The sequence below is a fragment of the Eubalaena glacialis genome, chromosome 10 (genome assembly GCF_028564815.1).
Source record: "Eubalaena glacialis isolate mEubGla1 chromosome 10, mEubGla1.1.hap2.+ XY, whole genome shotgun sequence".
NCBI classification, from domain to species: Eukaryota; Metazoa; Chordata; class Mammalia; order Artiodactyla; family Balaenidae; genus Eubalaena; species Eubalaena glacialis.
Genome location: NC_083725.1, coordinates 60208092 through 60335691, shown reverse-complemented (window position 1 = coordinate 60335691; position 127600 = coordinate 60208092). Strand labels below are relative to the sequence as shown.

General features: G+C 39.9%; 2 protein-coding genes across 3 annotated transcripts; one reads left to right on the top strand and one right to left on the bottom strand.

Annotated features, from left to right (window-relative positions):
• Positions 1-7150: 7150 nt before the first annotated feature.
• Positions 7151-19360, top strand: DDIAS (DNA damage induced apoptosis suppressor). The gene is made up of 4 exons (XM_061202792.1): positions 7151-7263; positions 14046-14207; positions 15516-15633; positions 16760-19360. Exons 1-4 carry the CDS (start codon positions 7151-7153, stop codon positions 19358-19360), a joined length of 2994 nt encoding a protein of 997 aa, XP_061058775.1.
• Positions 19361-45931: 26571 nt separating this feature from the next.
• RAB30 (RAB30, member RAS oncogene family) lies at positions 45932-124084 on the bottom strand. 2 transcript variants are annotated; one of them, XM_061202791.1, is made up of 6 exons: positions 123906-124084; positions 63028-63239; positions 61205-61305; positions 57780-57863; positions 51417-51600; positions 45932-46821 (listed from the first exon to the last, which is right to left on the bottom strand). In XM_061202791.1, exons 3-6 carry the CDS (start codon positions 61295-61297, stop codon positions 46571-46573), a joined length of 612 nt encoding a protein of 203 aa, XP_061058774.1. In that variant the 5' UTR covers positions 61298-61305; positions 63028-63239; positions 123906-124084; the 3' UTR covers positions 45932-46570. The 2 variants fall into 2 exon arrangements, with proteins under 2 accessions (XP_061058774.1, XP_061058772.1); XM_061202789.1 differs by lacking the exon at positions 63028-63239.
• Positions 124085-127600: the final 3516 nt, after the last annotated feature.

The following is a 127600-nucleotide window of genomic DNA, read 5'->3' as shown; positions in this document are numbered from 1 at the left end:
CTTTCCTCCCCTATTCCCCCTCCCCCTTGGGAAACTTGAAAATTTTCTAGGTGTCTTTCTTATCTCTCACATCCAGCCAGTCATACCAGCCTCTTGAATATCTCAGATCCATACACTTCTTGCCACTTTCACTGTCATTACTTTGGTTCAGCACGACTATTACATAACTATGCCAGTAGCCTCCCAGCCGGTTCTCCTTCTTTCAGTCTTGTTACATTTCAATCCAGACACCACATTGGAGGCTGATAAAGCACAAATCTGATCTGGGCATGCCCCATTAAAAACCTTTCCTTCAGTCCCTCCTATTTGCCCTCAGGTTTAAGTCTAAACTTAACATGGTTCACAGGGCCCTTCTTGTCTTTCTGAGTTCCTCAAATGCACCATTATCCCTCACCTCCAGACCTCTTCTAAATCCCATCCCCAACACAGCTAATTCTTCCTCATTCCTTAGGTCTCAGTTTATGAAGGCTTCTAAGTTAGGAAGCCTTTCCTAACCCTGCAAAATTGGGTCACAAAGCACCCAGTAGTTAGTTACTCATTCTACAGATAGTTTTTAAATGCCTCCCGTCTCTGTTCCAAGAACTGCTAGGTACTAGGATTACAATGGTGACCAAGATGTGAGATTCCTGTTCTTTTTTTTTTTTAATTTTATTTTATTTTTATTTATTTATTTTTGGTTGCATTGGGTCTTCTTTGCTGCGCACAGGCTTTCTCCAGTTGTGGGGAGCAGGGGCTGCTCTTCATTGCCGTGCACGGGCTTCTCATTGCAGTGGTTTCTCTTGTTGCAGAGCACAGGCTCTAGGTGTGCGGGCTCAGTAGCTGTGGCTCACGGGTTCTAGAGCACAGGCTCAGTAGTTGTGGCGCACGGGCTTAGTTGCTCCATGGCATGTGGGATCTTCCCGAGCCAGGGATCGAACCCATGTCCCCTGCATTGGCAGGCGGATTCTTAACCACTACGCCACCAGGGAAGTCCGAGATTCCTGTTCTAAAGGAACTTAAACCTTTTATGGGTGGACTTAAGAAGAATAAAGTGGAATTTGTTTGATTTAGGTTGGTCTGAGAAGGCCTCTCTGAGGAGTTGACAGTTAAATTGAGGCTTAAAAGACAGCCATGCAACAGAAGAAAGGAAGAACATTCCAGAGTGAATAGGTTATGCAAAGGCCTTAAAGCAGGAAAGAGCTTGGCATCTTAGGGTTCAAGAACCTAAAAAAAGACCAGTGTTGCTGGATCATGTTCAGAAAGAACAGTTTTATGAGATCAGTCTGGAGAAATGGTCAGGGACCAGATCACACAGCAGCATAAGCAGGAGATGATGGTGGTTTGGATTAAGCTGGTGGTAGAATATATTAGGGGAAGAGTGAATGACGGTTCTTATTTATTTATTTATTTTTGCCGCATTGGGTCTTCGTTGCTTCGCATGGGCTACTCTTTGTTGCGGTGCGCGGGCTTCTCATTGCAGTGGACTCTCTTGTTGAGGAGCATGGACTCAAGAGCATGCGGGCCTCAGTAGTTGTGGCATGTGGGCTCAGCAGTTGCGGCACGTGGGCTCAGCAGTTGTGGTACACGGGCTCTAGAGTGCAGGCTCAGTAGTTGTGGCGCACGGGCTTAATTGCTCCACGGCATGTGGGATCTTCCTGGACCAGGGCTTGAACCCGTGTCCCCTGCATTGGCAGATGGATTCCTAACCACTGTGCCACCAGGGAAGTCCCAGAATGATGGTTTTTAGATGCGGAAATAGACTCAAGGGTGTCTAAAAAAGACTGATGAATGTGATGTGGGACTTGAGGGAAAGAACGGAATGAAAGATGACTTGACTCCTGGGTATCTGGCTTGAATTACTAGTTGGAGAGTACTGCCATTTACTGAAATGGAGAAAATTACTATTAAAGAGGTTTGAAAGGAAACTTAAGAATTCAGATTTTTTTTTTTAACCTATTAAGCCCTGAGATGACTATGAGATACCCAAATACATTTGGCTGTCAGATAAGCAGTTGAGATATGGAAGTCTGGAACTTGCACATATTGTGTACCTTTGTGTCACTTCGTTGGTAGTTCACATTGTCTGTCTTAGCCAATAGATTATAAATTCTTTGAACATAGAGCCTGTTTTTTTAATCTGTAACCCTGTTCCCTTCCCCATCCCTAGAATAGTACTTTACCTATCATAAATGCAGTGGACAAACTGTGCATTATACTCACTAAGATTTTCCTGGCTAATGTTTTTAAAATATTTTTCACCAGTATTTCTCCAAACAAAAGAGGTTTTGTCTGTTTTTTGCTTATTTAATTTTCTTATCTCCTGCCTGCCTCTCCCCTTTCCAGATTTTTCACATTAATGTCAGAAAATCATTTCTCAGGGACTTGTTATGACTGCCTTTAGAAAAATTAGACAAAGTATGCACCCTTCGAGGAGACCATTAGTTAGTTTTAATAAAGCAACTCAGAATACCCACCCTTTCCACAGCTGAGGACTCTTTGTCCTGTAAAATGTGAAACGGGAAATCTGAGAGCAACAAAGTGACAAAGATTTTCTTGCAAAGCAAGAACAGTTTGGGAAGGAATGAAGAAAGGGAGAAGAGTTAGTCATATCTCCTTTTCTCTATGCCATTAGAAGTGGGGACTAGTTTTTTAAAGGAGTGATTTCATCCTTTGGTCACAGTCTTGAAACAAATGCAAATAGTTTGTGTGAAGCTTGAGCAAACAATGTAATGGACTAGAAAGACTGGTGAGCTACTCATCAGAAGGCATGAATTCCAGACCTGATGCTACCTGCTTCTTGACCTTTAATTAGTTATTTAATTTCTCTGAGCGGATCAGATAATCGTATAAGAGGGAGAACTGTAAAGCATTCAGAAGAATTTATGAGCCCAACCAGATTATAAACTTCATTAAAATAGAATCCACATCTTACACTTCTCTTCACCACCCTCCCCATAGGCTAATTCACATTAAATACTTAATTAAATTTTTTCTCCATGATCTAACACTTAAGAAGAATTATTCTAGATTCTCTGGTCTAGCCCAATTATTTTGGATTTTCTAATCTAGTCCAAAGGAGGAAAAACTGTATCAGTGTGTGTGCATATATGAGCGTGATTTTTTATAGGCTATTAAGGTACCTTCTAAAAACTTGGTAATGAGGGAATTAAGCTGAAAAGCCTTAGTAGTAGTTTTCAAGTGTAGACAACATAAGCCTTATCTGGAAACTTGTGAGACATGCAAATTCTCAGGCCCTCATCCCAGACTTAGTGAAATCAGACTCTGACGTTGGGGCCCATAAATCTGTGGTTTATCAGTCCCTCCAGGTCATTTTGATGCACACTAAAGTTTGAGAACCCAAAACATCTCTAGTGTGAAAAGGATGCATCAACTGTGTTAGCATGATTCCATTAAATATTTGCTTCACCTAATGCCCCTTCTTCAAGTAACTTTGTTTATAATTTAGCTTAATATGTTTTTTTTTTAACATCTAGTTTTATCCAAAAGAAGATGTGGGCTTAAGATGAGTTCCTTCCTTGTGACAGTAATTTTTTGTGATAAATTAGTAAAGCATCTTGGATTATAGTTCATCTCCCATGACTAGAAACAGATAAATCAAGTATTCCAGAGTATTCCATGTTAAATTAAAAACGCACTATAATATTTCCACCTGGACCCAGCATATTTTCATAAGCATAAGTCTATCAGAGTCTTCAGTCCTGGACATTGACTTGAGCAATCTCTGGGCCATCAAAACAAAAGCCAACTGAGTTCCTAATTAATTCCCTAACATTTATACTTTTCTCCCTCTCTCTCCATCTCATTCTCCTGTTTCTACTTCTATATGTGAGAGATTAAGAGGACCCAAGGTTTTTATTATATTTATTGATTTTTCTAATTAAAAAAAGTAATACATTTAGAAAATATTTAAATAGGAAATATTTAGAAAATATTTTAAAAGGAAATAAAACTCACCTTTAATCTGACAACTCTGAGAGAAAGTACTTTTTAAAAGAAGGTTATCTGTGTGCCTAACTCTTCTCTTTCTCCCCATTTCCCCCAAGCTAAGACTAGATCAGTCCCCTTGTTGTATTTTCTCATGGTATTCTGTACTTTTTCTTTATAGAATTTTCCACAATTTCAGTTTTTTGGTGTGATTATTGGTCACTATAAGTCTGGTGACCAGGTAGGGACCTTGTATATTTTGTCCATCACTTACATTATTCCCATCCCCTGGTATTTATCAGCTGCACAATAAATGATTGATAAATAAGTAAATATATTGGACTTATTAAATTGGAATATGGTTTGCTGACTGTGATGGAACTGAAAGCAATGTAATGCAGTATCACCATCCTTCCCAATAAAATCAAGAAGATAAATTGCAATAGATACCACATATGGAATTGTTCCCAAGTCTGTGATCATGTTTTCCTAACTTTAGTATTCTCTCATTCCTGATGCTTCATTCAGTTATCCATCAAACATTAATTCAACATACGTTAAGTCAGGCAGTAGAGAGAGAGGCAAAACAAACTAGATGACAAGAATTATAAGGAAATACTATGAAAATAACAAAAGGAATAACTAATAGTGACTGTCTAAAAGGATCTTATTGCATTTTTTTCACCAGCCAATGAATGGAAAGTCTTTTTGCCATTTGCTGGAATTTACCAAGTGAAACGCAAATAGTAAAAATACTTCAATGACCTTTTTCATTTCAGTTCTCAAATTTATTTATTTCTCCACTAGAGGGCAATAAACCCTTAAATAATGACAATTTAACCATCCTTCCTTTAAAAATAACAGCAATTAGTGCTTGCACAATTAATTTAGAAATTAATTCGCAAATATTTCTGCTTATATATGTTTTTCATTTATTGGTGACTTGATAGACCAGGTCTCCATCTTCATGAAACTTTAAGACTAATGGGGGTAGAACCAACAAAAACAAGTAAGCATGTATCATCTGATATATAATTTTCATGATTGCATATATCACGAGCACGATTAGTACCATGAAGGAGTAAAATGGGTGATACCATAGAAACTAAGAGGAAGGAAGTATTTACCTGAGATGAAATGGGGCTCTCTAAGGGGTAACATTAAAGATTGAAGGATAAGAATGAGCCAGCTATTTGAAATACTGAGTGAAGAGCATTTTAGACAAAGAGAAAGGTAAGCACAGAAGCCTAAGAAAGATTATTTGGTGTGTTTGAGGAACAGAAAGAAGGCTAGCATGGCTTGAAGTGCAGTGATTAAGGGGGCGAGTGGTACAAGGTGAGGTCAAGGAGGTGGGGCTAGATGAGCTAGGGCCTGACAGGCATTGTGAGGAATTGAGGCTTCATTCTAAACTGCAAGATTTTAAGCAGGTAAAAGACGACATTTTCAGGAGGGAGTTTTGCCCTATTTTATCTCCTCTAGCTCATAGGCAGGTGTACCACCATGTTACACCCTACTCCAAACTGGATTTTAGAGGAAATGTAGAGGGAAGATGCCTTTGCTGACATACATTCCATCATTTGTTGCATTGGCAAGAAGGAACTTGAGGTAAGTAGCACTAAAAATAGCAGTGTTCTCTGGCCTTTCTTTCTGCCTTTTTCTTGTATCCTGTATCACCTCCTCTACCTTGTCCTTAGAGATTGCCGTGTAGCCTAAAGTGACAACCAAATCTAGGAAGACATATCTGCTTTTGGTAGAACCTTATTAGTCATGTATACCTAAGGTTTCAAAAACAAGGATAACAACAAGAATTAAGCAGAGTTAGATTTTTTTTCTATGCCCCCTTTAATAACATAGATCGGTGATTTATGTAAATCCATTTATCTATAATCTTTGTAAGTTTCCATCTTACTGCCTTAGGTGGCAAGATTTTATTTTCACAGGAATATTTTGATTGATGGACAGGATTAGTAACATTTTAAGATACCCATTCCATAATCACATTTCTAAATTTGTGATCATCCTCAGGAGGAGCTATACCTAAAAAATTCTTTTATGATTTTTAAACTGATGACTTCCACTTTGTCAAAATTTGCTGATGCCAGTCTCAGAAACCGTTTCACCCATTTGCAGAAATTGAAAGCTTTTGCCGTGTGTTTACAAATGAAAATTTATTGGTATAGCTTTATCTTGAACATGTACAGAGATTTTTTATTTCAGAGTATTTATATTATGCTATAAATAAGCTAATCAATTTAAAAATTTTTGATAAAACAACATTTGAGTTTTTAAAAGGAAAGTATAAAAGAGGCGAACTGCTATTTTATTGTTTTACTTCTCTGATGTGTTTTTTTTTTTTTTTATAGAAATTCACGTTCTTATTGATTGATTGATTGATTGATTGATTGATTGCTGTGTTGGGTCTTCGTTTCTGTGCGAGGGCTTTCTCCAGTTGTGGCAAGCGGGGACCACTCTTCATCGCGTTGCGCGGGCCTCTCACTATCGCGGCCTCTCTTGTTGCGGAGCACAGGCTCCAGACGCGCAGGCTCAGCAATTGTGGCTCACGGGCCCAGCTGCTCCGTGGCATGTGGGATCTTCCCAGACCAGGGCTCGAACCCGCGTCCCCTGCATTGGCAGGCAGATTCTCAAGCACTGCGCCACCAGGGAAGCCCTCTGCTGTGTTTTATACAAGGCTCATAAAGCACTTTGAACTCTCATTTGACCATGCAACATTTTTATTTTTCTATCTGTACACTCTAAATTGTCTTTTTTTCCCCTTCAAGCTGTGTAAAAATGTACATACTGAAATCTAATGAAGTGATTTTTTTTCCAGCTGAAAAGAACTATTTCCCGCCAATTTAGGTTCTTTTAAACATTCCTGTAAGTTCATTTAAGTTCCTTTCTATTAATAGTGGAAACAAGTTCTATATAGCTCTTCTTAAAAAGATGTTGAAAGAAGTTAAATGATACCTTTCTTGAATTACTGGGGTGGAACATTTATTCAAAAACAGAATATTTGCTTGAACTACTGTTTTAAATCTTATTTTCTTAATTAAACAGAAAAAGAAAATTAGTTTTCCAATACACTAACATTTACTACAAAAAAAACATCTATTGGCTTTGCAGTGAAGTTTAAGTGATTTTCCTAAGAAATGAATTACACACATGCAATTAAAGATTTGCCATTCATCCCATGGCTATTTTGTTTTGCAGACCACAGTGAGGACACATGAACAGAAGAAGAAAATTTCTTCTTGCCTCAGTTCTTACTCTCCAGAATTCTAGTTTTATATATCCTTCATGTCAAAAGTGCTTCTCTCGGATAATCCTGGTCTCCAAAAGGTAAAAATAAAGCCTGAAAGTGTGAGAAAGAAAATGCAAGTGTACACTGTAGATTTCCTATGGCTCAAAGGCAAGTAAGGATTAAATTTGTACCAGGACATAAGATTCTCTTAGATTGGTTCTTCTGTAAATCCTGGAATAGAATTGGCTGGTAATCCTCTATTACTAGAGGGATGTTTCAAATTATCTCCAAGTCTTTACTAAGTACCTGCTTCAGAGAAGAAAACTCATTTCTCAGAGAGGAAGTCACGATCCTGATGCAAAAACTTAGTACACTTCTGGGATATCCCTGGAAATAGTGTAGGGGTTTTTTGTTTGTTCATTGTTTGCTTATTTTTGCATAATCTCCAGATTATTTTTTAATAAATGAATAAACTCCCTGAGAACAGGGACTATGTTATTGTAACCTCTGTATCCTTCAGCACCTAGAACAGTGCTTGGCACATAATACTTTATTATGGTGCACAGATTCAGGCCAAGTAGACCTGAGAGCCTAAGATTCGTCTCTGATCTTTATAGAGTACAGGTGAGAGGTTAGGGTTGGAGTTCCTTAAGAATACATTCTCTCTTCCTAGGGGTGAGAATAAGAATATCTAGTAAGTACCTAGTAGTATGTAAGTAGTGTAGTAGGCCAGCAATATTCTTAACTAGTCTTTTTTGTCTAGTTAGCATTGTATGGGGAGGAATTGACAGTTCCAACCCACACCTGGACTCTAAGTCATCCTTCCAATAGTTTTCACTATTTCTTTATTAACCCATTCTTTCAAGTACTCATTTGTAAACTGAGAGAAAGAACCTATTTGTGTTATTCATCATTAAATCCTCAGCATTCAGCCTATGGTTTAGTTCATAGAAAATACACAATAAATGTTAAATGAATGAATAAATGACAATGTGATAGTGTCTAGGTTGTCTTTGATCTAGACTTAGCTTCACTCATTTTCAGGTTCCTACCTATTTGCTGAAAAAAACTAAAACCCAGGGACTGTTTGCCTTTGATCAGGACCTATTCTTAGAAGCAGTGTGGTATAATGGAACGATTTCAAGCTTCGGAAAACACAACAGGGTTGTAGATAGGCTCTGACACTTGATAGTTGTATGATCTTAGGCAAGTATACTTTACCTATTGCATTATATCCTGGTGATTAAAAAGCACAATTCTCTGGAGCCAGACTGCCTGGGTTCAACTCTCAACCCTGCCACTTAAAGCTGTGTAGCCTTGGGCAAGTCACTTAAATTATCTGGATCTCAAAATGGGGAAAGTAATAATATCTGCTTCATAGTATTGTTGTGAATTAATAAATGCTTCAAACATTGTGTGATACATAATTAGTAATATATAGATGTGAAATATTTTTAAAACTGAGTTTTTTCCCCCAAGTCATTTCTTTTAAAGATAATCTATAACAACCATTTAGGTTGAACAATACTGCCATTTTTACCTCTTTAGACTGGTAATAACAATAGATAACATTAATGAATGTTTACTATATGCTACACATGGTGCTAGGAACTTTGTAAGCATTATATTTTTTAATACAACAGCCCTGTGAGGTCATGCTACCGTTAATGCCAACTTTCAAAGGAGAGAATTAAAGCTTAGAAAAGTTAAATAACTTGCCCCAAATCACAAAGCCAACTAGTTAGTGGCAGAAACATATTCAAGCCTTAACAGTCTGACCGCTATCTACATCCATAATCACTATATTACCTCTAAATTAGCTGTGAAATTTGTATCCAGAATGATACCTCCCCCTCTCTTCCCCAGAGTTTAAGATGCCCCCAGAAAACTGAGCTCTAATTGGACCATTTAGTCACATAAAATCCACAGCACTTTGTCCTTGCCTGTGGAAATGTAGTCCACAAAAATATAGCCTCTCCTCTACAGATATTACATTGACAGTGCTACACAAAGTCTATTCCCATAATTTCCAGTGCTTATCTTTTCTACTGTTATCTCTGCTTTCCTTTTTTCTTACCTGGAGTCAGTTGTAAGCCAGCACAGGAAACAAATTCCTCACTGCTGCAGCACAGCAAGTTTATGACAGAGAAATTCCACACTGTAGCCTTTGCAGAAGATTTTAGAGACAGTGAAGAGCAAAAAGACTGCTCCCTAAAAGTTTTTCATTGAACCCCAAATCCTTAGTGACAACCACCATTAATAGGTTTTGTGTTTTATGGGATTAACTTTTTTCTCTTGTTAACCTCCAAGATTAGAGCAGTGGTGGTTTTCAAATTACTGTTCTGCAGAGCCTTAGGGCTCTATGCTTCTAGAAGGAGATAGGATTAGAGAAGTAATAGTGGATTGTGCTGACTAGTAGGTAGGGCTTTAGGGCCCCCACTTTAGTTTCAACAACAGCTCCATTCTCAGCCTTGAATTAGGGTTCCAAATTAGATTTCTTTTCAAAGAAGATTCCATGACATAGATAAAGATACAGATAAAGACATAAAAATGTAAAAAGTATATGTACAGTTGACCCTTGAACAACACGGGGCGCCAACCCTCTACGCAGTATAACTTATAGTTGGCCCTCCATATGTGCAGTTCCTCCACTTATGCAGGTCCACCATACCTGTGGTTCCTCCATATGCACAGTTCCACATCCAAGAATTCAACCAACCACAGAATATATAGTACTATATAGTATTAACTCTTGAAAAAATCCATGTATAAGTGAACCTGTTGCAGTTCAGACCTGTGTTGTTCAAGGGTCAGCTGTATAAGAGTTAGTTTGGTCCTTCATTATCATATTCATATATATATGAATATGTGTATATACATATATACACATTTATATATGTGAATATGGTAATCTCATATGAAGTAACAAACTTTTATTTATATATATATATATATATATATATATATATATGATTTTATATATGTATGGGGGAGGTGTATGTACTCCCAAAAATTATGAGCAAGAAAGGGGACTCATTTGTCCATATAAGCAATCCAGCCAGCCCAAACATGTAAATTGCCCTTTTGATTCACTTAACGGGACCCATTATCCCTTTGGTCTAGAAATCTGTCTCCAGCACTAAGAACTTTCTTTTCCTATGTTATTTTTTAATATTTTTCATTACCTTTACCTGTGAAATATGTAAAATATTGTGTGTTATGGTTATGTGTGCAGTTTTCTGGGAGAGAGAGAGTCCATTGCTTTCATCAGATTTTCAAAGGGTTACTAATCTCATCAGTTTTTCTACTTTGGGGCTAAATATAAGTACACTAACCTAGAAAAATAAATGAATGAAACTTAATGTTTTAACTGGTATCAAACAAAAAAGGTAGCAAATACAAGTATTATTTTAGATAGATCCTTTCAGAGGCTTCTTAGGGTCAAAAATTTTCATAATAATTCTAAGGCATAATTTGCCTTTTCACTCTCATTCTCGTAAAAGTGCATAGTGGAGTTTTCCAGAGGCTCCATGACATGTGATATCACAACAGAGTGAGCAGAGAAGGAGGCATGAGAATCCAGCTGTCTATTAAGACAGACATTAAACAGGTTTGCAAAATATAAAACAATGCCACTCTCTTCTCACTGATTTATTTTGGAACACAGTTATTTTTCGTAAAACTAGGTTCTTTTTGTTAACTATGTGATGGATCTATTTTTTAAGGTATTAATAAGTGTTTTTTAGAATTCTCAATTTCTCACTTTCATTTAATTTCTCATTTTCAATTGGAAATATAGATAGATATTACCCACATAAGCAAAAGCTCTTTGGTATTCTCAATAATTTTTAGGAGTATAAAGGGTCCCTGAGACCAAATATGTTTGGAAACTGCTATTCCATAACAAATGACATTTTGGAAATAGGGTTGCCTCTAGAAGTTAAATCAGAGAACTGTGATTTGAATGTGTTGTCTCTACCCTTGCTTCTCAAAACGTGGTCTGAGGAACAGCTGCATCGGCATCACCTGGGAGCTTGTTAGAAATGCAGAATCTTGAGCCTTGTCCCAGACTTAGTGAATCAGGATCTTCATTTTAAGAAGATCCCTAGGTGATTGGTATGCATACTGAAGTTTGAAAAGCTGTGACCTGTATTACTCCATACTAACATTTATTTCAATTCAGACTTCTTCCCAAAAGGATTAAAGGAAACTACATAAATATCTTCAATTTATATATAACATAAAAGTATAAATAATTTAGTTTGTATATGCATATGCAATGCTAATAATGCATTAATACTCGTCTTTCTTAGGCTATCATTGATACTCTGTATTTGTAAGATAGTTCATTATTAACCATACTGTTCTTATAGTTATACAAGAAAGAACTCCAGGCAAGGAATCCAAAGCCTTGGATTTGGTCATAAAAATCACTAACTTTGTCACACTGGGCAAAAATTCACCCCAATTTCCCAGTTTGTGAATGGGAGTAAATGCCTTGTTTATGTATCAGAAGGAAATAATGTATGTTGAAAACATTTGTAAACTGTAAAACACTGATGCACATTAATTGTAAGATTTGCTAAGAATTTTACATTCGACCTGAATGCATTATTAGTACATAATTTTTAAAGAAGTTCTAATATATATTTAAAACACTTAATTCATTTCACTAGAGCTTGGTATTAATGAGGTTTTATGCCCTGGTAAGTCGATTACCTTCACTTCATTCTATGGCCAGACTACAACACAAACTCCAGCCAATTTGGTTAAGATTATATGAATGGATTGGCACAGATCCATCAGAGTGGAAAAAAAAAATTAATAATTAGCACAGATGTAATGATGGTGAATTAGTAACTTCTTTTTTTAATTTATTTATTGTTTTTATTTACTTATTTTTTTGGCTGCGTTGGGTCTTCATTGCTGTGCACGGGCTTTCTCTAGTTGCAGGGAGCGGGGGCTACACGGGCTTCTCATTGCAGGGGCTTCTCTTGTTGCAGAGCACAGACTCTAGGCACACGGGCTTCAGTAGTTGTGGCATGCGGGCTCAGTGGTTGTGGTTTGCAGGCTCTAGAGCGCAGGCTCAGCAGTGTGGCGCACAAGCTTAGTTGCTCCGCGGCATGTGGGATCTTCCCGGACCAACAGTCAAACCTGTGTCCTCTGCATTGGCAGGCGGATTCTTAACCACTGCACCACCAGCGAAGCCCCAGTAACTTTTTATATGAAGGATTAACCTTTGTTCAAGAGTCACCTTGTGAGCCATGGAATTCAGGCTCCCCCTAGTGGCTGTCTGGCAGCAATCAAATTTATACAACTGTCTCTAACATTATTTTCTATTCACATTTTTAAGCCAGATAATTAGCGACATGAAGAAAAAACAGTTCTAGGATTAACCATTACCATAAGGTGTTTTAAGGGGTCAATTTGTTAAATTAAGAATGTGAAAAATGGATAGCAGAGTTCTAAGATATTGCAAACAACTAGAAAAGAGGGAAACATAAGTAGAAGTGACGGTAACCATCACAATACTTAATATAATTATGAGGGAGAAGCAGACTAAACACATTAATTTGACAAGATCTGTACTAGATTCTTTCTTTACTTTCTTTTCTTATACTTTGTCTCATTTTATCCTTCTTCAACCCTGGATTTCACAGATGAGGAAATCTAAGTTTAAGGGATTTAGTATCTATCCCAAGACCAGACTGCTAGTACATAACAGTAGTGTTATACTTGACACACAGTAGTTTGGTTTTTTTTTATATAAATTTATTTATCTATTTTTATTTTTGGCTGTGTTGGGTCTTCATTGCTGTGCGTGGGCTTTTCTCTAGTTGTGGCGAGCGAGGGCTACTCTTCATTGCAGTGCACGGACTTCTCATTGCGGTGGCTTCTCTTGTTGCAGAGCACAGGCTCTAGGCATGCGGGCTTCAGTAGTTGTGGCACACAGGCTCAGTAGCTGTGGCTTGCGGGCTCTAGAGCGCAGGCTCAGTAGTTGTGGCGCACGGGCTTAGTTGCTCCGCGGCATGTGGGATCTTCCCAGACCAGGTCTCGAACCTGTGTCCCCTGCATTGGCAGGAGGATTCTTAACCACCGCACCACCAGGGAAGCCCATACACAGTAGTTTTTGCTTTGGGGAAAAAAAAAAAAGTGTTTGATAGAATTCAAACTTGGAAAAAAAAATCAGCTAATGTCTAAATATGACGTAGGCCATCTTCACTATTAAACATGAACCACCACCACCACCACAAAAAAAAAAGAATGCCTTTGGCCATAATTGCATAATTGCCTTACAAACAAGTTAAACAAGATGTTTTATACCTAGTTTTTGTAATCTAATAAATTCTCAGCATATTTCAATGAATTAAATTAAAGAAAGTAAAGTTATTCTTATAATAGTGAGAAAAATATGACTAGGTACTTTGTGTATAAATATTTATTAAATGTTTCGAGCTTATTCATTGTCCTTTTAACAGAAGATAGACATTCAAGTTCAGGTCTTCTGTTGGTGTGGTGCTCACTTCATTATAGCTAGTTTGCCCCCACCCCCAACCTCGGACTATAATATGCCTCATTTGTTAACAATGATTTAGCTACCCAATAACAACCAACCAGCCAGCCTCCCTCCCCACACACGCACACACAGTTTTCCTTCAATTTCTATCAATTTGGTGCTACTTAATTTAAATCAGTAAAGTAACTGTTATGAATAGAGAAAATTCAAAAGAGGTTGATCTGAACTCGTTTAAGAAGGATGTAACTTGTACATTTTGTACACAAAATATTATTTTTAATCTTTACTTTTCCAGATTTGTTTTACATCATATTAAAAAAAAGTTATGAACATCTCTATGCTTTTTTTCCTCCACTTTTCCAGGTCTAATTGTCCAAAATGTGGCTCTACTGGTGAAGCTGAAAATGCCAGTTACAGATATAAGCTTGCCTTAAAAGTTGCGGAATCAAACAAATTATTTGGTATTACTGTATTTGGAAGCTGCTTAGATGCATTTTTTGGTCTTACAGCCACTGGTTTGCACAGGTAAGAATATTTAAAGCATTCTTTTTCCTAGCTACTACTTTAGTACATCAATAGAATTTGAAGACATGTGGGGGTTTTTTGGGGGGTTTTGTTTGTTTTATTTATTTTTGGCTGTGCGGGGTCTTTGTTGCTGCTCGCGGACTTTCTCTAATTGCGGTGAGTGGGGGCTACTCTTCGTGGCGGCAGGCGGGCTTCTCACTGCGGTGGCTTCTCTCATTGCAGAGCACAGGCTCTAGACGCGCGGGCTTCAGTAGTTGTGGCGTGCAGGCTTCAGTAGTTGTGGCTCGCGGGCTCTAGAGCACAGGCTCAATAGTTGTGGCACACGGTCTTAGTTGCCCCGCGGCATGTGGGACCTTCCTGGACCAGGGCTCGAACCCCTGTCCCCAGCATTAGCAGGCGGATTCTTAACCACTGCGCCACCAGGGAAGCCCCCGAAGATATGTGTTTTTAAGGTAATATGCATTTAGTACAAAAGATGATCACTCGACCTCAGATCATCAGTTCATTTAAAAGATAATCAAGTGAGAAATAGAAAAATGTTTATTTCCTGAATACATATTGTGATAATGTTAAACCATGCTCCAACCAAACTGTAATTAGACTATTAAATTATAAAACTCTAATCCAAGTTAGAGAAGTATATAATAAGAAAGTAAAATTGTTTCAAACTGAAGGATTATTCAAATCAAGTGGCTAAGGTCTCTTGAGGTGGAAGAAGCTATTTGAAGGAATATTTGCATATCAGAAATAGAATTTTGTCATTTATTTCATTTGCATTGCAACTTCACCTGCATAGTTTGACCTGTTAAGATGTTCTGAGAATGTAAAGGTATATGTAAGCAATTGAAGCTTTTTCTCCCCTTCAATCTTCTGCCCTCCTCCCATAATACTTAACAGAGGAAATCTCTGTTCATCTCCTTATAGTTGAGAGCAAAGTGATTTGAAGAAAGGGAGGGCCAAGGGACCACAGCCAGGATTGCCAGCTATGAGGAAAGACTTCCCCCTCTGCTTGGAGAAGGGTTAAAGATCCCAGCACTACTCCCACCGACACTTTTAGAATAATTGCTGGGCCTGATTACTAGGCAGGCATCTACTTTATTCACACTTGATCAGTTGTTTTTGTCTTTCTAGGCTATAGGAACCTAGAGGGAACAAAATGTGTAGCTCTTAAAGCCACTTTTTTTTTTCCCTGTATGTAACTCAAAAGTTTCATGCTGTATTTTCAAACTAATTGTGTCTTCTTACTTTATGGCAAGTTAAAATTTCAAAGCTTATCTCTTCCCATTTTTTATTTTCTTTCCAATCAAGGTACCTTCAAGATCCTAATGAAATTCCAGAAACACTGGACAGTGATGAAACTCAGAACCTTTTAACTAAAGCAGTTGAAACTTGCTTTGTTGGACAGAGCTTTATTTTTGGAGTGACGGTAATTGAGACTAGCTTTCTTTTTATTACTATGCTAACATTTCCATTGTAATGAAGGGATTTTAATTTTCTAAATAGTTTTTAGGAGTCATAAGCGTGAGAGCCTGTAGAAGCACTTTAAGCTTTGTAAAAATAGGCTATAGGTGATCTGTTAAAATACCATATATGACAACTTCCTCTTTCAAAAGTTAGAAGAGCCCCATTCAAATGCATTCAGAGCTTTAAAAATCTAAATTTATTATAAATTCACAAGTGTTAGATATTTTGTTTTGATATTTTGTATTTACTATACCCTCTAAATTCAGTTCAGATTCTGTAGTAAAACTTTCATCAACTCTAGCTTTTTAATCTTATCGATAGAAGGAGAAAGAGGGAACTAACATTGAAGGCAAAGTAACTGAGTGTTGATAACTGTAAGAATAGGTTAGGAAGGATCATCTTAAATAATTATAAAAGTGACTGTAGAAAAAGTCTAGAGAATGTGCTGACTGAAGGAGTAATCGCTTTCTGTCTCTTATATGCTAAAGGGAACAAATCAGTATTTTGCCTACACTGCAGTCAGGGTTTTAAAAAGTGGAATACAGCACTTCACAGCTGAACAGTGAGAAAACCCAAAGGGAAGATGAAACCAGGAGCTACAGAGGTTTTCTTTCTTAAAATCTCAGATGGCTCTTTTTCTTCTTTTTTTTTTTTTTAAAGTGAGAACATTCCTTTAAACACTCAAAGCTTATGGAAGCTAATGAGAAATATAATAGTAGTTACCATTTATTGAGCAACTACTATTTGCTAAGCACTATAGTTTTTTTTGTGTTATTGCTAATACAGTAATCCTGCATTTTTATCCTTATTTTATAAATGAGAAAACTAAGGCTCCTAATAACTTGTCCAAAGTCCCAACACTAGGAAATTTTAGAACCAAAATTTAAAGACAAGTCTCTTTACTCCAAGGTTTACTTCCCCATAATTTCAATTCCTCTAGCGTTATACAGTTTAACGCTAGAGGAATTGAAATTACGGGGGTGGGGGTTATAGTTGCATCTGTTTTTAACCTTTTAAATCCCTGTTTCACATTTGAGTCAAAGGAAGAAAATATTATTCTGATTTAAATTCATTTACTTCTTTCACAGAATTTTGAAAGCCAACATGGACAAGGTTCAGGTTCCAGTAACCTCTTAGAGCAGTACTCAGACCACAAGAGAAAAGTTAAAGCACTAGTAGCTTGCCAGATTCTTCTACCAGACCCAGGTGTCGTAGGCTTCACTGTCATTGACTATTTCCATCAGCTTTTGCAGCTTTCTGATATCAGGAAACTTCGCTGTGGCTCCCAGGCACCTAATAGCCACTTACTTGCTTTAGAAAATTCAAATAGCGATGTCAGCAGCATATGTGGCCCTGACAGCAGTTCTTGTTGTTTTGAGTCCCATGGCAGAGATGATTTTTCAGGATTCTGGCAGCTATCACTTGAACTCACTTCCATTGTTTCACAACTAACAGATGATGATGATTTTTCAGCTTCAGAACAAAGCAAGGCCATTGATACTCCTCACCAGAACAGAATGTGCATTTCCTCTGCAGAGGCCACTGGTTCCAATAGCTGCCATGAAACCATTCAGGGTTTATGGAGCCCTGTTTCTTATATGGATAAAAAGAGTGCAGCACAAAAGCTGGGTGAAGAACTTGGCTTACAAGCTAATCAGCCAAGTGCTGTTCATAGCAATCATCATGACATTGGAGTTCCTGGTTCTAATTTATTCCCTTTGAAAGTGCAAGAGCCCCTTGAGCCAAGTAATACAAAATCCTTCCACAGTGCAGTGGAAGTTAAAAATATATATTCCCAGCATGAGCTAACATGTCACCAGTATCATGATGTAGATACCCCCGCTAGCTTTCAGGAGAGATCTATGTGTTGTACACCTTCATCACTCAGACTTGAAGAGATAGCTGGGGGTTCTCAGGACTGTGACCCTGAGATCTGGGCTGACCTTCCACTCTCTGAAAGCCTAAACAAATTTCTGGCAGCTATCGAAAGTGAGATTGCTATAACCCGGACAGATGGCAGTAGCAGGAAATGTCATCTAGATAATGACATCAGTAAATTACATGCAGACCACAGCAGGTTTTCCGTGGCTCCACAGAGAACTACTAGATCCTTGCATACACCACCTATAGGCTTAAGATCACCACAACCAACAGTCAAAGCAAACTCCAGCAAAAATAACTTCCTTTCCAACTGTGAAGCAAATCCAAGTCCTAGTGTTCATAAGGAGTCACAATCAGAGAACACAGCAGAGACTATCTCTATAAGTAGTAGTGAAAGAGGCATTTCTGAAAATCTTCTACCAAATGTTTATCTGTCAGCTCTGTTTCCATCTTCAAAAGGCTCAGGCACAACAGTTACTCTTAAGTCTACCAGAATTTCACCACATGAGGCTGAAATTTCACTTAAGCACGATACTTCAGAGACTGACCATTCTTGTCTCAATAGCAAATATTTTAATGGATGTGGAGAAAAATCACTGTCCGAAATGAGTGAAAAGTTGACAACTTTGAGTTCTAGGAGGTATAATGATGTTTCCAACCTTCACAACTTAGAAAATAAACAATACTGTAGGCGGCCAAAGAACCAGGGTGACAGTTTGACAATTTGCAGGAAACTCACATATCCTTTAGAAGCTCTTTGCAGTATGCCAAATAGAAGTACGAACACATTGAAAGAAATGTCTTATGAACACACTGGTAATAACCTAACACCAAACTGTTCTACTGGTCATGAAGGTTGCTACAATGCTTCTGCTGATCTCTTTGATGATAGTCCTAAAGAAATGGACATGGCAACAGAAATGACCAAAAAGTCACAGGATATTTTGTTACAGTGGGGAAAGTCTTTGGCAGAAAGTCATCATACAGAATCTGATTTTTCATTGAGATCACTCTCTGAAAACTCCAGCCAGTCTTCACAAAAATTATCCTTGCAAAACACATCTGCCTCTCTGTATCCAAAAACATGTCCCTCTCCACCTCATTTTCAGTCAGATTCAGAATATGATTTTGAAGATAGCCAAGACTTTGTTCCATGTTCACAGTCAACTCCAGTTATAGGATTCCACCAGACTAGAATTCATGGAATGACAGGAGCTTTCAAAAAATTACCTGCCTTTTATTTGGACCTTGATGCTAACTATAAAAAGACAAAGATTTCCTCTGTAAATGATGCACAGCAAGCCACCCCTAGCTGTCCAAAAAATATAAAGACACCCAGCCAGAAATCCAGAAGCCCTACTGTATCTAGTATTACACAACCAGAGATCTCCAACAACTGTCCTGTTGCTAAGTACCTTGAAACTGATGTTGATGAATGGGTCCCTCCTACCACACGAAAAGTATTTCCTTCAGAAATGCTTGGATTCCAGGCCGTGGGTCTAAGGAAATGCCCTGCTGCTTATAATTCTCCTGATCAAAAAGAGTTACCAAGAAAAAAACTGAAATATGTCAAACAAAGAACTGATAAATGCTTAATTAAGAAAGAGTTAAATTTGAAGAATATGCTTACAGCAGCAGAACCGAAAACTCCTGACTATAACAGTACAGGGTTAGGCTGGATTTTCAAAGAGTCGGTTTTGGGACTTGGTTCCCGTTCAAAAGTCAAATGTTGCCTTGCAGTTTCAGAAGATTGGTCACCTTCAGTGCCTGAAACTAAAAGTGCTTGGTCTCCTGAATTGTTCTCATAAAATGTCACCTGAACCCAATTTCTGAGCTTTTAAAGGTAAGTCTGTTTGGAAACTCTTGCCTCCAGTGTCATGGAAAGCGTTCTTACCATTTTGAACACTTGAAGAGAAGCAAATAGAAAAGAGGTGCTGTTGTGCCTTTTTAAATGGGGGGACGCCATTGTTCTTCCCAGTGTTTTATCCAGAATACTCTGATTTCAGATAATTTGGCACTTTATCTTATATTATTGATTGTACTTATGTATTGTCAGTTTTGCTTGTTGAAAGTATTTGTTAAAATCACACATACATGCAGAAATAAAGCCTTTGCAAACCAAAACTTAAAGTCTTTCTTAATTGTTCAGCTTAGATCAGAAAATGTCTACCATGTATTAAGCCAACTACTGTTCTGAGTTTGTGATACAAAGCTACAACACCACTGATCTCAAAAGATTTTAGTCTACTGGGTAAGACAGAAATATAACGGACAATTTCAGTACAATGAAGTAAATGCAATGATAGAAGTTTTTAATGGATGTTAAATTTATGTTGTTCTGGGAGCATGGCAGAGAATCAGTTAACCCAGCAGCATCTATGGGCTGGGGATAAGAAGAAAGGTCAATAAACACTTACAATTTAGAGTTAAATGTGAAACTGTCACTATTTTATCCAGTAATTATTTGTTGAATGCTTACTACATGCCAGGCACTATGCTAGGTGCTGGGAATTCAAAAATGAAAGTCAAGCTCCTTACCTCAGAAACTCATGGTCTAGAAGAGTAAACAGTTCTCTGATAGGGAGATAAGCTCGAAGGGCTAATAAGGAGCAAAAATGAAGAATAGTTTCTAGACATTCACGTCCTTAGCAGCACCTCAGCTGCACCCTGTAAAAGCTTTGTGTGTCTCTAGTCAGCTCCCTTTGCCATTCCCCACAGCAACTATTCCAAATCTTCACTCTCTTCGTGCCACCGACCTACCTACTCTTGCCTCGTACTTCATGGAGATCACCTGTATTCCCTTACCTTCCCACACCCATACTTACCCACTTGTCTGTATCGACTCACCCACAACTCTTTTTCCTCTAACCTCAGAAATAATGCACACCTCCTATTTAGTGCTAATCTTTCTTTTTGGGCGTTGATCCATTATACCCATCTTTATCGTCTCGCTCTACTGGCTCTCTCCCCTTCCCCCACTTTTAATTTTGAAAACTTGCAAAACAAAAGTTGAAAGAATGATACAATGTTATAGCATCTATACATACGACCTAGATTCAATTATTTAACATTTTGCCTTTTGTGTATGGGTGTATTTTTTCCATTGTGTCTATGGATATATATAGTTGTTTCTGCTGAACCTTTTTTTTTTTTTAATTAGCTTATTTATTTTTGGCTACATTGGGTCTTCGTTGCTGCGCACGAGCTTTCTGTAGTTACGACGAGCGGGGGCTACTCTCCATTGCGGTGCACGGGCTTCTCATTGCGGTGGCTTCTCTTGTTGCGGAGCATGGGTTCTAGGCACGTGGGCTTCAGTAGTTGTGGCACGTGGGCTCGGTAGTTGTGGCTCACGGGCTCTAGAGCCCAGGCTCAGTAGTTGTGGCACAGGCTTAGTTGCTCCGCGGCATGTGGGATCTTCCCGGACCAGGGCTCAAACCCGTGACTCCTGCATTGGCAGGCGGATTCTTAACCACTGCGCCACCAGGGAAGTCCCTTTGCTGAACCTTTTTAAGGGAAGCTGCAGATATGACATTTTACCTTGAAATACTTCAACATGAGTTTTCTTAAAATAAGGACTTTCTTCTACATAATTATTGATACAATATCATTATCACACTAAAAACTATAACAGTAGTTCTACAATATTGTCTAATGTTTAGCCCATATTTAAGTTTTTCTACTTGTCCCTAAGTTGTAGTTGTTGTCGATGTTGTTTAACCAGCATTTCATTAAGGTGACTCCATGGTGTTTGGTTATGTCTCCTGTGTCTTTTTCTAGAAGTTCACCTCTTTTTTTCCATCACATTGGGTTTATGAAAATATCAGACCATTGTTTTGTAGAATGTCCCACATATAGATTTTTATATTTGCTTCTTTATAGTATCACTACCTTGTCTCTCTGTCTCCAGTATTTCCTGTAAATAAGGTCTAAAGACTTGATTAGATTTAGGGTTTGGGCAGAGATATTTCATAGATTTATGTTGTGCACTTCACATTGTATCAATGGAGACACAGTGTCAAGTTGTCCCGCTATTAATGATGCTAAGTAAGATTGCTTGCTTAAGATGTTGCCCACCAGATCTCTCTAGTCTACAGGTACTTTTTTTCTTTTTTTTCCTTTTTTTAAGAGTAAAGAGTCAGTATTATAGTTGCCTACCAGTGGTGTTAATGAGTTTCCATTTCCTGCTCTCTATCACTATGTACTCAAGAATTTTTACTTACTCAGTGATTTACAGTCGGTTTCACTCATTCTTTTTGATACTCCATGTAATACTTGCTCCCTCACTTCTAGCTACTGTTGTTTATAACCAGTCTCCATCAAAAAATAGTCACTGTCAACTTTCACATCACTCACTATTCAACCTGCTGCAATCTGTTCTCTCTCCCCCACCTCCAGTGGCTATGGTGTTGGTAGTTTTCTAACCCTCAAATCCAATGGATTTGTCATTCCTTATTTTATTTGATCTCTTTGCACTCTATATACAGGTAACATTTTCATGGTTTCTGGTTTCTCCTAGTCTCTGATCAGGTATGCCTGCAGGGCAAATTTTTTTTTTTTTTTTTTGCAAGGCCCTATATAAACAATTTGATTTTAAGATGTATTACAAAATTCATGGTCCCATGTGAGGTAGAGTAGTTCGTCAATGAAGATTTAGAATAATGGATAAGAAAAAGATGTGCGTTTATTGCCCAGTCAGTGCATGTGAAGATTCTTTATAGTATACAGGCAGCACCCCTTTCTCAGGCCAAGGATATAGTCTCTTCATGTTCTTTATTGTCAAATGTGCCATTCCTGGCTAATTTCATATCTCCCACTGTGATTAAAGAGTAGTAATGCAGTTACTGTTGAACTATATAGATCTTACCTCTACAGTTCCCTAATGTCATTTATTTAATGCTGGTTACATCTTTACTCATGATGCTGCATCCGTTGTGCCACCGTGAGTACTGGCTTCCAGTAACTCTCTCAAGTGTTGTTACTCTGCTTCATTGGTGATTACCAAAAATGCAGGTCTTGCACACAGTATGCAGGAAAATGTGAATAATAATTCATTTTCTTGTTATATTATATTTAGCATTTGGACTTTTCTAGCATAAACGTAGCGCACATATTCTAACCATGTCTTCTCTTGAACTTTCTAGGCTGTAATTACTGCATTCCCAAACTGATCTCTTAGCCACACCCAGGAAGAATAGTCAAGAGGCCCACGGATGGAGCAAGAAGAGTAGTTTCATTTGTGCAAGGAATGCCCATTCCTCCATCAGCATGGCTCAAGCCCAAACCTAGAGAGCACAATGTCACTGTCCATTGGAAATGAGAGGACATTGATTGGAAGAGCCAGCTGGCATAGCAGAACAGCAGTCTTAAAAGGCCTCAGATTAGATGGGCCTGTCCTGACACACAGTGCAGAACCTGCAGAGAGGGTAAGGGGACTTCCCTGGTGCCAGTGGTGGGAGGTGGACAGAATTTAAGAACAGTGTCACCATCCTCACAAACTTGGTGGTCTACAGACCAAAGACAGTCCCATAGTTGGAACACAGACCAGTGGGAGCCAATGCACAGACCCACACATACAACTCAATCTCAAGGGTCAATAGTTTGGTAACCCAAAACCCTGAATTCATTCTGTGTCCAATATGAGAGTCACCTAAAAGCACCATTCTGGCAGCTCAGTCTCATACTATTGTGTGAAGGAAATATTGCTTCGGCCAGTAGAAATGGTCCACTCGTCAGACCCAGGGAAATTCCATAGGCACAAGACCCAGAGCTCCTTAGAGCATTTGTTCCACATGAAGAGTAGGTGAGTGGGTTAGAGGGTCAGAGAGTACCTCAAATGGGAGAAATGGCACGTGTCCCAGCATCAAAGTGGGACTTGAAAATCTCAAGAGAGGCATTCTGGCGACCAAGTCTACGTGGGGACCAGATCCAGGCTCAGGGTGCCTTCCTTAGTCCCAGGAACTGGAGGTGAATTTAGAAAATCTTGAGGAAGACACTCCAAAGCATCAGTCTCCCTGAAGCATGGGGCTGGGGCAGGGTCCCTTCTTACTCAGGTCTTAGAGATACTGTCTGATCATCCCCTCTTATTATCCTTGACTGCTTCATTTGCCTGCCTTTTAAAAGATGGTGCCTCTTAGTGTTCTGTCATTGGCCCTTCTGTTGAAAACCCGAATGAACTTTTTGGCCAACCCAATACATGTACTCTTTGGTTGAATTTATCCACTCATCTATAGTTACCACCCATAAGCTGTTTAATTCAAAGTCTGTCTTTAATCTAGACTCTCCTGAGACCAAACTTGTATGTTAGTGTTTTATTATTCAGCTCAAAATGTTTTATAATTTCCATGTGGGTTCTTTGACCCATGAATTTTTTACAAATGTATTTCTTCATTTCCAAACAGAAAGGATTCTTTCCCTAGCTATCTCTTTATGAATGATTTCTACCTGAATTACACTGTGGTCAGAAAAATTATTCTATACTATTTCAGTCCTTTGAAATTTGTTGAGACGTTTTCTGGCCCAATCTATAGCCAGATTGTAAATGTTCTAGGTGTGCTTGAAAAGAACATATATTCTGCAGTTATTGGGCACAGAATTTTATATGTGTGTATTAAATATATTAATCATGTTTACATTATCTATATCTGTACCGACTTTTCCCCTGTTTTATTAATTATTGAAAGCGGGATTTTTAAATCTCCCTCTATGATTGTGAATATGTATATTTCTCCTTTTAGTTCTGTCAATTTTTTTATTTCATTTTGAGGCTATGTTATTAGACACAAATTCAATCTTGTGTCTTCCTGATGGACATGGGGAAAGTCCCGTTTCATTGCTATTAATGCTTTTTGTACTAAAATCTAATTGTTATTACTGTACTACATTAGTTTTGTCTTGGTTAGTGGGTTTTGTTTTTGTTTTTCATTTCTCTTTTATTTGTTTATTTATTTATTTATTTATTTATTTATTTATTGGCTGCATTGGGTCTTAGTTGCTGCGCGCAGGCTTTTCTGTAGTTGTGGCAAGCAGGGCTACTCTTCATTGTGGTGCGCGGGCTTCTCATTGCAGTGGCTTGTCTTGTTGCGGAGTGTGGCCTCTAGGGTGCGCAGGTTTCAGTAGTTGTGGCTCGTGGGCTCTAGAGAGCAGGCTCAGTAGTTGTGGCCCACAGGCTTAGTTGCTCCGTGGCATGTGGGATCTTCCTGGACAAGGGATCGAACCCGTGTCCCCTGCATTGGTAGGCGAATTCTCAACCACTGTGCCACCAGGGAAGTCCCTCATTTCTCTTTTAAATCTTTCTGTATCTTTACGTCTTAGAAATGTTTCCTGTAAACCTCATATAGTTTGGTTTTGTTTTATTGTCCAGTTTGACAATCTTTGTCCTCTAGCTGGAATATTTCATCCATTAACAATTAATGTAATAATTTAAATATATTTGAGTTTATCATATTTCATGCTTCCTGTTTATCCTGTCTATTCAACGTTTCATGTCTTCTCCTTTCTTTCTTTTTCTTATAATCCTTTCCCAAAGACCTTAAATCTTTTTAATCCATTTACTATTTCTTTTAATTATGTTTGTCATAAGTTTTAATTCTATATTTTTAACTCCACAAGATATAGTTTCTATAGTCAGTTTTTTATATTTGTTTTTTTGTTTTTGTTTTAGATTTACCCACATATTTACCATTCTCTTTGCTCTTCAATTTATGTTTTATCCCAGATCTTGTATCACTTTCCTTTGGTCTGAAATATACCCTTCAGAATTTTTTTTTTTTTTAAACTTCTATCTATGTAGTTTTTTCTTTTTCTCCAGAGTTGTTTTTGGAGTTTTGAGTGTCCCAGCTTTGGCAGTTTACTGTTTATTTATTTATTTGGTTGTGCCGGGTCTTTAGTTGGGGCAGGCGGGCTCCTTAGTAGCGTGCGGTATGCATGTGGGATCACCAGCAATCAAACCCATGCCCCCTGCATCAGGAGCACAGAGTCTTAATGACTGTGCCACCAGGGAAGTCCCCAGAATTATTTCTTCTGTTGAGATTTTCTTGATGGAAAACTCAGGTTTTTTGAATTTGCATATTTATTTATTTGTCTGAAGATATCTTTATCTTTTTTTTTTTTTTTGGCCACTCCACACAGCTTGCAGGATCTTAGTTCCCCAACCAGGGACTGAACCTAGGCCACAGCAGTGAAAGCACCAAGTCCTCACCACTGGACCACCAGGGAATTCCCAATTTTCACTCTCAATCTTGAAAGATATTTTCTCTGGGTGTAGAATTCTAGGGTAGGGGTTATTCTCTTTCCACTCACAATGCCATTCAACTGTCCCTGGCTCTCATTGCTGTTGAGAAATCAGCTAACTGCCTTTTTTTTTTTTTTTTTTTTTTTTTTAAGTAATCATATTTTTCTTTCTGGATATTTTTATTCTGTCTTTAGTGTTCCTCAGTTCTATTATGATGTGTTGAGATATGGATTTCTTTTTTTAATTCTTCTTGAGATTCATTAAGTTTACTGAATCTGTGCATTAGTGCCTTTCACCAGTTCTAAAAATTTCTCAGCCATAATCTTAAAATATTGCCTCTACTCCATTCACTCTCATTTGAGAATTCCAATTAAACGTGTTATGCATTTTCACTCTATCTTTCATTTCTCTTAACCTTTCCTTGATTGTTTTCCTCTTTATATCTGTTTGTGCTGCATTCTGTACAATTTCTTCTGACCTCTTCATCTGGTCTAATCTACTTTTCTACCTACCCATTGCGTTTTTCTTTCAAAAATTATATATTTTCTGAAAGCTGGATTTTTTTTTTTCAAATTTGCTAGATCACATCTTAAAGTCTTCTTTTTCCTCTAGACATTTTCAGGTTTGTCTGTTACTACTTTAAACAGTAAGCATAGTTGTTTTATATTTCGTGTTTGACAGTTTCAGTAACTAAAGTCTTGATAGGTCCCTATTGTCATATTTTTTTTCTGCTGGTTCTCACTCATAGTGCCATGTTTCCTTGAGGCCTAGTTTAGCTGGAGCTACTTGTTTTCTTTGGAAAATTATTTATGAGAATTCTGAGGCCTAAGAAAATGTTTTCTGAGGAAGGATTTCCATTTGCTTCTGCCAAGTGCCTGGAATCACTACCAGTATAAAACAACTTAAACTAAATTCATATTTCAGGGCTTTTTATTTTTTTAATTTATTTTATTGAAGTATAATTGATTTATAATGTGTTAATTTCTACTATGAGAGTTTTTTAGATCCACCAAATGAGCTGAATTTGGGTTGCTAAATCATACAGGGGTCAGATTATGACTATAACTTCTTAGGGACTGTTTCCTTCCTCCACTGCTGAGGGTTTATATCTGATTCCCCCTACACTGAAGACCTTCTGAGGTCCTGCCTTAATGGGCAGTTCCTAATCCTATTAGATTCCTTACCATGAGCAAGTTATCTTCTGTCCCCCGTACCTCACACAACAATGAAAACTGAATTAAGATTGTTCCCTAAGCATTTTGTCCATCTCTTATGGCTGAATTATTTGTGACTGTATTACAGTATTTGACCTGCCATGAATTGTCATTTAATAATAAATGTCCCAGGATTTTTACTCCTTTTAGATGATAAAAAAAAAAACTACCCTCAAAGTTGCAGCTACCTTATTAGACTGTTAAACAGTTATTAAATTTCTAAATATTGGATCTCATCAGTTCTTAGCATTTTAGACCTGGAGGGGACCTTGGAAAACATCTGAATCAGTGGTTCTCATCCATAGGCTGCTCATTTAAATCACTTGGGACCTTTTAAAACCCTATTGATGCCTAGATCTCATCCCAGACCAGATTTATCAGAATTTGTGAGGGTAAATCTCACATATCAGTAGTTTTTTTTAACTCTCCAGGTGATTCTAATGTGAATCCAGGGTTAAAAAGCACTGGTCTAAACCTCATAGATGAGGAAACCGAGACCCGAAGATGCTAAAAGTCTTCCCAAAATTCACGTTTACATAAGGTTGAGGTTAGAACGTGAAGTACCCTAACTCTTACTCCAGGACTCTATTACCCCATTCTGCCTCCTTTATTATTGAATACTAAATAAAGATTGGCAACAACATTTCTTTTAATTCAAGAATTCATACAACAAACATCATGTGTTTTCTGGTTACTTGGCACTAATGATAGGATGATTAAATAGAAAAACACTCTGGAAACTTAAGGTTAGAGAAAAGCTGATGGAAAACTAGAAGGATTATCTAGTTAGCATTTGTTCTTTAAAGTCACTGCCTAGTCTGGATCTTCTACCTAAGGTGCAATGAAATGTTTTGGTTATAATTTAATACCAGGAGCAAAAAAACCTGTCTTCCATTAAAACTGATACGCTTAATTATTTTCTAATAATGAGAACTGCATCCTTGACTGTTTTTCCTTTTTCTTGTAAAGTATTCCAAACCAAACATGATGCTCAGTTATAGCCACTGTACTGGGTCTTATGGTTTGCTCCCTCCTTTTAAGTGATCTGAATTTTATTTCCATTTTTATTAACATTATGGCATAAGTGCCCTTTATTATAAAAATGCCTTATATTAGTTTTGAAAGGAAGTGGTGAAGTAAATTTTTATATATAAATTTAAAAACCAACCTCAATTCATTAATAGACTGTTACCATTTAATGAGTAAAATATATATAAACTGCTGTTTTTTATTTCCCTGGAGTGTTTACCAAGGAAAACATAAAATATAGACTCCTAAATTTATCTAAGGGAGAAATTTTAGATACATGGTTTTCTCAGTCAGCATTATTCATTTTATAGATTTCTTTGATAATTATCAGTTGTGAAAGTCATATCTATACCTATTAGATGACTGATTATGTATGCATATGTACCAGAATCTAATGTGATACCACGGCCAACCAGACTTTTCTTTTAGCTGCTGGTCTTTAAAGAGTCAATAACCATTTCTTGATAACCATAACTTATGTGGCAGACCTTTGTTAGGTTCTATCATTCATTAAAAGTATTCAGCAAATTGTTGAGTTCCAAAATGTACCTGGCACTGTGCTAGGTTTAAGATAACTGCTATCAAGAAGCTCACACTCTAATACATGATGTCACATACATTCTATCATTTAGCTTTCATTCAATCCTGTGAAATAGATACTGTTATCCCCATAGCCTCTACTATCTTATCTGTAAAACAGAAATAATACCTCTTAAAGCTACTATGAGAGTTAAATAAGACAGTAAGTGTGGAACATGGTTCCTGCCATCAAATTCAGTGTTCTTTCTACACCACCACACCTTCCAATACCAGAATTTTCTGTTTGCTTTCACCTACCCCTTTATTCTTCAGATACCATTTTGAATTAGCATCTGTTCTATGGTTGTAATTCCTTTACCCAGTTCCAATTCCTCACCTCCACCATGGCTTCTTCCCATCTTTCTCCCTCTATTAAAATCCAATCCTTTTCTGACCCCTTGCTTCCCCCTTACAACCCAAAGTATTTTTGGAAATGATCCCTTATCACTGATTCACTGTTGATGGCAATGTAATTGGTATGAATTCTGTGTAAGATAATTTGGCATTATCTATGAAAATTATAAAAGCATTTCCACTTATAGGAAGTTATCCCACAATTATATTCATATATAAAGAAGTATTAAAGAAAGATATTCCATTAGCATTGTTTTTAATAGCAAAATAGTGAAACAAATAACCATCAACATTTATAAATGGTTTTATATGTGTAGAATATTAACTGGAAGGATACACAAAAACCAGTGAAAAAAGTTTTTTAAAAAAGTGAAAATCAGAGTATATGGCATTATATGTATACACGTACACATATATACACATATAGACATATATACATATATATCTTTCATGAGTATAATGATACTTTAAACACTAGGTGCCTTCAAATGATGATAGAGAACCAATTCATTATCTTGAAAACTGATAAAAACAAAGGGAAAGAATTAAACATTTATCTTAATTTTCTTATATAAACTGTACCGTTGGATAACCAAATAGCTGTAGGGAAGTTCTCCTTATAAAGACTCCAACTAATACATTTCATAAATGATAGAAATGGAATATCACCATTTTGCAATCCCCAATGAATAATGGATGTGCTCACTGAGCATCAATGGCTGCTAATATTCCAAAAAGAGACAAGGAGCACCTGTCTATTTACTAGATGAGTTGCTGCCTGATTCATGAATCATTCAATAAAGCCAGTTAGATCTTCAAAAAAACCAAAAAGACAAGATATTATATGCTTCCAGATGAAAGAATATATCACTTCCTTTAATCTTGCCAAAGGTATTGAACCTGAGTCTAATCTTGCCTCTGTATCTAGCTGTCAATTTGCAAAATACACAACTGACAAAAGAACATGCAGACCTACACCAATAAAAATGCAATCAGCAAAATCCAGACTAAGAAACTGCATATCAGACAATACATGTTCTTCAACAGATGATTTTAAGGAAAAGAAAAAGATGGAGGAGGAGCCTGTAAATCATTTAAAAGGCACATGAAATTTTTTTTAAATGGGCAAGACTAAACTCCAGTGCCTTGAGATGCACACTTGTGTATGTCAATTCCTTGATCACTATGAAAGTCAAGATAGTTTCTTTGAGAAGGAGAGGAGATTCAGGAGTGGTTGGCAAAGTTCTATTTCTTGACTCAAATACAAGTGTGTTTACCTTATAATAGTTTACTAAATGATACACTTGTTTTCCTGCATTCATGTTTTAGTTTATATTTTTTAACGTTTTAAAAGTAATTGAAAAGAATGTAAGTAGGTGCATTGTAATGAGGGAAACAAAAGGCACAGACAGGTGGAGCATCTCTCTCTGGGCCAGTCCTCATAGTTATTTTACATACTTTGTCATTTACAGAAGTCAAGTAACTCACTCAAGGCCAAGGCCACATCACTAAGTGGCAGAGCCAAAGCTCTGATTTTTCCAGTGCACTGCACCGCCTTTCAGGCCTTAGGGGGAATGTTGCATGAGCCCTCACCTCTTAGGACAAGCATTTCTCTGTGAGACAACTTCTGCCTTCTTGTTGACCAGTGGCTGCAGCCACTTGAATAATTTAAGGTTGAAGGCAGGTGAAGTATTCTGCACTGTTTTTATCTGATCCATCACTTTCACTTTCAGCCTAAATTAATTTGTGATGTGGTAAGAGAAAATTATCTCCATGGGAGAGAAATGAACTCACCTATAAAAATCTTGCCTTTTCCCTGATAGGATTCAATCTGTTTCCTGCAGTTCCCTTTAGGTGCCAAGCTGAAGTGTATGACCGCTTGGCCTATCTCCCTTCATCACAGTTCCTTCACCGGCTGAAGAATTTTCTGCTAACTAGAGCTACCAGCTCTGCCAAGAGCCAAGTGTTTGTCCATCCCTTGCCTGCCTTGGGTGGGAAATGATAACTCACGACATTGCAAAACCCAGGGCTGACCAGTGGCTTTTTCATTTTGTATACAGCAAGTACAAGGGCTCAGGGCCTGGGTTGATAGACACAACAGCACCTGTAATTAGATCCAGGTGCTGTATACACTGGCTATTGACTATGACTCCAATAATTACAAAGTCAACCAACCAAAATAGATGTTATCAAAGATGGCTAAAACAGAGACCTAAAAATCAGCAGGAGCTGGAGAAGCATTTTCCCACTCTTTGAAGATCTAAGCTTAAGATACACGTGTTTGGTAAAATAGGCATTTTTTCAGCAGGCCTTAACCAGGTTACTTGTCTCAGGGCTTGCAGTTTGGCTGGTATCAGATGAAGGGATTCATTGAAAGCTTATAAGCTTAATGGACATGATTAAGTTAACTGGAGTCAATAAATGCCATTGACAGTATGTTACAACTCTCCTAGATCTTGGGGTATTTCTTATGTAACAAAGGGGAAGTGGATATGGTAACTCTCATATTGAACCTGTAACTAAGCAGCCAATCAGCCCAATTAACTAATACAATCTGCTGTAGATTGAATGTTTGTGTCCCCCCCACCCCCCGAAATTCATATGTTGAAACCTAATCCCCAAAGTGATGATGTTTGGAGGTAGGGTCTTTGGGAGGTGATTAGGTCATGAGGGAAAAGCCCTATTAAAGAGGTCACAGAGAGCTCCCTCACCCCTTGTGCCATGTGAGAACACAGTGAAAAGATGGCCATCTATGAAGCAGGAAACATACCCTCACCAGATACCAAATCTGCAGGCACCTTGATCTTGGACTTCCCAGCTTCCTGAACTGTGAGAAATAAATTTCTGGTGTTTATAAGCCATCCAATCTATGGAATTTTGGTATAGCAGCCTGAAGAGACTAAGACACCATCTCTCAATGGCCTGCTAGATGACTAATTTTTATTTCATATATGTAGTGTTATTTATTATGTGCCTATTATATGCCAGACACAATGGCACTTGTATTATTTCATTTAATCCTCAGAGTAGCACTAGTATTCTGAGCACTAGTATTAGCTCAATTTTAAAGAAGAGAAAATTGAGGCACAGAGATAAAATAACTTGTTCAAGGCCACAACCAGTATATGGTAGAGCTAGGGTTCAAACATAGGTCTTTTGTCCATGCTCTTCCCACAAATGCTAAGGCAAAGATTGCTAACAGCCTACCCTAATATCCATTCTCCGCTTCCTCCTTTGTAATAAAACCCCTATCTTATTCAGGAGAGAAATATGCCCTATTGAAAGACTGTATTTCCCCACCTCCCTGGCAGGTCAAGTTCTGGCCAGAAAGATATAAATGGAAATGTTGCATGGAACTTCCAAGAAGTTTCCTTAGAATGAAGGGATCAAGCCCTTCTTCCTCCTTCCTTTCTCTTTCTTCCTTCCTGCTGCTGAGACTGGGACGTGATGGCTAGGCCTCTAGCAGCCATCTTGGACAGGAAGGTGATCTTGAAAATAGAGGCCAGAATGAGAGAGAGCCCAAGTCACTGATAACACCATGAAACCACAGTACTACCCGTTCCAGGCTTCCAACCTCTAGACTTCTTTCACATGAAAAAAAGAAAACCCTGCCTTGTTTTCTTGGGTTTATTATTATATGTAACCAAATATGCCACATATATCTGTATTTCACCCACATTTTGCCTTGCACAATTATCTAAAGCTAAATAATTCTGCTCTCGATGCCCACTAATCAGTAAAACAGCTGTCTGTGGTTCCAGGTTGTTTAACTCTTTATTAAAAAGGCCCAAAGAGAAAAGAACTAACATTTGTATGCCTTCTATGTGTTAGGTACCCATATATATTACATTATTTCACATTCTCACTATCTCATTCCATGATCATTCCCATCAGTGCTAATATATCCTGCTTTAAAAACAAAACTCTTTTTTGACTTCATATTCCTCTCAACACCCCTTATCAGCAAAAACTCCTTAAAAGATTTATATTATAGCCACTGTTCATCTCTCTTCTGATTCTCCTGAACCCAAGCAAGGCATTCTCTCATCCCCATCACTCTGATAAAATAACTCTTTCAGCATCACCCATGACCTTCACCCTTGCTAACTCCATGGTCATCTCTTAGTCCTTGTCTTTCTTAATATATTAGCAGCATTTGACACAGGTGATTGCATCCTCCTTGAAATACTTTCTTCACTAGGCTTTCAGAATACCACCCTGTTTTCTTCCTGTTTCACTGGTCATGTGTTCTGTCCCTTGCTGGTTCTTTCTTATCCCTGACTAAGTGTTGGAGTGCTCCATGGTTCAGTCCTCAGTCCTCTTTTCCACTTATATTCACTTCTTTGGTGACATCAAACAGTTTTATGACTTTCAGTACCATCATTGTGGTATCAGCTCCCAAATTTCTACCTCCAGCCTGATCTTCCCAAATCTCAGAAACATATATATAGCTGCCAACTCAATATCTCTATTTGGATATCGAATAGACATCTCAAACTCGACAGGTCCTAAACCAAACTCCTGGTTCACCCTGCCCGCCATAACTACTCCTCCAACAGTGTTTTCCTTATAAATGTCAGTAAAACACTACCAGTTGCTTAAGCCAAAAACTTCAGTGTCATCCTTGACTCCTCTTTCTCTACATCTAAACCATGAGCAATGGGAATTCCCTGGTGGTCCAGCGGTTAGGACTCGGTGTTTTCACTGCCAAGGGCCCGGGTTCAATCCCTGGTCAGGGAACTAAGATCCCACAAACTGCTGTGCAGGGTGGCCAAAAAAATAAAACAATAATAAATAAACAAACCATGAGCAAGACCTGTAGGCTCTATCTTTAAAATATATACAGAATCCATGTTTGAGGGCATTAAAAATTATTTTAAACTTTTTAGATATGATTATAATATTGTTGTCTTTTAAATTCTTTTAGTGATACATTCTGAAGTATTTTTAGATGAAATTACATGATATGTGGGCCTTGCTGCAAAACAATACAGAATGGAGAAAATGGGAATATAGAAGAAACAAGATTGATCATGAGTTGATAATTGTTGAAGGTGAGTGATGTGTACATGGAGGTTCATTATATCAATACTAGTCTACTATGTTTTACCTATGTTTGACATTTTCTATAATAAAAAGTTAAATAGTTCTCATCACACACACAAAAAATTGTTTCTGTGTGTGGTGATGGATGTTAACTAGCATTATTGTGGCAATCATTTTGCAATATATACATGTGTCAAATCATTATGTTGCACACCTGAAACTAATACAATGTTATATGTCAATTATAGCTCAATTTTTTAAAAATATGAGTAGCTCTATTTTTTAGTATTTTTTTTATATTTAAAAAAAATTTTTTTTAATTTATTTTATTTTTGGCTGTGTTGGGTCTTCAGTGCTGCGCACGGGCATTGCAGTGAGCGGGGGATGTTCTTCGTTGCAGTGCATGGGGCTTCTCATTGCAGTGGCTTCTCTTGTTGCGGAGCACGGGCTCTAGGCGCGCAGGTTTCAGCAGTTGTGGCACATGGGCTCAGTAGTTGTGGCTTGCGGGCTCTAGAGCACAGGCTCAGTAGTTGTGGCACACGGGCTTAGTTGCTCCGCGGCGTGTGGGATCTTCCCGGACCAGGGCTTGAACCCATGTCCCCTGCATTGGCAGGTGGATTCTTAACCACTGCGCCACCAGGGAAGCCCCAACTCAATTTAAAAAAAAAAAAAAAAAGTTAAATAAAATATAGCCAGAATAGGAGCACTTCCCACAATCTCCACACCTACTCCCATGTCCCAAGTCACCTTCTTTCACCTGGATTATAGCGGTGATCTTAAATAGTCTCCCTGGTACTGCCTATAATCTACCCTCAACAGGGCAGCAGGGTGATCTTGTTAAAATATAAGTAAAGTCACTCCTCTACTCAAAACCCTCCAAAGGCTTCAGCTCACTCTAAGTCTAAAAACCAAAGTCTTTGCAATGGACTCCAAGGTGCAATGATCCATGCCACCACTCCCCTCAAACCTTTGCCCCTCACTTTTTCATTTTGTTTTAGCCTTGTTGGCATCCCTTTGCCTTGAGGCCTTTGTACATTCTGTTCCCTCTGCCTAGAACACTTTTCACCAAAATACATACACCATTCACTCTGTCACTTCTTTCAGGTCTACTATTAAATGACATATTATCAATGAGGGCCTCCCTTAACCACCTTATATAACATATCAACACTCTACCATCACTGCTTCTCTCCTTGCCCAGGTTCATTTTCTCTATACTAATTATCACCACCTGACATTATTATGTATTTCTTTATTTTCTACCCCTCCCATGCTAAATCAATTCCATGAAAGTAAGTTGTTTTTGTTTTGTTTCTTTAAACTTTGTTCACTGCTATAGTTTCTGTGACTAGAACACTACTTGGGATATAGTAGGTGCTTGATAAATAAATGAATACCAGTGTTGAGACCCTCATTTTATAATGAGGAAACTGAGGTAAAAAGAGGTTAAATAACTTGCCTAGAATGCTTTCCATGTTCAAAGCAGGGTCTTAATCTTTGTCTTCTATACCAGTGCACTTTTTTTTTTTTTTTTTGGCCACACGGCATGCAGGATCTTAGTTCCCTGACCAGGGATCGAACCTGTGCCCCCTGCAGTGGAAGCACGGACTCTTAACCACTGGACCGCCAGGGAAGTCCCTACCTGTGCACTTTCTACTCCAAAAGTGCTGAAAGTATTTCACTAGTTTACAATCAGGATTAAATGTAAATATGAACATCAGTAAACTTTATAGAATTTTAGGCCACATACAAGTTGTTAGTTCTTGTGGTTTCATCTTTAAGATCAAAGTCAGAAAGACTAGCCTGTTTCCTCAAGCTTATTTTTATCTAGATGTGAAAATACAACTATTCTCTGGGAAGCCTGAATAAATTCCAAGTATTAAAATTTAGATAGTCTGTCTTATGTTACTAATATGTGGTTTCCTGCAAGTAATGGAAATAAGATATTTTGGTTCTTGAAATCTTCAGAGGTGAGCACCTGGCCAAAAGCACAGCCACATGATTGTGGTTTAAAAATAGCTCCAGGTTTCATCTCTCAGCTGCAGATGTGTTTGGGAGTATATAGATAGCATATAGCAGGTAGAGTCTGCCAGTCAGAAGATGTGAAATAATTGAGTAAATTAATGGCAGTGATCCTCAAGTTTTTTCAAAACACTGATTTCCAATTTGCCAAAGAATTGTGTATCTGAATCATTACATTGCCCAAATGAGAAACACAATGACCTAAACATTTAGATATTTGGGGAATAAACCACATTTATAATTTTCTTCCAGTGATCTGTACTGATTTGTACATGAATAAGCATTTAAAAATTCTATTCGAGTTTGCAATTTGTTCCATTTAACTAATGGAAAAAACCAATGTGCAAGTTGAAATAAACTTGTCAAAATTCCCTTAATGGCAAAAAAAAAAACAGAATGAAAACACTTAAGAGTCAAAGTTTCTCCTCCAACTGGTGGTATTTGCCTCCCAGTCTTTGCTGCTTACAACTATCTAGGTCATATTAGAATCATATGAAATTGCCAGTATCTGACTGATTTTGACCTAAAAAACACAATTTCACATGGTTCAAATTAATATTAATAATAGAACACTTAAAAACCACAGGATATATAAATTCAGAAGAGAAATTCCTGCAAATACATCTTTTTAATAAACGTGTTAAAAGAGCAAAATTGAGTCTCATACCAACTGCTGAGAAGCTATCATTGGACAAAAACAAAATTATAGTAAGTGATTTTGCAAAGCCCAATATTTATGAATGTTAAATGTTAATGTCAAATAAGGTTACAGATTGCCTATGCTCAGTTAGTTAACTAAAGAACACCATGCCAGGGAGCTCAAAGTCATAGTGCGATTCCTTTTTATCCTGTTAACTCTACCATGCTCCATGACCCACTGTACTCAGTCTTAATCCAGGACATTTGTCTCTCAAATGCATATCCCAAGGCAGAGTGAGAGGCAAGAGGTGAAGTGGGGATGAGTTTCAAGAAAAGGTGCAAATCCGTGACTCCAGCAGTGGAGGTGAGAGACATCTAAAAGCAGATTCCTGCACCTACCCTATAGTATATGCTCAATAAATGGTGAATGAATGAATGGGTGAATGAATGAGTGCCTTATTAGTAATGCATAAGTAGTCTCATTCCTAATTATGAAGGATAATATTTTAAATGATATCTCTAAAAAAATAGAACCATATAATGTGTTTTAGCTGGAAGGTATCTTAAAGATATCTAATCTAGTGCCCATATTTTACAGTTGGGGAAATTAAGGCTTGAAATTAAATGATTACCCCAAAGTCACACAGCTTCTCAGTATCAGCTGGGACTAGAATTTGACTCCTGCTTCTCAGTGTAATACTCCTTCCAATATATGATAGGATAAAACATTTTTCTCACCATTAGAAATAATTAGCATATAATTTTCACATCCTGAATATAGCAGAGGAATCTTATTTAGTGTTATAATTGGAGGAGGCCTTACTCAGTGTAGCCCCATATTTTACAGGGAAGAAATCCATGGTGCAAAATGTTAAACAATTTGTCTAAGGTTAGCCAGTTAGAGAATCGACATTCAAACTCAAGCCTCCAGATCCCCAAATCCAGAGCACATTTCATGCTGAAGGACATTAGTGTACTTAAAGCTTGTATGCTTTTTACATAGTTTGATGGCATATGATTGTCCAAATGTGGGCAACAGGAAATGTTTATTTATTTACAAGTACATGGGAAAGCAATTTCTATTCACCTTTTTAAAAAATTCTGTTACAAATAAAAAGTTAATACATTCATCCTTTGCACACAAAATACATTCTTTTTACTTTTACTCTCAGTATGAATTATTTCTTAATAAAAACCAAAGCTACAATGGATGGTCAACTGGTTTGGCAATTTGACAATGTTTTTTCAAGAAGGAAAACCCAAACTTTAAAAGACAGTCGATATATGTAAAGGAAATTGTATATTAAAAGTGCTCCTTCATTGAATCCTAGAAGATTGAGTGCTGCTCTCCAGCATGATTTGTAGCCGCCCTTTCAAAAAATGTGGAGGACTTAGAAATTCTCTATGTGATAGCAACTCAATTTCTACAAGACTGAAGCAGTCTTCATGAAATTGACTATCTAAATGATAGGCTCATAGAAAAATTCTTATAGCCATATTAGGGTGTTAGCCATTATTCAGGAATCTCCTAATTGACCAGCTGATCTAAGATTATAAGTTGCATTCTCTAAGTAGGATTTTAAGAGGCCCTGCTTAAATGAACCCAAGTGACTTGATTTGCTAGACTAATTAAAAGATGTGAAAACATATGCCCACACAGAAAACTTGTACACAGATATTTATAGCAGCATTATTTATAATAGCCAAAAAGTGAAAATAACCCAAATGTCCATCTACTGATGAATGGACAGGTAACATCTGGTACATATATACATACAATGGAATATTAGCCATAAAAAGAATGTATTGATTCATGCTATAACATGAAACATGGTATAACATGAAACTTGAAAATATTATGCTAAGTGAAAGAAGCCAGACACAAAAGAGCACATATTATATGATTCCTTTTATATGAAATGTCCAGGATAGGCAAATCTATAGTGAGAAAATAGATTAGTGGTTGCTAGATGATGGTGGGGAAGCAGGGAGAGTGATTGCCAATGGGTACAGAATTTCTTTGGGAGATGATGAAAATGTTCTGGAGTTAGATAATGGTGATGGTTGCACAACTTTGTGAAAATACTAAACACTGAATTGTACACTTTAAAGGGGTGAAGTGAATGGTGTATGAATTATATCTTAATTTTAAAGAGAGAAGTGCAACTTCATTTTAAAATATTTTGCTCAGATTCCTGCTCCCTCATCCCCCTTTTTAATGTTGAGTGAAGTTTTCACACAATCACCTTTCTATACAATGTTTTCAGCTAATTGCACTCAGGTCATCATCAGCTTATATTTCTAACAGGCATTTTATTAAAAAAATACATGAACACATAAGACATGATACAGCATCCTGTTAATATCTGCATATTAACATTTAAAATCAAGTATTTTGCTTGTGTTGAAATAGATTTTATATTCAGATGTATTCAGATATTACTGAGAGCCTATGCTTGAAACCAACAACCAATTAAGAGTTGAGTTCATATGATTCCATGATGAACATGTTTGTTAAAACTATGTTTACATTTTGATCGAAAGAGATAGGAAAAGGGAAATCAGGGATTCTCTAAGTCTTCATAAAACAGCTTCTCTAAATATTTTAACTAGCTGCTGAGAAGACCTCCAGAATTATATATTTTGTATTTTATTTCATCCCTATACTAAAAGTCATGCATTAAAATGTATGCAACAATATATATGGGCACACTTTTTCCCTTTAGATGATCTAAAAAAAATCTCAACCCTTTATTATCTGAAATTTTTTTTATCTGAAATTTTAAGCAAAGGGTTTTTTTTTGCTGAAAATAGCAATTTTACTCACACACTTACATTTACGTAAGTGTATTTAAGTAGCTCCCTTACATATCATCAAAGAAGCCCCAACCTTCTGGTATGTCTAGAGGACACTTCAGTGAGCAGAAATTAGAAGCCAGCATTCCAGTCATTTGAAATTTTCTACAACAGGAACATGAAAGCCCCAACATACATTAAAGGGATAAAAGGGTTCACAAAAAAAATTTTTTGTTAATAAAGCAATTGACATTCATTGTCAGGGAGCCTACAAGAAAGTTCTACTAACATTCTGCAACTGTATAGGACAAGAGAATATTTATTCTTAATGATTACTTTCCAGAAAGCAGTATGTTTAGCAGCTGTTTTTCAGAGGGCTTATCAAGTTTTGCTATTGTTATTTAATCCAGGTATAACTGTGTAACCTTAAACAAAAGCTCTGTACCATTCAACCAACTAGTGACAAATTATCCTAGCAGACCAGATTCGTATCTTTTGTTATTCTGTGCAGGAATTTTTGCTTTATTAGGCATTTGGTATTCCAATTTTTATTTCAGAACTTAGTGCACATGTAGAAAGGGAAAGAAACCCTGCTAAATTTAGGTGTTGGTAATTACGTCCATCAAATAATGTCATGTATGAAATTACATCCTAAAAGCAGTTGACAAAACTGGGATTCATGACTCCATTTTTACCAAGAGGAGAAAACAAGAGCCACATAACCAGAATAATTCTTCAGAAGCATACTTGGTTATCAATTATATGTTAAACATGGATAACTGAAGAGTTAATCAACAGTAAGATTGTGATCTAAATCTGATATCAATAAGAAGCTAAGAATTTATAAATACCTAGCCTGACATTCCCCAAGGGAATAATAATTATCACCTTAATGAGCTTTTTCTGTCAATTAAAAATAAATTGAGGCAGAAGGGCTATAATAAATGGCAAACATAGCCCTTTAAAAAGAAAACAGGATCAACCCATTTTTCTTCTAATGGAGAATGGGATCAAGAAGAGAGAGGTTCAAATTGCACTGTGAGGTATCTCGGTAATAAGGTTAAGTTTCCTGATAATGAGTTTACAACCCTGGAATTGCCCACTGGGTTGAGAGAGAGAATACCTTTCTTGAAGCAGGTAAAGAAGTGGAGTCTCTTGGGTAACAGTTATGCCCTAAGGCAGAAGAATGGATCAAATGAGTGATTTTCTTTTAAGGCCCTTTCAGAAATGGAGTTTTTTTTTTAAGTCAGGAGGATTCCTTGTTTTGTTCTAAGGATCTGTAGTTGTATCAGACCATCCAAAGTCTTTTCTTAATCAAGGAGAAAACTAATCTTTGAGTGTTTACTGTTTACCAAGCATTTTCAATTTATCTAATTTTTACAATAATTCTGACAGGTATTATTACTATTAGTCTATCTTGTGGAGGAGGAAACTGCAAGAGATTGTGCTTTGCATAATGTTATAGCAATTCATGGGAATATTAGGACTCCTCACACCTAGCCTAGTGTTCCCCCTTCTAAATACCTCCCTACATCACCCCCTGAAGTGTCAAAGTCACAACCCGCCAAGGGAACTAGAACACAATACCTCTGAAAATTCTGCTTTAACTCAGTGGGAAAGTAAAATTTTGACTCTTGCATGTCACAAAGTCAGTTAAAGAAGAGGGTAGCTTTTGTGCTCTGACTTCTTATCCAAAGGAGTCAAAGAAATTCTCACCCAAACCGAAGTGTTTCTCACCATACTGATGCAAGACCAATGACTTTTTTAGAAAGACCAATGAAGAGCCATCTACCAGCCTTGCAAGGATGCAAGTTAACCTTGCAGGTGGAATCACTTGGGTAATGGGCTTTATTAGCAAATGTTGCTCATAGTTATCTCTGATTTTCAAATCAAAGACCTATATTTTGTTACTTTCTACATAAAGCAATTTGGCCTCCGTTCTTTTAAAATTATTTTCAGATCATGCTTCTTCAAGAGAATCAAACCGACTAACCAAATGTCATTTGAGACTTTTCCAAAATAGATTTTGGGGCCTGCTTTTTGCCAGTGACCACCAGCCCATCTGTGACAGGAGCTGCAAAACTTTACGTTGGTAATTTATGGGATTTTAACTGAAGATTCCGCTCTGCTAAAGAGGCCTATCCTGAAATCCTGAAGAAATACCAACTACTCACTAACACTGAGCTTGGCCTACGTTTGGCAAGTGACAAATACATAATTTCTGTGATTTCATGTAGATTTCAACTTCTACTAAAACAATACCTTTTTAATCTTTAACTCAAGAACCAGTTTGTGATTTCAACAGGACATCAATGAATGGACTTGGAAAGCAATCCCAGCCTAGGGCATAACAGCAAGCCAGTCTCGACCTAATGACATGTAACCAACCTCCTTCCTGGAGAGTGGGATGCACTTTGGGCAGAAGAGCAAAGCCTTAAAAAAAAAAAAAAAAATAGCTGTGGGTCAACAGATATTTAACTGAACGTGTTATGAGAAGCAAAGTACTGCAACATAGAATTTTAATAGGTCATCTGGGCCACCCCAACAAACGCTGGGATCTTCTCCACATCATCTTTGCCAAGTTCTTATCTAGTCTTTGCTTGACAGAGGCAGCCCCTTCCATGGTGAACCAGCTTTTTGAGAAAGTTCTCCCTGACGTGAAGTTCAAGTCTGTGGCCCTATGACCTCTATTCATTGGGCCTCATTCTACCCCTTTGAACAACAGAGTCTTGCTCTTATGTACTAACTGTGTTCCTCTCTCTTTCCCAAGCTAAATTTCCCTAAATCCTTCAAATATTCTTTAAATGTCTTAAATTTTAAACTCCTTCACCATCTTTGTTATGCCTCAATTTGTTTTTAAACTATGGCTCCCCAAAATGACTGCAATGTTCCCATGGGTTTAGGAAAGGAGATGTAGTATCATCTCCCTTGCTCTAACATTATTAATGAGCTGTTGGAAGGGATGATAATTTCTTAATTCAGTATGCTCTCTCCCCAGTGTGAAGAATGTAAGGGAAGCCAGTTTTCCCTCCTAACACAAATAGGCTCATGTCACAGATATGAAATACAAAAAGAAGGAAAAAAAAAAACCAAACACATCCCTCTCTTATCCCCAAATTAGTGTTCAACCACACACTGCTTACATGGAGTACATTTTGTCAGAGGGATGAGATAACACATGTTTTTTCACTGCTTTTCATTTTCAACTTAAGTCTCAAGAGGATTATAGTTGCACTGAAACACATCTGTCAGGGCCATGGTTGAGGAGAATAAGTAACCAGTTGAAGTTAAAAAAAAAAACTCTGGAAAAAAGAAAGGGTAAACCCTAGAAGAGCTCTTCTAGAGGCTAATAGGGCAGTAGTCCCTAAAGTACTTAGGACTATGAAATACAGAGTTCTGCAGGATTAAGAAATAGAAAATATCTATCTTAAAAGCTATTGGTTTGATACACGGGGCAAAAAATTAAATAGTTTTTTCCTGATTATAATATGATCTCATTCACGTAGCTTAGTTTATTATAAAAAAAAGAAGTTTTCATTTTAGTCAGAGGACCAATTCAAAATCACTTGCAACTGGTATTTATTCAGAAAGATTCATTAACTGAAACTTGATGCTGGATCTGGAAGAATTATGGGATAGCTTAAAGGGCAAATGAGGCAAATCATGATCTAACACTGGACGTCACCAGTGTCCTCCAAAGACATAAATTCATAAACAGAAGAAGAAAGAAGAATCCAGCCTTTGGTTAAATTCTGCCTCCTCTCTCCAGCAAGTCTAAATTGTTTACAGGAAATAGCCCTAATCCAAGTGTCTTATTTTGGCCAGTGGTTTTTACCTTTCTTACCAAACTCTAACTAACTCAGAAATTGACACATTGTCAAATCAATCCAGAAGGAAAGAATGGAAGGAAAGGAAAAAATGACCAGGAAAAACTAATGGCGTACTCTAAGTAATCCACAGAAAGGATAACTGGCCCCATATAATCAAATTTAAATGTTAATATAATTCAATAGATCTAACACAAGCACATAAAGGACTAAAAAGCCTTGCATAGGTAAAGGACAAAGCATAAAATCCTTTGAGGATACAGTCTAGACAAAGCCATAATATCATTAATATAAGCAAACTACATGATTTCACAGATTCCCCAAATCTGACTATATGACATGAATATGATGTGTTGTAAATTGAAGAAAAGTTCGCCATATATTTAGTAACATTATTTAAAAAAAGAAAAAGATCACACCAAAATGGAGGCAGACATGGACTCTGGTAGTCTTATGAGTCAGATCAAGCCATACTGAATTATGAGAAAGCAGCCCTCTTTTTCATCCACCATTAAATGAGAATTCATTTTTATTTAAGAAGGCTCATCTTAGCAAATATTGCCAAGACAATAAGGACTAGTAGGCAAACCAGTAAGTTTAGATCCTGGCCTGGGTTAAGATGGCCACATTTAATTAGTGTCCTTTCTCAAGTTCTATTTGATAAATTTCTGTCTAACTGAAAAAGCTCCTCTCGGCACTAAGTCGTTTATTCAACTAATATTTATTGAGCACCTACAGTATTGTCAGGGCTTGTTCTCAAACTTGAGATACATCAGTGAACAAGTGTCCATAAGGCCTAATCTAGAATTCATACAACTAAGAGAAAAAAAGAAACAAAGCCCTACATTCTCATGTGTCCCTGCTGATGTGCCATAGATGGGTGACTGTAAGTACAGAAAGGCTGGGAAGGGTAACAGGGAAGAAATGGGCCAAGAGCAGAGCTTTCTAATACCCTTCTGAGTTTGGCCAAGAGTAGATAAAGGAGACTGAGCCCTAGGAAATAATCTCAGAATGCAAGAGTGGCCCTACAACCTGTTATTTTACAACTAAATTTGTCCAATCTAACAATGTTCTATTCTCTAAGTTCATAAAGCAACTTTATTTTCAACACACTTGCTGCTGTGAGACAAAGGTGAGTCATGATGTGCTGGGGACTTTGGATTTTTGCCCTAAATGGAAGATAGTAAACCTAAACTTAGGGACATTTCCTCACCATTTAAGAAGAGTTCTTCTGCCCACTTTGATGAACTTTTCTGAACACCTTTACTTGCTGGCTTGGTGGGGAAAACGGGGAGGGAAAGGCAACCATGATAAATTATTTTGTTTGGTGTTTATTGAAATGATTTTTCTTTCCTATAGAGATAGGTTCTAAAAAGCAATTCAAACTTCTGGGATCTCTTTCTCTTACCCATAGGATCAGGACAAGCACGGTGAGGCCAACCATAAGTATCAGTCCCTTAAACAATATGTACAGTCCCCATGTGCAGATAGGTCACTCTGAAACCTACTAAAGAAATGCTAGAAAGGCTTCACCAATATTGCGTCTCTACATGACTCATTGCTTTAAAACTCAATAGCTTTCACACATCAATATATCAGGACCAAGACTGCCACCATCTACAGCAACAGTGGAATTACGTATCAAATCCTTATCCCATTACTCATCCCTCAATTATACTAAGCAGCAAGCTACAGAAACATCTGACAGCATCAACAGCAAATAGGTTTAATTATTTTCCCAATTTGCATTTATATCAGTGAACAAATTGGAAGGTATCAAAGTATGGCACTGAAGAAACAGTAACACATATTCAGCAGCATGGCTTCCATTTTGAGTTCTGTTTTTAAATTGGCTAAGTAAAGGCATATATACCTCCATTTGAATTGGAGATTTGCAGTAACACATGCGTATAAGGAAGGGAGGGAAGGAGGGGGATAAGGAGGAGAGGTAAAAAGGGAAGACCAGGAAAGAAAGAGAGGAAAAGAAAAAGAAACAGGAAAGAATGAATGGTCATGAGTCTGAGAGTAACATTACTACAAGGAGATGACAAATGACTACTCAATCTGCTTCTACGAGCAGAATTTTTCTAAGGTTATCATTGCAGATACAAAAATCGTGAGACTTTTCATCTGTTGCTATTCTCACTTACCGTACTAAAAACATCTACAAAATCCTAAGCCTTGGTCTGTCCAAGATGGATAGTACCAGGAAGTAAAAGATGTGACCTGCTATCAAGGACTGTGCTCTGCTTGGAACTCTGCACGGCAGTCCATTAATCCACAGTATTTTGGTCAGATCGGGTCTGTTTTCTCATATTACTCATAATGTCTTAGAGCTGATCTTTTATATTAGGGTATCCACCATTCTCTCTTTTTTTTTTTTCCATTTTTCAAACTTTTTCATTTACTTAAAGGTCAGGAAAGATGGGAGAATGGAAGAAGAAAGTGGTAGAGATTTAGAAGGGAACAGGAAAGGAAAAGTATTCTCCTTCCCAACAAATCTACCCTGGAAAAGGTGGTAATGAGACTTTGAGAAAGACAGCTGATTAATGGACTTCCCTTTTTTCTTTTTTTTTTTTTGTTTTGTTTTGTTTTTATTTCTATGAAATGTATTTAAGGACATCAATGTACTAAAACGTTTGGTCTGTGAAAGAGTGGAATCATTAGCACCAAAAGGAGTCATGGAGCTTGTATACATTAATAAAACAATGATTGCTACTGTTGTCACGGGTAAAGGTTTCATTTCATTTTTACATCCCAAAGTTCTTGAAAGTGCCCATGGAAAAGAGAAATAACACTTTTCAAAATCTCCATGGAGCCATCAGCACGCACCAGAGACAGGACTTGGCGTTCCCAGTTTTGGTTTACCTGGTAGACAAGAAAACCAGGGCCCCCAGAAGCCCTAAAGAGCAGTCCCCACATGTACCCACTGACGTGCAGGAGGGATCCCCTACAGTACGTCTCCCCCTGGACTGTGTTCAGGAATGCATTTTACTTGCTTTTTTAAAAAAAACAAAAGCAACATGCTCTGCAGATCATGGAGCGCCTAGTGCAATTTTCTCCTTGATCCGACTCCAGACTGCAAAAGGGTGAAACCATTATATGTTCTGCTAATGCTGGCCTGTGGACGAGGCCCTTGGCCTGCCATGCTTTGTAAGCTCAGGAGCCCACAGGAGTCAGAAGGTCCTAGAGCGGGACCCATAGTCATCGCCAGATCTCCCCAGCAATTGGTGGCCCATCAGGGCAACTGCTGATTCCTCTTGCTTCTCCTTGCCTCAGCCTTTAGTTGAAATTACAACAAGTCAAATAGCTGATACTTTTCCCTTCTCCAGGTAAGGGTGAGGATACATTGTTCACAAGTGTGTTCTGCCTGGCTTCACTGATGAGGCGGCAGGCCAAGTCAAGGAAGAGTTTCTCCACGTTATCGGATTCCTTGGCTGAGGTCTCCAGATAATACATGTCCTGAGCTTCTGAGAATTCTTCAGCTCTCTGCTGGGAGACCTCTCTCCTTTCAGCCAGATCAATCTTGTTGCCTAAAATAGTGGTAAAATCAAAGAGGGAATCGTCATTTGACTGTTTTGCAAGTTCGGAAATATCAAAATTCAACTCCATATCTGAAGTCAAACCAGAGAGATGGGCAAGTAAAGCAAAACAAATGTGACTGTGATTCCTGGATTGTTTATTTTAAAATACCAGTGCCATTTGTAATGGTAGAGAACTGGAAACAACCCAAAGCCCATCAGTTGGGCACTGGCTGAATAAACTATGTCACATCCATAGTTATTTGGAGTTACTTAGCACCATAAAAAGCAATGAGGAATATCTCTGTAGGCTGCCGTGGAATGAGACATTAGGATATATTGTTAAGCAAATAAAGCAAAGTTGAAAAAAGTGTATATAATATACAATTCTCTAAGAAAAAGGGATGAAAAAATACACTTTATTCTTATTTTTTTAATGGGAGACTAAAACAAAATTTTAATTTTAAAGATAATGGTTACCTATGAAAGGAACAAGGTTGAGGGATGAAAACCAGACCTTTCTAAATATACTTCATTTTATAGATTTGACTTCAGAATCTTATCAGTGTTTTACACGATTACACAATTAATATGAAATTAAATTTAAAAAGCAATTCCTAAAGTTGAAAGCACAATTAAACAAATGAACCTGTTTATCATGAAGTGACATAACCACACAAAGAGGAACTATTTCAGGTGAGCTGAAGATAATTTTACCAGTAATTTAACTATGTATCCCCGGTGGCACATACCCTAAGGACAAAAAGAACTGAAGGAAAAAATCTTGAACTGTCGCAGTAATTATCTTGTCGGTGGTAGTGTTGGCATCATTTTTCTGGGGCTGCTATACATGTTTTAGGGGATAAAGCAAATGAGTAATTATGCCAGTGGCATTAGGACAGGGATTTTTAGCATGGGAGAAAGGAAATACGGATATAAGATTAATGAGGTTAAGTAAAATTTCTGTAGTCCTGAATTACAAATGGAAGTATCAGTGTGAATAATTCATGGTGTTATTTTATCTTTAAAAAATTTTCTGCTTCTGTTTTGGAAATCTGACAAAGGTGATATGTCAACTGTGTTACTTCCCAACATTGCTCATGGTAAAAGTGACCCTTGATTGATAAATTCCATCCGGCCTGGGAATTCTATGTATGAATTATAAATACCTAATGGAAAGCCTTAACTTTAGGCTTCCCTGAGTGTGATGATTCTTCATCTGAAGAGACCCTGAAAGTCAGGCCTGTCGGGTTGTTACAAGAGAGATGTGCTCCTATGGGGCATTGAGGCTTCTAGCCAGGGCAGATCCTGCACTTGCCTGAAGTGAGCCTTTTCCCTTCACATCTGAACTGTCCCGGGAGGTCCTGGACAGCTCTGTGGACTGCTATGAGGGCTGCTTCCACTGAAGAGGAATGCTTGATGCTGGCTTACTATTAAGCTGTGTTTCCTGTCCTGTATCCTTCTAAGTGACTGTGATACCATGTGGCCTATGGTAGTCTTGTCAGTCAAAATGTTTCACAGAGCCTAATGAGACAACCGCCTGTGGATGCTACAGAATTCACCACATACGCACACACACACCAGCTCTGTCCACTGAAAAGCCTAAAAGCCATCACCTAGTAAAGACGATTCCTATCACCTTGGTTGTAGCCTCTAAATACAACTTCCCATTGAAAAGAAACAGTGCTTCTTGAAGAAATGGCTAATTCCAGGTCTGGGGCAGGAAATGCACTGGATGTGCCTTGAACACTTGTCATCCCAGAAATCAAGAAAATTATCAAAGATTCCTGGGTCATGTCAAAAGGACTCAGGAGCCCACTTGAAGAAGCTTCCACTGTCAAAGTTGGAACAACTGAAACATCAATAATAATAATTGCAAGGGGCTAGAATACATCAAATATATTTAAATCTATACAGCAATATTCAAAATATAAACAAACTTCAATAGTTGCTTTTGGAAGACTAGGAAACCAACTCATTACTTTGGAAAGTAATAAATGGAAAAGAAAGAATCAAGCATTTTTCTTGACTGTCCTATGAGAACAGAACCTTGGAATACCAACTATAAAGTATATCTGCTAAAACGAAAAACAAAACCTGACCAGGCTCTAGATTTACCTACATATCTGCCAGAAATTTAGGTGATAGAGAAACATATCAAATGACACCACCAGGGTGAAATAACAAAATTCAGACTTGAAAACTCCACAGGACAAACAAATGCTTTAACAAATAAATTCCCAGGGAGCAAAAATGGAGGGATAAGCTACAGCTAAAAGGAGAATCAAAAGACATAAAAATTAATTACAACATACAGACCTTATTTGGATCTTGATTTGAATAAATTTTTGATGGATGAGTCAATCAAGGAAATTTGAACATTGCCTAAATTTTTGATGCTATTAAGGAACTGTTAATATTTTTTAGGTGTGAAAATGGCATTGTGGTTAGGTTCTCTTTTTTAAAAATTTTTATATCTTTTATAGAGATACACACTGAAATAATGTAGATTGAATTAATATGACATCTGGGATTTGCTTCAAAATAATCTGAAGGTGAAGGCAGACAGAAGAGATGGGGAAAAGATAAAATAAGATGGGCTATGAGTTGTTAATTGTCAAATCTGAGACATGGGTATATGGGTGTTCATTATACTGTTTTCTCTATTTTGCTTATGTTTAAAATTTTCCATAATAAAAAATTTTTTAAAAGCCAGTGCTGGAGCCGCATAGCACAGGGAGATCAGCTCGGTGCTTTGTGACCACCTAGAGGGGTGGGATAGGGAGGGTGGGAGGGAGACACAAGAGCGAGGAGATATGGGGATATATGTATATGTATAGCTGATTCACTTTGTTATAAAGCAGAAACTAACACACCATTGTAAACCAATTGTACTCCAATAAAGATGTTAAAAAAAAAAAAAAAAAAAGGCCAGTGCTGGGACTTTCCTGGTGGTCCAGTGGTTAAGAATCCGCCTTCCAATGCAGGGGAAGCAGGTTCAATCCCTGGTCGGGGAACTAAGATCCCACATGCCACGGGGCAACTAAGCCCTCGTGCTGCAACTACTGAGCCCGTGTACCACAACTACAGAGCCCACGTGCTCTGGAGCCCGCACACAACTAGAGAGAAGCCCATGCACCGAAACGAAAGATCCTGCGTGCCACAACTAAGATCCGACGCAGCCATAAATAAATAAATAAACTTTTTTAAAATAAAAAATAAATAAAAAGGTAGTGCCTCTTTCATACTGAGCTGACTAATCATGTCCCCTCATATCTTCATTTAACTTCCTTAGATAGAATCCCAAGTAGTAATGCTTTGACTCATGTTCTCAAGGGCTTTATGTCCAGAGTGGAGGGCTTTCAAGCTCTTCACAGCAAAGGTTCTCCAGTGTGCAGGAGGGTTTTCAGGACCGAGCATGGAGCATTAGCTCATAAAGAGGCAGATACTTAACCCAGCAGCCTGAAGGAAAAGTCCAGCAATCTGTTACAAGGCAGCACATTACAATTGGATAAACACAGGCTTTGAAGTCAGTCTTACATGCTGAGTGACCTTGGGGAAAGAACTTCACCTGTCTGAGCCTTGCTTTCCTCATCTGTAAATTTGGGATCATGACACATAATATTCCTAATATGATTCCTGGCACATATACACTAGCTATAATGCTTTCTATAAAGTGTTTAACTTTATAGATTAACCATGATTTTTAACTTAATGTTTCTGAGGTTCTCTACTGGATTTCCAAAATTCAGGTCTTTCTAGAATATACAACAATGTTCCTTCTTAGGAAGAAAACTTTTTTTTTTCTTTTTTTTTTTTGGCCGCACTGCACAGCATGCAGGATCTTAGTTCCCTGACCAGGGATCGAAACTGTGCCCCCTGCAGTGGAAGCTCAGAGTCCCAACCACTGGACTGACAGGGAATTCTCGGGAAGAAAACATTTTTAACAACCAAATATTATTAACATTTTTCCATCACCAGTAGAGGATTTTTAACAATCTAATCTGTTTCACCGCAATTTCATTTTTAATGGGTGCATTTGTCACCACAAAAAAAAAAAAACATGGGTAATTTTCTGCTTTCCCCCCATACTAAATAGAGGTTCTACCATCCTACAAGAGGAAACAAACTGCAGAATTTCCCTTATTCTTTCTGAAAATTAGAATTTTTCAAATCAGTATAAATGTAAGAAGGGAAAAAATTAACCAAAGTCCATTTTTTAGGCAAAAAATAATTGCTTCAATAATGAATTCCTTATCAACGTAGATATATTTTACTTCTAGACCAGCAGTTTCCATGGCCTAGATTTTTTTGTAATGTTTAGCAGCCCACATAACTTTCATGGCAATCCACCTTCTTCCCTAGAGCCTGCACTGATAGGAAAATCAATCAGCAACATTTTCTACTTTACTTTTCTAAACCATCACCATGGGATAGGATCTATTTCATTTTCTCTTCAATTTCATTTAGAAGAACTGAATGTTGACCACATGAATTATACAGCTGTAGACTATACTCTCGGAAGGTACCAAGGCACGTGGCCTTATGTGATTATAAATTCTCTGATGCTCACAAATCAATGTCCCTCCTCACTAGTCCTTACTTACCCACTAGCACAGTGATGACCTTGTTGCTAGCATATTGTTCTATCTCCCGCAGCCACTCAGGAAGGCAACGGAAGGATTCCTCACAGGTTATGTCATAGGTGAGGATCAAGGCATTGGCGCTTCGGTAATAACTCTGGGTGATGGACCGAAATCTCTCTTGACCTGCTGTGTCCCAGATCTGAAGCTGTAAAGGCATAAGAGGAGGATCAGGTTGGTGAAGCAAAAAAGACAGCACTGCCTTGCTTTAGTTTAGAAACAGAAGCACCTTCACCCAAATAATTTCATGGTTATTTTTTGCCCTAAGAAAAAGGCACCTACAATTTTTTTAAAGATTTGTTGGGTGAGCCTGGTTAAAGATAGGGATTCGCTTTGATTTTTGTTTTTTTCTTTGTTAAATTATTTTGAGTTTCCCCTTTATTCTTTTTTTTAAGGCATTTAGATTATTTTTGTATAACTTCATTTAAAAGGTGAAATTAGGGTATTTATAATCTACTTAATTTTTATTATAAGCCTATTTCCCGTAAGAATTGCTTTTTTTATCTGTAGACTCTTCATTGCTCATATCTTTAATTTTCCATTTTGTTTATTTTCTAAATCAGAAAGTATATTCCTATGTCTTGTTAAAGCTTTACATTCATATAACATATTTCAAACGTTCTCCTTTTGGTTATAAGCAATCCCCTCTATTCTTTATAAAAAATAAAAAAAAAGACAACCAAACTATTGAGCACTTACATGCCAAGCTCTATTCTAAACGCTTTACATAGAATAACTCACTTAACCCTCACAACAACTCTATGAGGTAAGTACTATTCCTATATCCATTTCTTACGTGAGGAAACTGAGGCACAGAGAGATTAATTAACTTGCTCAATGTCTCACAGCCAATATGTCCTAGAGCAGATTCAACCAGGCAGTGTGGTCCCAGAGTCCCTGCTCTTAATCATAATGCCCTATCACAAAAGTCGGGATCCAGGGCAAGCTGTCACTGTGACTGTTGGCACTTCAGTCAGCAACTGGAGAGGGAAAAAAAATCCATTCAAATGAATATATTAAGGTATTATCCTTGTTAATGAAAACAGGAACAATGCCATGGCAGGCAAAGAAAATAATTTCCCTCCACCACTTGTTAAGCTCTGTGACCTTGGGCAAGTCACTTAATCTCTTTAGGCTTCGGTGGCTTCTTTATAAAAAGAGGTTAATAATATGCAAACCTGCTGAAATCATTTACCTGACGGTTCTAATAACAAAGAAGGCAAAACACTTCTCACTTCAACCTGAATTTCCCTGCACAGAGCAGACCTCTGAAAGAGAACTCTTCCCCAGAGCGACTGCTGAGTGCAGAACAAATCCGAGGCCTTGAAAAATCACACCAACAATAATCTTCCCTTCTAACTGCATCAATTTCACATGTCACAAAATGCCTTCACCCCCATTAACAGAATATCATTTCCTCAGGGGAGACCTTCTGGAACCTGCAGATTAGGCCAGGTTCCCCATCCCCACCCCCAAATAATCTCTCCTGCAACCTACCCTGTAATTCTCCCTCACAGCACCTGACACACTTGAATCACTTAGTTACTTGTAATTTGTTTCAGAACCGTCTTCCTCACTAGACTGAAAGCTTCATGAGGGGGAAGTTGGGGTCCATTTTACTCTCCGTTATCCCCTATACCAAATACAGTGTCTGGCAAAGAGTAAATGTTCAAATATTTATTCATGGTCTCATTTCATCCTTACAACAACCCAGTGAGGTAGGCAAGTTTATGCCGCTCTTTCATTACTCGCAAGGCTGGGACGCAGACTCCAGGCCTTCTGACTCCCAGGAGAGGACTCAGTCCATACACCGTGCTGCTTTGCTGCCAGAGACTGATTTAAATGTACATCTGCATCCAAAGAGGATGAGGCAGTTGGTATCACCCTCTGCTCAGACCAGTTTAGCTGAGGAGACTGATGAGTGACCGGTGGTCCCTGCCACCAATCAGCGGCACACAGGCTCTCCTTTGATTTGGAGTCACAGCTGCCCTTTGATGATGTACATGAAAGCCTGTGTATGCTGAAGGCGACCATACAGATGTTACAGCTTTTGCCAGGACAAAAGCTACTTCTCTTCTCTGCCTCAAACCTAGGGACATGGTTCCCCTCTGCCAGGCTGTGTCTTAGAACAAGAGACTATTATTTTAATGCCACACGGAGCCTCAAAAAACACCTGTGATTGGATTTAATACTGCCAATCATTAGAAATCAGTATGTTCTCATGACTGGCACATCTTGAGAACAGCTCTGAGAATGAAAACCACTGAGATATTTTCTAGAATAGTGACTGTATGTCTTGGCTGAGATGTAGGCTGTTTTCCCAAAGGGGGCTGCCTGTTTCTAGCCTTATGGTTAATTCCTTAGGAGATCCATATTCCACTGCCTTTATTATTCAACTTGGTTTCACTATTCTCTCTGCAATTCATTTGCTCTTTTTCAGCATTTATAGATCATTAACAGATGCAGAACACTGTGCTAAGCACAGAGAGGATGCAAAGATAAATAAAACACGATCCCTGATCTCAAAAAGCTCCTAGTACAGGGAGGATGAATACATAGTTGACTAACCATGGTAAGATATGAGATGTTTTATTAAAGAGGGGCCAGCAGGAGAGTGTCTCCTGGTGTTAGTCTTATGTCCATGAATATGTTCTCAATACCACTGCCCTGGGCTTTCTAACCACTCTCACCTCCAGTATGGGGCTGCACCGTTGTCTACTCTCTTCTTTGTACCATCACTTACACCTCTATTGCCTCACTGCTACAAGAACGTACTGCAATCATTGGTTTACTACTATGTCCCCTTGTTAGACTAGGTTCTCTAGGGGTAAGGGCTGCCTCTTATTTAACCTTATACCCCTAGTGCCTTCCTAAAACAGGCCATGGTACGTGGTGGACACATTGGAATGATGGCTAACTGAATGAACAAAGGATGGTGGAATCACAAGGAAGGATGGATTCATTCTGCTTAAATGATTAGCAGAGTATTAAAGAAGATTTCACAGATGAAACGTTTCAGCAAGATGACAGTAAGTTACTAGGGAACAAAGATGCTTTACCTAACACAGTGCCTGGCACAAAGCATCCACTCTAACACAGGATGGCTGGATAAATGAAAGGATGGACAGATGGCTGAAAGAGGAAATACATATGCATACTTTCAAGACTTTCCTATCTATGTAATATATACCTGATGAGAGAAAAATCCAGCAAATCTTCTACTTCTATTATAATTAATCTCCTAAGGTTAAAATGTCATAGACTGAGCTTAGAGTTTGCTTATTACTCATTAATTTATGATAGGCTAAAAAAAATCAGTGGTTAGGAGAAAATTCTATATAAGTTTTAATTATATTTTCTACCCAAGGTCACCTTCATAATACAGACCACTTTAAGAGAAGGGCCTCTTCCTCAACTTTGCCTCTACTGATTTGGCACTAAGACTTAATAGCTATGAGAATCTTTCTAACACCTTTGCTTAGCTGCCTGTGATGTTGGGAGTCATCCTAGAAAGAATGGGACTTGTAGGAGAGGCTGAGGGTGGATGATGAGCAGTCAGGAGAGAAACCAGGGTTCTGGTCCTGCCCTGCCACTCGCCAGGTGGGTGATCCTGTACAAACCACGGGTGGATTCTCTTTCCATTGGCTCTATGGGGCCCTGAGAAAGCCTGCAAACTACTAGCAAAAAGACACTTAACTCTCACCAAGAAGAGGTATTCAGTAAATGTTAAAGAACACCAACAATAATAAGACAACAACTGCTTCCTTAGTGAAGCCTGGGCTGCTCTCCTCACGTGTCCAAGTGTTAATGAGACCCTTGGACTAATGTGGTTGAAGAGGGTCATTTTCTATCTTGATTCTACATATACGGCTAGAAAAAATCGCAGGCAAATTAATTAGGACTGGATTTCGGAGATGAACCAACTCTCACTTCTCATAGACGAAGGTCCAGAGGCCTAAAGTGATGATGGGAACGGGCACTGTGCTGTGATACAAAGATGAGTAAGATATAAACCTTGTTCTTGGGGAGCCTGTGGTCTCGTGGTAGAGTTAGATGCTATAAAAAGATGGATTTTAGCTGAGTATAATAAGTACTTAAAAATGAGGTTATGGTTCACAGAAAGTGGCATAAATGTAATACCTAAATCTGGGGATTCAGGAAGGAAAAATAAGCCTGTTCTTTAACAATGGGGACCCTTTCTTATTCACTGCTATCTATTCCCAGGGCCTGGCACATGGCAGGCATGAACCTTTCTGGTCAAAGGAATGAACTCATACATATATATGTATATAAATGGGAAACCCAAATATCTGGAAATAAAATGCCTAAAACAGAAGTTATCTTAACCCAGCTCTTTGGGATGGCACCACCTGCCTCTGCTGGAAAAAGAGAGAACTACAAGTGGCTCTTCCTGCCGCTGCCTCTTGAGTGCACACTCCTGGCTCCCTTCTCTCCCCACCCAGCTCCTTCTCACCACCCCAATGCACAGTTTTTCTGACCTTTCCAGTTGGCATTTATGTGGATTCCACACCCTGCTTTTATTTTCCAGAGCTCCCAGCTCTCCATCACTATTGTATTTGGTGTAGATGTCTTTGCAGTAAAAAAAACCCCTTTGAAGAGTCAGGGCTGGAAGAGACACTAGGAAAGATTCTGTCCCCCACTCAGGAGCCTCATCCTAAACACATCTCTGTATGTCTGTGACATGCTGTAAGAGCACCCCGTAGCTTTTCTGCCCTTCCTGAGGCATCTGAAGGTGGGAGTGCAGGTACCTATGTGAGAAGGATGCAAGTGACATGGACTCAAACTTGGGATGCTGAGGTTGGGATCTGGCTGGAACTCTGATGCCATGGTTCTCACTGTGCTGCTGATGCCAGGGTCATCCCTTCTTTCCATGGGACTCAGCTCTGAAAGATCTGACCGTGGAATTTCACTAACTCTGAGGGGCACAGTGCCAAAGATCAGTATCTCTACCCTCCTTCCAAGTAATTTTGTCTTTTTTTTTTTTCTTCTTTTTTGGCCACACCACGCGGCGTGTGAGATCTTAGTTCCCTGACCAGGGATCGAACCCATGCCCCCTGCAGTGGAAGCACAGAGACTTAACCACTGGACCGCCAGGGAAGTCCCCCAAGTAATTTAGTCTTACTGCACACTTCTTTCCATCACCTCCCTCTTTCCTTGCTCCGAGATAATGGGCGTACTATGCCTTCATTCTCCCCTGCTCTCAGAGCAGTAGAGACCCCTGCCAGGGAGGCAGTGGGGTGCACTGGCCCACACAAAACCGGTTCAGATCCTGCCTACCTCCCTTGCTAAACTGTGTAGCCGTGGATAAATAAGTCACTCAACCTCTCTGAAAACTATAAAATGAAGACAATTTACCACTTACCTCACAGAGTTTACAATAAGGATTAAGTTAAATGTAAAAACAGGTAGCAGGGGGATTGATGCATATTAGGCACTCGAAAAATACTACCTCCCTTCTCCTGTTACTGAACTCAGACACCATAGCTCATACAGGTACCAAACCATCCAGAGGCCACAAAGGGGACGGGGCAGATCATGGACCCTTCCTGGACCCCTCATTTAGTATTTCTCCCTTACTAGGGATAGGGGTAGGGTGGTAGACAGAATAATTCTAATAAATGATTCATACAACAGAATGACCCATAATGAATGTAGGAATCGGGAGGCTCTTTCATGAAGCTGCTATTAAGAAGAAACAGGGAGCTCAGGTCCGTGCTCTGTGATGACCTAGATGGGTGGCATGGGGGTGGGGGAAGGGAGGTCCAAGAGGGAAAGGATATATGTATACACATAGCTGATTCACTTTATTGTACAGCAGAAACTAACACAACATTGTAAAGCAATCATACTCCAATTAAAAAAAAAAAAAAAAAGAATAAATAGCTCTGCATAATGGCCCAACTCAAGAGATCCCCAAAAGAAATTTCTTCCTTGTTTTTTTTTTTTTGGCCATGCCACACAGCATGCGGGATCTCAGTCCCCTGACCAGGGATCGAACCCATGCCCCCTGCAGTGGAAGCGCAGAGTCTTAACCACTGGACCACCAGGGAAGTCTGACATGACAAGAGACAGGACAAACTTGCCTTAGCTCTTCTCTCGCTGTCTTCCCATTTGTAAACACATCTCCCATAACCCCTTCCTGCCCCTATAAACGGAAGAGAGGAGCTCTGTTTGGAAATAAGCTGCCATGGCTGAGTATGTTATTTTCAGTGTGGGTTTCCATTAGGTGATTTAATAAATGTTATGAAAACACTACTTCCTCTCACACAACACAATGAAACCCTTATTGAACACTTAGTATCTTACCTTTACTTTTTCACCATTAATCTCCACTGTCTTAATCATAAAATCAACTCCAATTGTGGCTCCTTGTCCTGGGGGGAAAAGACCCTAAAGCAGAAATAATAGAAAATAACAATAAGCAAATCTTTCAATTAAATGAGATTCTCCCCCCACCCCACCCCATTACTACCCATCGCCAGCTCCTTCCTTTGGCTGAGTTACCTGGTAGAAGAGAGAACTCTGGTTAGTGTCATGGGAACCCTGTTTAATTTAACTTTGTGTGTATGTTTTGAGGGGAGGAGAAAGGAGGGTGAATGGGGGAGAGAGAAATGCTGAAAGAAGAAGGAAGGGGAAAGGGGGACAAAGAAAGGAGGAAGCAGACAGAGAGGGTAAAGGAAGAGAACTGGGAAAGGACGGGGGACCTGACTTCAAAGAATGAAACAGAAAAATCAGACACAAGGATAAGACACGGAGCTGCAGGGATGAGATCGGGATGGTCTGGGTGGGGGTAAAATGGACAGGTGCTCTAAAAGGTAAGATCAAGGAAGATTAAAACTGGCTATTAGTCTAGGGCATGGACAGCCATGGGGGTGAACAACCAAGATGAAAAAAGAAACAAGAACTCAACACAAGAAACATGAATGAGACAGTGACCCTTTGAATTTCTGTCTGCCCTGAGAGTGATAACTATTTCTGTACCATACAGATATAACTATATGAGATCAGGGCCAATGACCCTGGGAAGATAACTGAAGAAAAGCAGTCATCCAGGGAGACAGTATAGTAGAAATAGCACCAAACCAGAAGGCAGCAGCCTAAGGATCTCTGAGTGACCTTAGGCAAACCAGTCCTTCTCTCTGGTCTGATGTAAGTATTTCAAAACAAAGCTTTACATCAAATTGGAAGCTGAACTAGAAAGGTATGATTTTAGTAAAATTACATGTATAATGTAATTTACTGTCACATAATATTTCCCATAAGCTTAGGGAGGGAGTTGAAGGTAGGAAGGAATTTTATCAAGAAAGAACCCTTCACCTAGTTTCTCTTCCCTCTTCACATTCATACTCCAGAATTTCCAGAAATTAAAGTAAAATGGACTTTATTAGCTCTGGGAGCTAAGACTGGGGCATCTTTAATTAAGTCCATTCCCTAACAAGAGAGTTCTTTAATTAAAGTTTGAACTTAAAAGACTGAGCATCAAACCAACAGAAACTGTTCCATTGCACGTCTGCAAAAGATGTAAATATAAACATTCATAACTTTGCTTACAAATATTGAATCAATTTTCTTCTGTTTTGGTTTGGCTCAAACACAAGGCTGCCAAGCTTCAAGTTTATAGCTCCAGCTGTTTTGCAGTATAACAAATGCCAAAAAATAAAACAAATCCTTCCCAGTGTCTCCCTCATCATTTCGTTCCCCAATTTCTCATGCCTCAAAAACAGCTGAATCCAATTCATTTTAACTGTCTACTGAATAACAAAACTAAACATAATCCTGTCTATGAAATATGAACTTTGGGGGGAGTTGAGGGACTGGGAGGGGTAAAAAGTAAACAGAAAAGAAAAATAAGGGGTGGTGTGCTTATTGGTAAAAATTACTGTTTAAAAATCAAAGTATTTTTACCCCTAATGACAAGAATTATGCTTTTAAAAAGAAAAGCCAGACTCCTATGGTCTCAGAGGTTAGAACATGCAAAAGATAAAAAATATCATGCTGTGAACCAGAAGATCTGGATTCTAATCCTAGCCTTGCCACTAACATGATATGAGATGCTAATAAGTCATTTCATCCCTCTAAGACCTGAGTTTTTTACCTATAAAATGAGAAGAGTGGGCTGAAAAGTCTCTAAGGGAACTTTCAGTAATTAGACAAGGTCAAGGGAACTTCTGACAAAGGGACTGAAAACTTTACATCTCTGCAGTCTTGTCCTCCTGCCAAAAGCAGAAAGGTTACTAATGGTAGGGGGAAGTAAAACCAGTTGGAGTTTCCAATATTACGCCATGGCGGTTGACTGAGCCCAGATGCCTGTCAGCTTGTTACTTTTGATTTCACCAGGCCATGGCTTAGTAAAAAGTCCTATTCTGTGTTCATTATCATGTGAAAAACCTTGACATTTCCAAAGGTGACTCTCTGCCCTCAAGCTGTTTGTGTTATCCAATCTGTTTCTCCAGTTTTCCAGAGAACCACAGACTGTCAGAGCTGGAAGGGGCCTTGGAGATCACAGGGAGGCAGGAAGGCTCAGCAAGGGGGTGGAATTTCCCCAGGCTCACAGGGCGAGAGCTGGGATGAGGACCCGTGTCTCCACTCTCGAACCAGTGTTCTCTCCTGGGCAGCAGGTTGCCCTATGCCTTAGACAGAAGAGCTATTCTCAACCTTCCCCATTAGCACTTTATGAAAATGCAAGATGCATGCATGATAAATCCTGAAAAGGATGCCATTCATAATTTTCCAGGAAAACACAGAAGAAGGTCAACCTCAGAATGATTTCCCACCCATTTCTGTGTGAAATCAGGTATATAATCTCTGGCAGTAATTCTCAAAAGGGCAGCCCCAAAGGGAACTTGTACTTAGAACAAACAATAAGGACTCAACCCAGAGGGAACATTTAATTTAGTTCAAATAGTCCTTCACTGTTCTCATTTCATTCCCGTGGAACAGATTAGAAAAATCAGCATATCTGGTTCTAAACCAAAACGATTTGATCAGTTTTCTGGGAGGAACTGAGGGCATCAGCAGGGAGCTTGAGTGGTTTAATTTGAATTTGAGTTTTTAAAAAGTTAACATTTAGGTTTAACTTGACATCCAGATTCATTTGTTTCCACCTTTGGATTATTATTAACAGTAATCTTTCTTTTTTTATCTGATAAGCTATTTTTGATACTGCGGACTGAAAGCAAAACCACTCACCGCTTTCACTAAAAGAAGCCACGAGAGGCGTGGGAGGGCTGGTGGAGACCCACTGAGCCGTGCTCCCTGGAGACGGTTCAGAAACTCTAGTCTATACGAACTCTTACGTATAAAATAAATAAGCTATGAGGATATATTATACAACACTGGGAATACAGCCAACATCTTATAATAAGTATAAATGGAGTATAACCTTTAAAAATGGTGAATCACTATGTTGTACACCTGTAACATAATATTGTACGTCAACTATACTTCAATTTTTTAAAAAGTCAAAAGAAAAGAAAGGAAAGAGCAAAGGATATTTCACAGAGAAAACAGTGGTCATGTTCACCGTTGCTGAGACTTCAAATAAGATGAAAATTTTTAAATGTAGAAAAAAAACCCTCTAGACTAGGCTATGGAGCTGGTACACTTGCAAAGGGCTCGTTAAGCAATGGCAGCCAAGAGGCTGGCATGGGTACCACTCGCCCATCCTGTCAGGATCCCCTAACCCCGAAGGCCAGACGGAAAAACCCGACCCCAGACTTCAGAGTTCTTACCTGAGTGAACCGTCGGACTAGGCACGTCTTCCCCACACCAGCATTGCCGATTAAAACAATTTTAAACAGGAAATCATAATCTTCCATACTCATTTACACAGCTGCAAGGCAAACACAGGCACGAGTGAGATGGGCCTGGTCAGACTTGCCCACAGAGCTCAAGCTGCGCCAGCCCGTCTCCTCGGGAACAACAGGGCTGACTCATTTGAGGAGCAATTTAACGCTCCCCTCTGGTGACCCTGCCAGCGAGAGAGGAACACAGGTGTTTGGTCACAGACGGACTTTATTCCTTCCCAGTCACCTCACGCCACAAAGAGCAAATGACACAGATGTCATTTCACCTGGTAAACTTTATTCTTCCAAGCAGTCAGGTCACAGGTCTCTCATGTGATAAGATGTTTTCTTTTAGCAACAAAAGGAGATTGCAAATCTCTGTGCAGACAAGCTGGGGGTGCAAGGAAGCAGAGCGAAGGGGAGCCCATCCAAAGCTGAAAGGTGGTTTATGTACATGCTGTGAGTACCTCTGGGAAGAAGGGCTAGAAACTGGGAGACTGAAAAAAGGGAGGAAGCTTCCAGTCTCCTGCAAGTCCTGGGGGTCTTGGGGTCTTACCAGTGGGAGTGACCGCCATCTTCCCTTCTATCACCACCCCGCTGCTATACACCTCCTGCCAGCCTTGCTGATGCTGCAGTATCTCCCAAGGTGCTGGTCTTTTCATTCCCATAGGCTGTGTACATGGTATTTCCTCTACCTGGGATGCCCTTCCGCCCACCCTTTCTGTGTTGTGAAGTCAACCCTTTAAGGACCAATGCAAGCATCTCTTTCTCTCTCAGTTTTTCGCTGATCTTCCCCCAATAAACACGTTCATCGTCCCTCTGTGCTGAAACTTCATACAATTATTTGTTCAAACGTCTGCCTCATCCTTGAGGGAAGGGATGATGTCTTTCAGCTCTATTTTCCTAGCCCATGGGACAGAGTTACGCTTAGTAAATATCTACTCTGTAGAATTAAATAATTTATTAATGGACCTATGGCTGAAGTGTAGGCCTTAGTTTCTTAATTGTGCTAAAAAGAATACTACCTGCTCTGTCTACTTCAGAGGACTGTGGTGCAGATTTGAAAGAAAAAAAAAAAACTATACGAAAGAGCCTTGGTTACCCATAAAGCCCTATCCTGGTGAAAACAATTATTGTCTATTGAGTACCTACTACAGCACTGTGCTAGTCACCATAGGAAATACAGAGATGAGACAGTCTCTGCCCTTGAAACGAACATGAGAAAAGTTAAAAAACAATAACAGGGCTTCCCTGGTGGCACAGTGGTTAAGAATCCACCTGCCAATGCAGGGGACATGGGTTCCAGCCCTGGTTCGGGAAGATCCCACATGCCGCGAAGCAACTAAGCCCGTGCACCACAACTACTGAGCCTGCGCTCTAAAGCCTGCAAGCCACAAGTACTGAGCCCACGTGCCACAACTACTGAAGCCCGCATGCCTGGAGCCCGTGCTCTGCAACAAGAGAAGCCACCACAATGAGAAGCCCACGCACCACAATGAAGAGTAGCTCCCGCTCACCGCAACTAGAGAGAAAGCCCGCGCACGGCAACGAAGACTCAACATAGCCAAAAATAAATAAATAAAATAAATAAATTTTTAAAAAACAATGACAAAGTTAAATAAAATTGAAAAAACCAGAAGCGGAGTTCATTTCATAAGGTGAAGGCAGAACAAGCCCGAGGGACTCTGGAGGAAGAGGAAAAGGATGATCGGCGAGCCCAAGACAGTAAGGGTGCCGGGGAGGCTAGAGCAGCCTGGGGTCACTCCTACCAGCCAGCTGAAGCTCAAAGGGCTGAGGGTTGCAGGGTGGAAGGATGGAAGGAGAGTCCACTGCACTGAGACTTGTGAAGGAGCCAGGGGAGTAGATTCCCTGTGTGCAAAGGTGGTTTCTATGCGGATTCCAGTGTTCCTTGGAAAGATGACTGACAGCCAAGCCAACGTGCAGGTGGCAGCCCAGGGCGTTCTGTCTCTGTTCACTGGGACTGTGAAGGAAAAATATCCCTCTGTCAAGAATCTGGGTCCATAAACGGTCACTGAACTCACTATATGCCAGGCACTATACTTGGCACTCTATGTCTATTTCCATTTGTTTTTACAAGTTTATGAGGCTGGTATTTTATGTTAACTGTTTCGCAGGTGAGTAAATTGAGGGTCACCCAAAGTCATAAAGCTAACAGCCAGACTTCAAGTTCAGAAGGTATACATGCCATCAAAAGAAGCCTCACTGCCATATGTTCCCACAATCCCCTCCCCCGCCCTATAGTAACACTCACCAAGTTTTACTGGACTTAATTATTTATATGTGTCTCACACTCCAAGATCATCCCTCAGCATGCACGCGCACGCGCACACACAACTGTGAGCAGCATGAGAGCGGTGAAGTCTCTGTCTGATTGAGTCCTGACCCCAGCCCCTCCCTATCATCGTCATTGTCACCGTCATCATCATCATCACCTCATTCGTTATTATTAACTCATTGATCCTCACAACACTCCTTTCAGGTGGACACTATTAGCATTCTAACTTGACAGATGGGGAGACTGAGGCACAGGAGAAGTTAAATAAGAAGTCATTAAGGTCCTACTTAACAGTGGGTCCCACTTCACTGATGGAAGTGAAATTCAAACCCAGATAGCCTGGGTCCAGCTCCCAAATCCCTGAAGCACTGCCCTACGGCGCCTTTCCCAATGCCTGGCTTATAATAGCATCTTAAGAAAGATCTGAAGAAATTGAATGATGAAGGGTAAGACTCAATAAGTGTGATTTCCTTTTTCTCTTCCCCTCTGGCTTCAAATCCAGAACTCTTTCTACCACACTGTAGCAGTTTAAATAAGAATCAAGGTCAGACTCTGGCTAAAAACGCAGGGATTAAAACTCAATGAAGCTGTTAAAAGTGGAAAGGAAATAAATCTCAGGGCTAGGTGCAAGGAGAGCAGGAAGATGTAAGGCTCTGTGGCTCATACACGGACCACAACTCACTGCTTCCTAAGTCAACAAAAAGAGAACACAGTACTGGGCCACATTTTTTTTCTGTGCTTAGATCGTTTGCAACACATTTATTTCTCCATCTTTGGCAGAGGTCAAAGAAACAAAGCAGAGAATCGAGAGAAGAATGTCCAAAAATAAAGACCTGAGAAACAGGGCTCCTAAGAGAAGGTCAGCAGTGCCCAAATTATGCACCTTCAGGGAAGGAAGGCAAAGAGTTACGTGGCCAGAGTCACGTTCATAGTCAAGTCTCGGGTAGTGACCACCTGGAGCAAGCCACAGACTAAAAGTGAAGGCCCTTCTCCTTTCCATAAGAAATTACTTCAATGCTCCGTTGAATGTTTTTTTAAATAAACTTCTGGGGGAAAATGTGTCTGGTCTCTAAAAATGCAGGCTGCCTGTGGCTAAGGCTGGACTGTAAACTCCAGGTTACTGGCTGTGGTTACTGTTCTGTTTCTAATAGAAAACACATTGCTGGATGAAAAGCTCACAAGAATCTCTGGAAACTACGCTCTGAGGAAGCCTTTCTGTTTGAGAAGTAATGTAACAGCTCAGGCATCACCAATCACCAAGTGATGAGACAGCATCCGAGGAGGGGGATCCCACTCAGTAGCAGTTAGTTACACGCAGGCCTAAAACTGACAACAAAAGTTGCACCTTGTCTGGGGAGCAAACATGTCACAAGATATGCTACTGGCCAAGCACAGTTCTAAGAACTGTATATTCTATTATTGTTAATAATAGCTGACACTTAATTCAATGTTTATTATGTGCCAGGTATTCTTCTACATGTATTCACTCATTTAATCCTCACAACAACCGTATGAGGTAGGGTACTATGATTACCATCCCTAATCATAGCAGAGGAAACAGGCACAAAGAGTTTATCCTAAAGTCATGCAGCTACTTAGTCTCAGGACCAGGACCCAAAGACAGATCCATCTGACTCCAGAGCCCCGCTCCTACTGAAATAGGATGCTGCTGCCCCCTGCCTCATGGTTGACAGCGTTGCTATAACTGTCATGAGGGCTGCAGGGTCAGTTGAATGTGCCCCGAGGTCCCTTGGAGCTGCAGTGTTCTGGAACCTCCCTGGTCTAGGAGCAACGCACCCACATTGAAAGGACCACACACTGATTCTAGGTCATACAAGCACAGTTCCTCGTGATGCCCTCCAAGCCCAGGTCTCTTTTAGGAGCTGGACCCAGACTTTCCCTTGAAAACCACACCCACAGTTCAGTCACCATTTGTCCCTGTAACCCAGTATCGGCACAGGGAACATAAACAGGAACACTACTCAGATAAACAAGCCAAACCTCAAATATCATCATCAGCACAATAGCTCTAAATAAATGGATATGTACAGAAGATTCAAAAAAGGAAAAATAGACGAAAAGAAAAAAATGAGTTTAAAAAAGATAAGGAAATAAGATGTACTATGAAAAAGCTTAAAAGAAAAGAAAACATTCTAAGCAATGTGATTTTGGCAACATAAACCATTTATCAAAGTGACCTTTTTAAAAAACAAAACAAACTGTATTCACTGCTGTACATCAGAACATTTTTTCCCCTTGCCCTTTTGGGCTCAGGATAACAGATAAAGTCAAGGCTTCTGATGAACACAGGGCCAGATCCCTGCCCTGCCTTCTGCCCCCCAGCCCCTGCCCAAGAAAATGATACTCGGGGGACTTGTCCTTGTTCAAAAACCGTGTGTCTCACGCAGGTCTTTTTCTCTTTCAAGGTCTCAACCTTGGTCTATAAACGGAGTGGGTGGGTGAACAGGTGCCAGGGCCCCTCCTAGGACAGCCCCTCCCCAGGACAGCCCCTCGCCCAGGACGGCGTGTGCTGCCCCTTCTCTAACCCAAAGAGGCAGTATGAGTGCTGAAGGAAACCAAGAGACCTGGGTCTGCCAGAGAGCCGTGTAAAGTTTCCTCATCCCTAAAATCGGGATAGTATTGGAACCTACACCACTGAGTTGCTTGGGAGGCAAATCAGGTAATATATGGAAAAGTGATACATAATCAAATGTATAATAATCAAATGTTTTAAAAAAATAATAATCAAAAAAAAATTTTTTTCCTCAACCCTCTGACAAGAGTCACATATACTGATTGCAGAGCACATAGCCAAACAAAAAGGAAAGAAAATCACCTGGGGAAAATCTTTTTCCCTACCCACACCCCGCCTGGGGGTAAGTACAGTTAATATTTTGGCATACATCCTTCTAGTTTTTTTAACATATATATTCTCACATCGATGTGTTTTTTTAGTTTATGGTTTTTTTAAACAAAAACAATCATAATATTACAAAAAGTTTTTTTGTTTTCTACAGAGTGCTATTTTCCCAAAACCCAGAATCAGAACTCATGGTCTACAAAAAGAATGGACACCCAGAATGCCCATCAGTATTCACTCACATTTGCTCCTATGACCCTAAAAACTCAGGAAGGGGGAGGGGGAAGATAGTGACATAACTCTGAGAAATACTAAATACTATAACCCAATGTTGGAGATTTAAAAGGTTTTGAAAATTTCCACAATGAAGAAATCTGGCTAACTGTTTAATCCAGGATTTACCAAACATGACTTTAGCTGAAAAATCTTTTCTTATATTAATACCTTTCAACATCCCTTGCTACTAAGCCTCCATGAAACGTTAGTGTGGTAAATGCTATTTTATAGCATTTGAAATCAGGGCTACCCATGTAGGGTTGCTAGAGGGAGGGAGGGAAGAAGGAAGGAAGAGGAGACCTAGTTAAATTTCAATTTCAGATAGCAACAAATAAATTTTAATATGCTTGCTCCAAATATTACATGGGACCTATGAATAATTTTTTAGTATATAAGTATGACCCAAATACTTCCTATGACATACTTATACTATAAAATTATTAGTTGTTTATCTGAAATTCAAATTTAACTGGGCATCCTATATATATAAAAATATATATATATATATATATTTTTTTTTTAAGGCTGAGCTGGGTCTTCGTTGCGGCACACGGGCTCAGTAGTTGTCACTTGTGGGCTTAGTTGCGGTATGTGGGATCTTAGTTCCCCAACCAGGGATCGACCCCGGGTCCCCTGCATTGGGAGTGTGGAGTCTTAACCACTGGACTGCCAGGGAAGTCTCTGGGCATTCTATATTTTATCTAGCAACTCCTACCCAGGGAAAATTTGACTCATCAGGTCTAGTAGAAACAGAGGCCCTAAGCACAACCCCAGCTGTGGAGGAAGATGGGCAGGACATGAGAAACATCAAAAACAACCAAACAAGGAATAAAAAAGGGCAGCAAGTAACATCTGAAGAAAGCATTACTGAGCTGGGGTTCTTCAGAATCTGGGCCAGACTCCAGGGACTGGGTTCAGACTGGCACACAGGGCTGAGCAAGTGAGTCTCTCCCTCCTGGACAATCCCAGGGCACTGTGGACCTCCTCCAAGTACATATCCACACGTGCTCTGTCTGGTGGAGGGGGCCATGCCCTACACATCTATTGCTCCTACTGTCTGTCCTTAAAGACAAGGACCACGCTTCAACAAGATACTCGCGTCTGCATACTCCCCTGGCTGTGTTCAAGAAGTATACGATGAATTGGAACTGTTTGATCTGTCTTTTGCTCTAACAAGGTTTTGTCTCAGGAAGCTCATTACTGCTTAATTACTAGAAGGCAATTACTCAACATTACTTTAATCAACTGCTGCAGCTCACTTGCTTTACATCAGCTGCTAATTTCAAGTTACTGTAAGTTAATTATTCTTCTTGGCCAGGGATGGCAAACACCCACCTGTGCCGTGGCTGCTCCTCATTCATCAGGCCATAATCCCCAGCATTTTCGTACGGCCCTTTACAGTTTACCAAATGCTTTCACAGACATGATCTAATCTGGACCTGACAACAAGAACTGGTTCTTATCATTCATTAGGCAGGTGAGGAAACCGAGGGTTTAGGTGATGAAGTGATTCATCCTAAGTCACACACTGGTGAGTTGCAAGGTGACCTCTGTATCCTACACACCTAGAACTTCTCCCCCTTGCGTGAACACACTGTTTTCCCAGGTTCCTGGGTATTTGGAACATGATTTGAACACTTACTATGTGCCAGGAACTGTGCTGTTTCCATATATAGTCTTATTTAACTTTTTCAACAACCTCATGAGGTAGGCTTATTTTTTTTTAACATCTTTATTGGAGTATAATTGCTTTACAATGGTGTGTTAGTTTCTGCTTTATAACAAAGTGAATCAGCTATACATATACATATATCCCCATATCTCCTCCTTCTAGGTAGGCTTATTATTCCTATATATAGATAAGGAAACTGAGGTTCAGAGAAGTTAACCTATTTGTTCAAAATTACACAGCTAATGAGTAAAAGTATCAGGATTCAAAATCCATGTTTTTCTGTGACAAAATTAAGTTGGAACTCTGTGAGAGTTATACTAAAATAAATTCCAGATGGATTAAAGATTTGGATTTTTAAAAATGAAAACATGAAAGTGCTAGAAGAAAGCAGGATATACATAAATATATAAATCTTAAAGTGGGGCAGGCTTTCTAAGAATTGCTCAAAATCAAAGCCATAAAATAAAGATATTGACCCATTTGACTAATTTTTTTAAAATTCTGCATTGCAAAACAGTAAAAGATAAACTGACTAAAATACCTGAAATGCATATAACTAAGGGCTAATTTCCTTAAATGCATAAAGAGTTCCTACAAATCAATAAGAAAAAATGAATAACCCAATAGAAAAAAAGGGCAAAAGACATGAGCAGATAGTTTACAAGAAGGAAATTAAAATGGTACTTACATTTAAAAAAAAAAAGATCACCCTCACTCATATAGTTTGAGTAAACTCAAACTATAATGAATTTATAATTATAAATAATAATTTATAATGAAAACTATAATCAATTTGTAATCAGAGGCCATTTTTCATATCAGATTGGCAACATTCACTCTGTATTGGACAGAGTGTAGAGAAATGGGGCATTGAATACTGCTGGTGGGAGGCAAATCAATGCAACTTCTATGGAGGGCAATACTGAGTTAAAACTAAAAGGGCTATTATAACCCCTCTGACCCAGCAATTCCACTCCTAGGAATCTATCCTACACTTATACTGATACACATGTGCGAAGACACATGGAGTAGGATATTCATTACAACAATGTTTGTAATAGCAAATATGAAATCAGCCTAAATCCATCAGCAGGAAAATAGTTGTACAGATTGTGAAAACTATAAATCAATATACCACGCAGCCCACTATGGATATCTGTAAGATACATTAAGTGAAAGAAGCAAGGTGGAGAATGGTGTGTATAGTATGAAAAGAGGGGCATATAATTATTTATCTGCATATTCATAAAATATCTCCAAAAAATACAAAAGAAAACTAGCAACAGTGTTTGCTTCTGGAAAGGCTGTAGTATGTAGCTCTTTCTGGGAAAGAAGATAACCTCTAACTCTTAATAGACTCTGCCCTTTCATTCAGTCTACAATAGTGCTTAAAAGGCAAGGTAGTTGTCCTAATACAGAGAAAGGGGCCCTTTTAAAAATATCTGTTTGGGGTGCTCTGTCTCTTTTTGTTTTTCTCTTTGTCTGCCCTGCTGCACCCCTTCCTGCGACAGAGACTCAGGAAGGAATGTCCCACCCAAGTTCTGCAGTTGCTTTTTCTAGTTCATGGTGTATATTAAAACATGTCTCAGAGCAGCGAGACTCGACATGGTAGGCTCACTCTTTCACATCAACATCCCTTAAAACCAAGTACCCATCGTATGACAGCCAAATCCAATGGACAGAAAAATAGTCTATTGGTGTCACTAATAAAAACAAAACTCTCGCCCATGTAAATCATGTATTACCACTCAGAAATTACTCTCACTGTACCCTGACACAGAATCTTCCTGAGGAAGCAGGAGAAGCCTGTCCTTTTCTCCCCATTTCACAGAAATGGCATTTGAAAGTAGGAGAGTGACTTGCCTCAGGCCACGCAGCATGCAAGCAACAGAGTCAGAAGAGACACGTGGGTCCCCTGACTCTAAATCAGAGCTGCTGCCAGGACAAATAAAGTCTGCAAATATAAATCCCTGCTGGGCAAGGCCACGGGCCTAACCACCAATGGAAGCTGGCATGGACCCGTGGATGGGAGGCAGGTCAAAAGCAGCCCTTGGCTTGCTTGCATTGGGAGGGATATTACGTCCAATAAAAGGAATCTCGAAGAGAGGAAAAAGAAAAAAAAAAGCAGCCCTTGGGAATAGTTTTATGACATGCAAAAAAAATAAATAAATAAAGTAGGCCTGAGATCTCCACAATATTACTTTCAAAACCAAGACAATAAAATATTTTACCTTCTTCTTTGTACGTATTGTCTTTTATATTTTCCTATTTCCTCGAAATACAAAATGGATTTGGGATACCGGACAAAGAAGAAAAATGAAAAGTAATCCAAGAAACAGCATTTCATCAGAATGTTAACCAAAGCACGCGTCCAAATAATCTTGTTTAAGTAAACAATGCTCTTTCACCTTCCACCGTGAGAAGGTGTCACTGCCCTGGGCCCAAATGTGTTTTCCCACATAGAAGTGAGAGGAGGAGGGAGGGCCACTGCTGAGGACCCACTTGGGCCCCCATTCAGTTCACTCCCCAGGCAGAGCTAATTTGTTTTGTACCACAGCACCTGGGGGCAGGTGCTTGACCAAGAGCCTTGGATGCACCTGGTAGTACTGGCACCTTGATTTCCGGGGGAAAAGGAAGATACCCTTCCCACTCATTAATCCCTTTCCAAGATTGGGAGCATCAGTCTGCAAAACATGTTTGTTGCACTGATCTAAAAAAGGCCTTCCCCAGACCCAACTTGCTGTTTCCAGCTTCTGCACAAGCCCAGGCCAGGCTCCCTCTATTGTTCTCCCCCAACAATAAACAATACCACCCGCAAAGAGCTCTGGGGGAGGGGGGGAGAGGTTTGTTCCCCCCCACCCCACCCCCGTCGTGTTCTCTAAATGGGGGATTGTGTCTAATCTTTCCTCTGCAGAAGCTTTCCTGCGCCTGTTTGGCTGCACCGGAAGGGCCTCATTATCGGCATCTTTAGGCTCCTCCCCCAGGGTGAGCACACAATGAGGCCCAGCCAGGAGGCCAGAGGTCACGGCTGCAGCCCCAAGCACTTCCCTCTGCCTTAGGGACCCAAGGCAGACCAAGGATGGGGGTATCTCCTTCGCTGTCACTCCAGGCTGGACCCTACCCTCAGCTGTTTAAGCTGATTCCCTTCTCACTGGAAGCAGGAGACAAAGGAAAAGGAAAGCAAGTGTCCACGTGCTCTATGACTCAAACGGATGAGTCATAAAATGTAGCAATTCTCCCAAGTTTATCTCCCAAGATTGTGCCAGGTCCTGTGTCAACACAGGAGAATGACTATTTGCCTAGAGCTTAGAGGCTTCATACACACCAGCCCATTTCATCCTTGAAACAGCCTTTTGGGTGGGATTTCGTAGTTACTATCAATAAGCTTTTACATCTATAGAGCACCTCAAGTTTGCTAGGTGCTGTCCTGTAAATTATCTTATCTGCATCCTGGCAAATTCCTATCTGGAAGATGGGGTAGAAATTCTCCCCCAGCCTGGTCCCCCAACACACACATACATGCACACGCACACAGCCTGCCATAAGCCATTTGTCGCCAAGGCCTACAGATGTGCTGTCAGAAATGTATCTTGAATACTCCCCTCTGCACTACCTTTGTCTCTACCACACCAACCTGACTCAGGCCCTTGTCACCTCTCACCCAGCCAGTGATGTCTAAGCAGGTGAAGTATAAAGCGGCACAACTTTCCTCACTAGCAAGCTTTCAATATTTATCAAAAGCCTTAACAACATCCACACTCTTTGATCTAGCAATTTTGCTTCTGGGAATTTTCCTAAGGAATGATTCCAAGATGTGCACAAAGGTTTATTCACAGTAGCACACATAGAAAGTACATTCCAGTATTACTTAGAATAGACCCCCAAAATGGAGCGAGTAAAGCCTCTATCCAACAATGGAGAAATGGTTACACTTTTACTGAGCAACATGATATAACATTATGAAATATATACTTGGAAGAAAATACAGTTTTTAATAGATCTTTATTGGACTATAATTGCTTCACAATACTGTGTTAGGTTCTGTTGTACAACAAAGTGAACCAGCCATATGCATACATATACCCCCATATCCCCTCCCTCTTGAGCCTCCCTCCCACCCTCCCTATCCCACCCCTCTAGGTCATCACAAAGCACAGAGCTGATCTCCCTGTGCTATGCTGCTACTTTCCACTAGCTAACTATTTTACATTCGGTAGTGTATATATGTCGATGCTACTCTCACTTCACCCCAGCTTCCCCCTCCACCCCTGTGTCCTCAAGTCCATTCTCTATGTCTACATCTTTATTCCTGCCCTGCCACTAGGTTCATCAGTACCAGTTTTTCGTTTTTTTTTTTTAAGACTCCATATATTTGTGTTAGCATACTGTATTAGTTTTTCTCTTTCTGACTTACTTCACTCTGTATGACAGAGTCTAGGTCCATCCACCTCACTACAAATGACTCAATTTCATCTCTTTTTATGGCTGAGTAACATTCCATTGTATATATGTGCCACATCTTCTTTACCCATTCATCTGGCGATGGACATTTAGGTTGCTTCCATGTCCTGGCTATTGTAAATAGAGCTGCAACAAACACTGTGGTACATGTCTCTTTTTGAATTCTGGTTTTCTCAGGGTATATGCCAGTAGTGGGATTGCTGGGTCATATTGTAGTTCTATTGTTAGTTTTTTAAGGAACCTCCATACTGTTCTCCATAGTGGTTGTATTAATTTACATTCCCACCAACAAGCAGGAGGGTTCCCTTTTCACCACACCCTTTCCAGCATTTGTTTTTTTTTTGTACTCAGGTGATTTTTTTTTTTTAACATCTTTATTGGAGTATAATTGCTTTACAATGGTGTGTTAGTTTCTGCTTCATAACAAAGTAAATCAGTTATACATATACATATATCCCCATATCTCCTCCCTCTTGCATCTCCCTCCCTCCCACCCTCCCTATCCCACCCCTCTAGGTGGTCACAAAGCACTGAGATGATTTCCCTGTGCTATGCAGTTGCTTCCCACTAGCTATCTGTTTTACATTTGGTAGTGTATATATGTATATACCACTCTCTCACTTCTTCCCAGCTTACCCTTCCCCCTCCCCGTGTCCTCAAGTCCATTCTCTAGTAGGTCTGAGTCTTTATTCCCATCCTGCCCCTAGGTTCTTCATGACCTTTTTTTTTTTTTTTTTAGATTCCATATATATGTGTTAGCATACAGTATTTGTTTTTCTCTTTCTGACTTACTTCACTCTGTATGACAGACTCTAGGTCCATCCACCTCACTACAAATAACTCAATTTTGTTTCTTTTTATGGCTGAGTAATATTCCATTGTATATATGTGCCACATCTTCTTTATCCATTCATCTGTCGATGGACACTTAGGCTGCTTCCATGTCCTGGCTATTGTAAATAGAGCTGCAATGAACACTGTGGTACATCACTCTTTTTGAATTATGGTTTTCTCAGGGCATATGCCCAGTAGTGGGATTACTGGGTCATATGGTAGTTCTATTTTTAGTTTTTTAAGGAAACTCCATACTGTTCTCCATAGTGGCTGTATCAATTTACATTCCCACCAACAGTGCAAGAGGGTTCCCTTTTCTTCACATCCTCTCCAGCATTTATTGTTTGTAGATTTTTTGATGATGGCCATTCTGACTGGTGTGAGGTGATATCTCATTGTAGTTTTGATTTGCATTTCTCTAATGATTAATGATGTTGAGCATTCTTTCATGTGTTTGTTGGCAATCTGTATAACTTTGGAGAAATGTCTATTTAGGTCTTCCACCCATTTTTGGATTGGGTTGTTTGTTTTTTTGATATTGAGCTGCATGAGCTGCTTGTAAATTTTGGAAATTAATTCTTTGTCAGTTGCATCGTTTGCAAGTATTTTCTCCCATTCTGAGGGTTATCTTTTCATCTTGTTTATGGTTTCCTTTGCTGTGCAAAAGCTTTTAAGTTTCATTAGGTCCCATTTGTTTATTTTTGTTTTTATTTCCATTTCTCTAGGAGGTGGGTCAAAAAAGGATCTTGCTGTGATTTATGCCATAGAGTGTTCTGCCTATGTTTTCCTCTAAGAGTTTTATAGTGTCTGGCCTTACACTTAGGTCTTTAATCCATTTTGAGTTTATTTTTGTGTATGGTGTTAGGGAGTGTCCTAATTTCATTCTTTTACACGTAGCTGTCCAGTTTTCCCAGCACCACTTATTGAAGAGGCTGTCTTTTCTCCATTGTATATTCTTGCCTCCTTTTTCAAAAATAAAGTGACCATATGTGCGTGGGTTTATCTCTGGGCTTTCTATCCTGTTCCATTGATCTCCAGCATTTATTGTTTCTAGATTTTTTGATAATGGCCATTCTGACCCATATGAGGTAATACCTCATTTTAGTTTTGATTTGCATTTCTCTAATAGTTAGTGATGTTGAGCATCTTTTCATGTGCTTCTTGGCCATCTGTATGTCTTCTTTGGAGAAATGTCTATTTAGGTCTTCTGCTCATTTTTTAATTGGGTTGTTTGTTTTTTTGATATTGTGCCCCATGAGGTGTTTGTATATTTTGGAGATTAATCCTTTGTCCATTGTTTCACTTGCAAATATTTTCTCCCATTCTGAGGGTTGTCTTTTCATCTTGTTTATGGTTTCCTTTGCTGTGCAAAAGCTTTTAAGTTTAATTAGGTCCCATTTGTTTATTTTTGTTTTTATTTTCATTACTCTAGGAGGTGGGTCAAAAAAGATCTTGCTGTGGTTTATGTCAAAGAGTGTTTTTCCTATGTTTTCCTCTAAGAGTTTTATAGTGTCTGGTCTTACATTTAGGTCTTTTATCCATTTGGAATTTATTTTTGTGTATGGTGTTAGGTAGTGTTCTAATTTCATTCTTTTACATGTAGCTGTCCAGTTTTCCCAGCACCACTTATTGAAGAGGCTGTCTTTTCTCCATCGTACGTTCTTACCTCCTTTGTTGTAAATTAGATGACTATATATGTGTTTATCTCTGGGTTTTCTATCCTGTACCATTAATGTATATTTCTGTTTTTGTGCCAGGACCATACTGTCTTGATTACTGTAGCTTTGTAGTATAGTTTGAAGTCTGGGAGCCTGATTCCTCCAGCTCCGTTTTTCTTTCTCAAGATTTCTTTGGCTATTTGGGGTCTTTTGTGTTTCCATACGAATTGTAAAATTTTTTGTTTTAATTCTGTGAAGAATGCCATTGGTAGTTTGATAGGGATTGCACTGAATCTGTAGATTGCTTTGGGTAGTACATTCATTTTCAATATTGATTCTTCCAATCCAAGAACATGGTATATTTCTCCATGTGTTTATGTCATCTTTAATTTCTTTAATCAGTGTTTTATAGTTTTCTGAGTACAAGTCTTTCACCTCCTTAGGCAGGTCTATTCCTAGGTATTTTATTCTTTTTGTTGCAGTGGTAAATGGGATTGTTTCCTGAATTTCTCTTTCTGATTTTTTGTTGTTAGTGTATAGGAATGCCAGAGATTTCTGTGCATTTTGTATCCTGCAACCTTACCAAATTCATTGATTAGTTCTAGTAGTTTTCTGATGGCATCTTTGGGATTTTCTATGTATAGTATCATATCATCTGCAAACAGTGACAGTTTTATTTCTTCTTTTCCAATTTGTATTCCTTTTATTTCTTTTTCTTCTCTGATTGCCGTGGCTAGGACTTCCAAAACAATGTTGAATAAGAGTGGTGAGAGTGGACATCCTTGTCTTGTTCCTGATCTTAGTGGAAATGCTTTCAGTTAGAAAATACATTTTAAAAATGCTTAGTCTGGGTGGTGGGATTATAGATTATTTTCTTCTTTATATATTTATATCTTTTCTAAATTTTCATCAATAAACATGACTCATTTAGAAACAATACACTTTATTAAAATACACAGACTCAATACTGGTGAGTGAAACAGGAGACAGGTACACACAAACCCAACTAGTGACCATCCACATTCAACTGGCTCTTCTAGAATGCAGCATCTTCCATGGTGCAGACCAAAAGCCATTAAAGAGTTCAAACCTTCCACACCAAGAGCTCACTACTGGGAATTCGCTTTAAGAAAAGAACTGAACAAACTCAAAAAGCAACATGATCGGGCTTCCCTGGTGGTGCAGTGGTTGAGAATCTGCCTGCCAATGCAGGGGACACGGGTTCGAGCCCTGGTCTGGAACGATCCCACATGCCGCGGAGCAACTGGGCCCGTGAGCCACAATTACTGAGCCTGCGCGTCTGGAGCCTGTGCTCCGCAACAAGAGAGGCCGCGATAGTGAGGCCCGCGCACCGCGATGAAGAGTGGCCCCCGCTTGCCGAAGCTGGAGAAAGCCCTCGCACAGAAACGAAGACCCAACACAGCCAAAAATAAATAAATAAATAAATTTAAAAAAAAAAAGCAACATGATCAAAAATTCTCATTACATCTTATCTAAAAGAACTGGAAACAATCCAAATGTCCAACTCGGGATAGTTCTGTATGGAACATCAACACCATGGAATGCAGGGCAGCCATTACACATGCCAGTTATGAAAACTATGTAGAAATATGAAATAATGTTGAAAATAGGCTGTAAAATTAAAAGAATAAACAAAGCTGCATTTGTCAGAACTGCAGCTATAAAAAATAAGCATGTATGTGAACAAGGGCATTTCAAAAGCAAGAACATATACTGTGTTTGGATTATGAGATCACAGGGAGCTTTTTGTTTTTTAAGTTTCATTCCCCCCCACACCAGCTTTTTAAACAAGTTTTTAACATTTTGCATGTACCACAGACACATTTTTTTAAAACGTAGAAAACGTAGAAAAAGGGAAAATGAATTACCAAAAGGAACACAATCACTGCCAGCATTTTGATGTGTTCTTCCCTGTCTCTTTTTCCTATGCACTAGATGGTTTGCTTTGGTTTTGATCACTGTAATCATGACAACATTTTCTTTAAAGTAGTCACAAAATCATTTCAATTTTTAAAAACCAGAGAACGTAACATAAGACCTGTAGGAACATACAGCGATGGGTTTTTTGAAATACTATCAAGAGAAATGACCTCATACAATGTCTGACTGTAAGAAAAAACAGCAATATCGCACCACTGTGACAGAACAGATGGAGTGATCAAAGTTCCTAACACCTGCGGAAGACTCGCAGGCCAGTATCAGTAACCATAAGTGGGGAGCATGGAGAGTGCTGTGCTACTAAAGCTGACATCGCTGGAAATTAGAAGGAATTTTCTCAGACTTGGAAAAGATGATAGATATAACAATGGACTAAGTTTTCAGATCAGAAAAAGCTTGAAGGGATCAAATCCAGTTGGTCAGCTGATCCAGAATAGTTAACCTCCTTGATATCTACCGACATCCACGCCAGCATGGACCCCTCCAGGGAGAGAAATAGCAACAGGGAAAATCACTATGTAAGCAATGCCTGGGCTCTGCTGCCCATTGAATGTGGTCCCTGGAGAGAGTGAGGGGAGGCTGAGTATGCTGTCCCCACAGAGGGGCTCGGTTTCTGCAGGAGTGTGACACTTTGGGGCTTTTCAAACAACTGACAAAGGATTAATCTCCAAAATATACAAGCCGCTCATGCAGCTCAATATCAAAAAAACAAACAACCCAATCCAAAAATGGGTGGAAGACCTAAATAGACATTTCTCCAAAGAAGACATACAGATTGCCAACAAACACATGAAAGGATACTCAGCATCACTAATCATTAAGAGAAATGCAAATCAAAACCACAATGACATATCACCTCACACCAGTCAGAATGGCCATCATCAAAAAAACTAAAAACAATAAATGCTGGAGAGGGTGTGGAGAAAAGGGAACCCTCTTGCACTGTTGGTGGGAATGTAAATTGATACAGCCACTATGGAGAACAGTATGGAGGTTCCTTAGAAAACTAAAAGTAGAACTACCATATGACCCAGCAATCCCACTACTGGGCATATACCCTGAGAAAACCATAATTCAAAAAGATACATGCACCCCAATGTTCATTGCAGCACTATTTACAATAGTAAATAGAAGGTCATAGAAGCAACCTAAATGCCCATCGACAGACAAATGGATAAAGAAGATGTGGTACCTATACACAATGGAATATTACTCAGCCATAAAAAGGAACAAAATTGGGTCATTTGTAGAGATGTGGATGGACCTAGAAACTGTTATACAGAGTGAAGTAAGTCAGAAAGAGAAAAACAAATATCGTATATTAACGCATATATATGGAATCTACAAAAATGACATAGATGAACTGGTTTGCAAGGCAGAAAAAAGAGACAGATGGAGAGAACAAACGTATGGACACCAAGGGGGGAAAGCGGGGTTGGGGGGGGTGGGTGGTATGAATTGGGAGATTGGGATTGATGTATATACACTAATATGTATAAAATAGATAAGTAACAAGAACCTGCTGTATAAAATAAATAAATAAAATTCAAAAAAAAATTCTAGAAATGGCTCAATCTATACATACTCAGTAAAATTTGATCCATAGTTCAAACAAATTCATGGTAAAATAGAGTTTTTAATTGTAAGATTTAAAAAAAAAAAAAAAAGACATGTACCACAATGTTCATTGCAGCACTATTTACAATAGCCAGGACATGGAAGCAACCTAAGTGTCCATCGACAGATGAATGGATAAAGAAGATGTGGCACATATATACAATGGAATATTACTCAGCCATAAAAAGAAACAAAATTGAGTTATTTGTAGTGAGGTGGATGGACCTAGAGTCTGTCATACAGAGTGAAGTAAGTCAGAAAGAGAAAAACAAATACCGCATGCTCACACATATATACGGAATCTAAAAAAAAAAAATGGTTCTGATGAACCTAGGGGCAGGACAGGAATAAAGACGCAGACATAGAGAATGGACTTGAGGACACGGGGAGGGGGAAGGGTAAGCTGGGACGAAGTGAGAGAGTGGCATGGACATATATACATTACCAAATGTAAAACAGATAGCTAGTGGGAAGCAGCCGCATAGCATAGGGAGATCAGCTCGGTGCTTTGTGACCACCTAGAGGGGTGGGATAGGGAGGGTGGGAGGGAGACACAAGAGGGAGGAGATATGGGGATATATGTATATGTATAGCTGATTCACTTTGTTATAAAGCAGAAACTAACACACCATTGTAAAGCAATTATACTCCAATACAGATGTTAAAAAAAAAAAACAGGGCCCCTCAATACAAACTGACTACTCAATACAAACTGACTATTCATCTCTTACATGCGTATCTAGCAAAGCCTCTGCCTTCTGTTGCAAGGTTGGGGGAAAGCTGCTGGGCTGATTGAGACATGAGATGCCACCGCTAACACAGCAAACCTCACTCAGATACTCCCCACTTCAAGGAAAAATGTCACGCTGCATTCTTTGCTTTAGAGGCTTTTAGACACTAACCCCTGGACAAGATGCAATGCAACTCCACTGCATTTCCAAAGAACTAATCTGACCATGTCATTCCCACACTTCAGTCTCCTCAGGGCTCCCGGCTGCCTACACAAGCCCTCTGTGAGAGGAAGGACAGGACCCTGGTGAAGAGGGCGAACGTAGGAGCCAAACTGCCTGAGTCTGAGTCCTGCCTCTGCCCTTCATGAGATGGGTGACCTTGGGCAAGTTCCCTATCCTCTTGGTGCCTACATTTCTTTATTTGTAAATAGGGATAATAACTGTACCCACCTCATAGGGTTACTGGATGGCTGAAAAGAATTAATACAACAAAGCACGAAGAAGAGAGCCTGGCATACAGGAAGGACCCAATAAATCTTAGGTGTTGCTCTTATTATTGTCACTGTTGGAGAAAGTTCAAATTCCCTAGCAGGGCATACAGAGCCTTCCATGACCCAGCCCCTGCTCATATCTCTGGCTTCATTTCTAGTGACCTTTGAGTTACCATCACCACAATGATCACATAGCCATGCCCAGCTCCCAGAGTGTGGCCCCCAAGGCAGGTTCATCCACAACTTTACTCACATGGGGCCATTCTCTCCTTGTTGCTGGCAAGCAACCACATAGCTCTGGAACCTTCCTCGCCTCCCCCCATGTGAATTAGCCGCTCTCTCCTTTACGTCTCCACTGTGTTCTGTGGAGACTCTCTTCATAGATACTTCATTATTCTCATTGGTTTAGGTATCCTGCTTCCCCCACTAGACCTTAAGGACAGAGGCCCTTATGAATTCCTACCTGTATCCCCATTGCCTGGCACTCAGTAGATCCTGAATAAATATTTATTAAATAAATGCAAAAGAAATATTGATCAGAACATGCAAAAGCTAGGAATACTTTTCAGAGAACCTAAACACCAGGATGAGGAAAGCAAACCCCAAAACACTTTGATCCTAAGGAGAGTTAATTGGCAAAGATCATATAACCAAAGAAAAGAAAATGATAATTTCCCAGGGGAAAGCCAAACCTTGTTATAATGAAGTGTCTCTGTGTGTATTGGAGGAGGGGGAGGGAGAAGTGACATTAATAATGGTTCTAAAGTAACAACTGATGTTGATTAGTCATTGAACAGCACTTTTTAAACCTTTTCTTTAGGGAAAAAAAAAAAAGCTGAATGGGAAGTATTCTTTACCTTGTTCAGAGTGCAGGTTATTTCAATATAAAATATTGCAGGGGACCCAGACTGCAAGAAAAAGAGAGAATTAATCTTTGCTCAATGTCTATAATGAGCTAGATACTTTAAAAATAATATAGTTTCTATTTATTAAGCAGAAGGTGCCAGACACAGAACTGTTCACTTTAGACGCATTATCAAATTTGATAACGCAAGTCCTCAACAACTCTGAGACGTAAGTATTAGCCTCTGCATTCTACAGATGAGATAAACATATTCACTCATTCCATACACTTGTAGTGAGCACATACTATGTGCAAGTCACTGACCCAGGAGCAGAGGATACAGTGATGAACAGGCAGACAAGTTCCCCCACCACACACCTTCATAGAGTATACATTCTAGCTGGGCAGAAAAGAGAGCAATGAATGAATGCGGAAATGAGCACATACATAAATAAACAAGAAACATACCAGATAGTAGCAAGCGCTAATAGAGAATAAAAGTAAAAGGAAGGGACAGAGTGTACCCAGACAGCAATTTTAGAGTGAATTGTCAGAGAAGGCTTCTCTGAGGCGGCTCTATTTAAGATGAGATTTGAATAAGAAAAAGACAAGCACATGAAGACTGGAAGAGCATTTTAGGCCGAAGGAATAACTATGCAAAGTGCGCTAAAACAAGAATGGACTTGGCATGTGCAAGGAGCCAAAAATAGAACAACGAGGCTGGGTGCATGGTCAAGGAGAAGAGGGCTGAGATTGACATGGGGCAGGTCACACAGAGCTTGGTCAGCCAGGACAAGGAGTTTAGATTTCATTCTGAGTGCAACAGGAGGCCACCTGGAGGGAGAGGGGTGGTTAGGAATGTGACATAAACCAATTAACATTTTTCAAAGATTTCTCTGGTCCCTGCAACGGAGGGTATTGTGGTATAGATACCGGTTGAAGCAGGGCAACTAGTTAGGAGGTTACTGCAAGTAGTCTAGGTGAGAGATGATGTGGCTTGGACTAGGGTGCTGGTAATGAAGATGGAGGGAAGGAGATAAATTTGGGAATGCTTCTGAAGATAGAGAAGACAGAACTTGCTGAAGGATTGGATGATGATGGTGAAGAAAGAAAGAAATCAAAAGTAATGCCTAGATATTTTGGCTTGAGCACTTGGGGGGAATACTAGCACCACTTACTGAGGTGGGGAAGATTGAAAGAAGAACAAGTTTAGGGTAGAGACTAAATCAAGAGTTCTCTTCCAGCCACGTTAAATTTGCGATGTCTCTTAGAGATCTATCTGGACATGAATCTGGAGTTCCAGAAAAAGTTTGAGGATGAAGCTACAGATTTGAGGGTCATTAGCAAATGGATGTTAGGGAAAGCCATTGGATTAGAAGAGGACATCTGTGGAGGGTGAATAAATAGAGAAGAGAAGGGGGCCATTTCAGAACATGGGGCACATCTCCATTTAGAGGCTGAGGAGAGAAGGAGACTGAAGGAGAGTCCAGAGTGGTAGGAAGAGACCCAGGAAAGTAGAGTGTCAAAGAAAACAGAGATCTGCTTTGTCACATGCTGCTGAGAGAATAAGTACGACTAAAACAAAGCAGTGGCCTTCGACTTGGCAACATCAAGGTCACTGGCAGACACAGACAGGAATAGTCCCTGTGGAATGATGAGAAGAGATTAGAGTCAGGGGAAGCAGTCAATGCCAAAACAACGGACAACTTTTAAGTTTTACTGAGAAAGGGAACAAAGAAACTAGAAGATAGCTAGAGGGGGGGTATAAGGTCAACACAGTTTTAAATTAAATAATGAATTTATTTTGTAACATTTGAGAGACAAAATTAGAAAACATTTTGGATTTTTTTTGGGGGCGGGATTGTTTTCAGGTAAGAAATACTAGAGAATGCTTATTTGCTATTGAGAATTATCCTGTGATGAGGGTAAATTTCATGATGGCAGAGAGAGGGTGCATAATTAGAAGATCAAGGATCTACAAGACTTGGTCTTAACACAGTTAATAATGTGCCCAAGGCAAAAGAAATGGTAGGCAGGGAGATGGGATGCTAATCCAGGTCTGTTTTGACTCATACATGCATCCTTTTTCCACCACACCAATGACTGTAATCTAATAGAGTAGCATTTGCAAAAGATCGCAACTCCAGGCTCTGAAAATAATCAGAACAGAGTTAGAAGGGATCTTAAGAGAACCTGGGAGAGCTAACACAAACACACCGCTTCTTGTATGTAACCAAGCTCTGTTCATCATACAGAATTCTATTATTGCATTTTCACTCAAATGTCATTCATGTGTGCACATCTAGCTGTAGTCCTACTAGTGGCAGAACCCTCCAACATTGCCCTTTAATGTAAAGAGTGGGTTTGAGGAGGGGAAGGGGACACTGAGATAAATCACAGAGCAGAGTAAGGAGGAACACTGCAGGGAATAAACTCTCTAGTGGCTGTAATAAGGTAGTTAAAAATACTTTTAGAAGGTTAGTTTTGTATTTATATTCAGCAAAGTGAAGACGGAAATCATTATATGATCGTTTTGTTTCTTTCCTATTTACATAGTGACCTCAGGAAGCAAGTGACTATGGCTGTGCCAGGAAGTGGCCTCTTGTCATCTGTTTCCCATGCCCACTCCTGCTCTACCACATGGGCACAGCACCACCCCTTCAGCCCTATCTTTCTCTCACCTGGTTTCTCACTATCTGTTCTAGTTTACTTCTTCCTTCAGGGCAACATACATGCCATCTCCCCCATGACGTCCTCCCTGATTTCTCCCTCTCTGAAACTTTATAGCACAAAGTACTAGTACCATGTAAATTTAGCTCTTGCTCACATTAAGCCTTTTTTTTTGTTTTTGCTTTTTTGTGGGGAGGGGAACAGAGAAAGGTTTACTGCAAGGTCCAAGCAAGGAGAACGGGTGGCTCACACTCAAAAGACTCGAACTCCTTGATCACATTAAGCCTTAAAACTATTCCCTGAGTCAAATATCAGAATGAGAGTACTTTTCAGTAGGAAATTCAATGCAATTGTTGGCCACTGTTACTTTGAGAGGAAAGATCCAGATTTGAGTTGAAATTGTGGCTCTGTTCCACCTCTGATACACTGAGTGATCTTGGGCAAGTCACTTTCTGAGCCTCAGTTCCCCAACCTAGAAAACAGGAATACTACTACCTACTACCCAGCACCTGGGTAGGTATCCAAAATGTGCTGGACAGCCCACTCTTCTGCTAAAAACCCTATGATGGCTTCCCATGGTTTTCAAAATCAAGTCCCAAACCCTTCAACCTGTTTATTACATCCTATCAAATTCTCCAGCCTAATTTCTCACCTATCTCACATCTTGTACTCTAGTAACAATGAATTCCTCATTATATTTCTCACCCCCATGCTTTTGTTTTTTTGGTCCCTGCTGTCCCTGCACTCTTAACCCACCTTGCTCGGCATCGCTCTCCTCCTGGGAGCCTTCCTGGATTTGTCAGCTTCCACCCTTTCCCCACATACACAGGTTAGGTTCTCCCTCCCATTTGGTTCTCCCATATGACCCTGACCACAGCTTAATCTCTGTAGTTACCCCACTGTTTATAATTATTTACAGGCCCACCTACTCTATAAAACAAGGGTTCCTTGGGGAAAAGGACTGGGCTTTATTCATCTTTGTATCCCCAGCACAGGCACTGACTTCTGCTTCACCTTTTTTGATGCTCCATTTCTGCATCTAGGAAACAGAAAGAATTCACCTACTTGAAAGGTCAGGATTAAGTTTAAATATTCAAAGTTTACCGCAGGGTGTCAGGCACACAACTGGCCTTCAGTACATTTGATTTATATTCTCCGCATCTCCAGATTTTTCTCTTTTTCTGTCCTTCATGCCCAGGCTCTTACACTGGCCCTGTGCCTTCGCTGTGAGCCCTCTCCTTGATCCATATCCCTGGTTCCTACTCCTGACGGTGCCCTTTGAACTCTGAGGATGACTCAGTTAAGGCACTAAAGCAGTACTGCAACCATCTCTTGAGTACCTCTGTGCAAGACAATGTCCCAGATGCAGTGAAATGGATACAACATGTACAAGGAATTTATGACCTACTAGGGGGTAGAGAAGAGGTAGGGAGACAATTAGACAAATGAAGCCCGGGCAATTCAAAGAAGGAAAAGTTTATATATCTCTAGGGGAAGATGGGAAGGCTTTAGAGGAAGTGGCATTTCAAGTGGACCTCAAAGGATAAACTTAAGTTGAGGGGCTGTTTCTAGAGTTATATGTGTTCCACAAAACACGTTACTAAAATGCTCTTGCTCCTCTGATGAAAAGCAAAATAAACTTAGGAAACGCTGCCTACTGCATACCCCTCTAGGAGATTCACAATACACAGTAGCAAGGCTCTGGGAGGTCTTGAAGGGACCCTATTTAACTTTGTTTAATGTAGCATCCCGGGCTTCCCTTGTGGTGCAGTGGTTGAGAGTCTGCCTGCCGATGCAGGGGACACGGGTTCGAGCCCTGGTCTGGGAAGATCCCACATGCCACGGAGCAACTGGGCCCGTGAGCCACAACTACTGAGCCTGCGAGTCTGGAGCCTGTGCTCCGCAACAAGAGAGGCTGCGACAGTGAGAGGCCCGTGCACCGCGATGATGAGTGGCCCCCGGTCTCCGCAACTGGAGAAAGCCCTCGCGCAGAAACGAAGACCCAACACAGGCAAAAATAAAAAAAAAAAAAAAAAAATGTAGCATCCCATATTTGTTTGGCCACTAGTTCTCCATTTCTATCCCCCCTGGAAGATATTTATAGCATCTTGAGGATCATACCTTAAGAAACAAGTTAAATGTTACCCTTTCAAAGTTATATATTTGCATTTTAACAGGACCTCTCCAAAATAATATCTTAACACCATATATCTTTAACAACATAATCAGCAACTTAAAAAATTCTCCTGGCATCATGTCCAAAAGGAAGAAGACCCTGCAGAGCTGAGTGAGTGGCTGAGACAGAATGAATTCCCTCCCTTCTCTAGTGAGAGGCAGAGTGTAGACTACAAGCCTTTCAATCAAGGGAGAGAAAATGACCCCTCTTCTGAGTGAGTCCATTCCTTCTTTGGTAGGATGTTTACACCCTTACAGCCGCCCTCCCACCCTCTCCAACTTGCTGACTGGGTAAAAAAACACCAGACTTGAAAGCAAAGGGAACAATGTTGTATAACAACAAGCCGACAAGGCATGTTTTGCTCCTTAATATTTATCAAACAGTCATGACCTGTGAGAGGCAAGAAGAAAAGGGGCATTGTCTGCTTGCCCGTCCCCACCCTGGAAGCATTGGTGCTCAATTACCCAGTCTGGGGGTTAACAAATGTTTACTGGGAGCAAGGCACTGTGCTCATGGTACAGAGAAAAACAAGATATAGTCCTAGTCACAAGTCCTGCTTCCCAGACCAACAGGGAGGATAGGTAAAAACCAACTGCAATGCAGCACGCGGAGCTCAGGCAAACAGTGCGAGAATCAGAGGTGAGGACAAAATGCCAGCAAGGCATAAATGCAGAGACTCCTTAACTTTGCCTGGGCATAAGGTCAGAAGAGAGGCGTGTTAAAACAAGGACACTCCTCTTAGCTCTCAGAAGATCGGAAAGGAGTTTTCCAGGCAAATAAATCAATCATCTGTAAATAAATAAAAGAGGGTTCTAGGTTTGAGTAGAATAGGGATGGACATAGCAAAACTGAGAAAAAAAAAAAAAGCAGCCAATCTTCCTGAGAAGGGGGCACACTGAACAGATGCATCTAATTTCACCGACCCCTGCTTTTTTTCTTAATAACAAAACCGTTCAGGCCAGGGAGACAGGAGAGAAGATGATGGTGTCAAATTTGGGAAGCCTGGGAAACAGATGAATAAGTAGATAACAGACTTAGCAGACTCAAGAAATCTGAATCCTAAACCAGATGCAAGGAAAGCTGAGAATTTGGCTGATTTCAACCACAGAATCTTTACCAGGCCCAGGACTGGCGGTACCAGGTATCCCTAGAGCAGGCGTATAGGATGCTAAAATAGAGACCACAGTTAAAGCTGCCTGAAAAGAAGTTAGAGCCCTAAACACCACCTCCACCTCCCACCCCCGCCAACTGACAAAATTCTGGAGGCTTAGTCTCTAGAAAGCATAAAACAGAAACGTCTAGTATGTGCTTTAAAATAATCTGAGGAAGGGGATGGGGGATACAGATGAAAGGAAAATGTTCATGAAGCGATCATTTGTGAACCTGGGTAATAGGAACATAGGGGATTATTGCACTATCCTCTCAACTTTTGTAAATCTTTGAAATTTCCCATATTAAAAAGTAAGAGTGCCTCTGGCCCAGGAATACCCAGCACAGTTGAAGGTGAACAGAAGAAGACAAGGCGCTGTGTCTATTGAAGGTGAAATGTAACAGGTTTTCATATGCCCTCTCCTCTTGACTGCCAGAACGTTGTCAAGTGGACCACACTCTGCTAGGAGGATGGAAGAGTCCTCCCGGGTGAACAGAACCAAGGGAAAACCTGAAGATGCTGTCCTAGGGGCTCCCAGCAAACAGCCCACCCAGATCAAGCTACAGGGAGGCCCAGAGATAATGATCTCCATCCTATATTCGGTTTCTTGAAAGCTTTTTTCTTTTAATACAGCAGGTTCTTATTAGTTATCCATTTTATACATATTAGTGTATATATGTCAATCCCAATCTCCCAATTCATCACACCACCGAAAGCTTTTTTTTTTTGAGAGTTTTATTAAGATATAACTCACAACTCAATTCACCCTTTTAAAAAGTGTACAATTTAATGGTGTTTAGTATATTCACAGTTGTATAACCATCACCACTGGGGTGGTTTATTAAGCTATAATATTAAGCTTTATTAACATGTAACTTACATACTCAATTCAGTTTTTTAAAGTGTACAATTCAGCGGTGTTTAGTATATTCAGAGTTGTACAACCATCACCACAATCGATTTTAGAACATTTTCATCACCGCAAAGAAAACCCTATAACCATTAGCAGTCATCCCACTCTCCAGCCTCAGGCAACTACTAATCTACTTTCTCTCTCTATGGATTTGCCTATTCTGGACATTTCGTATAAATAAAATCATACACTACGTGGTATTTTGTGAGTGGCTTCTTTCACTTACCAAAATGTCAAGGTCTCAACAGCTTTTTTTATCCAACCACCCTGCCCTTAATTAGAAGCAACACAACCAAGGATCACATTCAGAGTGACATATTGGGGAAGTCTCTAATGAAGATACAGACCACAGCAAACACATAAAAGCAACTTGAAGGAAACAGCTACTATGTGGAGAGGAGTGGGGTCTGGGGCAGGAAATACCATTAATATTCTCACAAAAATGAAATAAAACTGTACCCATGAAACAAAAATAGGACACTATAAAAAAGACACACTAAGAGAACAAAAACAAAAAAACTTTTAGAAATTGACAACTTAATAGCAGAAATTTTAAAAATTCAACAAAAGGATTGAAAGATGAAACTGAGAAAATCTCCTTGAGAGTAAAATCAAAAGATAAACACATGGAAAACAGGAGAGAGAAGTTAGGAATATTCTAGAGGACCAGTACAGGGGCCCCAATATCTGAATAGGAGAACTTTCCAAGAAAGAGAAAACAGAAAAAAGAAAAATTATAACAAGACAGTAATTCTCAACAGCATCAATAAAAACAAGAAGACGATGAGCAATGCCTTTAAAATTCTGAAGAAAAATGATTTCCAACTTAGAATGAAATCTAAGAACCCAGTCAAACTATCGATCAAGTATGAGAATAGAACAAAGACATTTTCAGGTATATAAGATCTCAGAAATTCACATTCCATGAACCTTTTCTTAAGAAGCTTGTGTAGGAGGTCCTTCACCAAGCTGTATAAAAGAAACAGTGGATCTAGTAGAGACAGGCAACAGAGGACCCCAAGAGGACCACATAAAGAAGTCAACCAGACTGGAGAAGTACAACTCAAAGGGCAGACATGTTGAAGATGGTCATCACCAACAACCCCACTGCCATTAAACCCTCTTTGCTATTGTTGACCTAAATATTTAAAATATATGATTATAAAATTTTCAAACATACTCAAAAGTAAGCCCCTGACACCCATCACCCAGATTCAACAATTATGAACGTTTTGGCCTATTAATTAATCTATCCTCTTTTTTTCTATTTTTTTTCTTTGTTTAAATATTTTAAAACAAATTCCATATCATAGCATTTCACCTCTGCATACTTCAGAATCCATCTCTACATTACCATTTTCTAACACCACATTACTATTATCGTGCCTAGAAAAATTAATTATAATTCCTTGTTATCAGTCCATAACAAAATTTCCCCACCATCTCAAAAATGCCTTTTTATACTTAGGCTGTTGTGGGCTGAACTGTATCCGCCCTCCCCCCCAAAAAATGTATATGTTGAATCCCTATGTGCTGGTATACTTCAGAATGTGACTATAATTGGAGATAGGGGTTTTAAAAAGGTAACTAAGTTAAAATAAGGCCTTTAGGGTGGGCCCTAATCTAACCTGACTGATGTCCTTATAAGAAGAAAGGAGATCAATGGAAAAGAATATGAAAAAGAACATATATATGTATAACTGACTCACTTAGCTATAGAGCAGAAATTAACAACATTGTAAAACAACTATACCTCAATAAAATAAATTTTTAAAAAAGAAGAAGAAGAAAGGAGATTAGAAAATACAGAGAGACACCAGGGCCACCTGTGTGCAGAGGGATGACCATATGAAGAGGCAGGAAGAGGGTGGCCATCTGCCAGCCAAGGAGAGAGGGCTCAGAGGAAACTAACCCTGCCAGCACCTTGATCTTGGGCACCCAGCTGCCAGAACACTGAGAAAATAAATTTCTGTTGTTTAAGCTACCCAGTCTGTGATATTTTGTTATGACAGTAGTAGCAAACTAATACACAGACTATCTGAATCAAGATAAGGTTCATGCGTTACATATGGCTACGATTCTTAAGTCACATTATTATTTTTTTCAGATTCTTAAGTCACATTATTTTTTTCATGCTGTTGACTTGTTGCAGAAGCCAAGTCAGTTGTCCAACACTCTGAATTCATCTGTTTGCTTCCTTAGAGTGTAATTTAATTTGTCATCCTTTGCCCTCTCTTTCTAATAAATCAAAGTTAGCACCATAAAAGAGTAAATCCTAAGAGTTCTCATCACAAGAAAAAGAAATTCTTTTTTCTTTTTTTTTTGGCCACGCCATGCGGCATGCAGGATCTCAGTTCCCTGACCAGGGATCAAACCCGCATCCCCTGCAGGGAAAGCACGGAGTCTTAACCACTGGACTGCCAGGGAAGTCCAAAAAACTCTTTTTCTATTTCTTTAGTGTTGTATCTATACGAGATGATGGATGTTCACGAAACTTATTATGATAATCACTTCATGGGATGTGTACATCAAATCAGTATGCTGTATACATTAAACTTATACAGTGCTGTATGTCAGTTACAGCTCAATAAAACTGGAAGAAAAAAAGAAATTTGCAGAAATGTAAACAAGGCGTTCTTGCTAATTTCTTTTTGTTTTGGCAAATAGAGTTTTTATTTACGTTACCATATGATTCAATTTGTTATTGTTATTTTAAAATAAATTAGTAAATTTGAAAAAAAAGTTAGCTCTAGAGGCTTGATTGATTTAGGGGTCAACTTTTAGATAAGAATATTCCATAGGTGGTACTGCATACTCTCTTTTTAATCTGACAAGAATGACAGGTAAACTTGGTCCAGACTCTTTCTGGCACTATTGACCTTGACCATGTGCTAATGAAGCATCTGCTCATCCCCTCCTTGCTGTCCATCTGGATTAGCTGAGGGCATTCACTTCATCCCACAGAAGAGATGGCCTGCTTTGGCCTACTTGCTGAGAGCTGAAGGTAGGCCACAAAGAAAGCAGAAGTAGAAAAGACATAGCAGTCCATTCTCCATGCCCATATCCTACCGGATGTCCAGTGTCTGGCCCACACTGAGCCCCACCAGATGCCCCAGGAGTGGTGAGCCCTGTATTTCCAAGGATTCACTCACAGCCTTGCCCTCTGACTTCCCCATCAGGATCTTTTGTAACCCCCAGGGAAGCTAGCGCTAGACTATGAACCTGAGTCTGTTCGGTTTATTTTTAGATCTAATAGTGGCAATGTTGCCCTTTTTCAACGGTTTGTTAGATTTGCACTTGATCCTTTGTTTTAAAAAAACTAAACAATGTATAGTTTAGTAATACAAACATGGGTGGTTAAACCATAAAGAAAAGTAAGGGAATGCTCAACACAAGAGTCAGGATAACCATTGCCTCTGATGAGAAGAAAAAAAAAAAAAAAAAGCGGGGGGAGGTGTGATTTTGGGATAGAGGGTACACAAGCAGTTTCTAAGGAATCAGTAATGTTCAATTTGATAAATTAGATGGTGGATATACAATTTTCACCTTATTGTTCTTTACTTGTAAATATATATTTAAAGCATTCTTTGGTATGTATGATAGTTTTCATATGAATTACTTTTTTGTGAGCAGTCCACTGTGGCTAGAACATAGGATTTGAAGAGTGAAAGGAGAAAAGACTGGAAATGGAGTTAACTCTGAAGGCAAATGGGAGCCTCGGTGATGCTCTCTTGGGAGGATCTTCAAGGACGTGTATACCCGAGATCAATTAAAATGGCTTTCTTACAACCTATCCATCAAGAAGGATAGGAAATTCTTTGTTTTTTCTACTAAGTTACCTGAAGATGAAATATCCAACGTTGTAAGCCTCTCATAGGGAAACATCATATGGTTTTGATGTATTTTTCCAGTGAAAGGAGATTCAGCTTGCCCTAGGGAACACATTTGCCTCAAATTCTTAAAAGACACAAAGCTGAGAGGGATACAGAACAAATGTTTTAGATGACAGAATTGGGATATATCTTGGTGAGCTGGAGTGACAGGTCAAGTCTAGCCCAATTTATCTCAACATCTACCATCTACTGTGAACATATGATATGCCAAGAGTTTAACAGTCTATCTCATTTAATCCTTACAACCCCACTGGGAAGCTGAGACCCAGGGAAGTCACTTGCCCAGGGTCACAGAGCAAGTCAATAGCAAAGTCATGATTTTGAACCTAGATTTTCAGATTCAAGTTTCAATCTCAAGTGAGATTTCTTCAGCTAGCACAAATTAACATTTAAAAACAGAATCTCCTTTACTCTAATGCCATCTGTCACCCTCAGAAAAGTGACATCCAACCCCAATCCTTTGGGCATATGAGGGTATCGGCACCTTAGAAAAATGATTCGACCAGACTGATTTCATTCATTAAACATTTGGGGATCCTCTGACAGCTGCCAAGAAACCTTTATCTGCTCTCAAGAGCAAGTCTGTCATTAGGAGTAAGCTCTAAGAGGATTCTCTCTGCTACCAATTCCCAGCTCAGCTTTGTCTATCTCCACATCGGTACTTAAGAATCTGCAAAACTCGAGTTCTGCAGTTGTAGATGGGGGTCCCTTATCACAAAGACTGCTGAGCAAGACCCCTTAGCCAGCCTGTTCCCCACCTTCAATTTTCTCTCATCCTCAGGGCCACTGTGATTTGATGGGCGTGTGTAGCTGAGAGAACAGCACAACTGGCTCTATTGCAGAGTCATAGCCAGTGACTATGGAGCAATCCCAAAAGACAGCCAGAGAATTTTAATGAAAACCAGAAAACTCCTGGCCACTAAGTCCAACTGCAGTCCAGGCCCACCAGCCCCTCCCCCTGCTGCTAGGAATCCCTGAGCCAGCTTCGCCCCAAAGAGCAGGGAGGAAGATCCATTTTGTATTCAGCAATGCTTTCCATAGCAGCCACCTTCCAGGGTCATTTAGGTGAGAGGCAACGCACACGCTAATTGCAACAGGACCAAGGGACCCTGAGAAGCACAGGGTGTGGCAGCAGCAGGTCTGAGCCAACAGATTATGAAACAGTCATTAAAAAAAAAAAAAAAAAAGGGCCTCTTTCCTTCTGCCAAAGCTGTCTGAACACAGCTGCATACGAGGCTAGTGAGGAATCTTAACAAGCTTAAAGGGACCGTATTTCTGATACTCAAGAACCAAAAGGGAGGAAATGAATATTTTGATCACTTACTACGTGTCAGGCGCTCTGGTCTCATTCCACCTTGACTATGAGGTGGGAATTATAAACTGCATCGAACAGATAAAGACCCTGACTCAGAGAAGTTAGATAGCTTGTCCAAGGCACACAGCTGGCAAGTGGGGAACCAAGACTCAAAGTTCAATAGGGGTGAGGCTCATCATAAATAAACTCAAAATCCTGACCTGTCCTGTTTAATAAAAAAAATTATGTGCCTGGAAGCAAGCTAAGATTTCTGTACACAATATATCATCTACTCCTCACAGGAACCAGACAAGATAGGGGTCATTATTATCCCCATTTTCGATGAGGAAACTAAGGCTAGATGCTAAGTAACTTGGCCAAGGTCATGACACCAGCAGGATTTGAACCCATGTCTATCTAATTCTAGAGCCCACCCCCATGTGAAACCATTCACCCTAACAGCCTACAGATGGGAACCACAGAGGCCATGATGCCAAGTAAGCAAGTTGCATAGAGACTTCTGCCAGCTTCTCAGCAGGTAATTCACATTCTGGGGTTACCTTTCAATTCCTCCAAGCAATCCACAGAATCGTGGCTCTGGGAAGGCTGACAGGGTTGTTTCCCATGGGCTTTGTTGACACTGCAAGTATGATGGAGAAGGCCACCACAGTGACGGTGTAGCCTGTGATACCTGTGCATGTAGAAGCCGACAGCTCCCTTCTGCAGGCTCTGCTCCATAAGCCCACACACCTCACAGCAACCCCCCTCCCTCTCCCATCAATAGCTCACAGGCCTATTTCGTATTTCTAACAGGAGACCATGTGCCTTCTCTTAGAGCAACTGTGATTTCCCAAGGGAGACTACTGTCTAGACAGAGCATCCCAATCCATCCTGGCAAGAGATGGGCCACACAATGTCATGTTTGCTCATTGAGTTTTTTGGGAGTCTGTGTTCAGCAGCCCAGTGAAGGCCCTGGGCTTGGCACCTCTGAGTTATCTGACTGACCAACACTCTGTACCACAGCCGATATGCAGGGTTGGAACTATCTTCCCAGGCAGGCAAGTGTTACCTGAGGGGAGTCACAGGCATCTTACACCCAGGCTACGGGTCACGCACACACAGGCACACCATACAAACAGTTCCATTAATCAGGCTGAGACTTGATAGAACTCTTCTCCACATGTTTAGAATTAAGCACCAGGCTTGGAGGAGGACTGAACCCTTAATACTGCCAGGTGCTGTGGCAGGTACCTTCACAGCCACTATCTTAATTAATCTTCATAACATGCTGTAGGTAGATAAGACGGCTATTGTACAGATGAGGCACCTGAAGCCCAGAGAGGTAACATAATTTGCCAAAAGTCACACAGAAAGTGGCAAAGCTCAGATTCAAATGTGTTTTTAATAGGACTCCAACATTCAATCATGAGGCCATGCATTTATTCCTCAGATATCTATTGAGCACCTTCTCTGGGAAGCTATTGTGCCACTTGTAGAAGATCCGACTGCTAACGTGTAATGTAGGTCCAGTTACCCAAGAACTTAACATTCTCATGAGGTGATAAGACAAGGCGATCTGAAAGAGAGGTGCAGACGATGAGATTAGGACCTCAACTGGGTGATCAGGGCAGGCCGCTCTGAAGAAGTGGCATTTTAGCTGAGATCTGAAAGATGAGAAGGAGCCGGGCATTTGCAAAACTAGAAGAAGAGTGCGGGCACAAGGAATATGTTAGAAGGGCAAGTACCGCCTGCAGAAGAAGGCTTGGATGTCTGAAGAACCTAAAGGACACCAGGGACCAAGGCTGAGTGACCAACAGGGAAGAAAGAACATTTGAGATAAGGCAGGGCCTTGCTGACCACAGAAGAGAGTTTGGATTTTGTCGGGAGGTCCATGGGAAATCAAAGAAGAGTTTTAATTAAAGCAGTGACACGATCTGATCTGTGCTTTAAAGAGATGATTCTGGCTGCTGTGTGGAGGACAGAGCGCAGGGAGGGGGCAAGAGTTAGCAGTCAGGGGAGAGATGACAGTGGCTTGGACCAGGATGATGGCAGTAGAGGTGGGTTTTATATTTGGAGATAGGTCTGAACAGACTCGATGATAAACTGTATGTGAATGGGGAAGGAAACAAACTCCTGGGTTTCTAGGTTGAACAACTGGGTAGATGGCAGTACCATGTATTATGAGAAAGACTAGAGAAAAAGCAAAATGCTCATGAGATAGCATGCTTTTTATTCTTATCACATCAAGAAGAAAAAAAAAAGTAGACCCAGTTGTTTGTTCAGGGAAAGCTGTGAATTAAAGGCTTGAAGCTACTTAACGGTGAAGAAAAGGTGTTGGGGGTGAAAATGGAGAATAAATGCCTTAGGAAACAGGGGTTCCACTTCATGGGCCATCCATCACTGCCACACCGGGACCAACGGATGGAAGGGAGATTTAGGAACAGAATTCAGTTATATATAAGGAAGGGCTGTCTCGTGGTCAGAGCTGTGGGAAGTAGAATGAGGTGCCCTGGGATGATGATGACTTCCCTGTCACTGGAAGAGTTAAAGAATAAACCAGATGACCCCTTGGTTATATGGTTAGAGAATTCAATAATTGGGTGGGCAAATCCTTCGAAACCTAAAATCCTTCTAAACCCTAGAATTCTATGGTTTTACGATAAAATGTTATTAATCTGACCTTCAGGACTGGAGTTTGCCCAACAGGGCAGAGCTCTCCTACCCTCTAGAAGGTAAATGAGAACAATATTAGCTTATTTCATTCACTGTAAAGTGACTCCTAGTTTACTTCTAAGTGTCATATAAGATGATGAAAGGCTTTTTGTATAAGCAAAAGGTACAAGCTATGGAATCAGATATCCTAGATCTGCAATTTATTACTTCTGTGACATCTGGCAACATATTTAAATCCTCTAAGTTTCAGTTTCTCTCTCTGAACAATGAGAAAAACAATACCTAATTTAGGATGTTTGTTGTGTGGACCCAAGTCCAGCATCTGACACATTATAGTGAGAATAATAATGATAACCAATATTTATTGAGCTATTACTACATGCTAGGCATATGCTATGTGTTCTCAGTGCATTTTTTCCATCTAATCCTTACAACAACCCAGAAGGTAGGCACTTATTATCCCTGTATTAAAAATTATAAAACAGACTCTAGAGCTTAAATAACTTATCCAAGAGTCATATAGCTAGGAATTATTCAAATTAGGAAAAAAACAAGCAAATAAACAAACTTCAATAAAGGTTGAAAGAAAAAGACAGAGAAGCCATATTTCAATAATTTGAGAAAAAGTAACTTACTGTTAAATTTCACAAACAATTCAATCCATTTAGTAAATATTTTTGAACATATAAATGAATAATTGAATGAATAAATGATTCCAACAAACATTTATTGATTTCCTAGCAGGCACAGCATCAAGAAACTAAGGTTATAGAGAATTTACATCGATTTAATTGAGAATTTGCCTTTAGAACCACAATCTTCAAACTGCAGATAACTATGACCCATAGTCCATGAAAAAAGGTACTAAGAAATGTCATTCTCATACAGACCAAAAGAAGCTGGAATTACTGTTGTTCTTAAGTCAAAACTGTTAGAGGGACACTCAGAGCAGTAGGCAGATGACCAAGAGCACACAATAAATGGAAGCTGAGGAAAGACAGAGTCTCAAAGAAAAGATGGGTAAGACTTCCAAAGGAAGCAGAAATCTAAGAGAACAAAGGCCAACGTAGTAACTCGGAGTTTGCTGATGAACTTCACTGGAATGGTGAGGAAAGAAACCAAGTCGCATAAGGCGTTTGGATGAATGGGTTAAAGAGGAAGAGGAGGCAGTCTTTTAAGAAGTTTGGGGATAAAAAGGAGAGGGAGAGAACGGCAGCCTGATGGGGAGAAGCAGAAGGACCACTGACAAGTATAGAAGGTTAAGGAGCAGGAGTCAAAAGAAAAGGAGAAACTGAAGACAAAAGACAGATGGAGGAGATGGAAGAAATAGAAAGAGGACCAGACCCAAGGAAGTCACGAGGGGAGGGATAGAATGCATAGGGAAAGGCCACCCTTGGGAAAGGAGAGGTCACCTTCTGCTCTGAGACAGGAATCAAGGAGGAGAAACTGGTGTATGGACATTGTGAAAGAGACTCCAAATCAAGCTGGATGAATACAGAGTGATCAAGTTAGATAACACCATTTTGAAATCAGTATCAAAATGATATTGACTTTCTTAATACTCAAAAATTAGTATTAAAAAAGATAACCATCATTTTGATATAAGTTCTCTATGGTTAAAAATCAGACTTACTGAGATATGCTTATATTCTGTTTCTTAACCTGGGTACTGTAACTCTGGTTATGTTCAGTTTGAAAACTCCATCAAGCTATATGCTTATACATGCACTTTTCTGTATGTACATTATACTTCAATAAAGTTTTTATAAACCAATCATTAACTTAGAATCACCACTCCTGTACTCCGTTCAGTTTTTAAAAGAGTAACTCAAACTCAAACTATATATTCCTTCTGACAGTCAACATTCCTTACCATTCTTTTAGATTTGCCATAGTACTAAATTCAGGACTAGATACACAGTAGGTATCTAATAAATACATGTTGATGTGATTGAAAAAACTTTAGCACCCAATGTTCAGATTTAATACAAATCTATCTATAGGAAATGGCACCTTTAGGATTGCAAAATCTTACAGACCCTACCTTAGCCAAGTGATTACACTGAGTATCACCAATAATGGGGTGAACTAACATTATGTGCCTCCCCTTGTGAAACAATGGGAAGTAAACAACATCAGCTATTTAGAATTCTTGCCAAAAATGGCTAACCTGAATATAATCATGGGGAAATAATTGTGAGATATTCTTAAGAAAACAGGCCTGGGGTCTTAAAAATATCAGTGTCATAAAACACAAAAAAGGGGAAGGGAGAATCATAGATTAAAAGAGACTTAAAGGGGACTTCACTGGTGGCGCAATGGTTAAGAATCCGCCTGCCAATGCAGGACACACGGGTTCGAGCCCTGATCCGGGAAGATCCCACATGCCGCGGAGCAACTAAGCCAGAGCGCCACAACTACTGAGCCTGTGTTCCAGAGCCCGCGAGCCACAACTACTGAGCCCATGTGCCACAATTACTGAAGCCCACGCGCCTAGAGCCCGCACACCACAACGAAGAGTAGCCCCCGCTCACCGCAACTACAGAAAGCCCGTGAGCAGCAACAAAGACCCAACGCAGCCAAAAAATAAATAAATTTTAAAAATAAAAATAAAAAAATAAGAGAGACTTACAGAGAGAGACAGAGAGAGAGAAAGACTAAAGATACATACCTAAATTTAATGCATAGTCCTTGATTAGCTCTTGGATTAAAAACAATTAACTGTTATCAGCATTATAAAATCAACAATATTATTCCTATTATTTGGACAATAGGGGTGTGACAGATTGCTTGCAAAAATGCCTGCACTTGTTCATTCCCCTGTATCCATGCCCTTGAGCAATATGACTTTGCAGCACCTCCCTTCAAAAGGAGCTTGTGCCTTGCTTTGGCAAAAAGACTGCAACAGAAGTTATGTTGTGCCAGCTCCAAGCCTAAGCCTCAAAAGGCTTTGCATACTTCCACTCTCTCTCAGAATCTGCCTGTGTGCCGTGGATAAGTCTGGGCTGTACTGCTGGAGGCTGAGAGACCCTCTAGAGTAGAGACCAGCCATCCAAACTGAGGCAACATAGACCAGCCAGCCCCTAGTGGATCCAGCACAGATTGCAGATTTTGAGGGGGCCCAGCCAAGGTCAGGAGCCTGATCCACATTAGAAGAACCACCCAGTTGATCCACAGAATTATGAGCATTAATAAATAGTGGTTGTTTTAAGCCACAAAGTTTTGGCAGGATTTATTATGCAGTGAAAGGTAACTGATCAAAAGTGAGATTTAAATATAGACTGTATATTAGACAATATTATGGAATCAATGTAAGTTTCTAGGGCATGATAATGGTATTGTGGTTATGCAGAAGGATGTCTTTAGACTTAGGTGATAAATACTGACAATATTTAGAGACCAACTATGACGATGTCTGCCCCCCCAAAACATAAATCTGCATATAGACAGAAAGCAAATGTGGCAAAATGTTAACAATTAGTAAATCTAAGAGTTTTTGAATGTTCTTTGCACTAATCTGTTCATTTGAAATTTTTCAAAATAAAAAGTTAGAAAGAAAAATTATCCACCTATCTCCAGAACATGGTGACATTAAATATTTATCTGGTAACCCAGCACACCACTATGTAGTGAACAGATCCTTCTCATCCTTTTTTTGCCATCCTCCGCCTCCCATCCCTTTAAACAGATAGCGACTACTGTTGTTAAAGGGGGAGACAGAACAGATAGAAACTGCAGTAAACCAGAGGTACTGCAGTTTAAAAGTAGCAAGCAATCCCTAAGTGAGGTTTTCTCCCTGATATAATCAGAAAAAAATTGTGGCAAGTTGGCTAAAGCATGAAAAGAAAAAAAGCTTTGGCAAAAACCATGGGCAGGTCTTTGAATTATTTTGTGTTAGAAACAAATGTCACATGTTTCTCTATCTTAAGGGATTTCTCAAATGCCTACAAATGAGAAAAGTATCTTGTATTACATCTCTTCCCCCTGAAAACCCCTCAAGATTCTTATCAATAGAGTGGAAATCTGTTTTTTCACAACCAGATGAAAGCCTCCTTTATTTAATTTGAATTTTCCCCCAAGTGATATGCAGCAATTATTAATGCTGTGTATTGACTTATATGAACCAACCCAGGGGCCTAGGTTCAAAGGATATGGCTTTCTGAGCTGAAGTCCAAGGACCTCGGCTTTCCTGTGCCATATAGAGGACGTCTGCTTACAATGAACAGCAAACAAAGCCCACACTGTTCTTTACATAAAAACAGTAATCTAGGTAGAGTGATTAATTTTTTAGAACAATCTCTACAAATCTATTAAAATGTCTTCGACTTCAAAAAACTCCATTCAAGTATTCCCATGTGTTACCATTGTCAGGTAAGAAAAACATTCAATTTATATAAGAAAGGAAAGAAAATGTCTCAAGGTACTGTACCTTTAATGAGTTGTTGTTCTCATCCATCAAAACTGAAAGTTTAATGCAGCAAAAATATTTGTTTTAGGCATTATCTGACTCAAAGCCAAATCCATGCCCACTTTTTCTTACAGAATCCCTCAGTTCTCTAACCCACAAACCCCAGGATGTCTCAGACTATAGTTTGAAACTAGAACTTTAAATTAAAATGGTTGTGCAAAAGGAAGAAGGTACCATATACAGACAGCATCTTCCAGTGGCTCCACGAACTTCATCCGAATTAGAGAAAACAACCAGGCTGTCATGTCTTCAAGGGACCTTTGATGTTCAAAGAGAATTCTGTGCACATTAATTCTCAAAATTGTTCACTGACACTGTAAAGACAGCTGCAGAATGATGGGCTTTCCTGGCCCACATCTGCATATTAGCATATGTGTCTGGTAGAAGGACTAGACATCAGCAGACCTGGGCATGGGTCTGGCTCAGCCAGAGTCCCCATTTACTTGTTACTGGAAGTGTTAACTGCTTAAAGCAGGGGGTGATTGATAGACTCATTGATTCATTCATTGAGAAAACATCTGTTGAGGAAATTTTACATGCCAAACCCAGAATGGGGAAACAGAGATGAAGGGGACATGGCCCCTGCCCACAAGGAGCTCATAAGCTAATGGAGAAGCACAGTCCAAACACTTAGACAAGCTGGAGTAAAGGGCTCTGAGCAGGTTAAGCACTTGAGCCTGGACTTGAATCCTGGCTCTACCACTTGGCTGGGTGAATTTGGGCAAATTTATTTAATCTCTTCTAGCTTAGTTCCCTGAGCTGTAAAGTGGGGACAGTAATCATATCTCTTACACTGAGTTACTGTCAGAATTAAGTGAGATAATATATTACTATTCATGTCAGTAAACTTTCAGTAAATGTTGGCTATGATTATTATTATTTATTATTATCTGGGTGGTTATACTAGATATCTTTTTAGGTCCTCTATAACCCTGAGAGTCTATTAATTAGCTGTGACCCAGAGTAAGAAATTTAACATCTCTGGGCCTCACCCTCTTTATCTGTTAAATGAAAGGGTATAGCTAAGGGACCTCTAAAATCCCTTCCAGCACTAGAATATTAAAAGGCTCTATGACTGATCTTATATGATTTCATATGTGTCTCAGTAACACTGCTTAGATAAACTGGTACAACAAATAAACCATCTTTCTCTGAGTCGTTTTTCACTTTTGTTCCTTTAATCTCATAACCTACCTATGCATATATAGGATGTGCACAAGGTATCAGTCCCCAGAGAGAAAAATAGGCAAGTGCAGGGGAAGCCAGGTCCCTGTCCCCTTCCTTTAGGCTGGGTAGTGGCTTCCAAAATACAAGTGTGGGAGGAGCATTGAATGGATTCATTCATTCACCCACACAAGCATCCCACATACTGAGGGAAGAGAGCCTTCCTGTGCTCCCGTGGCACCCACAACTTGTCCCCATATGCTACTCTCCACACTGCCATCTTATCTGCCTGCACCAGCAACTAAATTGATTGAGGGCTGGGACTTTGTCATGCTAATTTCGCATCCTCAGTCCCAAACACAGTGCCTGGAATGTGGCAGACGCCTAATGACTTAACTAAAATTCAAACTTCCCTCAGAACCAAAACTATACATTTGCAAAGTTACTAGGCTTTTTGAGGTGTGGGCCTGAACCTCTGGGGATTCTTTACAAAGGGTCACCAATCTAGTAGTGTCAAGAAATAGCTATGTGACCCTGGGTGGGAGGGGGAAGGGGAGGCACGCAGGGGGAGGATCATTTCAGTTTCCTCTTTGATAAAATGAGGGAAATGGATTAGATCAGAAGTTGGCAAACTATGACTCCTGCGCCAAATCCAGCCTATGGTCCCCCCAGTTTAGAGTGATTTTTACATTTTTAAAGGGTTATGAAAGCAAATAAAGAATAATATGCATCAGAGACCCCCCTAAGCCAATGCGGTTCTCTAAACGAAACATATTTACTTTCTGGCCCTTTAAAGCTTGCTGACCCTGGATTAGATGAGCTCTAAGGTCCCCTTAAACCCAGAAATGTTAGCATTCTAATTCTGCTTAATCAATCCCATTCTGGCTCTGCACACAGAGCATTCCCAAGTCTGAACCAGTACACACAGCAGGAGCTCAATTGTTATTTGTCTAATTGAATAAATGGATCCTGCAGCAGTAACCCCAAGAACTAAATCCCCCACCAAGAGGGTACACAGGGTCAATGTGTATCAAATGATACAACACGGGGACCGTGCAGCAGCTCTACTGGCCCTTTGGATGACAGCGGCACCAAAAATGGCCCAGAGCTCAGATAACCAGGATTAAGATTCACCTTGTTCCACCAAATAAAAAATACACTTAGCCGTCCCCTGAACAGACGCCTTGGGCAAATTGTAAAGCTGTCTAGAAGTAGCTATCAGAAACACAGATCATCGAAACAGATAATCTTAACAGCCATGGGCCCAAGAGAATAAATCCCATCCAAAATAAGGCATATAGGATAATTTAGCTCCCAACATTCTGTTTCTCTTTTCCTCTCTTGTTAAGAATACATAATACCAAAACAAGGAGTTCAAACATTTATGTCAGGGCAGCCAGCCAAGGAGAGTCTAGAATATATGATCCTATTATCACTAATGGAAGTTGGAGCAAGGTACAGAGACAATAAGGCCTACCTCCACTCTCACTACACATACTTTTCCAAAATAAACAGCCAGCAATTATTCTTTTAATGTTCCTTCTCTGTACACCCATAAATCACTCCTGGGCATATACCTTTTGCTGGTTTCAAAGAAGGGGTTTCTGGTTTTTCTTTTTTTTTTTCTTCCTTACCTTCACTCTTCCTCTTTCTGGATGCTACCAAGGAGTCCTGAATGGACCTGGGGGTGCTTGTCTACAACCCCTCCGTTGAGCATCTCCAGTCCACGTGCAACACACACAACCCCAACCTCCCTTGTCAGACTGTCCCTTAGGAAGACCAAGTTGATCTGGAGATTCTGCCCTCTACATTCTCTGCTAAAGAAGCTACTTGGAGCTCTCTCTTCTCCCAGCTGACCAGGGAAGTCTGAAGGCGCCCACACCCAATGACGAGGTGGATTCATACATCTCACTCCCATCCCCACCCCCAGGCACCATGCTCCAAATATACTGGTCCGGAAGGTTAAAACAACAACAACCTGTAAATCTCAATCCTTAATTCCAGGCTTTACAGAAACCTGAGGAGAGAAGAATAGTTTATTTGGATTCTCTTCCTGACTCATTAGGTAAGCTTTTTCCAATAGCCAGAACAGACAGACAGACACTGACCCTCTGCTGACCTCTGCATGAGCTTCAAAAAAATAAAAAATAAATTTAAAAAAATCCCATTCTTTCTCAGTCTTGTTGTTTTCATGGGTTTTTTCAACCAATAAAAAGGGTTTAATCCCAGATGGCATTTTTGCTTGAAAGATAAGAAGCCAACACTTGGGGACTTCCCTGGTAGCGCAGTGGTTAAGCATCCGCCTGCCAATGCAGGGAACATGGTTCGATCCCTGGTCCGGGAAGATCCCACATGCCGCGGAGCAACTAAGCCCCTGCGCCACAGCTACTGAAGCCCGCTCACCTAGAGCCCGTGCTCCGCAACAGGAGAAGCCACCGCAATGAGAAGCCCATGCACCGCAACGAAGAGTAGCCCCCGCTCACCACAACTAGAGAAAGCCTGTGTGCAGCAACAAAGACCCAACGCAGCCAAAATAAATAAATAAAATAAATTTATTTAAAAAAAAAAGAATCCAACACTTGGATTATATTATCGGAGCTCTAAGACCCCCCGCCCCCCGCAATGATCCCAGGGCCAAATAGCCTCACCCACATTTTCTCCAAATTCCATCACTGTAACCCCTGCTGCGGGACCCAGCACAGCCCTGCGCACCTGTTCCTGGCTCTTCTCCCTGCTGGAGCATGTGATTCAGAACCGCTAGGGCCAAAAAAAAAAAATCATCACATGGTTTTTAAAAAATCCCTGGAAGGAGTCTAGGTAATTAACGTACAGAAATGCAGACTGACTGCCTCCACCATAAGATAAATCTGATATCTACTCACTCTGTCTCTATAAAAGGTTTTGCAGACTGTTCATTATCATTTGAAAAAAGAAAAGAGACCCACACGTGCCTTTTGAATGTAAAGTTTCATAGGAAGCTTGAGGTGATTCAAATAGGTGATGGAAGACACATTGGACTACTCAGATATTATCATCAAGTATATATGAGAAAACTGCATATTAATACTCCAAATACACTACTGCTTATTCTTTTAACAGTGCACAATCATCTTAGTAAACATGGTACAACCATTCTCACTCCTCAAAGCAGAAATGACCATTTCTTCTACTCTGTGGGCCCACTGGACCCTGTAAGGATGTTAATAACAGGAACTGTGACCCTTTATTTACTCGTTTGTTTGTATGATCATCTCCCCACACCCCACTGCTTCCACTACCCCAGGCTGTAAGTCCCTTGAGGACAAGGACCCCATCATATTCTTTTTTTTTTTTAATATTTATTTATTTATTTGGCTGCGTCAGGTCTTAGTTGCGGCATGGGGTACCTTTCGTTGCGGTGCACGGGCTTCTCTCTAATTGTGGCGCATGGGCTCTAGAGTGTGCGGGCTTAGAGGATGTGGGATCTTAGTGCCCCAACCAGGGATCGAACCCGTGTCCCCTGCACTGGAAGGCAGATTCTTAACCACTGGACCACCAGAGAAGTCCCCCATATTCTTTCTTGAGCCCTCAGTGCCCAATAGACTGCCTAGCACCCAGCAGGTACTTCATAACACCAGGATGAAAAGCAGGAGATGCAGTAGGTACTAAGAGAGCAGAAACTGAATCTGTCTTATTCGTTGTTACCTGGCCTATACATATTTTTTGAATGAATGGATGTACCGAAGAAATAAAAGACCAGTGGTACTAGGACATGAAAGTATAGAGCTTGGTTGTGGAGTAATAAATATCATCTTTCATCAATTCTAAAAACATGTTTTCTTACATTTTGACAGCTTAGAAATTAGGATACATTTTACAATGGATGGCATCTTGGCATTGTGTCATAGTTTATTTGGAACCTTCTCTTTCTTTCTCAGTGGTACATAGAATAGTCTTACACGTTCAGAGATAATAGTGTCATAGATTCAGTGAAATACAATCATTTGATGTGGCTGCAGTAAGAAGGGTTGGAAAGATGAGTGTAAAGTTGCACTGAATTTTCCACAAGAGTAGAAACAAAAAGAGAGCTTGGGACTTTTTAGTGGCTGGTAAGTGGAGTGGCTATTTCTTTCAGAATGACTGCCCTTTCTCTAAAAGCAGCCCAATGGCCAGTATATGCTAAATAACCCTGTCCTTCTGCCTACCACTGATTGGTCCAGGGGTGGTCACATGATCCAAAGTGAGCCAATCATTACTCTGAGATATTTTTACTTGAAGCCAATGAGAGTGTAGGTCAGTTTGTCTCTGGTGTTAGCAACAGTGAGATTTAGCGTTCAGGAGCAATCCCTGGCCATGCTCCCTGCCATGTAGGAGAGAAGCAAAGGCAAGAGACAGAGTCTTGATATCATTTGAGTGCTTGTGTGGCTCAAACTAGCTACATGCTCACCAAACCCATTTCTTTTTCTTCTTAGCCATATTTCTCAGCCTCCTTTACCATTAGGTGGGGTCATGTACTGAGTAATAACTGATGGAATGAGGACAGAACTAATATAAGCCACTTCCAGACCTGGCCCATGAAAACCTCACACATGAGATCCTTCAATCTTCTTCTCCATCATCAGGTTAAAAGGAGAGAACTCTGAGATACCTAAAAGAGAAGGGAGCCACAAGATGGCAGGAGCCTGGGTCCCTGAAACATAGAAGGTAGCCTAACCAGAAAAAAACTATGTTGAACTGTTGTATGAATGAGAAATAAACTTCATTTGTGTTAAGCACTGAAATATGGGAGGATTGTTAAGGTAATTACCTGCTCTAATATTTCCTGGTTCCAGCTGCACCCAACATTCCTATGGTTACATGAAACATGCCAGGATTCTTCCCATAAATTCCCTCTTTGCCCAAGCTAGTTTGAGTTGGGTGTCTTTCATTTACAACTCGAAGAATTCTGAAGAACACAGCCAAGAAAAATGAACTGCAGTCATTTGAAGTGGCAAGAAGATAAAAGTAAGCAACAATCCCTAAGTGTCAAGGGAACACCTAGAAAATTTCTCAGAACAGAGTAATAATTCCAACAAACTGATGACAAATCACAAAAGATTCTTTTCAGTTTCTAAGGGCTTCTAGCTCTGAACTCATAAGCCACTTACAGTAAGATACTCTCTCCATTCTCATTTTATTAACAGAAACGTGTATGAAGTTGTAATAACCCTGCCTTAGGGTATACCCTCATGAGTTCTCACCCATCTAGAATCCTAGCAAGCGAGATAAACGTCACTTACCATACATAGTCAGCCCTGCTGTCCCAAGATTTATTTGGAAATGGATCCACATGTAACTCCAGGAAGTCAGATAATTACTCTGGGGCACAGAGCTCTGGGTATGAGTATACAAGCCTGACCAGAGTTTTCAAAAATAAATATTCAGGAACCACCAAAGCTTAAGGGAGGATTTATAAGACTATAAAGGAAAAGATTACAAAAATAAACAGAGGAGTAATGCCATGAATGCCTACGTGAGCAATGAAAAGTTTTGCCTGAACTGGGAGCCAGAGATGACAGAGCATGCATCCTGCTCAGTTTCCAGAAATGTCTCTCAATGAGCCCAAGTTTGTTTTATAACAAGCACCGACATCTATAATACTTTCTAGGGGCTCGTTACAGAGCACTTTTACACTATACATTGAGTAATCAGACTCTCACAACGACAGTAAGAAGCTGGGATTGTCGTCAGTTCTCCACTTACAGCTAAAAACACAGGCTCAGACAGGTCAAGCGCTCACAGCCCCAGGATTTGTGGTTTGAGCCAAGACTTGAGCTCCAATTTCCTGACCCCATATCCTCTGTCCATTTCGCTGTCACCCAAACTATGGAATGCCAGGGCCGAGAAAGCTGGAGAAGACTTTTCCCCACTGCCATAATTCATCAACCCATTTGGAGGGTAGTTTTCTGTTTCATGCAGTCATATGTGGGAACTTTCTCGGGGGGTTGCGGGGGAGCATTAAAGGACCTGGGATAAATGCCTGGTCTGCCTGCAAACCCAGCTGGGAAAACACTCCCTGACAAGACACCACAGCTTGTGCCCACAGGGAGGCCTTGACAGAGGAGAAAGGAGCCTGAAGCAGGGGGTTAGGAGTGCTGAGACCCTCATGTAATCCTGGCAGAATGTCATGGTTGGAAGCCTCTGAGAATCAGGCAGCAAGCTCTCTCAGGACCCCAAAGACAGAATCTGGAGCAAATGAACTGAAGTTACTCTTTGCTGGGGAGGGAGAGGGGATCAAATACATAAACTTAGCTGGCCTCAAAAAGCATTCTCTCAGACGATTTTCATGAGCCGCTTCTGAGAGACAAATTGCCAAGATCAAACACACACATATTACCTGGGAAAGACGAAAAAGGAAAAAAAAAAATAATGCTTTAGTAAAAGCCATTTATCCCTGGCAGCTGGTGATCCACCACCTCGGAAAGAAGACATGGGAAATTGGGGGAGCTGCCCTTTGGGGTGTTGGGAAAACTGAGGAGTGGGCCTCTCCTGAATATCACTATTTCCCAGGCTCCAAGGATGAGAAGGAGGTCCTGTACCCTGGTACAGTTCCCCCAGAAATAGAAAAATCCAGGATCCTGAAGAAACATGGGATAGTGGAAGGAGCAAAGGCCTTGATTTGAACAACTTGGGCTTGAGCCACTGCTCAGTCTCTTGGTAGGTGGGACCTTAAGCAAGTCACAACCTCTTTGAGCCTCAGTTTCAATATCTGTAAAGGATACAACACTGACCTTACAGGATTGTGGGGAGGATAAAACAAAATTATTAATGTAAAGGGCATAGCACAGTGTCTGATATATAAGAGCTACTCAATAAATATTAGTTCTTTTCCCCCTCAATCCTCACTTCAATTCCTTAGTATTAGAATTCTAATACTTGGTCATTCTAATTCTTAGCAATTCACCAGTCCTTAGTAGTCTTGAGAGGATCATGTATATTATCCAACATCTTGGCCATTTCACTTGCCTCTTTGAAATATAACCATCTGCGACTTTAGCTGTGAACATCTCACATAACTCCAGGCCCTTGGGCCTCTTATTAGTCTACTTCATGCTTACTAAATTCCCTTAGACAAACAAACAACTGCAACCTTATAATCTTTCTCCAATCTGAAAGAGAATCCAAACCTTATGGATATTTGGCACATAGCTGCACTTAACAACTGGCAAATTCGACTAAACTTTCCACAAGGCTTAAAATAAAAGAGTTTTGAGTTCACCAAAGCTTTACTGAATTTAATCAATATGTAGTGTGCTTATGAACATAGGGACAACAGAAATGATGAGGATCTTGTGGTCTTCTTCTTCATTACCTTCCTGGTCTTTGGGACCATTTCCTCTTGACATCCACCTATCCAAGACAGGGCCATGCCCCTCCTCTAGGTCTTCTGTATATACCACTACCAGTGCTTTGACTGTACTACACAATAGTCATCTATTTTATGCCTCCTTCACTAGTCTACAATCTCCTTTCAGGCAAGAACAGTGTTCTACCAAATCTTGATTACCAGAACCTACCAACACAGTACCTGGTGTGTAACAGATACTGAATTAATATTGGATCGATGGATGGATAGATGGATGAATAAATAAATAGGGTTTTTAGATCTGGGAGAAACCTTAGAAATAATCTAGTCTAATACAAGGGCTTCATTTCACAGATAAGGAAGCTGAGGCTCAGAGCTGTAAGATGACTCAGCCAAGGTAGCCTCAAAGGCAGCAAGAAGATGACAAGTGGTGGCAGTCACATGCCATTTTGACTGTGAGTTCAAAGGCACACATCACTTCACACTCACCCCCAAGGGGAGGCAGTGTAGCTTGGTGGACACAGCATGGGCTCCCTGGTGACATCTTCTGCTACCTATCAGTCATGTGATTTTGGATAAATTGCTACATCTCTCTGAGTCACAGTGGCTGCATCTGTTAATTGGGGCTATTAATAACTCCAGGGTTGTTGGGGGTATTAAATCTGCCAACATACATAAAGTGCCTCGCATAGCATCAGCACTATGTGCTAAACAAATGTTTACTGAATGAATCATGAATGAGTCCCTGTCTAGCATACCACGACTTCATGATCCTGGCTTAGACTTTATACTTAAATCTCTGCCCACGTGGAAGGTGGCTGGGACACCCATAATTATAGAGCCATGCACTTGGAGTTTGTTTCTTGCTGGAATTGGATTTTAAAGCCAAGTAGCCTCTGTAATGTTGTTCACTGTTCCTTTCACCTGGGTTGCCCTTCCTACCTTCCTCATTGCCACACAATTCTTACCCATCTTCCATTACCCAGCTATATATGCCCTGTCTAGAAAGCCCTCTCTCGTTCCTATGACGTCTTCAGTCCTTCCTGTCTCACTAATTACTTTCCACCCTAGAGTAGAGGGGTGTATCTGTTTGGTTTTTTAAATTGTGGCAAAATACATATAATGTAAAATTTACCATCTTAACCATTTTTAAGTGTACAGTTCAGTACTGTTAAGTATATTCACATTGTTGTGCAGCCAATCTCCAGAACTTTTTCATTTTGCAAAACCAAAACTCTATACCCATTAAACAACGACTCCCCTACTGCTTCCTCCTCCCAGACCCTGGCAACCACCATTCTACTTTCTGTCTCTAGGAGTTTAATTACTCTAGGTACTTCATATAAGTAGAATCATACAATATTTGTCCACTTGTGTCTGGTTTATATCACATAGCGTAATGTCCTCAAGGTTCATCCATGTTGTAGCATGTGTCATAATTTCCTTCTCTTTCAAGGCTATTCAGCTTTGAACTACATTCAAGGCTGAATACATTGAATGATTATTCAATATTCCATTCCATGTACATTCTACATTTTGCTTATCTATACATCTGTTGATGGACACTTGGGTTGCTTCCACTTTTTGGCTATTGTGAATAATGCTACTATGAACATGGGTGTATAGAGGTATATCTGTTTTATCTCCTCTACTTAAGTGTGAATTTTTCAATGACAAAGAGTGGGTCTCAGTCACCTACATAGTTCTCAAGGTGTCTGACACATGATGAGCACTCAATAAATACCTATCAAATAAATAAGACAGTAATCTGCTCCAAAGATGAAGTAAAAAAGTAATGATCTTCCACACAAATTTGCAAAATGGCAGTATTACACAGCAGAAAAGCACAGGCTTTGCAGTAAGACAGTCTTGATTTCTGGTCTTGGATCTGCTTCTTCTTCATCATGTGATCTTAGACATGTTGCTTAAGCTCTCAGAGCTTCAGTTTCTTTTTGTGGTTTTTGCCACAATTAAATACTATAACTTATGTGAAGCAGTTAACACAGCACTTGGCACAGCATAAACTCAAAAAATGTTTGCCAATATTATTATTATAAAGTTATATAATAAAAGTAACTTATTGCACATACAAACATGCCATTTAGCTTCCTGGCCAAGATGACTTTAAAAGCAAAGAACGTACAGAATTCTGAAACCAAACAATTTATGACAGGTCATAGTCAAAACAGAAAGACACTATACAGCAGTTACAATGAATCCAGATTGGTATCACTAAACATGGAATCTTGAGCTATACAGTTGCGGTTCTGGGAGCTGGAAACTTTGTCACATCAAAGGGACAGACTTAAATGTTGTACTAAGAATCATCTCACTCACAAAGCAGCCTAAGATCGCATAAACGTTATTTGTGTTTGTTTGTTTTTAATTTTCTTTTTTTAAAAAATAAATTTATTTATTTATTTATTTTTGGCTGTGTCGGGTCTTCGTTGCTGCGCGTGGGTTTTCTCTAGTTGCGGAGAGCGGGGGCTACTCTTCGTTGCAGTGCGTGGGCTTCTCATTGCAGAGGCTTCTCTTGTTGCGGAGCACGAGCTCTAGGTACGTGGGCTTCAGTAGCTGTGGCACGCGGGTTCAGTAGTTGTGACTCGCAGGCTCTAGAGCACAGGCTCAGTAGTTGTGGCGCATGGGCTTAGTTGCTCTGTAGCATGTGGGGTCTTCCCAGACCAGGGCTCAAACCAGTGTCCCCTGCATTGGCAGGCGGATTCTTAACCACTGTGCCACCAGGGAAGTCCCTCATAAACGTTTTTTTAATCAGGATGACTTGAGGGTTTTTTTGGTGCCTTGGCTAAATCTATTTTGAATTTGATCATTCATGTTTTGAACATTTTAACAAAACGATGAAAGAAATAAATAGATCTTTATTACTATTTCAGACAGAAGTATTTATTTTGATCTGTCTCAAAGGCAATTGGGTGTCCCCACCCCACTCCCAGATCTTCTTGGACATGAATTCCTTTTGAAGTTGCTATCCAAATTTTCCAGACCAGAAACATTCCTTCCAAGGTTAGCTCTTAGAAAGTAGAGTTCTTAAATCTTAGAAGGAAAAGCTTATTCGAGTTTCTTTTTGTCTGCCAAAACAATTAACATTTGCCATGGCTAATTTAAATGGCTCTCTGAGACAAAATCAGAAACTCAGTTGTGTGGTGGAGGAGAGGGAAGGGAAGAAAAAGAAAAGGTCAGAGAGAGTTGCCCGAATGCTAATATTGGCCCAAATGTGACCCCAAGGGACCATAACTCCTAACTTTCCTAGGACAATCATGACTTCATGTAAATTTAACTCTATACTGAGATGATCTGTTAAATGGATGACTAAATGTGATGATATACATATATTTCGTAAGACCTTGCAATTAATTTATAAATAAGGGTAAAAATTCTTTGTCAGACCATGTGTGCCAATTTTGAATTCAGAACAATACTGTCCCCATATGCTAAGTGTCAGTTTTAGTTTGGCTCCCAAACAACGGCTAAGGACTACTGCTGCCTTACCCACCCAGGATACCCAAATGACGTCGAGGCCCATTAGGTGAAAGGCACCAGGCTGAGACTTGAAACACAGGGCCCTGTTTAATCTTCACGACAACACTATGCTCTAAGTATTGATTTTGGTGACGATTGCACAACTCTGTGAATGTACTAAAAAACTACTGAATTGTATCTACAGTTAAAATGGGTGAATTGTGTGATGTGTGAATTATATCTCAATAAAGCTATTTTAAAAGTCAGCATTATAGGGCTTCCCTGGTGGTGCAGTGGTTAAGAATCCGCCTGTCAATGCAGGGGACAGGGGTTCCAGCCCTGGTCTGGGAAGATCCCACATGCGGCGGAGCAACTAAGCCCGTGCACCACAACTACTGAGCCGGCGCTCTAGAGCCACGAGCCACAACTACTGAGCCTGCGAGCCACAACTACTGAAGCCTGTGCACTTAGAGCCCGCGCTCTGCAACAAGAGAAGCCTCTGCAATGAGAAGCCCACGCGCCGCAATGAAGAGTAGCCCCAGCTCACCACAACTAGAGAAAGCCCGCGTGCAGCAACAAAGACCCAACACAGCCAAAAATAAATAAAATAAATATTTTTTAAAAAAATTTAAAAGGCAGCGTTATATAAAATAGTAAATCTTAAGAAAGCTCACTATGTACACACACACCCCACTCACTCCTACTGCCCTGTACCTGTAACCATTCTGTTATCTTATATCCTTCCAAATTCAAATATATTTTCTTATCCCCACTTCTTTCACAAAGTATGCACTGTTCTACCCCAGCGTTCTTCTTTTCTTCTTTTTTTTGGATCATCCTTCTTTCACTTAAAAGATCCTTGGAGATCTTTGCATATCAGTACTTAGAGAAACCCTCATTCTTGTTTGTAGTTTAATAGCTTTCCCTTTTGTGAACATACCCATTTCATTAACCAGTTTCCCACTGATGCACACTTAAGGTTGTTTCCAATCATTTGCTATTAGCAACAATGATACAATGCTTGTGCTTTCTTTTCAACTTGGTTTTATCAGGTAACATTCTGCTCCTGGACTGTCAGGAGACAGCACCAATAGCAGGAACCACTTCAGAGTTAGTTGGAACCCGGTCTGCATCTAACCTCCTCTGCTAACTAGCTACTAACTACATGCCTCTAGGAAAGTTACTTGTATTTTCCAAGCCTTAATTTCCTCACTTCATAAAGTGGGCAAAATTCCACCTACTTTATCAGTTTGCTTTTAGGGCTCAATAAGATAAGACTGGCTCCCACTGGCCAAACTTGGGACAATTTTTGTATCAAAAAGCATAAATATTGGGGGAGGGGAGGCAGAAGGTTGGTAATGGATTATAACACATTGGGGGGAAAAGAATCCAGGAATCCAAGTGATACTAAAAAATAAAATAAAAAAATAAAAGAGGAGGGGAGGGCTTCCCTGGTGGCGCAGTGGTTGAGAATCTGCCTGCTAATGCAGGGGACACGGGTTCGAGCCCTGGTCTGGGAGGATCCCACATGCCGCGGAGCAATTAGGCCCATGAGCCACAGTTACTGAGCCAGCGCATCTGGAGCCTGTGCGCCACAACAAGAGAGGCCACAATAGTGAGAGGCCTGCGCACCGCGATGAAGAGTGGCCCCCGCTTGCCGCAGCTAGAGGAAGCCCTCGCATAGAAATGAAGACCCAACACAGCCCAAAAAAAATAAATAAAAAATAAATAAATTATAATTAAAGGTGCTAATAATTTTTTTAAAAAAGTAGTCTAGGCTGGAGATGAAAGGCAAGGGAACAAATCCATGGGTAAATGCATAATCATAAAATGTTCCAAAAAAATGACATCTAAGTATTTAAAAAAAAAAAAAAAAAAAAGAGGAGGGGAATTGAAAGCTAATCTATCAGAAAAATGCCAGGAAACAAATACAGAAAAAATTCACTGCCTAAATTTTTTTTAATAAAATAAATTTTATTTATTTTATTAAAAAAAAAAAGAAAAATGTCAGACTCTGACAAGTACAGGTTTCTGGTAACTGACTATACTGCTGAACTGAATGAATAAGCATTTTCAGAACTCTAATGGAAAACTGATGAATTCATAAAAGTTCTAACAAAAGATCAAGATGGAAAAAAAAATTAATTACATGGGACTGAGTGAACTGATGAGGATGATTATAATTTTTGTGACTTTCTGTTTGAATAAAAAAAAAAAAAATCCACAAGGACTCAGAGGCAAAAAATATACAAATCAATTTTCACTGCAAAGTAAAGGAGCTGTTACAGTGGAGGATTACTGGACTGAGTGTCCATATTATGACATAGTATGAGTGTGTTTCGTGTTTGGTAATTGCAATCATTGTTGCTTTTGTTGTGGTCATCCATTTACAATGCTTGGTGTCAGTTTACTTATCTCTTGTAAAAATAAAATACAGTGTGTGTGTGTGAAAAAAAAAGGAAAAAAGAAAAATGTCAGGAAACAAATACAGAACAGAAGAGCGAATTAGAAAATCATCCTTTAATAGATGTTAATTAACCTAGGCCAGGATTATCAATAGATGTTTAAACCACTGAATGAAAGTTTTTGAGGAACAGGATATCCAAACAATCTCAAAGTATCACCCCACAGACAATTTTATTAATTACAAAGAGAAAAGGGTTCCTTTACAATGCAGATATCAGGCAATGTCACCTCATCCAAAATACAAACCTCACGTCACCACTGACATGACAAACTGACAGAATGTGTCACCTAATGTGATGCAAGGGGAGGGATGCAGCGTCGCCTCCAGGGAATTCTTCCCAGGAATGTTTAATCTGAGTCTAAGAATGAGAAAACAATCAGACAAATCCAATCTACAGTCTACAAAGCAGCTTAGATCAAAATGTCAATATTATGAAAGACAAAAAAGGCAGGGAGACTTTGCTACATTAAAAGAAACTAAAGAGACACGACTACATTGTGTAAGTAATCCTTACTAGATCCTAGGTCCCCCTCCCCCCAAAAGGTTATAAACAACATTGGAACAACTGGGGAAATCTGAAAAATATTATTGTTTCAATATAATGATATTGTGGTTACAGGGGAGAATGTCCTTGTTCTTTAGACATACATGCTCCCGTGCTTAGAGGTAAAGTGTTGTGGTGTCTGCAACTCACTTTCAAATGGTTTAGAAAAAAAAAAGTGTGTGTGTGTGAGTATGTGTGCATGTGTGTGTGTGTGCACGCATGTGCAGAATGGTAAAGCAAACAAATCTAGATGAAGGGTGTAAGAGTGTTCACTGTAATACTTTTGCAATTTTTCTATATGTTTGAAAATTTTCAAAATAAGTTGGGGAAAAAAAATCAAACCAAACATGTAAACCACCTGACACCCAGTAGGTGCTATGATTGTTCCCATCATGGCTTCAACTAACTCAATAGATCTACAAAAAGCTCCTCCCCCATGCCCATGGGTAAAATAAACCAAATCAAAGTAAACACCACCAGCCAGCCAGTCCTGCCTTCAGAATGCTTACACTTTTTAATCAGATGGCAAGGCAAAAACAGGAAGCGCTGGAGATGAAGTAAGGTTTCGGTTCCAGAAAATCTACCAGGGGCCTACAACTGCAAATTTTTTTAAGTTAGGTAACTTTAAAAAACAAAACAGAACCAGTTACTTAACGTCACTAAGAATTGTTTCCTCATTTACATGGAAAAGTGGAGCTAAAATCTACCACCCAGGTTGAGAGAATAAGACAGCATACATAGTATACCTTTGTAAAGCATATAATATTGAAGACTCTCATTAAAAGATATTAGTCTCCTAGAATAAAAGCAGAGAAGGAAAGCTCCTGGATGGTTCCACCTTTGTTTCCCTATCAGAACACCCAGCAGAAGAATTTGCATTTAGCTTATGCTCACAAATATTGGATGAAGATGTAATAATAAGATATTATGAGACAGAATGCCTAAAGAAAGTCTTTTGGGCAACAGATGCCACTGGAATTAGAGGAAAGATTAATATGAGCTGGCCCAGCCAGAGACAGCAACACCTTAACAAAAGCACGTATTTATGTGCACATAAATTTGCCAAAGCCCTATTACACACATTATCTCATCTGAGCCTCACAATAATCCCCATTTTGGAGATGAATAAACTGAGGCTTGAAAAGACAAATTACCCACCTAGCACACAACTCAAATTTGTGTTTGCTCAACCCAGCCACAGAAGAACGAAAATAACTGGCTAAAAGAATGGAAATAATTCACAGCTCAGCGATCCCAGGGTCTCTGTTGGGACAGTGAGTCACTGATGGCCACTCTTAAACTCAGACCTTTTCTACAAAAAAAATGCCAAAAATCTGCCTTGGGATTGCTTCTATGGATATTCAGAAAGATGAAAAATCAGGCCTTTTAACCACGTGCTTCAGATATTAAAACAGTGGAGCTTAAATTCCCCTTTCTTGTGTGGTTATGTGACGGAGATGGAGAGGAAGTGAGCAGAAGAGGTTATTTTCACTTCAAGGTTGATGGTGTCCGCATTTTAGTGAAGTTAACCTTAACTCAAAAATAAAATTTTTCTGCAGAATTTTCTGGGGGAAAACTCTTGGCTGCTTTACTATTTCAGATCACTTTTTAAACATCCTGCTGTGTTGCAGACTGGGAAATATATTTTATTTCTCTCTTCCAGAGGTTTCCATGTTATTTACATATCAACCTTTACTACAGCCATCACAAAAACCAGCAGGAACTCTCAATTCCATTTTTCCCCACTTTCTGTCCACCCATCACAACTTCCTTCCCTTAGTAAGAGAGGGTAGCCCAAGTGGCTAATGGACTTGACAAATGGCAGTGTCAAAGACTGCGATAAGAATTGTTTTTAATACTTATTTTATTTGTTTTGGCTGCACCAGTCTTCGTGACGGCATGCGGGATCTAGTTCCCCGACCAGGGATCGAAACTGGGCCCCCTGCATTGGGATCTCGGAGTCCTACCCACTGAATTTAAATCAGGGGGCAATTAAAGGGAAACTGTCCGTGCCCTTTGACCCAGCATTTCTACCCCAGAAATGAATCCTACAGAAATATTCCCACAAGTTCATTACAAAAGGATGCATGCTCAAATGCTCACTGCAGCAGTGTCCAACAGCCACTGAAAAGGGCAAGTTAGAGGAACATGCAAATACATGGGGCAAATGCCTGAAATATATTAAGTAAAAGAGCAAGCAGAATACGTATTATAATAATATCATTAGCATATGTGTGGGACAAAATGACAGCCATACACATCAAAATCGCAACAGTTGACTATGGGGGGTGGAATCAAGGGAATTTTCCCTTTGTACAGTAGTTCGTTGTATATTTCTGTAATGAATTTTGCTTAATCTTACGTTATGTCTAGAATCAAAAAACTAATTTAAGATATATATTTATGTGCTCTTTCATGGCCTTTCCTCTTTGCAGTCAAACGCTCTACGCCTGAGTTATAGCCCCGCTTATCTTTGTTCTTCACTTGGAAGCAGCTAGCATTCTACCTGCATTACTACCTCTAGAAATAAAGAGTGCTGGCTGTAGAAGTTTGCACTCTTAGGGAATGACAGAATCATGGTTAGAAAGGACAGAAAAGATCACCTACAATATCTGCCAACAAATGGTATTCCAGCCCATAGGCTAATTAAATATGTGCAGTGATCAAGAAAATCACTATCTTCTGAAGCAGGCCTTGATGTCTTCTAGCTTTGCTGTGACATTCCTAAACATGACATTCAGGAACGGGCAACTGACCTGGACACCAATATCCACAATGTGGCAGGCTAAGCAGACAGAATCATTATCACATCCAAGAAAACTACATTGTTACACTGTCATCTCCTATGCAGCTCCCATTCAAATTTCCCCAACTGTCCCCACAATGTCCTTTATAGCTTTTTTTTTTTAAGTCCAGGATCCGATCAAGGGTTGCATGTGGCATTTGGTTGTCACAGCACTTTAGTCTCTTTTAATCTAGATTAGTCCCCCATTCATTTTGTTTTCTTTTGTTTTGTTTCTCTTTCATGACATTGACATTTTCGAAGATCGCAGGCCAGCTGTTTTGCAGTATGTCCCACAATCTGGACTTGCCTGATTATTTCCTCATGATTAGATTTAGGTTAAACATTTCTGGCAAGAATTCTACCTTGGCGACGTTGTGTACTTCCCATTGCATCAAGTTGTCTAGTTACACTGAGTTATCTTTTTCTTCATTGTGTCACTGTGGGTACCAAGAAAGCATCAGCCAATGAATAAAATATGTAAAATAATAAATAACGTCAAAAACAGCTTCAATGATCACCAGCTATTCCAGGCACAGTGCCAGACATTTCAAAATGTATTATCTCATTTAAACCTCACGACAATCATGCAAAGAAAGAGGTTCAAAGAGGTTAAGTCACTTGCCCAAGGACACACATGTAGTGATAGAAAAATGCACACATGCACATGTGAACTCACTCACACACACACACACACACAAACAAATGATATCTGGGGTTCATGGTCTCCCTGAGGATCTTCCAGGGACAAGTTAAGAAGCCCTACCTTAAACTAATCTTGAGGAGTCCTACCTAGCTTTCAAGGGTTGAATTCCTGTGAAGAATAAACTGAAAATAAATTATCTGTGGTCCATACAAAATTCTTCCACACTTGGAAATATTTGGAGATGGGCCACCTTTCCACCATAGCCAAGAAAATAGGGCAACGGTTCCATAAATTATTTTAACATTCTGGTATTTGTTTGTCTTGTTTTTTACTATTCTGCAACAAAATGAAAAATATAAAGTAGAGACTTTTTCACAAAGCTAAATATATTTTTAATTTTAAAATTATGCTCTTTCTACAACTTTTGATATAAAATGTCCTTTATTTCATGAGATAAAGCGAAGGAGGACATATTTTTAAAATATCTTTACTATAGAAAAATAACTATTGGCAACAACTCACCCAATTTTATCTTATTTTTTGTATTTTTACTTATCTATAAAATTCAAAAGTCTGAAACCCATTGATCTTGGGAATTCTATACAATCAAAATTATTTTTGAGAAACTAACTGGAATAAATGAAGTTCGGCCCAAAAAGAAACCAGATCTGAAATATTTCTGAAATTTCCCTTTAAGTCATCCAAAAAACATTTCAAAAGCTTGGGTGTCCTCATTTTAATGCATTTGTTAAAACCATTTTATATTTGCATTACTCATTGCCATCTTCCAATATGTTGGTATTTCCTGCTTTTGAATTGGCCCTTATGACTTAGATTAGTTTATTCAATCTACAAACATTCAGAGAGTCCCCAGTTTGTGCAAAGCACCTGGGAACCCAGACTGGTGAGTTTTTTCTTGCCTCCATGTCTCAGGTCAAAGGTCACCAACAACTTTATGAACACTGCTCCTCCCCCGCCAAGGAAGCATGAAAGTCCCCCTTGGGGCTGTGCTCTCCTAGCACTGCCTACAAACCTCTCTGTGTGTGATTATATGTTTATGTTCGGCTCCCTCACCTGAGCAATTTTTCCAAAGCAAATACTATCTTATTCAATGCTATATTCCTAGCACAGTGCACGTATACCTGGTGATCAGTATAAATTAGTGAAATAAATATATCTTATGATGAGGAAACTAAAGCTCACCAAAAAAATACGACGTGTCCCAAATCATACAGCTAATAAATAAGTAGTACTCAGCCTTAGAAAGCCTCACCAGAGCTCTCTTCCATTCCACCATGCTGCATCCTACACACAGGGTGAGTGAAAGATCTTAGATGTCTTCCTGGAAACTCAAACTCAATATGACCAAAAGTCCCTCCTCCTTGAAAAAACAAACAAAAATCTGGTCCCCAGCTAACGTTACCTTTCTCTTGTAAGCGGCATCTCCAGTGGCTCAAGGAAAAACTCAAGTCATCTCGACTCCCTCTTTTCCCTATACCCACATCCAATCAGTCTTATCACTTATAATCTTCAAACCTAGTGTCTCTCCAATCTCTTCCCTTCTCTCCTAGCCCCTGCCACCACCCTAGATCCAAGCCACCACCATCCCACACGTAGACTACAAAAATGACGTGCTACCTCATCTCACATTCACTTTGGCTAATTCTCTCCAGTCTCTTTCCCACTTAACAGCCACCATGATGGTTTTAACATCATTCTACCTGCATATGTAATTCATCTAGCTAATTAAAGCCGTTCACTTAAGATAAAGACCAAATTCACCTGTGGCTCAGAAAACTGCCCACCATCTAGACTCTGTCCACCTCTCCAGCCTCATTCGTCTTCATTCTGGTCTCTCTCCCTTGCTCTGCCCCCATATACTAACCTTTTAAATCCTCATATTTATCGCTTTCCTTTGTACTTTGAACATGCAGTTGCCCTTTGTCCCCATTCTCAGCACCTCCCACTGCCATCCTAAATTACTTACACTCACTGTCCAAGTCTCTTGAAATGTCACTTCCTACAGGAAGCCTTCCCTGATTCTCCCAGACAAGGGAAGCACACCACATTAGGCATTTCTATCCCACCTTGTAGTACAGCCCACTTTGGCAGGAGCATTCATCACACCTGCAATTACTTCTCCATTGATTATCTCCCTTATTAGAACATAAGCTCCATGATGGCAGTGGAAGCGTCTCTTTTCACTGAGGTATCCAGTCCTTAGAATATAGTAGCTGCTCACCATATCTGCTGACAGAAGGACAGGCTGAGGCCATAATATCAGGCCAAGTAAAACAAGGGGAAAGGATTCTTATCCCTTTGCAAAGGATTTAAACTAAGGGAGAGGACTGCCCTGGTGGCGCAGTGGTTGAGAATCCGCCTGCCAATGCAGGGGACACAGGTTCAAGCCCTAGTCCGGGAAGATCCCACATACCGCATAGCAACTAAGCCCGTGCACCACAACTACTGAGCCTGCACTCTAGAGCCTGCGTGCCACAACTACTGAAGCCTGCGTGCCTAGAGCCCGTGCTCCACAACAAGAGAAGCCACTGCAATGAGAACACGTGCACCGCCACGAAGAGTAGCCCCCGCTCACCGCAACTAGAGAAAGCCCGCGTGCAGCAACGAAGACCCAATGCAGCCAAAAATAAATAAATAAATAAATGTTTAAATAAAATAAAATAAACTTAAGGGAGAAAGAAATGCATAGTTTTTCAAGGTCACAGAGATAGCAGTGATAGGGCCAAAACTAACCTTCCATTCTGCTCATTTCTCCTCCCTAAAACACTAAAAAGCCTGGGTAGGAGAGGGCACAGCTTAGAAGAAGGGATGAAAAGATGGTGAGTGAGAGGTCCAAGATGACAGCTTCTGAATCTGCCTGTCACACTAGTTGCCTCCAGATGGGCAGCAGTTAGACTTTTCATGCCTAGAGAAGCACTGTCTTACACAAACATAACCACTACCACATCCTTCTCCTTAATAGGAAGTTTATAAAATAACAAACTTCTTTCATCCACAAAGGAGAAGAAATAACAGGAGGAAAAGCTGTTGCTGCTCCAAGCACCTTAAGAAAAAAAAAAAAAAAACCCAAATGGCTAGTTTGGCCACCTGGACCTGCTCCTCAGCAATCAACAGGGAAGGGAGGGGAAAAGACAGTCTTCCCACCACATACTAAAGCAGGGAAAGGAAAAAAAAAGTATTAGATGAGGCAGAAGCCATTCGAAGTCTACTTATTCTTTGGGAATTATGAGAACATTTTGCATAGAGCATTTAAAAACCTCGCTAATGCATCGGCAGCTCTTAATACAGGTACCAAGGAAAGGAAAAGTGGCATGAGCTCAACTGCAACAGTTCACTGTCCACGTGCTGCTGAGGCCAAACTATGTCTGTCACAGAAGCCACAAACCAGGCCAAGGGGTCAGGTTCGTTGCTGTTCATCCTGCCAAGCACCAACTGCAAGAAAAAGAAAAGGCAAAGCCTCTTCAATGAGGACTCTGTAGAATAACTATTAGCACAGTCTCATTCACCCTGGAATTTCTGGGTGAAGTAGGGAAGGGATGAGAGGGTATTCAGAGACTGGAAAGTGACTTAGAGAAAGAGTTGTCATCTACTGGTGATAAGAGGGAGATTTTGAAACACAGAGGAAAAATGAGAATTGCAAATGGAGAGGCAGGGAAAGAAACTGGAAGAACTTCAAGAGACACAGAGGGGTGGGGAAAGGAAGGTACAGTGGGAGGGATGCTCAGCGAAGCAGACAGTAAGCAACAGAAAAACACAGAGAGAAGCAAAGCCAGGCAGTCCATCTTTTCCCAAATCCCAAAGCTGCTCATTGCATCCCAATAAATCACCCTACCACAAAGCCCATACAATGGACTGTCCTTTGCATTCAGTAACAAGCAGCATTTAACGAAGCATCGCCCAGCTGCAACTTTGGAGACCTAAGGGTCTGAATTAAAAATGAACAAAATTGGTTCAGCAACAGAAGACAACCAGTAATGACTTTCCCCCAATGCCTGCCTTGGCTATGAAAGGTTTAGCGTTTTGAAGTTAAGCATAAAACACTCTGGCATTTCTCCTTTTGACATTCCAAGAGGGGGTGTGGTTGACCCCAGGTCCATTCATTTCCAAGGTTGTAGATCTCTCAGCTAAGACTGGCCCCATCTGTTCTGGAGTCAGCCAGCTGTTTATTTCAAAATAACATATTTATTGTACTAATCATCCTACTAACTCTTACAAGAAGAGAGCCAATATCATACGGGTCAAAATGCTCTCTGTCTTGTTACACGTGTCAGTTTGTTTAAAACCCAAAACCAAAAAGCAAAAAAAACTCTACTATCCTCCTCGGTTTCCACCTCCAGGATCACTCTTCCATGCGTACCTTTCAGTAATGGCAAATGAAGGTTAATGGCGCTTCTAACTTTTCCTTTCCCTAATGCTTTAAAATGAACCGGAGTGTCCCTAATGATCCCTTCTCCAAACCGTTATTTGTGCCTGGTGACTGTGCCTCAGGAAACGTCAGCTCATTATGGTACCATTGTCAGTGGCAAGGAGCCTATTGCAATGTAATTTAAAACACTCACACAAGCACAAATCTGTCGGCTCCACTTCCAAACAATCCTGAAATCCTGCAGTTGGGAGAAGAAAAACACTTAACAAAAATGCTGCATCTAGAAGCCCAAGAGAACCTTCCCCAGACACGTGAAATATTTCTGACAGGCACGGAGTGCACCATTAAAGGACACTGTCACCTCAAATCAGCAGAAAAGGCGAGACAAACGACGTAGACACACACACACATAAAATAAAGCCCCACAAAACTTAACCTACTCAGAAGCACGCTCATCTTAAAAATGAATAGTGTGTGCTCGCCCAAGTGACATGAAATGTTCCAAAGTAGTGCGACCACATTAAATCACTATCTCCATTTCTCCCCACGCATCACCCCTTCCCACTCAAATCTCAGCACTCGGGCCGTGTGTGACAGGACTGCAGTCCCCCAACCTCTGCCTTCCTCTGATTTTCCAAGAGCACTTCCCAACGTCCTCCCCAGCCCAGCCCCCTCTCCCAGCCTCCAAAAAGGTTGAGGGGAGTTGCGACTAGGGAACTGGCAGGCATCGGTCCTCCGGCGGGGGAAGGTTGCTGGAGTTGTTCTTTGCAGTGACCCAAATTGCACAGAGCTTTTCGCTTAGCAGCGTTTGCGAGCACCTCCCCAGTCCTCCCGCCCCCATCTTCCCAAAAGAAAGCCTTGAGAACTAAGCGGGAGGAATAACTTGGTAAGAACCATTTGAATAAATCACTTCAACTCACCTGGTTTGGGATTTTTCTCCCCACCCCAGGCATACACAGAAAGAATGTGCGAATGAGTCACGCACGCAAGGGAAGGTGTTGCGATGTCCTAAGTCCAAGGGCTGGAGTCAGTCCCTGCCCTGGTGCTGCTGCTACTCTTAGCTCAGCTGGAGCGAGCGGCAATCGCAAGCCTAGCAGCAGCAGGGGGGTGGATAGACCTTAGCACAATGAATGCAGTGGGGTTTTTGCAATGACATCATCCCTCTGTCCAAAAGGCCCCAATAGCCATGCTCAGGTGCGGTGCATTCTAGGAAATGTAGTCTCCTCAAGGCCTGGCGAGGACACCGAGGCTATTGCCGGAACTACAATGCCCAAAATGCGCCAAGGTCGGACGCGCCCAGAGCGGGCAAAGGGAGCGAAGGGGAGTCGGACGCCATGTTAGGAGTGCCAGGACGTTTCAGCGGAGCCGGCTGAGGTTTTAGGGAACGCGGGAGCCGAGTGGTGGTGCAGAGGGGACGGTGAGAAGGAGGACAAGCCGGTCGGAGAGCCTGGGTTCCGAACCTGGGCACCAGGGGATGGAGGCGGCATCTGGGGACTGAGTTGGACGCGTTCGGCTGGTGGCGGCATGAGAGACCGAGTGGGCCTTGACCTCACGGTCTTGCAGGGGTTGCGGAGGCCCTCTACTCCTCTTGCTCCATTTTATAACTAAGGGATTGAGGGAGTCAGTTTACTCCTGGGCTCAGAGCATCATTGAGACCCGCTAACAGGATAGTCGGGGCGGTTGTGATTTTTGCGGGGTGCGGGGACCCCGGGTGGCGATTCTGTCGCCTTTGGTCGGGGAAGCTTCCACCTACGGAGTTGGGCTCTCCCTCCCAAATTTATTTTTATCTTCTTGTCATTCATTTTTCAACCATTCTTACCCTTTCCCGGGGTGTCGTACCCTCATTGGTTTTTCATACAGGAATGATTTGCAGAAGGTTCCAAAGAAATCGATGTTGGAAGGTAGCTAAGGTGGAAAGGGACGGTGCTTTGGCCCCGAAATAAAGAAAAGGCAGGAAGAGCCCTACAGGAGTAACACACCCGGTTTAAAACGACATCTTCACACCTGCCAGCGAAAGCAGGGAGTTGTTGAAAGGGAATATTGATGATAGACCTATTGGCGGCTGGAGATTGGTTCCGGAGTAACTGGGATTCTTGAATAAACCTAGAGTGTTATACTAAAACTACTGCGGAGACGGGATCTTCAGTAGCATGGATCACGGACTTATTTTAAAAATACATTTAGTGTTTAATTTGTGGAACTCCATATATACGACCACTTTAGGAAATAATTTTCTCTTAAACTAGGTAGCTGAAACCAAAGTCATTGGTCTTTAAGTTGTTTTGCCCAGTATTTCAAATGGACTGTGTTTTTTTCCCGATTGTGTTACTAAAACAATGCTGTGTGTTTGTTCTTTTTCAGAGTCTGTCTACACTATGAAAAGATGGGAAATTTCTTTCTTCCTGAGGGTGTCCGAAGGACTAAAAATGCCGATATATTTGTGCTGTTTTTCTCCTTTCCTTTTGTGTATTATCCTGAAAAACAAAATTAACTGACACTTTGGGTCATTAGGGGTATGCACTTCACCTGTTAGGAGTTAAAATTATAGCTGATAAATGGATTATCGTATCAAGGAAAGACTAGGCAGAGTGATTATAAACGACAAAAGCATGGTCGAAACACGTCTCAAATGTATGCAGATGATTACAAAAACAGTTTTATAAAGAATGATCTTATATATATCATATTTCTGGGAACAAGGCAGATGAGTGGCTTTGTTTCATTTTTAAACAAAGGTAGTATGTATTGGTCTCACTTATCCATGGATACAACAATGGGAAGAGCTTATGAAATTATTTGTTATTCAGAAATACCTTTTTTTGCAAGTAATGTTGGTAAGTATAGGAAAAGGTACAAAATGTTTACTATTTTCTTTCTGATCATCAGTATAACTATAGACGTGTTTTAAGCTTAATAGAGATGAAATAGACTGAACAGGTTTACATTTAGGCTTAGTTTCAAACGCTTACAAATTATTTTTAGGGCTTGGTGATTCAGGGATGGTGTTGTGTCTTATATGAACTTATCTTGTTCATTTTATGGTACTTCTTTATGTAAGCAATAACTTCCTCAATTTGAGTTACTATGGAAGACAAATGGCGGGTTGGGTGGGGGAGGGACCCAGCAGAGTTATCAGAAATACTGTATGTGAGAAATGAGACCTGTATAATGTAGTGATTTCTATAATTTGTCATGTGATTGGGTAGTTAGAAATTTTTCCAGCCTTATATCCAATGGACATCTAACCATAAAGAAATGAAACAAATCTAGTTACTATCTCAAAAAACAACTCCGTGACCCTTAACTTTTAGGAAAAAAAATTATGTACTCTGTGTAGAAATTTAATTTAAAAAATTAGTATTAGAGGAATTGAAGATGCCAGCTTCTGAAAGAATAACCTCAGTGTCCCAGAGAAAAAACTGGGTTAGAAAGCTGAAAAGTGGAATTAGGAATGCCTTAAGTAGATAAAGAAACCTACCTTCTTTTTCTCTGTCAAAAGAGAATTAGGACATTGATTTGTATTATAATTATAGGTAGTTCATTAAAGAGTATTGAGTTAGTTGCTATTATATCAAGGGTTTTTTCAACAGGGTCAAGTGTCTGGATCACCTGTAGAACTCTAGAAATGTGTAGCTGTTGCCCACCATTCATCCAGCTGAATTATTGTCCAGGGTTGTAACCAGCTGTTGTGTATTTTTAAGACACTAGAGGTGAATGTACAGGGGTGGGGTAGAGCAGCCTTCCACATCCCATATTTGTAGGTTTTTGTGGTGTGTCACACAAGTAATAACAAAATTTTGGCAAGAATTTTAGGTTTATTACTAAATATATTCATAAATGAATTGAAGATGTGTAGATGACCTAGGGATCAATTTATGCATGGTGTGGAGGAGGGGACATCAATTTTAGCTTTAAGAATACCACAATATCCTGACTTCCTGGATATTTCTTAGAGTGAGGGTTTAGTCTAATAATAAGAAAGTCTGATCATAAGAGACACTTAACCAGTAAGAGCTCAAAGCTATGACAGAATTATGGTAAAGTTACTCAGATATTTAAAAGAAACTGAAATATCTAGACGGAGGCAAAAAGATATTAGAATTTTCTGAAAATAATTTTTCTTTAACTCCTTGCCCTAAATCCTAGTTTTTTTAAATTATTGATGTTATTGTAGTATACTTGGTATTTGGGTACATGATATATAAGAGAGTATCTTTTTTTTAGCTCAAAATTGTTTGACTCATTACTACATTTGTGATCTTTACATTCAAAATCATGTCACATTCTTTCATTCATATCTGCTAAAGGATAAAGACAAGACAAAGAGAACAAGCATGAAAATTTTAAAGCAGCCCCAAGAGTCAAACACTCAATAAGTCTTCCTTCAGAGGAGGGAGGTCCTCTTGGAGATGGTATATGAAGACTGACTTTAGTGTGTTGGACAGTAATATTAGTGGCCTTTCTGGACTCCTGTTGCTTCAGTTTTAAATGTGTCTTGAATGGCTTGCTAATTTTTTTACAGAAATTCGTAACATTCTAAGCCTCAGTGGTAATAGCAGCCTCATAGGGGTGATGGTGAGGATTAAACAAAGTTATGTAAAGCATTTAGCAGAGG

Coding starts and splice junctions, on each gene's coding strand:
- DDIAS (XM_061202792.1), top strand. CDS start 7,151: ATGAACAGAAGAAGAAAATTTCTTCTTGCCTCAGTTCTTACTCTCCAG. Junction 14,208..15,515: donor ACAGCCACTGGTTTGCACAG/GTAAGAATATTT, acceptor TTTCCAATCAAG/GTACCTTCAAGATCCTAATG. Junction 15,634..16,759: donor GCTTTATTTTTGGAGTGACG/GTAATTGAGACT, acceptor CTTCTTTCACAG/AATTTTGAAAGCCAACATGG.
- RAB30 (XM_061202791.1), bottom strand. CDS start 61,297: ATGAGTATGGAAGATTATGATTTCCTGTTTAAAATTGTTTTAATCGGC. Junction 51,601..57,779: donor TTAATGGTGAAAAAGTAAAG/GTAAGATACTAA, acceptor ATGCCTTTACAG/CTTCAGATCTGGGACACAGC. Junction 46,822..51,416: donor GGTCATCACTGTGCTAGTGG/GTAAGTAAGGAC, acceptor CCACTATTTTAG/GCAACAAGATTGATCTGGCT.